We start from the raw sequence: 143,511 nt of genomic DNA on the forward strand, positions 1-143,511 counted from the left end.
AGAGAGTGCTAGGGTGTAATTGAGATTTGGGTTTCTTGAGAGTGTTCTTGTGCACTATTGTATTTTCTCTAATAATAGTGAAATCCCTGCAACTCTATGGACATAGGTAAATTGCCGAACCACGTAAATATTATCTTGTGCGTATGATTATTTTTCTTTGACGTGTGTTTTCTCTATTTGTTTTGTTTCTCACATGTTGGAATTTTGGTTAAATTCCCTACACTATGTGCTCTGCCGTTTATCCTCAAAAAAAGAGGGACCATGTGCATGCTTTCACTCAACTACACTACTTTATCATTCCTCTTCTGCTGCTTCTGTACTTGCCTTAGAGCTAGTTTAGCAGGGAGTTGAAGGCACCTCTTAAATGCTAAGATCATCTTGTTTGACAATTTTAACACTTTCTCTTTTTGAATATCATGATTTCCATTGAAAATCATTCTGTGTTAGAGCAGATAAAGTTCCCAACGATCCTTTGAGTCGTTCCTACTGATTTTCCTCTTCATTCTTCAATTTAGTACTGGAAGTATTCTCTGTCAAATGACTCAAATCTGAGGACATTTTTGCGACACTATATTCTATATTCATCTTGAGTGATTATGGTTCTCGTGAAATCCATCTCATTAGTTAGGAATTCTTCTTGACTAGTCAGTTTTGTATGACTACCTATACAATCCAAGATCAACATTATGGCTAGAGACAACAACATATCGGGCAAAGCTTTTTATTTTGTGAAAAAGGCTGGTAATGTTTACAAATCAGCACTAGAAAGTAAACATTTTTCATGTGCTCACTTTGAGAAAGCAGGAAAACTTAAGAAATCAAGACTATTCTTAGATATTTGTGTTCTTTAGGACCTTCCCACAAAAAAAAATTAAAAGACCTCCACTAATGAAAACCTAGTCCAGTTACTCGGCAGATTGGATTTGAATTTTCATTTTTTTTTTAGGAATAGTGACAAAAGAAAACATTTTCAGCAACCTCAGCAAGCGTGAGAATCTGAGTCAGAAACTTGATAAGTGCAAACATCTCAAGAATCTGACGTGACAGAAAGATGCACTTTAAAAATTAAATCTAAAACAAAAAAATAGACCGAGAAGAAAAAATTGTAGTTTATTCTTTGTGATAATTGAAAGATGAAGGCTTGAAGTTGAACTGTGTGTGGAACATTGCCCTCAATGTCATTTCATGGACCCATCAACTGTTCCAAAGACACTTCACAAACCTTGATTTCCATTTTGTCCCGGGAATCCAACTCAATTCTTACATAAGAGTCTCCTCCTGAGAATCCCGATCAAAATTTCCAAACAGCCCCGGCACATCATTAAGTTTCTCCTGATTCAAAACCAAGCATCTCTCATCTTGCAAGCTCTTAGCAAAAGCTAGACTTTCAACAACGCACTGGAGGAGCAATATATATACGTGTGTGTGTGTGATGAAGATCATAATTCATTAGCCTTGTGCTCCTTCAACCACAAAGATGGATTTTATTTTCAGCTCAGTCATAACATCTTCATATTCACTGCAAGACATCAGAGACCCAGCTGCTAACAGCTGGTTTTCATTTTGAATGCCTTCAAGTAAGAAATGTAGCAGTTTGTATATAGCATCTTTCATAAGGACTAATTGATCCTTTGCCATTATGGAAGATCGTCTGAACCAAAAATTTGGTGTTGCTTTGTCAAGAATTCAAGCTAAATTGAATATTAACGATGTTATTGTGCATATACTATAGAAAAAGTTCATTAGCAGATTTGTTGGAGAATGAGAATCTAGAGCTGTAATCGGTTCGGTTCGGTCGGTTTTTTTTTATCCAGCCAACCGAAACCGAAATTTTCGGTTGGTAAAAGTCTCAGCCGAAACCGACCGAAATAGTTGACAAACCGTCGGTTTCGGTTTGTTTCGGTTTCGGTCGGTGTTTCGGTCGGTTTCAGTTTTTGGGCCTGGAGTTTGGGCCAATTGGGACTTTGGTTTTTCCCGAAAATTTTCTATTTTGGGCTTAAAAAAAAATGCAGTATTCAGTATGTTGTTACACAAAACAGAGATTCAGCCCAGCACATGGGTTATCATTTTTTCAAATCCCTAACAAATAAAACTTGAAAAAATAAACATCTTGATCTTGATTCACTATTTTCAAAGCCATAACTTTATTGATTCAGATTCAGTATTAAACAAAACCCAAAACAGAAAACAGAGAGAGGGTATCAAGATTTTCAAAAGAGACTCACTGTGAGTCTTGACGTCTTGACTCTTGAGATGAGAAGCCGATGATCAAGCAGATTTGGAGCTCCTCTATGGCTTCGCGGAGATGGTCCTCGGCTTCCCGGAGGCGGCGCTCGACGTTGACGTTGTCTTGGAGTGGTGGCGATGGTGGAGACCCTGCTGCTGATGCCATTTTCGTCACACAGCCATAGTCACAGCGATAAGAGAGGGTGGCGTGTGGAGGCGACGACAGAGGGTGATTCGGTGTGAGAGGTAGGGACTGTGGAGGTTGTCTGAACTGAAGTCTGAACGAGAGAGAGAGAGAGTGGAAAGTCTGAGGGTGTAAACTGAAAAATGTGAGGCATGAATGTAGAAATTGATATATTAAAAAAGGCAAGAGTACAAAAGTATGAGAATAGGAGCTTGAGCCACAACAGGCCTATCCGCCTCAGCTACAGGACAAGAAGCAGGCTAAACACTGCCATAACCAGAGATATGACTAAAGGAAATTAATAAAAAATTATAAAAGCTGTGGCAGGCCAAGAAAATGACTAAAGTAAAGAATAAAAAATTGAAAAAGTTACTTTAGACCAAATCATATCCCCTGGTTGACCACCAACGTTAGATTATTTTCATTTGTTTGAATTTTGAATCACTGAAAATTTAATTTTAAATCACTAAATAATCTGAATTGTTTTAATATGAAGTGATGGAAGTACACTGCCCAACGCAAAGCTGCCAAAGGCCCAATGCCCCAAAGCGTGTATGTGTTTTTTGCTTTTATTTTGGAATAGCCAAAGCGTCAGAAGGTGAGTCAGTAGTCATAAGTTAAATATTTACAAAATGTTATATATTATTATATTTAATATAAATTATATTATAATAATATATTTCGGTTCGGTTCGGTCGGTTCGGTTTATTAAAATTTGCAACCGAAAACCGAACCTAACTTTTCGGTTTTTTATTTAATAAAACCGAAACCGAACCGAACCGAAACCGAATCGAAATTTTTGCATCGGTTCGGTCGGTTTGAATCGGTTTTTTCGGTTCTTCGGTTTTTTGCACACCCCTAGGAGAATCAGATAGTCAGTGTTATGCATCTAATCCAATTCTATGGGAGTGTACAAGCACCCCAAAAAATGTAACAATCCAATATTTTGTTTTACAGTTGCTTTTATCCGCCTTGAGCTAGAAGTTGGACGATCCACCTAATTAAAGATCTTCAGCCTTATCAACATGGACTGATTAGGACCATTGACTATTCAAATTTATTTCATTGTTATTTCAATTCAAGTGGTGCATCAATTTATCTAGATTCGATTAAATTCTATAATGATTTTTTTCCCCTTTAGGAGATTAGACATTCAGATAACATTAGTTACTTTGATTACTGGTTCGTTATTTTAGTTGATGAAGATTGTCCCTGTGACTAAACTGTATCTAGCACCTACAAAACTGATATTGAGCTTTTCAATAGCAAAGAACCAACCAAGTTCCTTAAGAGTGACAGATTGGTGAAGCATAGCAACTTTCAAAGACCCATTTTGGAATTTAAGGGGAGGAGCAGCTGAATATTCATCTTGGGTTGCCAATCAGGTTATTCACAAACCAAACTACCTGATGGGTTGGAGCCATGCAAAATACCAAGACATGCAGAGCACAGAAGTAGATTCATGCTAAGCCGAAGATAAGGAAACGAATGTTTCTTCAAATATTATCATTGTGACATAACAAAACCCAATAATTTAATGAACAAACTTTGCATCTCTTCCAAACAATCATGCGTTCTGTGTGTGTGTGTGTGTGTGTGGGGGGGGGGGGGGGGGGGGAATCATAATACAACACAAACTAGATTTTTTTTTTTTTTTTTTTTTCAAAGAAAAAAGAAAAAGAAAAAGAAGAAGAAGCTAAAGTAGTTAGTTAAGATATCGCATTCAATTTTATTTTTTTTCTATTTTTCTTCTCAATTTAAAGACAAGAAGCATAAGATTATATCACTAAGTAAGATCCCCTAATTATTACATCCTGTGATGGACAAAGCAATTGTTCGACGTCTGGTGACCAGTTCATCAACTCAACCATCAACGCTTCTCGAGGGAAACCGATGTCTGAATCCAAACTGATAATTACATTGAATGAAACGTTCCATCAATGTATGGATGAGGCACAGAACAAGCATGTTAAGCCCCCTGCAGAATACAAGTCAAGGAAGACATCAAAACATGAAAATCATTACTTTTCAAACATAGTTTTTTTTTTTTTTAAGAAGTATTTTCAAACAGAGATGTTCTCAATAAGCTGTTTATAATTGTAATCCTAAAACACAGCCTAAATGATTTGACACACCATAGTTCCTAATTGAAAACATTCTGAAGCAATGTCCCAAGTAGACCCAAAATTAACAGAAGAATTCATTACCTATATATTACAAAAATTGCTGAACTTGGTATACTATGGATTTTGCTGAACTTGCCGGTGTATTTGTAGAATCCAATCTACATAACCATTAGCACCCCCCATCTGGTCCTCAACAAGATCGGAGAGAAGAAGGAAAGCCTTCTCTGGGATGTTCTCCTTGTCTTACAAGATGACACATGATAATATGAAGGGTCACTTTCTCTAAATTCTTAAGTATCCCTATCAGCTTCCTTGACATTTCATTGTCACGCTCAGAAGGGGTAACCTGATTCAAACAAAAAAAAACAAAAATATTGCAACAGAGGAAGTCAGTTACAGATTGATTATGAAAGGGAACAGGTTTTTTGGGCATGCATTTAAGGCACTGGCTGTGTATAGCAGCCACATCCACACTAATTAAATAAAACTCAACACCAAGACTACATTGAATAAAACCATTTAAGTGAATACTAAGGGTTTTTTTTTTTTTTTTTGTTTAAAACTACAGAACTTTAGAAGAGTTGTTAGGGAGCCCCAAAAGCAAGTCAGCTGCAGATAGAGTGAACAGTATTTGATGCTTTGTAGAGAAAATTTGTTTTATAAGGATACAGATGAATCTGAAAATTCCAAATAGAACCAAGAAAAAGCTGGTCTCAAGATAAACAAAACTAAAAATCTGTTTATCAAACAACACATCAAGATCGGACCCAAGCTGATAAATTATTAATTTCCCAAACAGCCCGCCCCCTAGGACAAGCATAGGCACATCAAAGTCCAAAGTGAAAGGAAAAAGTACATGCTTTGATTCAAATTGGGGAACGGAAGGAGGTAGAAGAAGGGAATGGCTTGTGTCCAGTGGCCACTGGACACGTGTCTGCATCGCAACGTGTCCAGTGGCACTGGCCACTGGACACAAGCTCCACCTATAGAAGAATACCTAAAATAACATATTGAAGTAGTAGAAAATGACATGTTAATTAAGGAGATAATAGAGATTAAGATCTTGGATATGATCAAATGGCAAAGATCCATAACCAACCCCAAAAACTGGGTTTTGTTGATCTTGCCGTTGTTGTAGTACATGCTTTTTTTTTGTTTGGGGGGGGAGGGGGGGAGAGGATTACCATCACAAGGATTTTATTTTATGTTATTTATTTTACAGACTATCATACACTATCTTTTTTTTCTTTTAGACTTATATTTATGGGATCCACCATACCTTTGACAATTCTGCTGCAAAGTCTGCACCAAGTAAATTCATGGCCACATCAGGTGAAAGAGCTCTACCAAACCATATATTAAAGCGAAAACCATCATCATATAAATGAAGGCCTCTGGAAACTAAGTTCTCAGCAGCCAGTGGTAATCTTTTCTCAAGGTTTTTGAAGTCATCGACTTGAGCAGATGCCTGCAAACGCGAGAAGTAAAACCAATTCTGAGGATGTTCTAATATAAAAATCATCACAAGTGCGTAACTGAATCCAGTAATTCATTACCTTCAAAAGATACTCATCCCGTGATTCCTGTCGTATTAAGCTAGGATATAGAAGCTTCAACAATTTCTTTACTGGTAGAGTCATCATTGTGTAACCTGCTGAACAGCACTCATCAAGTGGAGCATCAGCATATCCTCCCCGAAGAGGTGTGGATCTACAAAGTGCTAATCCGTACAAAGGCAAGAACTTCAGAGACTCTGGAAATATTATCCTGTCTCCTAAGCAATGTTGCACAGCATAAAGATTTCGATACTCTTTAAGGGCTTTAACAATTCTTAGTTGCACTGAGTTTCGTGCATCTTCCAGTTTACTGGACAACGTTTTCTCAATTGCTGCAAGTTATTTCAATAAATATTATATAAAAGAAAAAAAAAAATCAAGATCCATAGTCACACGACATCACCAGAAGAAGGGACCTGTTTTATTGAACCTAGCCTGCTAAACACAGAAACAACGGCACCAACATCAGCCGGATTTTTTTTTTAAATAACCAAATCCCTCAAACTATTTTATTAGTAAGGCAACATCTAAAACTATTTTCGTTTCTAACAATTTGAGTCCAGATGACTCGATTTTGCCATTTGAAAATGCACTTAGAAATCGAGTGTGAGACACTCGATTTTCAAATTCAGGTTTCTCACACTCGATTTCCAAACGCATTTTCAAATGGCAAAATCGAATCCTCTGGACTCGAAGTGTTAGAAACGGAAATAGTTTGAAACATTGCTTAACTAATAACATAGTTTCGGATTTATAGTTATTTTTTAAGAAAATCCACATCAGCCTGGCAATACATCTCTCCGAGATCTGCAACCGCTGGTGCAGCTGCTGTGTGTACTCTAATACGCCTTCTCCACATGATGCAGTATATCTATTTATTTATTAAGGACACCTGGAGAAGAATGTCTTATGAATACAAAATAACAGTAACTAATGGGACACCTAACACTGTAGAAAGTCAAAGAGTCATGCATACGGCCATACTGAGAAATAATGTCCCAGTAGATATCAAATGAAATAAGGAAGATCAATCTTTAAAATTATTTTTAAAAAAAAATGCTAGCCAATTTTTTTTTTAAAGCCTAAGAGATGAAATCTGACTTCAAAAAAGTCTCCTAAATATCAAGGAACATGATTATCACAAGAAGGAAACCATGCAATTCATAGTTTGCAGAAATTGTGAAAGAAGGTTACAATGAATAACTGACTAAAACAATCACTCAAATACCCAAGAACATGAATTTCAGCACAAAAATCATCAAGTTCAAGTTTGCTGAAAGCATACAGTTACCACGAATGACTTTTCTTGTTTCAAAGGATCTCTTAAGAAAATTTTAGGGTAAAATACTACTTTTATTTTTTTGTCCGTAAACTTTAGAAAGTTCTTTTTTCATCCCTAAACTTTATGAAGAGAATTTTCAATAGTTTAGAGACAAAAATAAGGATGAAAAATGAACTTTTTTTCAATAATTTAAGAATGAAAAACAAAATTTTAGTAAAGTTTAAGGACATAAATAAAATATTTTTAATAGTTTAGGGATGAAAGATGAAATTTTCATTAATTTAGGGACAAAAAATGAACTTCTTAAAGTTTAGAGATGAAAAACAAACTTTTAGTAAAGTTTAGGGACCAAAATAGTATTTTACCCAAAATTTTAAGAGGGCGGGAGCTCATCAGTTAATCATGGCAATAGAACATCAGAACTAACACGGCCAAAAGAGATCATTTTACTTCTAGCAAAGAGATGGAACCAATTTACAATAAAAGATCCTGTCTTCTAGATAAGCTATTGCCATAAGAAAGAAATCTTCGAAATAAACTAGTAAGAAATAACAATTCCAAGCTAAAGTCAGACATCTGCATTCTGCAGCAAAAGCAGCTGCTGGTTGCTGAACCACAAAAACAAAAGACTAAGAAACAAGAGATTTCCTATCAAATCTATCGTAACTTGGCCCTCTTGGGGACACTGCTACTAGGGCCAGCTCGAGACTTCCCAAAGGCCTTTGCTTTCCTTCTCTTCCTCTCCTCCTCACTGTCTGACTCATCCCCAAACTCTCTGTCCGCATTGCTTGCTTCCCTCTCCAACTCTTCCCACGTTTTTCCTTTCTCTTCCTCTGAGTCTGGTTCTGAATCCTCCTCTTCATCCTCCTCGGACTCCACCAAAGATGCACTGTCAGAATCTTCCTCCTCTGTGTCCGATTCAGGCTCCACATCTGATGGCTCATAACCCTTGTCTGAATCCTCTGAGTTGTCAGATTCTGAATCACTAGCTTCCAAATTCAAAAATTCCCAACCCCCTTCATCTATGAAGCTCTGTGGGTCATCAGTGATTGTCTTCAGTATCTGACGCCAGTTCAGATTCAACCTGCTCTCATAATACTTGATGTCTGTTGTGTCCAGCCATTCCTTAATGCCATCAAGTGATGTGGAAGGGATGGAATCAATCCGAAGAACATCTCGCTTAAAATCCTTGAATACAATCGTCATATCAAAGTTCTTCTGTCCAAGTCCAACTCTCTCCAGATTCACAATCTCAATCTCGCTTAGAGTGACAACCAGGAAAGGAGTCTCTATCAGTTCCACAAGGCAGGTGGAAGATGGGATAATATATGCTGAGGATTTGAAGGGAACCCCATGGAAGCCAAGCTCTCTTAGAGGCTGATCAAACTCAAGGTCAAGGCCACTAAATTGAGGCTGCCCCCAGAGATCATTCACCCGAGTCACAAAGCTCTGAAAATCTGTGTTAATTTTATTCTTCCTGTCCCTCTCCCGTTGCTCTTCTTCAATCTCATCTGGGTCATACGCAGATCTCTTTCCACCTCCCAAGGTCTGGACCACATCCATCACCTCAACATAAAACTGTACATCCTTGGTTTTCTTGTTACCCACCATTATGTGGTTGTGCAAATGCAAGTGGAGCAGAGTGATCATCTCATTTTCTGCAGGCTGGAAAAAAGCATGCTTGATGTTCGCAAACATAATATCCACACGCTCATCTTGCCTTGTAGTTGAAAAACGAAACCCATTCACATGAGCTTCAAGAGTACCAGGTATCTTCCTTCCACGGCCACCGAAAACAGGACGAATCCAAAGGTCAGTCAATCTAATTGGCTTAAATCTGTTACCAGCTAGTTGAAGTTTCTCCTGAGTAACCAAAGTTGCCCTCTCAGCTCTCTCTGACTCCCTAGCCATAACATGCCGCCGGAGCGTTTTGATCTGCTGTACCACTTCACTTATGTGCCTTGGGTCCTTGGAGCGGAATGAAACCTCCTTCAGATATATAGCCCCTGGGAATTTCAATGAGTTCGCATCTTGAGTATTGAAAGGGGTCCCAGGCACATTAAAGATTATTCTGATATAACAAGTTCGATTGGTGTCCTGCTGGCTAGAAACTGTCCTGATGGTAGCCACATGAAAAGGGACCATACTTCCATAAACAGGCAGAAGAACAGCTTCATTCTTCTGGTCAATCTGAATCATCAAATCTCTTGGAGGGGGGAGATCATTCACATTCTTATAGGCAGTCAATTCAGTTGAAGCCTTCACAGCAGCATTTTTGTCCCCAGCCCCAGGTCCACCACCAGCTAGACGCCGGGCAGTTTCTTCATTTTTCTGTCGGGCAAGTTCTGCCTGATGCTGCCTTCGTAATTCCTCCTTTGAGATCTCATTAACATCTGACCTGAGTGTTGTCTTAGACAACAAGGCCTCAGTGCCATTAGTCTCAGTTTTAGCTTTTTTAGCTTTAGGCTTTTCTTCTTCTTCCTCCTCCTCATTGAAAGAGTAAGCCACATCCTTAATGGCTTTAGAGCTTGCTAAAGTCACCAACTCTGTCTTTTCATCAGTGACAACTACTGTATCAGCAAGCAGCAGGGAGAAATTTTGATTTTTTGTGTTCTTGGTCTGTGTCTGCAAGTTCTGAAAACCAATTGACACATTAAATATCATTCCTACTTTCACCACTCGATCATTTTTGGCATTGATAGTCAACCCCGACTCACGAAATTCAAGACCAATTCCTGTCCCAGCAGATTTTGTCAAATTTGCAACTAACTCAGGAGCATCTGCCTCAACTACAGAAATGGCAGCTTGATATGCAGCGCTGACCTTGTTACCAGGCTTCAATGCACTTATCGCAGCTTCTTGGGCCTTAAGAAGAACCTCATAAGCCTTGCTCTGAAGGTGGTTGGCATCAATCAAGAATGTTCTTGCAATGTTCGAGCAGTAACTATTATATCGTGATCCAATGGCACATATAATAACACTGGCAGAGTCATAGTACAACATCTCATCATTACTGGCAGCACTAGGTCTGAGATCAAATTCCCCTCCACTCTGAAAAATTGGAGGATAGCAAATGTCAATATTCTCTGCCTTCAGCTTCACACCAGCTCTAGTTGGTTCCAAAATGGCCTTCTCAGTCTCATCCATCAATGAGGAATGACTGATTTTCTTTTCCTCGTCAATTACATTCTCAAGCTTTGGAACTACAACTTTCTTCATCACATGAGCAGACAAGTAAGCAGCTTTCTTGACACACACAATCTCATCCTTGTCCTTCACAGCAAACAGATCAGACAACCCACCAGTAATATCACTGAGCTGGAACTTTGCGTTCTTTAGTTTCTCTGCCCACAACTCCAAAAGTTTCCCTTCAGGAGTCTCCCTTGCAATATACCCAACCAGCGGCGTATCAAGGCCATCCACTTTTGATTGAGCATGGATAGCACGGAATATAGCATCCATTAGACCACTTCCATCATCATTCTTTGCCTTCACGTGCATCACAACATCTACACCAACAGCATCCTTAGCAGACTTCTTCACAACTTCAAGAAGAGAGACCTTCTTTTGGCTACACAAAAAATGGATTTGTTTTTTCATAAAAACCATTATAGTCTCTGGGAACTCATAACCCAGCAACCAGATGTTCAATGCCGAGGACTTGAGGTACCGCAGATCATCTGAAGGTGGAGGCGTGGCAATAGCAAGGACATCAGAAGTGCCCCACATATCATCCTTGTTGTCATTCCAATGTGAGTATAGAGACTTCAATCGTGTAGTGAATTTATCCAAATCAATTGAATAAGAATTTGCTGCTGCACTAGCCTTCCCATTAGAAGGTTGCCCACTTCCATTCCGTTGATCAGCCATTGGCTAAGTATAGGGCTGATAACTGTGCTGCACAACATAATGGAAAATTATTCAACACACTAAAACCAACTAACTGAAAAACCCTAAAATTTGATGAAACTGAAGCAGAAAACTTACATATCTCGATAGTCACAAAGAAGCTCTTTGATCTTAGGAGGACAAGCTCAAGATAATGATGCCAATTATGGTTAAACTTGTGTACTAATGGTATTCTGACCAATCTTCAGAGCATAATATAAAGCTAGGGTTAGACTTCAAAATTCATCAAAATAATAATAATAAAAATTTAAATTAAAAGCCTAAATTAAGGTTTCACCAACTTCAAAAAGCTTCAAAAACCCACTAAGATCATAGAAATCAAAGCATAGGACTTCACTTACTCGAACTTCACATGGGCTCTCAAACACTCTTCAGATCAAGGGCTTGTTCTTCAAAGCTGATTCGAGTTGAAGTTCATACTCTGGGTCTGCCAAACACACAAAATAACAAAGCTAGGGTTAGGATTTCGAACACAACAAAACAGACCCACAAAAACCCACAAAACAGAATCCCAGAAAAACCCCCAAATTAGGGTTCCAGCAACTTCGAAACCCTCCAGAAACCCCTAAAACCAACAAAATCGAACCCAAAAACACTCACATTCCCCAGACCTTCACAGACCAGCTTCAACAAATCCCAGAAGCCAAGCTCGACCCAAACTTCACACTCCAGCTCAACCAATCAATCTTCAACACACAAAACACACAAAAAAAAGTTAGGGTTAGGGTTAGGGTTCCAAACATACAAATTCACACCGAAATTAGGGTTTAGCGTAACAGAAACCGCCAAAAAACCCAAAGAAACCAAACACATATAACCAAAATCAAAACCCCTCCATTTTTAAACCCTAATTAGGGTTTCCACCGCAACTTCAATAAGCCAAAAAAAAAAACCCTAGAAGCAACCAAAAACAACAGAAATAAAATCAAACAAAACCCAAAAAAGCAGAGTTAGAAATACTCACATTTTGATTAACTCGAAGACCTTCTTCAAATCTCTTCGTGTTCAGAAATATCAGAACCTTATCGTTAAAGTTGAAACCCTAGGGCTAATAAGCTATATAAACAATAACAAAAGAGAAACAATGATAATAGTGATTTTGAATATTACAATAATGGTTATTTAGGGTTACGGCCAAGCTTTTGGCTTTTAACAAAAGGGCCGAAATATCGGCGAAGTGGAATATCAGAGAGAGAGAGAGAGAGAGAGAGAATAGAAGTGAGAGAGAGATTTCGGTGAGAGAGAGAGAGATTTCGAAGAGAGAAAATTTCAGAGAGAGACAGAAGAGAGAAATGGAAATTTTGGGGGGTCTGGGGGGTATTTATATGAGAGAGCTAAGACCGTTGTTTGAGTGCCCCTGGATTTTTAATGTGACGGAAAAGGACAGTGGTGTTTGGAGGAATTACGGTGGATTTGGGGGTAGATTTTGGGTTTTGCGTAGGGTTAGTTTGGGGATTTTGTGTGTGTAGTGGCTGATAAGGGCAATTTGGGTTGCGGACGGTGTCGTTTTAGGGTGTTGACGACGTCGTTTCGTTGGCGGTGGCGGGAAATGGTTTTTTGTTAAAGATGGGCGGGAAATAAATGTAAAGGTAAAATTAATTTTTGGCTTTTTTTTTTTGACGGAAAAGGACAGTGGAATTGGTGGAAATTACGGGCTTGTGAGGTTGGTTTGGGTTGTATTTTTGGGTTTTGTGTAGGGGTGGTTTTGGGATTTGCAGTGATTGTGGGTTGCAGACGGTGTCGTTTTTTTAATTGTTTTTTTTTTTAGCTGAGTAAGCTCGACGACGTCGTTTGCGTGGGCAGTGGCGGGAAATTAGTTCATTTTTTGTGATTTTGTACACTACATGGCGGGAAAATCAGGTTAGGGCAGTTAGCTGTTAAGTTTTAAATGAATATGTTTAAATTATCACCTCATTGTTTGGAAACTGTAAGTGTAAAATATAATTTTAAAAAAAAAGGATAATTATATTATTATTATATAATATGTACAAACATATATATATATTTGTACATAGTTTGTGAATGATTCACAATAGTCAAAGACTTAATAGTTCCATTTTAAGGGATTATAATTGTATAAGCTCTTAGCAATTTAGTTGCACCTGTGCCCACAGTAGAGGTTTCTTATTTCAAACAAGTGCATTTGATTAAAATCTATGTTAATCATTCTCATTGAAACATAAATCAACTTTCTACAATTGAAACCATCAAAACCTTTTGGAAGCTCAACGTTTTAACTTAACTCATTTATGCAATTGGGTAGTTTTCTCTTTTGCTTCATGCTCAATTCTAAAGAGAGAAATATGCCTATAGAATCAACATATTAAAGTTTTTTGAAGCTATTAATTTTTTTTTTTTTGGGGAAGAAACTAGTTCACATTTACTTAAGAGAACAAAAATAAAAACACTGAAACTAACCTGCAGTTTTCCATTTCTCCTAATTTTTCTTGCCAACCAACCAGAGGATAAGTAATATATTATTAAATAAATCATAAGAATTCAGGAATCAAGCTCAAGGCTCTATCCATCTTGGATCTAAAATGTGCAAAATCACATAAATGTTCCAATCAAAAACTAAAATTCAATTGTTCCCTGGATAATTTTTTGAGATTATACCAAGGCACTAATTAAAGTTTGTCTTTGAAGTATGATCAAAACATCTATATCATTTTCTTACTTTTCTCTCCCAATAAAAATCTACATTCAAACACTTGAATGACCCACAGACAAACATCCGATATCACAAAGCTATCCCATCCCAAGTGCTAATTGAAGTTTCTTCCAAGCACTTTCTCTTACCATAAGATGAATAAGTGCATTTCACATTAAAAACATGATTTCCTATTTCCCCTCAGATGAAAGAGAAACAAAACAAGAATAATAAACTTACAAGACAGGATACAAAGCCACTAAGTGTTAAAATGAAGGGTAATTAAATATATATCATTTGGACCAGGCCGAGAAATGTTTTTTTCATTTTACTTAAAAACTCAGATTAGTCAAAATTGGAGAGCTACAAAAATCATTTGCCCATCTTATGAGAGCTTAAGGGAATGAACCGCAATTCCATTCTGAGCAGATTTGATACGTCCCCACCTTCCCAAACGAGGTTCCTGTTGCAGAGATTTATCATGTTAAAATGTGAACAGTAGACACCAAGTGAAGCATAACAAAAGAGAATTTTATAAATGGAAGAAACTGACTTGCAATTTAACAGTACCATGGTTTTCTGCCTTATTAAATGTCAAAAATTAAATCCAGAAATTTATTTCCATACTTTTAGTTCCACATTCTTTGTGCATTTCGAATGGAAAATGGTTAGAAAGGAAAAGCTTGGAGAAGCCTCATCAGCCCCACAAGAGAGGGAAGGACCTCCAAGGTTCGAAGGTAATAGTACCTAGTGAGACTAGGATTCTTTTCAGACAGAAGTTCAGATTCACGTTTACCTCATGAATTTTGAGCTTGTATCTTTTCCTTATACATACATTAGAACATTAATTTCTTTTATCCCACTTGATATCTTCCCCCGGACCCCCTCTTTCAGTAATGATTTCAAATGCATCCTAGGTTCTGCTGTCTACACTTTCTTTTTTTAAATGATGAGATCCTCACAAAGGCAATACCCTTTGGACCCACCCTTGGGGAGTAAAACATGGATAATACATGACCCCACCCATCAAAACTGTCTATCAGGTAATCAAGGGGAATTCCTAATAGTTGAAGGCCAGGTGCTATCAATAATTCAACCTCTCCTGGATTCATTTGGGTTTTTGAAAACTATCCTTTAATCAAATTTCATCAACCAAAATTATAGATTGATGAACCTGCCCTTATATTTTTGGACAGAAAGAGGATTAACTTCGTTTGAAAGGTGCAGGGGAACAAAGTGTGTGTGGGGAATTTCTAGGATTTGATATTATTTTTTGATAAGTGACTAAATATAGGGATCTTAGAAATTTCAAATTAAAGATCAGCTTTTCTTAAATCATGGCAAATCAAGTTCTCATACCATATTCAGAAAGGGTTATGTCATAGATGGCAGATATGGGACAAAAAATTACCTGCCCAACTCCAGCAACCAGAAACTGTCCAGATTTTGCAAAAGCTAAGGAATTCACAAACCCAACCTGTGTTACACAAATAACTCAAGTAAGGGAAAAACAAGTTTCTTTCGGTGGCTCTCTAAACCAAATCAGACAACCAATCAGATTGTGAGCCCAAGATCAAAAGATCTCATTAATAAACCAAAGAAAGAGATAAGAAATAAAGTAAAAAATAAAAAGTGTTTGCAGGGAGAGGGGGGGGGGGAGGGGGATGATGTTTATATAACCAAATCAAGGGCAGCACTCTGACTTAAATCAATGCACACAATAGGTTTTCCCCTCTTCAATAAAGAAGGCACAAGGGAATCAACACATTGTTAATTCCCAATATCCGGCCTGGAAATTAATCGTTGACATAGATACTTGCCAAATGGGAATTGTGAAATCCCTGCCATCCACTTGTATTGCTGACAGTTTAACACAGTATATCGATTAACTATTATCTAGTAAGATGAGTAATGAAAAATGATGTGTTCATGTTCAAATGAGTGAACAGTAGCCTATCTTTAAACGTGATGGAGGATGCTGGCAACAGTCTCTAAAGACAGTAGGCAAAACAAGGATAACTCCAATGCCTAAGAATTGATTTGGCACATACTGGATGATACCAAGCTTCCTTGGAGCTTGTATAGGCTTATTTAGTTAATTACAATTCTCATTTTCAATTCTAAATATTTAGGAATTAGGGACAGTTTATAAAATTCAAGAATCCAGGACACATGTAGTTGTGGTCAGGCCAATGGGTTTTGCTATTGGGTAAGTTATGTCATTGGGTACTTATTGTGATTTTTTGTTGCTTAAAACCTAGTTTACTAACACTTCACTAAATTTAGAGTAAACGCCTTAGAAATCCTAAGTGTGAAACCTATGTACTCTGTTTCCTTTTTAATTTCCAGTTCACTTTTCAACGCCATAAAATCAATGTTATGGACAACAAAAACCACTCAAAATATAAGATCACTGTTCTCCAGCACCATTCACAGCCCCTAGAACAGCAACCAAGAAGTCATTTCCTTGCCACCTTACTCCTATTAAAACAGCCTTCACAGTGTATTTTTACCTGCTGTCTAGAAATCCTGCTAAAAAGTCCTGTACAAGCAACCTAAATCACATCAACACTGAATCATTTCAAGCTTAGAGCAATCTTCCCATCTTGTGAACTTAATACCACAAATTGTGGGAGCAATATGGGTTTGGCTCAGGATCAGCTCCTTTTACTAGATCAAGCTTGCTTGTGCTTGGATAACGAAACAGTAACACATCATGACCAATTAATCTTCTGCAACGCAATGAATTGTGAGCATTGTATACTTGAAGAATGAGTGTTTAGAACTGATTTCACTTTAAACTTTCTTTTAATTTCATAAAATGTTTTTTGACATTCTTCCAATAGTTGATTCATCATCTTGATGTCCTTCATCCTTGCACTGAAAACAGCATGAACTGTCGTTGAGTTGCATGGTTTGACTTTCTAAGAACTTATCTTGGTAAGTTTGGTGTTAAGAAACTATGGGCGTGTGAAACGTATAGTGAAGTGGCTGATTCAAGGTATCCAGGCCTCCTAAGAGAGGGAGAATTGGGAGAGTTTTTTTTTTTTTTTTAATAATTGAAAATTGAGAGAGAATTGAGACTAGAAATTGACATATATTCCACTTAATGAGGTGAAAAGAGGCAGAAGCCTATTCATACAAGTGTTGGCCAAGTGCCAAAGCCAATAATAGCCTGACCAACTCTCTAACTGTCTGCCAGTTGGCCTACAGCCCGGCTAACAGCTTATCTAATGAAGCACATGCTCTAAAAATACAAACATGAGCAAGCATGAATAAGTTACAACAAGCCCTAGTCTCCATGCATATGCTCACAAGCTTGTCTCACACTGATGCATGCACGTGCACACATAGCCCTGCCAACAACCTTAATGTCCACAACAACCAATCACAAGGTAGCATGCACTAACACAAGGCAGCATGCACATTCAGGATTCCTAACATTCGGCTTGGCCAATAAAATCTTTCCTCTCTCAATTTGATTTGAAGCATCCAGGACATCCAAAGAGACTGCTAGATAAAGCTGAGTAGAACTTAATGTAATGAACATTCAATTCTTTTAACCACATTATGCTCAAATGAAATCTTAATTATATAATCTTCAAAAAGGCTCCATTTCATATCTCTATAGTTCTACTCTAGACAAAATTTCTACCAACCATAAAAACCTAAACATACCAAAGTTGGCCTGCATATCAAAAGTCCATTGAGCAATATAATAGTACTAGTAATTGAAACAAATCTTAACATTAAGAAATACCCCAAAGCATAATCCATATTAAAAAAAAAGAAAAAATATATATATTAAAAAAAGTATTTACTAATTATTCTAAATACAGGATTTTTTTTTTATATAGATAGATAAAAAAATTCACACACAATTATTATCAATTTTTATTTCTTAAAAATTAGAATATATTCACATTTGAACTTCTTTTGAAAAAATAAGAATATATATATCACCAAAGTATAATCCATAGTAATCGCTATATTCACACTGTTGGTATTTTTTTTAATAAGTACAATGTTGGTAAATTCTGATTGCAAAAAGATTTAAGAATTATTTTTAATATTGCTTTGGCTTACCAATGGAAGGTCAAACAATGGTCGAATGTCCTTGGTCTCACTTTCAATATCCCATAATCGAACAGAACCATTACCGGCTCCTGATGCAGCAAGATCACTGTTTCTACATACAGTGACAGAACTGACCCAGGAATATGCTGATTGACAATGATAGCTTTCATAACTATGGTTACCATTTTCTGCAGTATGGAAGTCATTAGCATGTCATTAGAATACAGGTGAAATGAGAAAGCACAAAGAAAGATTAATAAAGTATTTTAGAATATACTTATCCCAAAAATACAATATATTAGAATTCTGTTTTCCACCAATTATTTTTAAAGATTGAGGGATTTCAGTTTAAACAACACAAAGTATAACACCTGATGTCCTCTCCAGGGGTAAAGTAATTTTATACCCACTTGTAAATGACAGAAGGCATGGAATAAGAAAATCGATGAGATCTTTTCTCACTGACTACAAAATCTTTACTTCCTCCAAAAATAGAGTAATCCTAGAAATTTAAAGATTGATAGGACCATTTGATACTTCAACATTACATATAATTTCCATGATAGATAATATGAAAACAGAATTTTACAATTTTACCTTTATGTCCATTAGGGATTATTTCACTATTTTTTTGCTCGAGATTTGTGTTTGCAGCCAACAAAGGATGAGCATTCTTTACAATGTGTGCAGGCTTCTTTCGCAACATGGTCCAAAGCTCAATACTTCCATCATCGGAGCCAGATAAGAATTCATCATTACTAACAAAACAACAACACTCCAGAGAAGATGCAGGGGCACGAAATACTAAACGTGACTCCTCAGGGACCTATTTCACAAAGCATAGAAGGTGATGTCAAGACCAAATATAACAACATGAAAGACAAATCCAACAGATACAGAAAAAAAGCACCACAAAAACTCAAATTTACTACTGAAAGAAAACAATAATCTATAAAAATATGTGGACCAGAGTTCTCCCTTTAAAACCACATATCTGCAGTAGCAATTGGACTCAGTTTCAAGCATCAGTGCAATGCCACTGAGCTATGAGGCTCTTGGCATTTCCTTCGGGTATGTTTACTTTAAGTTTATTAAATGTACTCTTGGAAAGATCTAATTTAAGTACAGTATAAACCGTGTCCTTTCCTTTGCCATCACCCTTCATGTCAACTTCTGCTATTATGCAAAGTTGACATTATCTATGTAATTTTATTTCAACTAAGTAAATCTATTTGCAAGGAATCACTGAAAGATGCTTTACCTTAAACAACTGCATGCTTCGATCTCGTCCAACAGTCAACACCCTTTCCTTCCGTAAACAATCAATAGATAATACTTCACTCTGGTGGCCAAATAATGTATTCATGTAGGCTCTGTCTTCTGCATTCCATATCTTGACTGTTCGATCAAATGAACCAGAGAAAAGTTCTGAAGTCCCTTGCCTAAAGGTTAAACATGATACAGATCCTCTGTGACCTGGAAAGGCCTGTTAAACACACCACAGACAATTAAGAATGGTACATAAGATCCATAAACTTCAGGTTTTAAATGTTGCCCTAACAGTGTCAGGAAATAAAAAATTTATATTAGATACATAAATTTTGAAGTTCAACTTGCAAACATAGATAGTCCATAAGGAGAATCCTCTCAAAACTCAGCAGTCCGTCACCTGTTCAGGATGTCTGCCATTTGAGAAATTATTCAAAGATCTTGTCAATATTAATAGACAGATCATAATTATGAATCTAACGCTCTGTTTGTTTCGATGTAAAATATTTTTCGTAAAATATTTTCCCATTTTCAAGTGTTTGATTGGAGGTAAAATATAGTCAAAGTAGTAAAATATTTTCCTTTGACTAAAACTTTGTGCATAAAAACTAGTAAAATATTTTACCAAAAAAAACAAGTGTAAAACATTTTACAAAAATCACACAGCCTCACACCCGACTCTTTCTCCCTCTTTCTCATACTTTACTCATCCACTCTCACACTTGCCCAAACTAGCGACAGCACCCACCGGCACGCCACTCTTCGCTCCACTCAACCAACACCCTTTGCCGCTCTTTGCCTCCATTCTGGTGGCACCACCATCAGATCTCGACTTGTTTTGTCGTCGGAGAAGTTGCCGTGAGAGGCCCAAGGTCGCTATCACTGCCGTTCCATTGCTCATTGCTTGGATCTAGTTTCAAATCTAGAAACGCTGCTACTAAGATCTCTGATCTTGAATCGCTGAGAGTCAGTGGGTTTTTCATTCCTTCACGATTTGGGTTTTTGGGATGGCTTGGGGGTTGCAGTGGGGGCTGGGTGCGTTTGTGGGTAGTGGTGGCTGAGTTGGCTGCGGTGGGTGGCTGGCTTTTGTTGATTTTTTCTCTCCGGTTGTGATTTAGGTGGTTGTTGATGACTGTGGTGATTGGGTTTGTGGTGGTTGGTGGTTGTTGGTTTGTATTTGCATTTTCTAGTATTGAGTTCAATCCAAACACTTAATTTTTTTCCTGAAAATGTTTACATGTAAAAAATTTTACATTTGAAAATATTTTACATTGAAACAAACGGAGCGTAAGCATTTCAGTGTGCAAAATATCTGGGCATCTTCAAGCCAAGAGGCTTGTAGCTCAATTGTCACCAAGTGGGGACTGGACCAGCTTGGCTGATTTGACCAGGGGAGTGAAAGTCTCAGGCAGGGGGGTACAGTACTTTTTTTTACATCTTTTTTGCGCAAAATAACCCAGATTAAGTGAACTTTGGTACCATACAAAACATTTATTTAACACCCAGGACGTAGTTTAAGTGGACTCCAGAATGTAGAATAACCCCTTTAATTCTAAGACCCTGTTTATTCAGCAGAGGCTCTCTATTGTCTGTCACTAAATGTCACATGTTCTGATAGGTCGCTGACATTCCACAGTTAAACCCAATCAACGTAATTGTTTAAACAAAAACCACAATAAGTTTTGAATCATCACACATTTTTTTCCAAAAAAAAAAAAAAAGTAATAAACTAGATTTACCTGAATATGGTCTCGTGTACGGGTATCCCACAAATGAACATGGCGATCTAATCCTCCAGTAGCCAAATACCGACCGTCAGAGCTAACAGCTAGTGCTAAAACATTTCTACTATGCTTCTTAGCTGAACCTTGTGGATTCTTGGCTCCATGGGACCTTATTACATCATCACTAGGCCATTGGTATTTTTCGCGTTTCCCACTTTCTACATCCCAATGCAAAATGTTGCCATCCTTGGAAGCTGAAAAGCCCCTCGAGTCATCCTCTGACAATGCCACAGCAGTCACAGATTGTTTGTGCTTCAATAACACTTTGAACCCACCAGTAGCTTTCGGCTTTTGTACCCTGAATTGCATTGTAGATCATACATACATGTTCTACATATTCTCATAAATAAACATTCTTAACTCAAAATCAATCATATTGTTCAGAATACAAGTATTAAGGCCGCCATTTTCTAATTGAATTAGCACCCAATTCAGAACCAAATGCTACAAATTTTACTAAACAAAACCTGCTAAAACCAATAGACACTAATGAAAAAGCAATACAATACCTAGAGGCCATAGCTCGGCGAACACGGCCACTCTCTTCCAGCTGCTCCTGCTGCAAAATTTTCGCGACAAGCGAGTCCCTGAGGCCTTCCTTCTCGCCTACCCTATCGATCCCTTCATCGCTGTCGTCCTCATCGTCTTCGTCCTCTTCTTCCTTAGCAATTCTACGATACTTATCCAACTGTGCCATAGCCACGCGCTGCCTCACCTCGTCGGCGGTCTCAACTTCGCCGCCGTCATATTCCCCATCGGAACCGCCGCGGAATCCATAACCCCTCTCATCGTCCGACTCGCCGCTGTCTATCACGTCCGCATCGTCCGAAATCTTCCGCCGCTTCTTCGATTCCGCCATGAAAAACGAATCCTCCGAAAATTTCTCGTCCTTTCTTGCCCCTCCTCTTCCTCTACCTCCTCTTCCTCTTCCTCTTCCTCCTCCTCCTCCTCCTCTTGGAGCTGCCGACACTTTCTTCTTCATTTTGATATAGATTGAGCTGCCTAAAATGCTTTTGGTAGCTGAGAAAATGCCCGAGAAAGTGAAGGAAAAGTTTTTCTCGTTAGGGTTTTAGTAAAAAAGCTCTTTGTTTGATTGCTTCTTTTTTTTTGGGTTTCCGGCGGGACCTTAGGGTTTTTCAGAGGGTTTAGAGTTTTGAAGAATTATACAGACAAACTGTTGTCGTTACTTGTTAGGGCGAGGGTGCTGCAAATTTTTGGTTCTTAATGGGCTTTGGGGTTAGACTGGATTGGACTTAAAAGCCGTTTGGGGTGTGCAACAAATCCAACAACTCTACAAAACCGATCCAATCCCGTCTCGGGTTGGTTTTCGTGGGCTGATTGGGTTAGAATTTTATTTTGAGTGACATGGGGTTAGTTTGGATTGATAGTGTTTTCAATTCATCTAACTTAACACAACCCATCATGTATATAAGTTTATTTTATTATCCTAATTTTAATTTAAGTATATAATATTGAAATTTTTGGTATTTTTAAAATTTTGGAATTTAATTTAAGTATATAATATCAACTACAATAATTTATTGAAAAAAGTTTTTTTTTTTTTTTTTTTGAGAATATATTGGTAAAAGTCTAATTTTCCACAAAGCATAAAATATGTATGCATAACTAATTGACTAAACTGACCCATGTGGATTGGATTGAATTAGGTTCTACTAATTTGATGAGTTGAGTTAGGTTGGATTGAAAAAATCATTTAACTTGACCCAACTAGACTCACGCACACTCCTATTAACTAAGTTTAGAGTTTTTTTTTGGAATGTAACTATCACATTGTCATGAACAATTTGAGCTTGGCATGAGAAAAAACTTACTTATATAAAAATTAAGAAATAAGTCAAATTTAAGCCCAAGTTTACACTCACTTCTAAATGAGCATATGTTCATGAATAAGCTTTGAAAGTAAGAGACTCACTGTAAATAAATAAATAAATATATATATATATATATATATCATGCACGATATTGGATAGTGTAATTTTGCTAATTAGTTAATAAAACATCAAATTATTATTTATAATTAATTGGTAAATTTGATTGGGTTGGGTTCAACCCATTTGATGAGTTGAGTTAGTTTGAATTGAAAAAACCATTTAACTTGACTCAATTCTATATTTTAATGTGAATATAAGCAGTATAATGTATTTCAACTAGGTGGAATCTTTGTACCTCTGCCATTTATTCTTCAGATTTAACCTAAATCATGTTTGAATTTTTCAACCAGGAAACAAATTCATTGCTTCCTCAATTCTTACAGTGAGAATTATGGCTAAGTGACTAAATTTACCATTTCTTAAAAGTTTAAACTTTTAAGATAATTAATAATTTAACATGGTATTAGAGTAGAAAATCTTGAATTTGATCCCTGTCTTTACTCTATCTCCCATTTAAAATATTAAAAATCTCATGTGTTGGGCCCTCACTTATTAGGGGAAACTTTAGGTCCACACGTGAGGGATAGGGTTAAAATTATGGTTAAGTGAACAAATTCACCATTTCCATTCTTACTGTTAGAATTATGGCTAAGTGATTAAATTTACCATTTTCTTAAAAGTTTAAACTTTTAGGAGAATTAGTAATTTAACATGGTATTAGAGTAGGAAATCTTGAATTTGATCCCTATTTTTACTACCTCCCATTTAAAATGTTAAAAATCCTACGTTTTGGGCCCCACTAATTAAGGGGAACTTTAGGCCAACATGTGAGGGGGAGGGTTAGCATTATGGTTAAGTGATTAAATTCACAATTTCCTCAAGTTTTTGGAAGAATTAGTAATTTGATACTCACCTTATAGTAGATTACCAACATTATTCCATAAATTATTACCAGCAGCCTTTATTAGAAATACAATACAACTTACTTCAAATGAGTATCTTATCATCTAATTTGCCTTTCTTTAATAAACATGAGACATGCATATTTAATCACAGATTATAACTTAAACAATATTCTGTCAAACAATCCTCAACTTAAGGAATTCGTAGAGACTTGAAAGGCATAAGATTACGATGATGATGGAGAAACCATCTTTGCAGTTTTAACAATCAGTCACCTTGTTGATGGTTCCAACCATGGACAAAATACCAAAATTGACCAAGTTCAACCAATTGTTAGCATTAGATTCTTAATGACAACCTAGACATTTGATGTAACGTGGTCCTTGAAATTTCAAGACACTGTGTTTCAATGAACTGCAATATTACAGTTTAATTACAAGAACAGCAAAGAGGGCATTAGTGAGATTGAGATGGGGCATAATTAATATACTTGCTTTTGCTTTTTCAAGCAAGTATAATAATTATTATAACTAATTTTTAAATAAACTAAAAACACACAAAATCATCATTTACATAAGTAAATTCCACCGCCATTTGTATCTACTTTGAAAGGTTTTGAAGGTGTGATAGAATATTAAATTGCAATGTTTTTATTTATTTATTTGCTATTTGAGATACAATATCAGAACAAAATTCATGCCCACCATATGTAAAGTAGACAATTTATTGTAAATCTTAAACCGTTTATAAACATCACAAACGTTTATAAAAATTATATTATCTATATATATTATTTTTAAACTTACAACATATTCAACACATTTGATCAATCATGCAGATGATAAATGACCTTCCTGTACAATTTTTTGGAGCAGTGTACAATTCTGCACAAAAAAATAATAATAAGAAAATTGCAAAAAAAAAATTAAAAAGAAAAATTGGGATGAATAATAACAGCAAAGAGGGCATGAAATTTCAAGACACTGTGATTCAATGAACTGCAATATTACAGTTTAATTGCAAGAACAGCAAAGAGGGCATTAGTGAGACTGAGATGGGGCATAATTCAAATGCAATAAAAATTGTTTTTTGTTTTTGTTTTAACTTTCACTGTCCCAAATTCCAATTTTCCTATTCCTAATCCTATGTGCAAGTCCAGCATAGTCCCATGCATTTTTCACAGTCTCTCCACCAACCAAGCCATGATACTTTGTTTGTTTACCAGGACAATGTAGAAAAAGAAATTGAAATAGCAATTTTAAATCTTAGATTATCCATCAAATAAGTAAAAAAAGCCAACATAATTACTTAGTGTGAGGATTTTCAATTTTCATCAATTAAACCAGTAAAGGTTAAAAGTTTAGTTTTCTTCTCTTTCCCAATGTTTCTTCGTCTACCAAACTCAATACAATAATATATGATATCTTTAAAATGAGAAATATCAATTGGACCAAAAAACTTGCCTGTTCAACATAGATAAACTTTCGATTCTGGTTAGCCAATAGTGCAAGCACTAGAGAATCCAATACATTTTGCACACAAATTCCTCTTCAATCAAATTCATAACAGAGAGAGAGATCTGGATGGAAATATTGGAGCCAACGTAGTACTGATGGAACCTGCTTGAATCCCTGACTGTGATTTTTATGATTTAGAATTGATGACCCCATAATCTCATCACTCATCAGGTTCAAATAATCTATATATATATATATAAAACCGAAATCTCTGCTGGCACCACAATTTTCCACGTCAGCACAATATTTAAAAAATAAAAAATAAAAATCAATTTGATGGCATCACAATTTTTCAAGTCAGCACAATATTTAAAAAATAAAAAATAAAAAATAAAAATCAAATTTTCACGTCAGCACAATATTAAAAAAAAAAATAATAATAATAAAAACATTATAACACCTCAAAACCCTAGCAACCTTACCCTTCTCTCAATTTAAGAAATAAAATCTTAGCAACCTTACCCATCTCTCAAGTTAAGAAATATAAAACCATAGTTTCTGCAAACTCTCTCTCTCCAAATGTAAATATCAAATTCAACCCCTTTAATTTCTCTTTATATTTTTTAGGCTTCTATAGAGTTATAGTGAGTTATGTTGATTTTGTTTTTTGTGTATGTGTGTATAGATGGTCATAATACTCCGGTATTCCAAGAGAAGTTTGTGTTTTCGTTAATTGAAGGCCTTAGAGAGATAAGTGCTGCACTTTGGAAAAGCAATACAAAAAACGATTTCATTGGCAATGGAAAGTAATTACTTTGTCTCATATTTTTGTTTTTTGAATTGATTTTGTGTGCTTTTTAGACCCTTTTGGATCAATTTTGTTAATTGGGTGTTTTTTTTTTTTTTTTGATAGGGTCCAATTGGGAAAGGTTCTTTCAAAGGGCTACGACGATCGCACTTGGTATCTGTATACTAATAGTGGGGGGTAAGTACTATAAATTACTAACCGTTTTAAGTGTATTAGTTAGAATTATTTTCAAATGATTGTACCAATAAAAGTGAATGTGTATAAATTTTGTTTAACTATCCCGTGCATCGCATGGGTTAACGACTAGTAATTAATTACACTTATGCAACAGTGGATCATTAATTAATAGTCGCAGATGCATAAAAACCATTACATTTTTATAGTCCAAGCAACCAAAAACCACTCTTTTTCTGTTATTTTATTATTATTATTATTATTTTGATGGGATTATTATTATTAGGGTTTTGCTAACAAGTGCCCTTAGAACACTCATTAATAATCCACTTTAAGAAAGTTTTAATATCACTTTTATGGGAAATGAAAAAAATTGTCAAAATATTAATTACTTTTTTTTTTCATTTACCATAAAAACTTTCTTTATATGAATTATTAAGCAATGTCCTAAGGGCACTCGTTAGCATTTCCCAATTATTATTTTTTAATAACACTCTTTTTCTGTAATTGGTGCAGGCTTATTAAAAAGGTCCACAAAATTCCAAAACTACCCCACCAAAACCCAATCAAAGTTCCCAACAACCGGTTCCTTGAAGTTAATGGGGACGAGGACTAAATAGTAAAATCGTTGTTCTAAAGAGGAAAAATGAAGAAGAATGATCTGGTGATGTGTGTACATCAGATAATTGATCAGTAGCTTAGTTCAACTAAACTGCCCTCAAAACCGACCGATTCTCTATCTCTCTCTCTCTCTCTCCCTCGCTTTCTCAATTCTCAAACTCTATCGTTTCATTTTGATTTCCGCTGCCGAATTGTTTGCTGGATCTTCAGGAAAATGGGTACGCTGCCTCGTACTTCCCACTCTTCTTTTCGTTCTTATTGTTATTCTACTCTTACTGCTGCTAGTATTGCTAGTGCTAGGAAAAACCCGAATCACAATCACAATCTGAATCAAAATCAATTCTTGAAATCTGTTAGAGATGAGTGCCAATCTAGAAGCTTTAGGAATGTTGATGATGCCTTAGACATGTTTGATAAAATGCTTTGATTAATTGCTTCGACCATTTGAACCGAGTAGATTTTGGGTTCTCTGTCTTAGCAACAATTTTGAAACTTGGTTATCACCCAAACTCTTTTACTCTAAAAACCCTTGTCAAGGGGCTCTGTCTTCAAGGTAACATTGCTGGAGCTGTGAGGTTGGTAGAAGAAATGGAGAAGAATGGGTATAAGCCTGGTGCAATTACTTGTAGAACAATACTGAATGGTCTGTGTAAGATTGGACAGACTAGTATGGCTATTAGGTTGCTTAGGAAGATGGAAGAAGGGAATTTTGAGCTTGGTCTGACAGCGTATAGCACAATCATTGATAGTTTATGTAAGGATAGATTGGTAACTGAGGCTTTGAACCTTTTATCTGAAATGATGAGTAAAGGCATTCAGCCGAACGCTGTCACTTACAATTCCTTAATTCAAGGCCTATGCAATTTCAGCCGGTGGAGAGAGGCTACTACTCTGTTGAATGAGATGGAGCAAAGGAAGATCGTGCCATGTGTGAGGGCCTTCAGCATATTGGTGGACGCATATTGCAAAGAAGGGATGTTGATAAAGGCAAAAGAAGCTTTTAATGTGATGATTGAAAGAGGAATCAGGCCTAACACAATCGCTTACAATTCTCTAATTGATGGTTACTGTTTGCAAAGCAAAATGGATGATGCAGTCAAAACATTTAATACGATGGATGAGAGGGGTTTTTCACCTGATGTGTTTAGCTATAACATATTAATCAATGGATTTTGCAAAAATAAAAGAATTGATGAAGCAAGGAGTCTCTTTGATGAAATGTCCACCAAGGGAGTGGCTCTTGATGTTGTGACTTATAACACTCTTATAGGTGGGTTTTGTCGAGTGGAGAGACCCCGGGCTGCACTAGACCTATTACATAAGATGCAGGCATGTGGCCAACTTCCAGATCCCCAAACCTATGCTATCTTGTTGGATGGCCTTTGTAAGAACAAAAAAATTGGGGATGCGATGGCATTGTTTCAAGAGATGAAAGACAAAAAGTTGGACCACAATATTGTGTTTTACAACATCTTGATTGATAGTATGTGCAATGCTGGGAAACTTGCAACTGCAAGAGAAATCTTTAGTGGTCTTTTTGCGAAAGGATTGCAACCTGATGTTCGGACTTACACTATAATGATCAAAGGGTTTTGTAAAGAGGGGCTAATTGATGAAGCAAGTGAGCTGCTAGAGAAAATGGATGGGAACCATTTCTCTCCTGATGATCGAACATATATATAACACAATCATCCAAGGGTTGCTGCAACAGAATTGTTTGTGAGAATACAAACTTTCTTAGAAAGAGCTACTTACAAGACAAGATTTCGCACCAAATTGATGGGCTCTGCCACTGCCTAAACTAATAGGACTTCAAAAGTACAAAATATTCAACTAAGAAAAATAAGGGAACAAGCAATGTAATCACAATATGTAGATATCTTAATTCAAGTTCATACAAATAAGAAAGATTCAAATCACACAAACTCCTAAGTTAAATTACAAAAACTATAATTAGATAATTCATGTGAGGCAAACGCACTTACAAACATGGTTACATGAAGTTATCCTTCCATTGACTAGGAATGTAAATCAAGTTTTTCAGATTTTTGTTTTGTCCTCTGATAATACCTTTAATCTTTATTTATAGTAGACAAAACAGTTACTGCACTTCTCCTTATTTTTTAGTAACTTCTATTGTACTCTGACTTAGTGGATAACTGGCTCTGATATTCTCTTGTTATAACAGGTCTTGCAAGTTTGCTTTTTGGGCCACGGTTTACACTGATCAAGATTTGGGCCATGGTTTACACTGATCAAGATTTGGGCCATGTGAACAATGTTTATTTTTTTATTTTTAGCCTAACAAGAATGAGACAGCAAAGGCTATGGAACTTATTAAGATAATGGTTGATAAGGGTTTTTCAGCAAATGCAACCACTGCATCCATGTTGGTTGACTTGCTATCTGCAAATCCAGCAGATAAAGCACTTTAGACTTTGCCGGTCATTCTATAAGGTGTATGTATATTTGTTGGAAGTGGTTATTTACTTTTTGTGAAGTGATGTTTCTTTTCATATCATTGATGTTTCTTTTCATGATTTTTCTATTTCATTTATGTATGCATGGTTGTCTGTACTTGTTCAATCTTTTGTTGCGATTTCATTGTGCACTCATGTTGTTGCTTGGAAGTTGGAACCTATTTTACTAGATAGTTGTTTGAAAATTTTTTCTGATTTAAATTAATGCTAATATTGTCAATACAAAATTAACTTCATGGTTTAATCATTTTGGCATTTACGATTTAAAGTAAATGAAATGAATTGGAAACTCCCAACTTGTGATCATATAGCTGAAGAATAGTTCATTTTTTAGTGATTAATTACATTTCATGGACACAGAGAGCTGATTCTTTTGGAGCTTTTGTAATTTCATTTTGTGGTATGTAGATTGTGAATTCCTAGGCTAACTTGGGTTGGGTTTCTTAGTTTTAGTTAGTGCTGTTATGCTTAAAGAAAACCAATCTTTGATGAATTCCTAGGCCCTACATATCACTTCAACTTGTTTAACATGTCTGGGTGGATATGTATAAGGATATGCATATAGCATATTGTATAGGGATTATTGACAGATTTATAATTTAAGCTATGTAATAGAAATGCTAAACAAGTTGCATACATAGTGTTCCGATTTGTCTGTGATGAATCTTTTTTATTTTTTTTATTTTTATCATCCACTCAACTTAGATATACCTTTATCTTCACTTTCTATCATCCAACATCTCTGAATGATTTCAGTTTAGAGATAGCATTCTGGATTCTGGGATCTTTTAATGATACTTGTGCTCCACCCCTTGAAATAATGATGCTTTACAAAATGGTTATCAAACGGATCTTGATGAATCTGCTATGCTTACCATGTTGCCCTTGTTTACTTGTTTTTTCATGAGCTAGGAACATCTTTGCAAATTGATTCGTTTGGCAGAAAGAGAACAAAAAGAGAAATAATGCCCTACATGTAACTTGTATATAGCATGTCATGTAGTCTTCAGTGGCTTTGGTTGGAATTGTATGGAAATATGCTGTTGATTTAGCTGGAACCTTTTTTTTTGTGTGTGTGTGTGTTTATACTTCTTAGGATTCAACAAAACTAGTATTGGAACTGAATCATTTATTTTTTTTATGGATTTATCTTTACCTCTAATAACCTCAGGAAAAAAATTTATTTAGTTTCTTTCCAAGTGGCTTAGTGAATTCAAATTGATATCTTTTTAGCGAGACTTGGATCTTTCCAAGTGGCTTAGTGCGCTTAGATGTTGCTTTTTGCTAAAAGTAAGTTAAAGTATAATTGTGCCTTAAAAATGTGAGTTTTAAAAAGTTGTACATAAGCAAATAAGCTAAAAAGCTAAATGAATAAGCTATATTAGGGGCTTATCATGATCTTACTATCTGTTTTCAAGGTAAAATGCTCCTCCTTAGATGGTCCCAAAGCTGAGGGAAATAATAAGTCAGATCAGTTGGTATTAACAAATTTATGTTTTATGGGGTGAGGTTGGTGATGACCTAAGACATAAATTCTTTGAGATCTTTAGATAATAGAAATATTAAACTCGTATAATATACATTGAAAGCACTGGCATAATTTTTTATGATACTTCTGTTACCTGTTCCACTCCTATGTTCTATGTAAAACTGAGGATCAACCATTATTTTTTTATTCAAGCTATTATTATTGCTAATTTATTTATTGTTACGGCCACGGGACATTGAAAGGTTGCGACCAGTTGCTGAACCTTGTCCTAGATGAAGCTATAGAATTCTTGAGAAGTATAAACTTCTTTGCACATTATTTCCACTGTGTTTGCCTGCTGAAACATGCGTCATAACCTCTGTTATCTACATTCAGATTCTGCCATGTCTAAATTATGTAATGGCATATAAATTCCAATTAAATAATAGCAACTAGAGCTATTATTCAAGGGGCCAGAAAGGGATTACAAGTAAAGAAAATGTCTACTAGCTACCAACAAATGTTATATAGATTTACAAGTCACAAACCTTGAAAAATTCATACAAACATACCCTTGTATACATATACTGATGGCATTCCATAACAATAGATCAAAAAGGTGGCTTTTTTTAAGAGATGGAGACAAATTAGTTTGTTTAATTTAGAAAATGTAATTTAAACATGATATTTTCTGTTTTGTCTATTCAGAGCTTAGAGCTTTTGCACTGGAAGTAATATTGATGTTGCATTTATGCAGACTTATTGGTTGGATTTCCTGGCATGTGCACTCTCTTTTAATCAGACAAGAGAAAATGTAAAAATTATTGATCCTGCTATCTTTAGCAGTGAGAATTATATGTAACAAGTCACAAACTCATGTGATGCATGAGAATAAATAATTATTTTGTATTGTAATATAATGTATAATTTTTTTTAAAAAAAAATTGTTGACGATAATTTGATCTTGCTAAATTTTTTTCTATTTGATCCAATTAGGTCTACTTAAATCTCATTCATTCCAATTCGGTCCAATTAGGTCTATGTTGGTTGAATTTGGTCTACGCGGTCTATTTTTGTCCACTTTAGACTAATTGAGCCTTAAATTGATTCTTTTTGTAGGTTTCCTTTTCAAGTTTTGCTTAAAAATTCATTTTTTATCTTAATTTTTGGGTTGAAAAGTATGAGATTTTATTATATTTGGGCTAAACTCTTTAGTTTTGAGTTAAAAAATACAAAGAAAATAGACATTAGAAATTAGAAATATGAGTCCAAAAATTGCAATAAAAATGATAAATATTCAAAAATCTTATTTGGTCCACGTTGGTTCTATTCGGTCCATTCTGTCAACTTTGGTCCAATTTAGCCTTGTTTAATCTATTTTGTCCACTAAAATTCAATTTGGTCCACATTGGTCCTATTCAATTCATTCTGTCCACTTTGATTCTATTCGGTCCATTCTGTCCACTTCGGTTCTATTTAGAACTATTCGGTCCACATTGTTATTATTCAGTCCATTCTATTCACTTTGGTCCACTTCAGTCCTATTCGGGTCATTTTGTCTAGTTTAGTCCTATTCAGTTCATTTTGTCCACTTTGGTATTCAATCCATTCTGTCCAAATCGGTCCTATTCAGTCCACATTTTTCGTATTCGGTCCACTTTGGTCCTAATCTGTCCATTCATTCTTATTCGGTCCACTTTAGTTCTATTTGGTCCGTTCGGTCCACCTTGTTTCTATTTGGTCTATTTCGTCCTCTTTGTTCCATTTGGTCCTATTGAGTCCATTCGGATCACTTCAGTCCATTTTGGCCCACTTTGATTTATTTTTGTGCACTTACATAATAGGAAAAGACATGGAGATAGGCACCATCATTTTTTTACACAATTTTTTAGCTGACTATTTTCCTACCGACTATTATTGCAGTTCTAGTCTTATAATGAGTTACTTGATGAATGATCAATGTCACTGTATATGCACTGCTGATCCCAAAGATCCTTTGAAGTTACTATTGATCAAACTAGATGCCTTGGTCTGATAGTGTGTTTGCTTTTGACTTATTGTTCTCAAGAAAATATTGTAGAAACTTCTAAATTCACTATGTGGAAATTCCCTTGCACTTGTCTAAATTCCTGTGTAAGAATGGACAAGTTGTTGAGGCAATAAAAGTGTTTCATGAGATGGAAGACAAATCATTGGGCAACAATATTGTGATTTACAGCATTTTGATTGATGGTTTGTGTAATGTCGGGAATCTTACAGTTGCAAGAGAACTCTTTTATAGTCTACCTGCGAAAGGATTGCAACCCAATGTTCGAACTTACACCATAATGCTCAAAGGGCTTTGCAAAGAGGGATTGCTAGAAGAAGCAAGTGAGATATTTGAGAAAATGGATGGGAGCGGTTGTTCACCTAACGATCGCACATATAACACAATAATCCAAGGGTTACTACAACATAATAAGACATTAAAGGCAATTAAATATCTTGAAATAATGGTTGACAAGGGTTTTTCAGCAAATGCAACAGTTGCAAGCATGGTATTTGACTTGCTGTCATCTAATCAAGTAGATAAGAACATTCAAGAATTTCTCCAGAAGCTAGTGTGAAGGTTTTTTAGTTTCTCAACATCAAGGACAAGTTTCATATTTTATCCGTCACATGTCAATCTTTAAAAGATGTGTATCATTTCAGGTAAATTTTATAGTTTCTAAAGATGATTTTCTATTTCATTAATGTATGCATGATTGTTTGTACCTTTAACTGTTCTATCTTTTGTTGTGATTTCATTGTGCACTCATGTTGTTGCTTGGAAGTTGGAACCTATTTTCCTAGATAGTTGTTTCAAAATTTTTTCTTATTTAAGGTTAATGCTAAATATTGTTGCTCTAAAATCTGGCATTTTTTGTGTGGTTATACATCACTTAGCCAATCTTTTGGAGCTTTCATTTTGTGGTATGCAGATTGTGAATTCCAAGGCTAACTTGGGTTAGGTTTCTTAGTTTTAGTTAGTGATGTTATGCTTAAAGAAAACCAATCTTTTTGAAATACACAAGGTTAACTTAGTGATGTCATGTTTGGTCAAGTATAAGATAGATAATCCCATAGGTCTTGTGAGATACACAACAAGGTTTATAAAAGTCGTGTTATAAGTTACTGCAAAATCATTATAATGAGATATTTATAGTATCTCCACCTTCTGGTCCAATTCCAATATTCATGGTTTTGAATATTGTGTGTACTATTAGGAACTAAGTGATGTGAATGTATGAGTGTTTTCTTGTTAGGTTGATTTGGTTTTTGACTTGTGATTTTGGGAATTTAGCTTGATATAAAAGATGGGGTTTTTTTTCACCAAGCTTTTCAGCTGGCCTTTTGCCAAGGAGATGCATATTCTAATGGTGGGTCTTCATGCAATGGGCAAGACTACCATTTTGTACCAGCTGAAGTTAGGAGAGATTGAAGTTATATCATTCCTCAGGAAAAACATGGGCTAAGCACTAGTCCCGGTATGTTATTATGTATCAACATTGAAGTTATGATGTTCAATTTCAATCACACTCAGTTTTTTGTCTATGTATTCATGTATGTGATTCTTCAGGAAAAAAACATAGGCTAGGCAATATATTTGGTATTTTTTTTTTTTGGTGTATTATAATTTATAACATTGAATTTATTGTATTTATTTCAAAGATTTCAATTTTATGTGTTCATCAGCATGTGATTAGTTCAAGAAAACCACAGGCTAAGGAACAGACATTGAGCTCTGCCTTAAATGGCACCTCGTCCCGTCCTCTCTAAAAGAGTAAAGTGGAGAGTACAGTCATGGGTTTAAGATCCATTGGATATGTGTTACTTACCAATTACTTATCAAAAAATGTGTGTTACTTACCAATTAAAAAAAAAAAAATTTATGTGTTTTGAATTTAGGTTGTCCTTTGTGATATGAAAATGTGTGTGATTTAAATTGTGTTGGTATTTTGATAGTGAACAATAGGTTTTTTTTTTTTTTTTTTTTTTTTTTTTCACTTCAATCACTGGCCTATTAGAGCATTTACAAAAACTCATGCAAATCTTTTTTTTTTTGTCTAGTTTTCTCAAATCCTCTGTCTCTCTCTCTGTCTCTCTCTCTCTATGTGTGTGTGTATATATACACAAAGATCTATTAAAAAATAGATTTGCATGTGAACAATAATTATGTATATTACATGGTACTGTAGCAACAATCAAATTTATACAAATTTACATAGACTAATGTGAATGGTTTTTGAAATCAAATGTGCAAAATTTACTCTTTATACTACTATGCACTGACTGGTATGAATAATTTACGTAACTTTTTTACCAAATCATTTTTTGTTCTATGTACATGTGGTGTGTTCCAAGTACGTGGGTTTGTGAAAGAGTATGGGAATTTTTCAATAGAAATTGTGGTGTCAGAATTAGAACTTAATATTAGCACAGATGCTATTTCATACAAATCTTAAAAATTAATTAAATCAGTCATTTTCTATGGGAGAAAAAGGACAACAAGAAAAAGAAAAAGAAAAGAGAAGTCACTCTCTCGACATGATGGGTGTGCGGGCAACATGGTTATTCAATGCTTGAAGCACATGCTACCTACTTTCTTTCACCAACTAACCATATCTACCTATTCATCGAAAATAAATAAATAAATAAATAAAAAACCTAAACTAACCTTATCTGCAAAGCAAAAGTTTTGTATGGGTTAGGCGCATAAGATATTATCTTATCTCTAAATTTCTCATACTCTTTCTCATAATGATGACAATATCCTTTAATGGAACAATTTGTTTCTTGGGAATATTAATTGAAAAAAATATATATGTGCAAAAATGCTAAATTTAAATCTTGAATTTATGAAAAAAAATGGTTTGGTTTGTGCTCTATGCATTTGAGCACTAGCCTTATAGGAGCAATATACATGTTCAAAATTAGCCTCATGCTGCCTTTCGTGTTATGTTTATACACTAAACGGAAGTGTTGCCCATGAGAAAAAATTAAACATTTTGTGTCATTAAATTTATTGTCACTTTCAAATGCTTTCCTATCATTTAATTTGATACATAGCAATTAATATGAGATTATTATATTTAGTTTGGCTTACATCAAGTGTTCTAACAGATTATAATGGGTCCAAATCTTTGTCCCATCTTAATATTTTGTTGCAAAAGTCAAACCGGCCATCTTTTTAATTACAGAAATCAACACCTTTATAATAATAAAAAAAAAATGCTTTCTTCCTTTAAAAAAAAAAAAAAAAAGCTTTCTTAATCTAAATTCAGAAATAGATCACTTAAAAAAATGTTTTGAGGGTGGATGTTACAATGAAGATGCTTATGTTCATCGTTTTCCTCAATATTTTATGCTTTCTCCATATTAACCTTAAAGATTAGGCACCTAATACATCAATATTATATATATATATATATATATATTTTTTTTTTTTTCATTTTTATTTGTTAAGCTTATTATGCTTCTTTATTATATAAAATGTATTGTTAAAGCTTATGTAAGCATGTTATTAAACCTAGAGTAGATTTGGATAATCTACAAATTAAAGTTTCCATGCAAGTTCCTTTTTAAACTTCCACAACATAAACTTTCTTACCATCCTCATTAGGTGATTAAACATATTACATAAGAAATTTTGTTAATTTTGAATTCTTTTGATGAGTGGTTTGTAAACCATACTTTTAGGATAACCAATTTATTGCCCATAACATTATCAAATGGGCTCTTTTTGTTTGAGCTCGGGGAATGATTCCCATCTCTATTTTTCTTTTCCTAAGGTCACACAATGGAGAATGGTTTGATTCTCTCCATTTATAAATTGTTTCTTGTTTTCTTTTATTTTTTAATGAAATGTTTATATATACCTAAGAAAAAATATATATTATGAATTACAATGCATATTTACTCCAGCTACATTTCGTTATTATTATCAACGATCCTACACCCAAATTTACTCTTGAAATTATCAACTATTGTCCCTCTATTTTCTCTCTCACCATTATCTCATTTGTGTTAGAATCACTGACAAAATGCCTTAATTATTAAAAAGAGATACTATATTGTTTACACCATTTAAGTTTTGGATAATTTATAAATTATTCTATTGATTATATTTAAAATGTACCATTGGGTATTAACAATGAAAATTTTCCCATTTATTAAAATCTTGTTGTTAAATTACACAAAAATAATTTCATTTTGAACATAACATAAAAAAGAAAATGATAAACAATGCCACTTTAAATGGATGGAGGATTACAAATTGAGCATATTGATATTGTTATGATAGTAAAAAATGTAAATGGTAAGTTATAAAAGTTGAGCCACCAAATTTATATTCTTTTAGTAATCATGATTTTTTTTTTGGGGGGTTTATAGTGTATTTTTGTGTTAGAACCATGTGTTTGTTTCTTAAAAAAAAAAAAACACTTGTAAAGTATTTTGTCGTCAAGTAAAAATCGTTTATACTAAAAACCAATAAGTATTTTAGCTTAATGATATAAGTAATTATTGATTTTAAATAAAAATTAATTATATATTGTAAAGCTAACGCTATAGATTGAAATACAGTTACATGTATTTATAATTAAAAAAAAAACCTTAAAAGGGATTTAAGCCCTAATAATTTTTATTCATTTATATATATTAAGAGCATTCAAAAAATTAATTATAACTTCAAAAAATGTCAAAAATACGTATAATCTAATAAAATAATCTTTATTTAAAAAAAATAAAAAATAAGGTTAAAATTATAATTCAACAAAATTAAAAAAAAAAAAAAACTTAGAAAAATTAAAAAAAAAAACAGCACACTTTCTATTTAAATATATATAACGCATGATTGATACATTTTTTTTCCTAAAAATTAATACACACTAAACCCAATAATTTACTTCATTTCAAATTCTAAACTTTAATTTCTTAACAATAAATAAATTAAAATTAAAAAAACTCAGAATAAAAAATTGATTGTAAATTTATGGTCATTCTTCAATAACAATTGTGTTTTTCTTGCCACCAACCCAACCAATTAACCAATAACCACCTACTTCCCATCCAACTCAATTCTTCCATCTCTATCTCTTTTCTCTCTCTCAAAAACAGAGCAATATTTTTATATTTCTCTCACAGATATTCTTCTTCTGCAAAAAATTAAAAAAAATGGCTAGGAAGAAGATCAGAGAGTACGACTCGAAACGCCTCGTGAAGGAGCACCTCAAACGCCTCGCCAATATCGACCTCCAGATCCACTCTGCTCAGGTTCCACAACCTTCTAGAACCTTCTCGATATTTCTATAGCTTTTCAATTTTGCTCAATCAATAATCCTTATGCTTTTCTTTTTCATAATTCACCTCCGATCCGATACTTCTAGAACCTCCTCGATTTCGCTCTATTTAGCTTTCGATTATGCTCTGTTTAGCATGTGGAAAAAAAAAAAAAAACATTTTTGCATTCGATTCGAAAGAATCGAACTCGTTAACTCTAGAAGTTTCTAGAATCTTCTCGATTCGCTGAACTAAAAAGGTTCGAATTTTCAGCTCCACTGTGCTTATAGCATTTGTGAAATGATTGATTATTAAGTGATAAATTAACTGTTCTAGAAGGTTTGCTTTTGATTGCCATTGATAAAACGATCGACTGATTAATTTTACTTTGAATTTGAGCTCACTGAATTTTGAATCTGCGAATCGCGTGTTGTGAAATTCAGCTTTGCAAAACCACTTGAGCAGGGATGAGAATTCGATTTTTGTTATAATATGTATGACATTGAAGTCGAGGTTGAGGAGATTTTGTATGTATTTATATATAATATGTGTGCGTGCGCGTGCTCGCATGGAGAAAAAGAAAATAATTAATTTGGATATGAAATCATTGAATTTGAACTGGTAAAGTCAAAATTTGGAGAATGTTGAGTGAGAATGTTGGTCTAGCTGGGAATACGGCTAAACGATGTATGTGTGTATGTATATGTAACTTATGTATGTGGTGTTTTCGGAGTAAACACGGGCTAAGCAATATACTTTATTGTCTACCATTTGAAGTAATGAGATTCAATCCGAGGCTACTCAACGTGTTTGTATGTATGGTATGTAGTTATATCATTCCTCAGGAAAAAAACGTGGGCTAAGCATTAGTCCTTGTTATGTTATTATTGCGTATCGTGTTGAATTTATGATGCTCAATTTCAATGATACTCAATTTTTGGTGTGTATGTATGAATGTGACACTCAATTTCAATGATACTCAACATATTTTGTATTATAACATTGAATTTATTGTATTCATTTCAAAGATTTTCAATTTTATGTGTTTGCCAGTATGTGATTACTTCAAGAAATGCACAGGCTAATGAATAGACATTGAGCTCTGCCTTAAAAGAGTAAAGTGGAGTGTGTGGTTGTGGGTTTAAAATCCACTGGATGTGTGTGTTACTTACCAATAATAATAATAATAAAAACTGCGTTATGAATTTAGGTTGTCCTTTGTGATATTAAAATGTGTGTGATTTAAATTGTGTTGGTATTTTGTTGTAAATATTTGATTAAGCTGATATTAAATATAAAGAAGAATATATGTTGGTAAAAGGTTGTGTAAGAAATGAACATGTTTGTTGTTTAGGTAACGGAAGCAACAGACTTCACTGAATTAACAAACCAAGAGCCATGGCTTTCGTCCACCAGATTGGTAGTCAAGCCCGACATGTTGTTTGGGAAGCGTGGAAAGAGTGGCTTGGTGGCGCTGAACTTGGATTTAGCTCAAGTTGCTGAGTTTGTGAAAGCTCGCCTTGGTGTTGAGGTGATGGGCAAGACATATTTGCTGTATTGTTATGATTATTATTTTTGTGTGATTATTAATCTGATGATGTGGGTATTGGATCTTCTTTAGGTTGAGATGGGCGGTTGCAAGTCACCGATAACTACATTCATTGTTGAGCCCTTTGTTCCCCATGACCAAGAATATTACCTCTCTATAATCTCTGAAAGGCTTGGATGCACCATTAGCTTTTCGGAATGTGGGGGTATTGAAATTGAAGAGAACTGGGATAAAGTATTGACACACCGTTCATCTTGTAGTTCTCTTTTATCTCTTCTATGATTGGTGTGTTTATATGTCAAAATAGTGACGACGTATTTGATTTGTACAGGTTAAAACTATCTTCCTTCCAACTGAAAAGCCTATCACACTGGAGGCTTGCGCTCCATTGATAGCTACACTTCCCTTGGAGGTGAGTTTAGGTATATTTTTCTAATATATCATTTCATGTTCCAGATGTGATAATTTCCACAAAATTTTGTGAAAGTTAACCTCAAATGATGAGTAATCTGTGAAGTCACTACGCTGTTTAACTTTCAATGAACCTCCATCTACACGCTCTGCTGACACATTTAATGCACTTAGATCCAATGAAATCTCCCTGATTTTCAAGTTTCTAATAATTATAGTTTCTCAGTACACTTTTTTTTTAATGATTAGTTTTGTTTTCTTTTAGTATTGCTTTCTTGTTGTCTCTGCCATGCACTGACTCTACTTTTATTTTACTTAGGTTCGGGGGAAAATTGGCGATTACATAATTGGCGTGTTTAAAGTGTTTCAAGGTACGAAATGCTTAAAGATAGAAAACTGCTTGCAGTCTTCCACATTTATGGAACTTGAGAAATAACATGACTTCTGATTTATGACTTCATCAAACTTTATTTGTTCAAATTTATATACTACTTACTTTGGCATCTTAATGGATAGAAACTAATTTCAATTTTAGTAGTATCTTATTCTGTATAAAAATTGAATGATAATTTCTGTTATGAAAAAAGAGAGCTTTCTTCGTTTTTGTTTTCACCTTTTGGTCATCACTTGCACTTTTTTGGGAAATATTCTTAAAAGTGATGTTTTTCAATTCTAACTGTTTTATTTTCTTCTCATAGATCTTGACTTCAGTTTCATAGAGATGAATCCATTTACTCTGGTGAATGGGGAGCCATATCCCTTGGATATGAGGGGAGAATTGGATGACACTGCTGCATTTAAGAACTTTAAGAAGTATGCCTTTCTTGATGTTTGTTTTTCAAGAAATTTTTAATTGACCTTGGAACCATCAATTTTGCAATGTGTGTTGTCTTGTGGACGTATTTTTATACATTCAGGTGGGGTAACATCGAGTTTCCGCTGCCTTTTGGAAGAGTCCTGAACCCTACAGAAAGTTTCATTCACTCCTTGGATGAAAAGGTAATTGCATTCATGTGTCCATCTCATGTTCATATTTAGTACTCATCAAGTCTCTCTGCCTTTCAACAGAATGGAAGGAATGAATAAATTGTATTCTTTTTGTTAACATTGCAGACGAGTTCATCTTTGAAATTCACTGTGTTGAACCCAAAAGGACGCATCTGGACAATGGTCGCTGGAGGTGGTGCTAGTGTTATATATGCTGACACTGTGAGTCCCCCAATATCATACCCTATAGTGCACCTACCATTCTTGTCATAATCTCATCTCTGCTGAAAGGTTTTAGCTGTCAATGAGCTCTAGCTCAAATGACACTTCCTCCTTCCATAATGATAGGTTGGAGCATGAGGTCTTGGGTTTTGAGACTCAATGGGTGTGTGTGCAACTTTCCAACAAAAGAAAAAGTTTTAGTGATGTGGCACTCTTTAACAGTGACTGTTGGAAGCTGTGGGGCTTCTGTGACTTATTTTTCCTTTGTTTTCAACTAGGTTGGTGATTTGGGTTATGCACAGGAGCTTGGTAACTATGCAGAGTATAGTGGAGCTCCAAATGAGGACGAGGTGTTGCAATATGCAAGAGTTGTTATTGATGTAAGAAATTACATTATTTTTGGCTTCTTTTGGAACTTCAACTTCTTTCAATGTCTACATTGTACAACAATTTATGCTTTATGGTTTTGCAGTGTGCTACTGCAGACCCTGATGGTCGTAAGAGAGCCCTTCTTATTGGAGGGGGTATTGCTAACTTCACTGATGTTGCTGCTACTTTCAATGGGATAATTCGAGCCCTTAAAGAGAAGGTGTGTTCAGGTTGAATTTATCCTAAAAGTGTTAGTTTGTTTTTTCAACAATTAATTCTCTTTGTGTGTGATAGGAGTCCAAATTAAAAGCAGCAAGAATGCACATCTATGTTCGAAGAGGTGGTCCAAACTACCAGACTGGTCTGGCAAAGATGCGTGCTCTGGGAGAGGAACTCGGAGTACCCATTGAGGTATGAAATGGTGATGTTTTTTTTTTTTGGAAACCTCGTGTCTAATAAATCTGTAGGTGGCTGAGCAACTTACTGCAAATGGCTAAAAGTTTTGGGACTTTTTAGATTGAAAATTGCATGGGGGCAATTTCACTTGATATATTTCTTTTTTATTTTGGAGAGAGAGAGAGAGAGAGAGAGAGTAGGCATTCTGTCTGCTTAAGGCTGGATTTATTGCTTGAGAGCAATTGCAGTAGTAATGTGAAAGGTGCTCATAAGTGGCATGATTTATGTTAAAACCTCATGTAACATTAGTACTTAACCAGAAATTGTAGCTTATCCATGAACTTTAAGACCACCAAGCTGTCAGCAAAAGCTTCATATGTGAAAAGAAAAACGTTTAGCTGATACCTGTATTGGTGGACGAAATCCACCAGGTTTTCTTATCCTTTTCTTTCCCCTTTTTATTTGAGGATTGAAATATGGAATACTTTTCTACATTTATTTCTGTGGCTGAACTTTTGTGATGTTTTTGTTGCAGGTGTATGGACCTGAGGCGACCATGACCGGAATCTGCAAACAGGCGATTGACTGCGTCATGGCTGCAACCTAATTGCACAATAATTTTTGCTACTGAGAGTCAAAATGTGTCAGTTTGTTTCAAAAGAACTTGGTTGAATGTGTGCCAGGAATAATTTATCATGAGGCTTCCTTTAAGGCAAAAGATTGAGAAGAGTGGATTGTTGTAAAATGTAAACTCTAAAAACATTTTAAAAAAAAAAATTCCCTTCGTTTTAAAATTGGAAATCATGTCTTCCAGTAAGCATGACATGGTTGTAAACACTGTGCATTCACTAGTGATCCTTCAATTTTCCGAGTGTTAATCAATTCTGTTTTAACCCTCAATGGAAATCTTGTGAGCAAGGAGAAATCCAATCACGTAACCTTATCAGAGATCAATGATGAATTTTATTTCCCATAAAACTGTCATTTACAAATTCATCGTCTTCTGAATATGAGGCTTACTAGATTGAATATATTGGATTGTTGTAAGCTCCAAAACATCATTTTGGAATTTGAAACCAGGTTTTTGGGTAAACATGACATCCAGTAAACATGACATTTACGAATCTATATATTACTAAAAGGTAAAGCGTAGTATTTATTATTGTTATGTTTATACTAAGCCACATCAGTAGTCTTATTATTCTCATTTTATTTTTTGAATTTTTAATTCAATTTTAAAATAATTTTTACCAATTTTAAAATACTAATAAAACTAAAATTATTTACAACCCTATCTTTACTTTAAAGTCCACTTCTTATACATTTAAATCCACTATAAAGTCCAAGCCCACACTCAAAGCTTTTCAACTGACTCCTTTTGTCAAACCTGGTTGCTTTTCGCGATTACAACTTATGCTATTCCCTTTCCTTCTGCAAATTCAAATTCTTGTCTTTCAAGTTTTGTTTCATCGTTTTAGGTTTAGTTCCTTCCCCTTCCCCACCTTTTGATTCTCACGGTTTCAGCTTTTGTTCTACTGTTTCACTCACGGTTTTATCTTCTTGTTCTACGATTTCAACTTCTGTTTTGGCTTCTAACGGTAACCTCTCTGTTTTCTTTCCTCTCCTCACATCTATATAAATATTGATATAAGTTGGGTGGTTCAGTTGAGGTATCCCTACATCTTCTTTTGTGCTCTATTATTTTGCTTGATGGTTTCTTTTTTCCTTTCTATGTTTGTTTCTGCCTATTTTGTTTGTGGTGTGGATGGTTGTTACGTTACATTTACTTTTTAAATCATTTTTGTTAGGGTGTTGAATTTGTTACTGCTGAGTTATTTAATTGGAGCACTGTTTCTTTTGGGTATGTTCATTTGGAGTTCTTTTGGGATTTTCTAGGTTGGGAAAACCCAAAAAATAGTGTGACAATCATGTAGCTATATTGAATCTATATATTAAATCTGTCACCTTTTACTAGAATTGGCCAAACAATTGGCGTGGGTTGTATTGAAACCTTTTGAGTCACATCTAGGATTTTTAATCATGCGAGAGAATGTGCAGTTGGCATGCATCATATTATAGTACCAAGTGACTTGGAATGTCAAGATTTTAGTAGCTTTCCCTGTGTGAGTTGTCAAGAATCATGCTGTATAGTGTATATATCTATGTTAATATTCTTTACCTTGGTAAAACTACAAAGTGCTTCAGTACTTGAGCCTAATTCTTTTTTTATTTTTTGAGCCACGTTACTTGAGCCGAATTCGATGTTTCATTCTTCAGTCATGCTTCTTCTTTTGGGGGGAATCAAACGTTTACGAAGGAGTGTGAACAAAATTTGGGTGTGAGTGAGAGCAGCATTTAATTTGCACATAAGGTGTTTGATTGTGTGTCTAATAAAAGAAAGTAAAGAAGTTTGGATTTGGGCCTGATTGTTTAAGAGGCCAAGGTGCGGACGAAATATTTTTATGGTTGCGGCAAAAAACTATTATGATAGATGATTTCAATAATCATATTTGTGTAGAGAGTTAACAAAACAACAATGCTAACTTGACCCAAATATGTGCTTATAAGTTTGAGGATACAAAAATGTAGTATTAATCCAAGTGCAATATCGGCCAAAGTGCCTGAGGTGAAAATCCCAAACACCACACCCGGGGTCGAGAACAAAACCGTGCGGGCTTGGCTCCCCAAAGCGGACAATACAGCTATGTGCGGGAAAATAGAAAAACACGTGTATGTATGAAAAAATTTGCAAAAGTAACTATTAATACATACAGCAAGAAGAATTTTATTTTGGCTTCAAAACACTCCTAGAGAAGCCTCCAAGTTACCCTCAATTTCAATATTGTTAGAACCAAGGTCATGAAGAACTCATTAATGACTTCTACTATATAGTATATATAGTGTATCCTATGGTATCAAAAAATAAATTCGTTCTCCAACTCAAGAGAAAAGGAAACAAGAAAGAATAAAAACACAAGCAAGCAAGAAATATATTCTTGCTTGCCAACAACGTAAAGTTATATAATTTACCTTTTCTTTTATCTAATCTTTTATATTTTTTAATCTTACTTATCTATGTCATGACTTCTTACTACCATTTCCTTTTTCTATTTATATTTTTTCTAAACATGTCCATGCTAAAAAGTTTTTTTTTTTTCATTTATTTATGAGATTTTGTTATGCATCTCTAACTAGGTTATACCACCAAAGGGTGGTAGCCTAATGGTAGAAGTCCCTTAAACCATCACCCTTGCAAGTTCAAGGGTTGTGGTTCAAGTCATGGTGCTTTAGTTTAAAATGCTATGCCCACATGGGTAGCCCCAAGCAACTTCGGTGGTCCCATGTCATAGAATTCGGGCTTAAGTGGGCCATGGCAATGATACCACGCCGTATGAGCCCTTTTTTTGTTCATTTAAAAAAAAAAAAAAACAAAAACAAAAAACTAGGTTATACACACATAAAGTTCTATCTTTTGCATATGATGAATTTTGAGGTGGAATTTTCTTAAAATTGTACTTTGGAAATTTCATGTGGGCCTACTGCTAAATTTTCCTTATCTTGCTTAGGGAGATTAAAAGAGTTTTTAACTTATAAGAGTTGTAGGCCATTCTTAGCCAAAAATCATGTGCCCTTCTTGATATTGAACTTTCAAGGCACCTAACTATAGAAAGGGCGGTCAAAGTTTGGGCTCGTGGACATTTGTAGTAAGGTGTTTCAAATTAATGATGGCCCACATATAGTTTTTCAGCCCACCTTATTCCTCCCATATAGTTTCTCACTCTCTGGGCCAAACGGTGATGGCCAATGTAAGACTCAATTTCTATATACACACTTAACTTCCTTTCTAACTTCTTATTTTGAAGGGTTTGGCGTGTGATAAATCAAAAGATCCAAACAAATTTTATAATTTTTTAAATTTATAATTATTGATGTTGTTTTTTGTGATTGATGTATCATAAAAATGATGTTAATAGTGAGTTAATGAGAAAAAAAAAATACTGTTCTAATAATAACTTACCACATTAACAAGTTTTGAGAAAAGGTTGTGAAAACTTTTATAATTATTCCCCTAAAAAAATTGTGACTATAGAATTTTTCAATAGTAACCCATATTGTTCTTGTACTGTGAATGTGATTGTGGGGGAAAGAACAGAGTAGGAAATGAAAGAAAGAAAAACTGTTTCCTTCAAAAAAAAAAAAAAAAAACACCATGCATAATTTTCTTCCTTTCTTGGCAGTTTGGTAAACATTAATTGTAGTGCCTTTGTCTTATGATCCTTTGCGCCCAACTATCTCAAGCAAGGCATAATCACACAAGATGCTAATGCTTCCCTTTGTAGAGCATATGCAAAGCATACTATTGACTTTATCAACTAGCTAGTGCAGTACCAAAATTGGTGCCAAAGCCAAAGAGATCTACGTAATTAATGGTGTTGTTAATTTCAAGACAATATATTTTGGTAGCCTAATAAACAAGTAACCATCATCATTTTGATTGCATTGTAATCATTCTTATTGTAATAGTAATTCTTTTGAGCAAGAAACAATCGACCTTGTGCCTAATGAACAAAATTACAAGGATTTGATCAGATTATATATAATACTCAAACATGTGATAGTTGAAATATCATGCAATGTTGGGCCTTATATAAAAGCCTTGCGCTTTACAATTAGTCAATTAATGTAATTTTTATTTGGGAAGGTCAAGGATATTCCCAGCATGCAAATAATTAAATTGAAAACATTAGACAAATCAGATTTTTTGATCAATAAGTATCTTGATCTTCTTGTGATCTCACATGCAGTCTGCTATGCTTTATTGATTCCTTCGGAAAATAATATGATTATCAAGCTCTATACTTATGGACTCCATTATCTAATACAAAGAGTAAGAGCATTCTCATCATCTTGTGCAAAATTTTTTGTTTATTTTAATATAAGGACATATTTTTTTCTATTTTACATACTCACTTTTCAAAATACCTTACATTTGATTATCAAAGCATACTTTTTTCTATTTTACATACGCACAAAAAACATGACTCAATACAACAGGGCTAGTAAGCTGAATCCAAATCTATATATCATATATAGATGAAAAGAAACAGAGAAAGAGCAATAGGCTGCCTTTTCAGTTTTGTAGCATTTTTTTTATTGCTTTGTTTTGATGTGAAACACCAATGTTTTTAGTTTAAGAAAAATTGAAGGCTTCTTTTGGGTGGGATCAAATGTTTAGGAAGGAGTATGTGTAGAATTTGGGCATGAGTGAGAGCAGCACTTACACATGAAGTGTTTGATTCTATGTCTAACAAAAGAAAGTAAAGAAGTTTGGATTTTGAATGAAAATTGGAATTGGGCCCAATTGTTTAAGAGGCATGGGTGTGGCCCAGGTGGGATGAATAATTCTATGGTTGTGTTAAAAAATTGTTATGACAGATGATTTTTCGTCTTTTGTAAAGATAAAGACAATACCATCCGTAATAACTTCCTCTAGCTAAAGATATAAATTATTGTTTTTATGTTTTGGAATCTAAAAAGTGGAAGTCAATGTCAAACTTAAAACTATCGAGTAAGAGACAAGTTTTTTTTAATTGTTTTTTTTTTTCTTTAAATAAATAAAAAAAATTCTGATTTTTTATTTATTTAAAGGAAATAAACCTAAAAAGTTAGGAATAAATAATAAGAATGTTTTCACAACAAAAGTTTGATCCATGTCTTTTATTCTTCTCCCAATTTTTGAGACTAAAAAAGTATCATTTATTTTACTTTGTTCCACTTATGTCAATTCTTAATTTCTTAAAATTCATTAAAAAGTATATAACCCAAATCTAAGTTTTCCTTTGTTCTATATATCAAGTAGAAAGTGCAACTAAGTTTGCTATTGTATGCAACTTTTTACTTAGGTCAAGTCAGTTAGTACAACTCAAAACAACAAAGCCAATCCAACAAAATTTTTGACAAAAAAATTTGTAGTAAACACAGTAGCGGAGCTAGGAATTTAGGTCAGGGGAGGCAAGATTAAAAGATAAGATTGAAAGTAAAAAATTAATCTAAAAAAATTAATCAATATTAATAACAAAATAAATAAACTACTATATTATAATGTAATTGTCATACAGAATCTAACATAAAATGTAAACTTTAATTTATTTTTTTACACCTAGCTTATTTTACTCAATTGCCCTCGATAATTTTTCATATTTTGAAACTGCTGTATGATTTCTTCACACTCAATAGTCTTGAATATATTTTTCTCAATATATGTGACTAAGCAATCATTCATCTATTAATCTCCTATTTGATTACGTAATCGATTTTTAATTATGTTCATTGTCGAAAAAGCTTTTTCAACAGTAGCTGTTGCAACTAGTAAGATCAATGCCAAAGTCACTAATGAGTAAACTAATGAATATGAAACATCTTTTTTATTTTATTTTATTTTTTTTAATCATTACCAAGTGGGACCCATTGTTTTATATTATAGTTGTACGTTTTTGTTTTTAAAAGTCCATCAAGCTACTGTGTAGTGTGTTTAGACTCTTATCCTATTCAATGTAGATATATATATATTTTTAATCATTATTAAATGGGACCCATTGGTTTTATATATTAGAATTGTAGTAGGAGGAGAAGTCTACTGAGAAAAGGTATCGTGAATTGATTTTTTTTTTTTTTTTTTTTTTTTTGTGTCGAGGGGGGGGGGGGAATAAGGCATTTTAGGTCATTATAAATTATAGGTAAAAAAATTTGAAAGTTCAGAGGGGGCACCTGCCCTCTCGCCCCCCCCCCCTCCCTCCGCCCTTGAGTAAATAGCTAACCTTATAGATTTAACAGTAAATGGCAACTTATTATTTTGAAATTTTGCATGGGATTAACTTATAAATAAATATTAAATAAAAGCATAGATCCAAGAATATAGTAACATAAACCAAACTATTTAGTGGTAATATCTCACAAAAATATAGTATTAATCCAAGTGCAATAAAAATTTACTACATTTAATATCAAAATGACAAATTTAAGCAAGCATAGCAATTTACCGTTTATGAATAATAATAGAAAAACATGCATATATATGAACAAATTTTCAAAAGCAACTATTAATACTTATAGCAAGAAGAATCCAATTTTGGCTTCAAAACACACTAGGAAAAACCTCCAAGTTAGCCTCAATTTCAATATTGCTAGAACTAAGGTCATAAAAAACTCATTAATGACTTCTACTATATATGGTGTATCCTATTGTATCAAAATAATAAATTCATTCTCCAACTTAAAAGAAAAGGAAAAAAGAAAGAACAAAAACACAAGCAAGCAAGAAATATATTCTTGCTTGCCTACAACTTAGAGTTATATGCTTTTAATGAACTTCAAAAGAGAATAAAAAACTACCTTCATTTGCACGTTTGAGAAAAGGGAAGAGAGTAATATGCTTTTAGTGGACTTCACAAGAGAATCAAAAACTAACTTCATTTGCATGTTCGAGAAAAAGGAAGAGAGTGTTACCCAAAAGGAAGAAAAAAATGATTTGAATATGACCAAAAGGAAATTACAATAAGGAGGCAGAATAAAATTCAAAATTTGTACAAATGCATCACTCAAAGACCATGCCCAAAAGCTTGTGTATAATCATATACAACAGGCAGTGCCCCAAATGTATGCCAATTGGTTCCTCAACATCTCCGCATTGCTCAAAGACCATGCCCAAAAGCTTGTGTATAATCATATACAACAGGCAGTGCCCCAAATGTATGCCAATTGGTTCCTCAACATCTCCCCATTGCTCAAAGACTATAAATAATGGCTCAAAAATAATGTTAATTGTGTTTGCACAGGTAGTATTTATTGTTGCTATACTCTGTTGAGCTAAATTAGCTTAGCATTTTGGATCATTTTAGTCCGTTCGATCTAATTGAGTCCACTTTGATCCATTAGATTTACTTTGGTCTACTTCGGTCTATTTTAATTACAAGAGGTTGCCTAACAGACAAAGTAATGATATAAAAAGTTTACATTTCTAATGACAAACAAATTCATAGCAATGATAAGAGGCAGCCTGCATTCACATTGGGTCTTCCAAATGTCATGTGTTGGTAAGTTTTAGCATCAAAGCTCTAAAAACCCCCCATTACCCGGACTTGTAAATCTAAAAAAATTTACAATTGTGCTATAATACTATCACAAATTTGTGATGGTACTGTGGCACAATTGTAAAACTAAGTAATACTTTTTTATTGTGTAGTAAGAGAAATAGAGATTAGAGAGAGAAGTAAGAAATATTTTTATATTATTTTAATATGTAGTATGGTAAAATAAAAATTGGGATGTTAGATATATTGTAAAATATTATGATATAAATAATAAAATAGCTTTTGAGATGGTAAAATGATTTTTTTTTTTTGGGTAGAAACTGGATGTAAACGCTCAACCAGCAAAGTTAAGCTACAAAGAAATTTACATTTCTAATGACAAACAAATTCCCAACATAAAAACGAATTTAAAGCTGATTTGACAGGGTGATAGAATGGAGCCAATAGGTCCTGGGCTGATGATGGATTTTGTAGAGCCTTAGAGCATTCCCATCAACTCATGTAAACTCATCTAAAATACAAAAAATGCTCCAGTTTACACATTTTACCCCAAAATCCTTCCACATCAGTTCATGTAAAAATGTCTAAATATACAAGATGTCTTGCAATGAACAGTAACCGTGCATATATACACGGCTACTGTTCACTGTGTAAACAATTTTTTAATATTATTCTCTCCTTTGTCAAACCGCTTCCCTTCCCCAACCATTGGGACAACCCAGCGTGCCAGAATAACCACCAAACCCATATTAACCAAACTTAACTGAAAATTAGCTCAAAATCAACAGAAAACCCAAAATCAACTGAAAATTAACCCAAACACATCCGCAGACAAATCAACATAGAGATACACTTGCTCAAAAGTTAAAAAAAAAAAAAAAAAAAAAAAAAAAAAAAAAAAAACACAGAGATACACTTGACTGGAACGATCGGAGCTCGTGGGTATGGGTCTTGCCTGATCGGAGCTAGGAAGATACAATAACTGATCGGTGCTTGTGGATCGGAGCTAGGGAAATCTCGGTCAAATCTGATCTGGTCGGATCTGATCGGTGCTTGTGGATCGAAGCTTGCCTGATCGGAGCTGTGGATCGGAGCTAGGGAGATCGGTATAGAGATGATCGGAGCTAGGGAGTTGTGGATCGGAGCTGTGGATCGGTATAGACCGAGAGGGAGAGTTGATTTAGAGAGAGAGAGAGCTTTATCAGAAAAAATGAGAAAGAAATATGGGTTCACAGAGAGAGAGAGAGAGCTTTATCAGATAAATGAGAAAGAAAATGGGTTCAGAGACAGAGAGAGAGCGAGAGAGAGCTTTAATAGAAAAAATGAGAAAGAAAAATGGGTTCAGAGAGAGAGAGAGAGAGAGAGAGAGAGAGAGAGAGAGAGAGAGAGCTTTACCAGATAAATAAATGGGTTCGGAGAAAGAAAGTGAGAGAGCTTTACCAGATAAATAAATGGGTTCGGAGAAATAAATGGGTTCGGAGAAAGAAAGTGAGAGAGCTTTACCAGATAAATAAATGGGTTCAGAGAAAGAAAGAGAGACAGAGAGAGCTTTATCGGATAAATGAGAAAGAAAATGGGTTCAGAGAATGCGCGCGTTGGTTGTTGAGGAAATAATAAAAAAATTGAGAATATTGATTATTTTAATAAAAGAGGTGTTAAAATAGATGAACTGATGTGGGTATTTTATAAAAGTGAAGGTGTAAAATAAAAAAAGTACGTTTTTAGTGTAAAAATAGATGTGTAAAATGTATGGACTGATATGGATGCTCTTACAAACTGTTTTTGAATCACCTTTAAATACAACAAATTTCAAGACTCAACAATGATCACTTCCTACAGCCACAAGCATTGGGGTTATCCACAGGAATAGTACTCAGGGTTAGGGACATTTTTTTTCATTACTTGCTAAGAATAGTACACCAATCACATATCAAATATCAATTATAATATGCTTACTTAACAATTGTGTAAAAAAAAAGTTAGATTATTTATAATTGGATTTGGTTAATATATGCCCCTAGAGTATATATTAATAATTTATTTTAAGAAAAATTTTATAAAAAATTGAAAAATTTTAAGAAAAATTAATAATCCATTAATAATCAATTATAATTTTATGTCACTAAACTTATTGTATATTTATGACTTTGAGAGTTTAGACATCTTCATCTGGACGATATTTAGAACAAAAACACAGTTCCCAATGAGATAATATTGTACAGAGATCCCAATGCCTTGAGAGATTGGGACAAGAAACGAATAATTGTTTTATTGGATTGCCCTTCTGGGAAGGTCGTATTCTGTGGGATTTAATACATGTGTTCTTAGCCAATAAAAGGTCTGCATTGCTGACTTGGTCAAACTTTGTCCGGTGGTCTTGTCTGGTTGCTAACTTAACTCTTTTGTTCTTTTGTTAATTACTTTATTTATTGATTAGCTGTACAAGGTGGCTGTCAAAAACAATACCAAATAGTAAAATTGATGAACCAACTTTACTGTGAGACCCGTCTGATATGGCTTTTATTGAATTACTTCTCCAAATGTGTTTAATTGTAATTGGATTAGTAACTTATTTTAAGATATAGTACAGATGTAATTAACATTTTTTTTCAGATGGTGGCAAATGGTATTGGAATTTACTTTATAAATGATGCAAAGGCACATTTATTTATTTATTTGGGGACCCATATGAGAATTTGTTTTACCATCATCTTCATTCCTCTTTGCCATTTTTTGTTTGATAATTTAATTGTTACACACTTAGCTTTCTTGATGAATGAGATAAGGTATTCCATTTAAAGTTGTAAACTTCTTTGTGATTTTTCATTGTCGGTTGACATCTTTGAAAGCCGAAAAAGACAAAGAAAAGCCCAATACGTTTCTGAACCTGGCCTACAATATTAGGACATAGAAGACTGTAAGGGAGTGTACTGTAATTCAAACCAAGCAGGAAGGACATAGGGACTGGCCGACATGGAACTGTTTAAAATTAGTCAGCTTCAAGCTTCACTGCTTTTCATGCAGCAGCTGTAATTAATAATTATGCACTTTTAAAAAGCAGCCCTTTCTCTGAAACAAAAGAAGAAGAAGGTAAAAGCAGCCGGCACCATCTTCTCCTTTTCTCTGCCTATAAATATGCACTTAACATCAACCATTTCCTTCATCTCAATCACCTCATTTCAATATCTTCCTCTTACATTATCTTTCTTTGTTACACATACATTTCTTAATTGGTTCTTGATTACTTTGTTTCCTATTCTCTGTCTCCCACAAAGGTCTTTTGGTTGTACAATGAAGATGCCTACACTGTACTTCTGCTTAATTTTCTTTCTTACTATATCTACCATGGCTTCTGTCTCATCAGCATCACTGAAAGTGGGCTTTTATAGGACAAGTTGTCCTTCTGCAGAAGCAATTGTGAGAAAAGCTGTGAACAAAGCTGTGTCAAGGAATCCTGTCATAGCTGCTGCCCTCATTAGAATGCATTTCCATGACTGTTTTGTTAGGGTATAGCTTCTTCTCTCCCTTATTTTTATGTCAACTATATTTTAAGTCTCTCAATAAAAATTAAATACACCATTTTCTCTAGCACAAAGTCTATATTACTCTCATTGTCATCAATTGAAACTCATCATAATTTTCATGTTATATGTTTTAGGGTTGTGATGCCTCTATCTTACTTGATTCAACACCTGGAAACCCAGCAGAGAAGGCAAATAGAATCAACAATCCAAGCTTGAGAGGCTTTGAAATAATTGATGAGGCAAAGGCAGAACTTGAAGCTCGATGCCCAAAAAAAGTCTCATGTGCAGACATTATAGCATTTGCTGCACGTGACAGTGCCTACAAAGTTGGAGGAATAAATTACAAAGTGCCATCAGGACGCCGTGATGGCAGGATATCGCGTGAAAATGAGCCTACCCAAAACCTTCCATCACCTTCCTTCAATACCAAGCAACTCAAAGATAACTTTGCAAGAAAAGGCCTTAGTCTTGATGAAATGGTGACACTATCTGGTGCACATTCTATAGGGGTGTCGCATTGTTCTTCATTCTCAAATCGGTTATACTCTTTCAATGCAACACATCCGCAAGACCCTACAATGGACCGCAAATTTGCAAGGGAATCAAAAGCCAAGTGTCCCCGACCATCAAATTCCGGAAATAGACGTGATCCTACAGTACCATTGGATGTTCTTACACCAAATAAGCTTGATAATAAGTACTACAAAGATTTGATGAATCATCATGGCTTGTTGACCTCTGATCAAACTCTTTTGAGTAGCCGTGCAACGGCAGGGATTGTGAGGAATTATGCAGGAAATGATGCAGCTTGGGCTAACAAGTTTGCGGCAGCAATGGTGAAAATGGGTTCTATTGGTGTTCTCACAGGAAGAAACGGTGAGGTCAGGAAGAACTGCAGGGTTGTCAACTAGATTATTTGGTGTCTTTGGCACAAATGGCGGGAATTTTCTGACTCTTTTTGTTCATTTTTTGTTTCCATTGTTTAATTGTTGATTCATCAAAGTGTAAATCTGCTTTGTGAAGGTTTTTTAGTTTTGTCTGTTTGTCAAGGATATTCTTTTTCAAACTATGAAAGAATATTCATTTTGATTGATCAAATGTTAATTGTTAATCATTAACATTCACTTATTTCCAACTTAGCAATTAAAGTGAATGTCGTTATTTGAGTCTTCGGAGATACCTCACATTTGTGGAATGGATACCATGTAAGAAATACTATGTTTTAATGAGTCCAAATTTTCTTCTTTTTTTTTTTTTGACAGTAAAACGATAGAAGTATATTAACTCTAAAAAAAGAATACAACGATTTAGCACCTGAAGGTTGTACAATTAGAAGAACCAACTCAGTGGCTATCAACCTCAGGGAAAAACCAAAAAAGAAGAAGAAAGAATTCTGAAAAAAGGAAAACAGAGACACAAAAAGGTATAAAAAGGGGATGAGACCAACAACAGAGCTCATCGGTTGGAAAATGCCCCAGTAAGTCTCTTGTACTCTTCCAGAAGAGACGAAGCACCTTTAAAAATAACACAAGGAGGAGTCTGCACCTGCTCAAAATGGAACTTGTTCCTGGCATTCCATGTAGACCACGAAACCATTGCCCAAGTCTCCAGCTCTGAGGTTGTTAGCCGCGTCATCATCATTTGTGCTAGCTCATAGAAACTTAAAACCCCCGATCTACTCTTCTGCAGCTTCCCACGCACCAAGGCCCAAACATTTCTAGCAAACGGGCAATCCCATAAGATATGAGTCGTTGTCTCATCATGCTGTCCACACCACACAGGGTGCACCGTGGGTCCAAATTTTCTATCCAACTCTTCTTTCTTGACTGTATATATTCTACAAATAAAAACATGTCACATGTCCATCTATTTTACTAAATGCAAAATTTATGTTTTCTATTATTTCAATTACCTAAATATAATGAGTTACTTATTTATTTATTTTAGGAAATTGAAATAATTGAAGACAAGTTTAGCATTTAATAAAGTAGATGAACATGTGGCATATTTTTATTTGTGGAGTATATAGTAGAGTAGAAAGAGTGAGACAAAAGATTTAGACTCTGTTTTAATCTCTTAATTATTGAGCAGCAAATTAAATTATTTAAGCCAATTTACTGGATTATGTAATCAATATTAACACAGGTTATTATCACAACCCAACGTACCATCATATATAAAGTAGTACTTCAATAAATAAAATGTTTTTTTTTTTTTTTTTGGAGAGATTGTTTCAACTTATGGTGTCTGTTTCTAATTATAATTTTTTATCATCAAACCAAAACACTAATCGGTTTTTCGTATAAGCGGAGATTGAACCTCAAATTTCTTTTTCAATGACTTTACCAATTATGCTAACTGAGATTCATTTCAGTAAACATAATGTAAATGACATAACAATATGGCATCGAAGTAAAAACTTGATAGAGAGCCTCCACAGAGGAAAAACCACTACGGTGTTCTCTAAATAGAGTTGGAGTTCATAATTTGAGATAAATCCTTATCCCTAGACGGTACACCTATTAGATGACTTACTGACGTGACCACATAATTAGCCTTAGGCCACTTGAACTCTTCTATTCTAAATACCTCCCATGAGCTAATTGCAATATTGGCTGAATGCTAGAAGCAATTGATGCCATCACCTAAGACCTCAAGTAAAAAAACAGGTCCTTAAGTTTTAACCAATAGGGTTATTTATAATTTATAAATAAAATACTTCCTCTGTCCCATTTTATTTGTTTTGTTTGAAAAGTCAAATTTTTTAAGGGAACATCATTTATTGTTTTGTTTACCTTTTAAAAATGTATAAGTTTTCAAAACTACTCTTAAATAAATTTATCAAAAAATTGAATTATTAAATAATTTTGAAAATAAAATAGGGGTATAATAGGAATATTAGTAAATTAATGACTTTTATTTTTAAAAACAGACAATATTTTGGGATATCTCAAAATGAAATAGAGAACAAACAAAGTGGGACATAGGGAATAATAATTTTTTATCAAATGAAAAAAAGAGAGAGAGAAATGCTGTCCTTTAACATTTTATATTACACTTTTATAACAAATACATTGTTATAGCTTGTTATTGATGGCAAAAAAATAATTATAGTGGTGGGTTCAAATAGAAAATAAGAAACTTAACACCAAGCATCTGTTATGAAAAATATTTTGAATGTTGCACTTCTCAAAAAAGAAAAGAAAAAAGAGAGTAGTAATACACAAAAAAATTCCCAACATTTTTCATAATAGTTGAGTTAGCAAACTTATACTAGTTCCCATCTAGGTCCACCATTAGCATTACTTTTTTATTTACCACTATCAATCTGCCACATCAACAAGTGGGAAAAGTTTTGTCAATTCTTTTTTTTTTTTTTTGTGTGTTTATAAACTTTCTAAAAAAAAGAAGAAATTTTACGTGGTTCATGTTAATTAATAGTAATTTTGTATCTAAAACAAGATAATTCGTTTTTGCCTTAGGCACCCAAATGTATCAAGCCGCCCAGGCTACTTGCAAGACTTAAAAAGGACTAATTTGAAAATTTTATGAGTTACCTTTGCAACAACACACTGGGATGCATGCATGGCTCTATGGCTTTAATTCTTGATCTGCACCATGACATAAACAAGACTGTAAATAATAATTCTCTTTGCTCTTTGTACTCCTGGGTTGAAGATTTCTAGGTTTAGGTTTCTCTTTTGTAGCACACTAGCACACAACATGAGCTTCCTAAACCAATGAATAAGTCGTCCTTAATAAGCATCACATGGATGTAAACACTATGCAGTCACTAGTGATCCTTCAATTATCTGAGTGTCAATCAATTCTGTTTTAACCTTCAATCGAAATCTTGTGCGCAAGGATAGATCCAATCACTTATACTTATCCGAGATCAATGATGAATTTTATTTCCCATAAAACTGTCATTTTCATATTCATAGCCATCTGAATACGAGGCTTACTGTAGAGTGTAGATTGAATATATCCTATTGTTGTAAACTCCAAAACATCATTTTGGACTATTTCATTTTGGAATTTGAAACCGCATCTCCCAATAAACATGACATCTATGTATCTATATCAATATATCTATATATTATATTTAAAAGCTGAAGTATAGTATTTATTATTGCTACGCTCCCGTTGAGCTACATCAGCCTAGTGTTTTAGTCAATTTTGGTCCACTTCAGTTTATTCTGTGCAGTTTGGTCCATTTGATCCACTTCCGTACATTTCAATTATAAGAAGTGGCCTAACGAGCAGAGTTATGAGAATTTTTTTTTACATTTCTAATGACAAAAACAAATTCCCAGCAGAAAAAGGAATTTAAAGCTGATTTGATTTGATAGAGTAATATAATAGAGTGAACAGCTCTTGAGCTAATGATGGATTTTGTAGAGCCTCACAAATTGTTTTTGAATCACCTTCAAATACAACACATTTCAACACCCATCAGTGATCACTTGTGAAAGGATGGAGTTCCTACTAACACAAGCATTGGGGTTATCCACGAGAGTAGTCATAGGGTGTAGGGACATTTTTTTTCATAACTTGCTAAGCTTGCAGTGATGGGTGTAACACTACTTTGTCCATTATTGATATCATTTTTATTATGTATCCATCATAATATGTTACCTTAGTAATTGTGAAAAAAGATGTTAAATTATTTCTGTCACTAAACTTATTTGTATCCATGACTTTGAGATGCAATATGTGTGTTCTAAAAATATTGTACAAAGATCCAAAAGCCTTCAAATAGGGGATAAGGACGTAAACAATAAACATAGCGACAAAAAACAAGTATTCGGATTTGATACACGCATGCGTTCTGAGCCAATAAAAGGGCTGCATTGCTGACTTGGTCAAACTTGTCTGATGGTCTTGTTTGGTTGCTCTTCCAACCATAACTTTTTTGTTCTTTTGTTAATTACTTTATTTATTGATTAGCTGTTAAGGTGGCTGTCAAACATAGTAATCTTAGTAAAATTGATGAACCTACTTTACTGTGAGGCCCAGATGATATGGATTATATATTTTTTTTATTGAACTAGTTCTCCAAATGTGTGCTAAGTGTTTATTAGGTAGAATTTGGTTATATAGATGGTTCATGAAAATCCTTAATTGTAATTTGAGATGTGACTAATATTTTTTTTAGACTGATAAATGGTATTGAAATTTATTTTATAAATGATGCAAAGACACATTTATTTATTCATTTAAGGACCTATATAAGAATTTGTTTGGGAGTTTTTCAGACATTACAATCATCTTCATTCTTCATTGTCAATTTTTTTTTTCTTTTTTAATAATACAATTGTTATACTAGGTGAGGAAGGGGGATTCAAACCTTCGTTTTTCGCATATATGAGATCAGATATTCTCTCTAAGAAGTTCTTAGCATTTTTCATTGTCAGTTAACATCTTTAAAAGACAAAAATAGAAGAGGCCAATACATTTCTGAACCTGGCCTGTAATATTAGACCATAAAAGACTATAATTCAAACCAAGCAAGGAGGTCAAGGGAGTGTACTGTGTAGGGTGTATCACTATGGAACTACTCAAAATTAGACTAGTGTGTATCACTATGGAACTATTCAAAATTAGACAACTACACTGCTTTGCATGCAGAAACTATAATTAATATTTATGCACGTTTTGGTATACTCAAGTAAAAGCAGCCCTTTCTCAAAAAAAAAAAAAAAGAAAAAGGAAAAAAAAGAAAAAGTAAAAGCAGTCCTTTCTTTACAAAAGAAAAAAGGTAAAAGCAGCCAGCACCATCTTCTCCTTTCCTCTACTTATACAATCAACCATTTCCTCCATCTCAATCACCTCATTTCAATATCCTCCTCCCACATTCTCTTTCTTTGTTACACATACATTTCTTACTTAGTTCTTGATTACTTTGTTTCCTTCTCTTTCTTTGTCTCACACAAAGGTCTCTTGTGTTGTACAATGAAGATGCCAACACTATATCTGTGCTTGGTTTTCTTTCTTACTATATCTACCATGGCTTCTGTCTCATCAGCATCACTGAAAGTAGGATTTTATAAGACAAGTTGTCCTTCTGCCGAAGCAATTGTGAGAAAAGCTGTGAATAAAGCTGTGTCAAGGAATCCTGTTATAGCTGCTGGCCTCATTAGAATGCATTTCCATGACTGTTTTGTTAGGGTATAGCTCCTTCTCACCCTTATTTTAATGTCAACTATATTTTTAGTCTCTCATAAAATTAAATACAGCATTTTTTCTCCAGAAAAAGCGTCCATGACACTCTTAGCATGATGAATTTGGAATGTACTTAAATGCAAAACCAGAGTCACATAGATATCATAATATAAACATTAGTCACAGTACATGTCTATCAAGAACTTAATGACTTGTAATTTATTTGCTTTTTTGTATGGCCAATATATTGGCTACCAAAATCATGGGCTGTTGGTCCTTGAGACCAACACTCTAACCAACTAAGCTACCGGACTATTGTATCAAATACATTTCATGGAAGTTCATTTTACTGTATAGATTGACTGATGTTTGTCATAGCCTTTTTAGTTTATTCAGCTTTTTTAGCTCATATGCAACTTTTTGAAATTTTACTTTATGAGCCCAGAGTCTATATTACTCATTGTCATCAATTGAAACTAATCATAATTTTCATGTTATGTGTTTCAGGGCTGTGATGCCTCTGTCCTACTTGATTCAACACCTGGAAATCCAGCAGAGAAGGCAAATAGAGCCAACAATCCAAGCTTGAGAGGCTTTGAAGTAATTGATGAGGCAAAGGCTAAACTTGAAGCTCGATGCCCAAAAACAGTCTCATGTGCAGACATTATAGCATTTGCTGCACGTGACAGTGCCTACAAAGTTGGAGGAATAAATTACAAAGTGCCATCAGGACGCCGTGATGGAAGGGTATCGCGTGAAGATGAGCCTACCCAAAACCTTCCACCACCTTCCTTCAATGCCAAGCAACTCAAAGATAACTTTGCTAGAAAAGGCCTCAGTCTTGATGAAATGGTGACACTATCTGGTGCACATTCTATTGGGGTGTCACATTGTTCTTCATTCTCAAATCGGCTGTACTCTTTCAATGCAACACATCCACAAGACCCTTCAATGGACCACAGATTTGCAAGGGGATTAAAAGCCAAGTGTCCCCGACCATCGAATTCTGGAAATGGACGTGATCCTATAGTACCATTGAATGTTCTTTCACCAAATAAGCTTGACAATAAATACTACGAAGATTTGAAGAATCATCATGGCTTGTTGACCTCTGATCAAACTCTTTTGAGTAGCCGGGCAACGGCGGGGATTGTGAGGAACAATGCAGAAAATGATGCAGCTTGGGCTAACAAGTTTGCAGCAGCTATGGTGAAAATGGGTTCTATTGGTGTTCTCACAGGAAGGCATGCTGAGGTCAGGAAGAACTGCAGGGTTGTCAATTAGATTACTTCTTGTCTTTGGCATGCATGGCGGGAAGTGTCTGAACTGTTGTTCATTTTTTGTTTCCATTGTTTAATTGTTGATTCATCAAAAGTGTAAATCTGCTTTGTGAGAGTTTCTTAGTTTTGTTTGTTTGTTAAGGATATTCTTTTGTAAACTATGAAAGAATCTTCTTTTTGATTGATCTAATGTTAAGCATTAACATTCACATGCTTGCAACTTAGCAATTGAAGTGAATGCAGTTTGTTTATTTATTTATTTTTTTTTTTTTAGAGTTTCAACCTATGACATTCGTTTATGATAATTGTGCTCTTTATCATCAGGCCAAGATACCAATTGATTTTTGGTATAAGAGAGGATTGAATTTCAAATTTTTTATTCAACTATTAGAGATTTTACTAATTAAGTTAACTGAAACCCATATTAAATGTCATTATTCGAGTCTTTGAAAATACTTCACATTTGTAGATTGAATACTATGTAAGAAAGACTATGTTTTAATCCCTTAATTTATCGATTTAATTTATTTAAGCCAATTAACTAGATTATGTAATAAGTATTAACACATGTTATTATCACAAGCCAACATTTCATCGTATATAAAGTAGTAATTCAATAAATATAAAATAAATAACACAACAATATGGTGATGAAATGAAAAACCAGTAGAGAACCTCCAAAGGAAAAACTGCTATGAGGTTCTCTAATCCCAAGAATGACTTCACTAAATAGAATTGAAGTTCAGAATTTGAGATAAATCCTTACCCCTAGACTCTACATCTAGTAGATGACTTACTAACGTGACTACATAATTAGCTTTAGGCCGCCTAGACTCTTCTATTCTAAATATCTTCCATGACATGTGTTTTTTAAGGAAACAATAATATTTATTAGAACATGCAAACACGAAAATAATATATAGAGTTTTTTGAACAAGTTTATAATACATTATATAACCAGAGTACCACTATAAAAATGGCTTAATCTTTGTATCATAGCCTGGGTTATAAGGACTAAAACTCTAACACACACAACCGATGTGGAATAAACATTCCTATATTTTTTTTTTTGAGAAAACAATAATACTTATTAGAACACACAAACATAAAAGTAATATATAGAATTTTTTAAATAGACTTACCCCTAGACTCTATATCTAGTAGATGAGTTACTAACGTGACTACATAATTAGCTTTAGGTCGCCTGGACTCTTCTATTCTAAATATCTTCCATGAGCTACTTCCAAGATTACAAGGGCCCATTTGAGGATTTTATCTTTGCAGCAACACACTGGGATGACTCAGTGGCTTTAATTCTTGATATGCTCTATGACATTAATAACACCGTAAATAATAATTCTCTTTCATCTTTTTACTCATGGTTGAGGATTTCTAGGCTTTGGGTTTCTCTTTTGTAGCACACGGCATGAGCTTTCTAAATTTGTGAATAGGTCGTCCTTAATAATGTAGAGTAGTTTGGGATGCAAATATGGGACAAAATGGGCAAAAGGTTAATTAATTTTCTCAAAAAGGACAGAAGCCCATTTTGTCCTGCAAATATGTTCAAATTTTCAACTTTAGTCCAAAAAGGTAGTTTGGGTTGCAAATGTGTTAAAACTTCAATTTTAATAGAGATAGCAGATAGGATTTCCCACCTAGGATCACTCTTGATCACTCTTGATCACTCTTGATACCATGATAAATTATCAATAATTTAAAAAACTTAGACTATTAGAAAATGATGAATTTAATAATTTAACCTGGTTTCTTTCCAACTCAACGTAGATTTAGTTACTTGCATAGTTCTTCCAACTGAAGAATTTCATTTCAAGAATATTTCAAATCAAAATTTTACTTTTTACTCGAAGGAACTTCGTGAATCTTATCTCTTTGTAGTATTAGTCCCTGTAACCTATTGGGTTTGGGATGCAAATATGTTATAGTTATATTCTCCTAAGGTTTCTTTTCAACACAATCGAGAATTGGCCATTGCCTTTTTCTTCTAAATGAAGATTGTTTTTAGATGAATATTTATCTAAAGATTACCTTCTACTCGAAGCAAAGATGACCAGTCATAGGCTGCTTGGTGAATTTAATTTACCTGGATTGTGCTATGATCCCGTGTGTGCTTGTCAAATGGGGGAAAAAACTAAAAAGCCACATTATGAAGCAAGGTGACAGAAACGTTTTGTTTTTTGACTGGAAGGTGAAAGAAATGTTGAGTGTTTGAACCAACCTACTAGTTGTTTTGTTTTGTTTTTTGTTTTTTGTTTTTGTTTTTTTTTGCAGCTTGTCATTATGCCTTTGTGCATGAATTTTCTTTTTTGAAGATAACTTTATGGTTAATTTGTGCTAAGTGTCATCTTAAATGGGATCTAATACGTTAAATTCTTTACTATATACAAATAAATTCATTGAGGTACTAGCATACTAAATTTTTTACCATATGCAAATAAATTCATTAAATCGATCAATTTAGGTATTAGTATTGATGATGAAACTAAATTTCCAACTATATCTCCATGCACGACCATTATAAGTGGTCTAGTATAACAAAAGTTTAAAGGTTCATTCAAATCCTAGAGAGCAACCAGTTTGATTTACCAACAATTATTCGACACCCATTACCGAATGCTTCTTAAGATCTTGGTGGGATTTAGTTTAGGTTATAACTAAATCACTAGAGGAAGCGTTGTGAGGTTCCTAATACTTTTGAGACCTCTCAATCATTATTGGTTTCTCAATTGTAACCCCTCCTTTTTTATTTAGAAATTAAGCAAGGAACTCATTTTATACAGACAAATCCCAACTTGTATTTTCCCTTCAGAATGAAAAAAATTATTTATTATTTGTTTGTTTTTTGTTATTTGGGGACCCTACATGAGAATTTCTCAAGTAGCTTTTTCAGACATGATCATCATTGCCAGTTGATATCTTTGAAAATGAAAAGGTAAAAGATAAGAAAGTCTAAACCTCATCTACAATTTAAAAGAACCCATTCAGATTAGAATTCAAATGAAGGATGGAGGCCAAGGGAGAGAAAAGTATCACTATTTTTATTTTATTTTTTTATGAATGAGAAAAGTATCACTATATATGGTGCTAATGTTATACAGAGCACAAACGCGTTACTGATTTTGCTTAGACTGCCTTGTTTTATTATAGTGTCTGCAGCTAGTTGGTAACAGGCATTTCATGAGCAAATAGTTTTTTATTCGATTAAATTTCTGGGAAGGTCATGTTTCTGTGGGATTTGATACATGTGTTACTTAGCCAAGACAGCTAGCTAGAATGAATGACTTGGTCAAACTTGTCTGTTTGGTCTTCAATTACACTTATCATTTTTGTCCATTTGTTAATTACTTTATTTATTCATTTTTAAGGTGGCTTCAATCATACTAAAGTAACATTTTAAAAGTCAAGAGTTTTTATTTATTTATTTTTATTTGTAATATAATATGAAATACCATTTTACGAAAAAAGTTATTCTACTACAGCACAACTTGATGGAGCGGTGGATAATCATTTTTATGTGAATTCATCACATTTTCTCCATCACAATTACTTAAAAATTATGACACACAAGTTATATCTTTACCTACACACTCTCTTTATAAATTAAAAAAAAAAAAAAAATACAAAACTAGCTCGATTACTTCATATCTTTTTCCTACGTAATTGGTTACTTTAATTTTTATTTTACAACATGCAAATAGACTTTTTGAATATGTCCATTTAGACTGTAATATAAAATATTGATGTATGAAACTAAATTGTTAAGCATACCCCTAAATGTGTGCCGTTTAGGAGGGAACTCATTTTAAAGATGAGAATATTTGTCATGGAGATTTTCAGTCATGACCATAATCTTCATTCTTCATTCTTCATTGCCACTTGACATCTTAGAAAGTCAGATTAAAAATAAAATAAAAAGAAAAAAAACAAATACTTTTCTGAACCTGGCCTTCCAAATGAGAATTCAAACCATGCAAGGAGGCCAAGGGAGTGTAACTCTCTATATGGAGCTGTTCAAACTTAGACAGCTTCAAGCTTCACTTCTTTGCTTGCAGCAACTGTAAGTAATTAACACACGTTTTGGTATACAAAAAGTAAAAGCAGCCGGCATAATCTTCTTCAATCCTCTACCTATAAATATGAACTTAACATCAACCATTCCCTGCATCTCAAATCTCAATCACCTCATTTCACTATCTTTCTCTCACATTATTGTAATTTCTTTGTAGCACACAATCCATTTCTTGCTTTGTTCTTAACTACCTTGTTTATTGTTCCTTACTCTTTCTTTGCTTCACACAAATTAAGGTCTTTTGGGTTGTACAATGAAGATGGCAACACTACACTTGTGCTTGGTTTTCTTTCTAATTAGCATATGTACCATGGCTTCTGTCTCATCAGCATCACTCAAAGTGGGCTTTTATAAGACAAGTTGTCCTTCTGCAGAAGCAATTGTGAGAAAAGCTGTGAACAAAGCTGTGTCAAGGAATCCTGGCATAGCTGCTGGCCTAATCAGAATGCATTTCCATGACTGTTTTGTTAGGGTATAGCTTCTTCTCACCCTCATTTTCCACTATATTTTTAGTATTTTATAAAATCAAATTCACCATTCTCTCCAGAAAAAGCATTTATAACATCCTTAATTAGCATGATGACTTTTGTATGTATTAAAAGCAAAACCTTATCTTAGAATATCACAGTACAAACAATATATAGAAATACCAATATACAATGTCCATCAAGAGCTTATTTGTTCCAAATTTATTTACTTTTTTGGGTTTGAAAGCAAAACTTTTTCTTAAAATATCACATTATTAACCTATATAGATATGACGTGTACCAAAAACATGATGACTTCAAATTTATTAACTTTTTTGGCTAGCCATGACATTGACACCAACAAAATCATTAGAGTATTGGTCCCGGCGGGGCTCGAACCCGCGACCTTCGGCTCATAAGATCAACGCTCTAACCAACTGAGCTACGGGACCGTTGCATGAAAAATAATTCATGATATTATCTGTGCCACTTTTCCAATCTGATACTAATACACATTAATGTCATTCTTTTTGAATGGTGGATAATGGTTGTAGTGTAATTGGTAGATATTAATTACTACATTTCAATCTAGACAAATTAAACGGACACAAAACATAGATTTTTTTAGCTTCATTTTAAATGTCTATCAAGATTTTTTTAGACAAACTAAACTAGATTGACTGAACTTGCTATAGCCTTCTTTTTTTTAAAGGTGTATTGTTCTTTTATCCAACTTAGTTTTTAAATCCAGTAAGCTAATGAAAATAAATTCTCCTAAACAAGAAGAAAATAATACTCTCATTGTCATCAATTGGACCTAATCATATATTTCGTGCTATATGTTTCAGGGTTGTGATGCTTCTGTTCTACTTGATTCAACTCCTGGGAACCCAGCAGAGAAGGAAAATATAGCCAACAATCCAAGTTTGCGAGGCTTTGAAGTGATTGATGAAGCAAAGGCTGAACTAGAAGCTCAATGCCCTAAAACTGTTTCATGTGCAGACATTATAGCATTTGCTGCTCGTGACAGTGCCTACAAAGTTGGAGGCATAAATTACAAAGTGATATCGGGTCGTCGTGATGGTCAGGTGTCACGTGAAGATGAGCCTACCCAAAACCTTCCCCCTCCTTTCTTTGATGCCAAGCAACTAGAGGAAAACTTTGCACGAAAAGGCCTTAGTCTTGATGAAATGGTGACACTTTCTGGGGCACATTCTATAGGCGTGTCACATTGTTCTTCTTTCTCAAAGCGGCTATACACTTTCAATGCAACACACCCACAAGACCCTTCAATGGACCCCAAATTTGCTAGAGACTTGAAAGCTAAGTGTCCCCCACAATTAAGTTCTGGAAATGGTGGTGATCCTACAGTGCCACTGGATGTTCTTACACCAAACAAACTTGATAATAAGTATTACAAAGATTTGATGAATCACCATGGCTTGTTGACCTCTGATCAAACTCTTTTGAGCAGCCCTGCAACGGTGGGGATTGTGAGGAACCATGCAAGAAATGATGCAGCTTGGGCTAACAAGTTTGCAGCAGCTATGGTGAAAATGGGTTCCATTGATGTTCTCACAGGAAGGCTGGGTGAGGTCAGGAAGAATTGCAGGGTTGTCAATTAAGATTATTTTGTAATCAGATTATTTTATGTACTTTGGCGTGCAGGGTGGGGAAATGTCTGTACTCTAATGTTCATTTTTTTCATTGTTTCATTGTTGATTCAAGTGTAAATTTACTTTGTGAAAGTTTCTTGTTTTTGTAAGAAGATAATTCTTTCAAAAAATATATATAATATACTTTTTGATTTCTAAAAGGGCTTGCAACGTAGCATATAATGTCAATCTCTTATTTGAGTCTTTAAAAACAACTCTGATTTGTTGCTTTATAACCACGGTTGTTAGTGAAAATTTTTGTATTTATATTCTAAATGATGTTCAATAGTCAAATTTGAAAACTTTTGAAGCAATATGCACAACTAGTTTGTCTTTACAGTTTGATTGAGACAGTAACACAGTGTCTAATTTTCTAATTTTCTATAGCATCAGCATGTGAATGCCTTAACTCATTGACTCTCCCTTCAGCAAAACAAGTCCTGTTCTAAAGAAATAAGAGTTTTAGCCCAAGTAATTTAACCTATTGGGTAATGCCAATGGGTTGCTGGTGCCAACATTGTAGTAGATGAAACCTAACTGGTATTAATTTTTGCCAATGCAAAGATAGTTGAGTTAAAATGAAAATTTCCCAAAAGATAATGATTTCAGTTTGAAAAAAAAAAATTTATCATTTACATGGTATAATTTTAAGCTTTAAGTAAGTAATTTAAGGTTAAGCTTTCTCTCAACTTGAGATTGTGGATGAAGTTATATAACTCATAATTAACTTTTTAAGGTGGATAGAAAATTTAAAGAATATTAGCACTTTCTGACTGAATCCCCATTCAAGACTATCATTAAGGCTTTTTCTAACCCGATTTTTAAGACCATAAACCCAGACTTTAATTTATTTATACTTTTAATGTCCAAATGCCATTAGCAAGAAAAGCTAAGCAATTGTCATTAATCAAGAATAATGATTACAATAGAACACTCTGTTTTTATATATAACTAATAGAGTTGATTAACATAAACGAAAATATCCTAACAAATAGTTGCTGTTATCAGTGATAGTCACGTGATATAAACACCCTACATTTTTTCAATTTATTGAGAACAATGCAAGTTCAGTTTTATTACTCAATCAGCTAGCCAAAACAAAAGAGTCTAAATCTGATGGAACAGACTCCATCCAGACTATTAATAAAAAGGAAAGCTTTGTTCTCTAGGCTAAAGCATGTGCAATTGCATTACCTTACTAACAATATGAGAGAAACAAAAGCTCCGGAGAAAGCTAGCCAAAAACATAGTGTCTTTAATAATGTGACCCACTTGAGGTTTTTTCATACCACCCTTACGCAAGGAGTTTATTACCGTCTCTGAATCACCTTCAAAAGAAGACAGCCGGAATCCCATTTCAATTGTAAATTGCACCGCTCGTCTAGCTGCCAAAAGCTCACATGTCATCACAGAAGGCGGCTCTTCTATTTTTTCTGACAAAGCAGCCATAACCTTACCTGCAGAATTAAGGATAACCACAACAATGCCCACATCATCTGATTCGTTGAACATTGCTCCGTCGAAGTTTGTCTTGAAAGAGTCTAGAACTGGAGGGCTCCATTTTTTCTTGACTGTGCTTCGACCCCTTGAAACTTTGCTGTCCAGAGCATGTAACACATTTTCAGGTTCCTTTGCACAGAGATGACACAGTGGATCGTGGAGAATGGTTCTCTTCAGCAGATTCTCTCTAGTGTGTAGAGAGTTTGTATACGATTTCCATAGAAAGTGTTTAATCTTCCCCGGAGTTTTCAGTTTCCAAATGCCTTTCCAAAACCTTTTGTTTTTCTTCAGAAGCTTCAATTTCATCTGCGGACAGAGTTGGCTTTTCCTGCAAAGCTTTGTAATCAGTTTTGATAGAATAGTTTCCCGAATTTGCTTCGGGCCAAATGAGGATATTGGGTTGTGGGATTGAGCAGACGTATTGATTTTATGAGTTGAGCTTCAGGAGGATGGCCAAAATGGCACAATAGCATTGTTTACCGAAATTTATATCAATCTATCATTCTTTTAGAAATATGTAGTGATGTAGCATTTTTTGGGTACTCGAGTTTGGAGAACTCGAGTTTTCCATGGTTCTCAAGTTCTATGAACTTTGAGTTCTATTAAAAAATTTTCGACAACTTTGAAGGCTGCTTTTTCAAGGAACTCGAGTACCATAGAAAACTTGATTTCCCCAAACTCAAGTATCTAAAAAGTGATAGATCCCTACATATTTCCAAAATAGTGATAAATTGATATATATCTCTATAAACAGTGGTATTTGGCCATTTTGGCCTCAGGAGGATAGAAACAAAGAACGGTAAGATTAATTTGTATTCCACCACCCTGTATGTGAATCAATGAGAACATCAACAGTAGCTTCGGGTGAGATAAAATTAGGGGGGAAGTTACTTTGCCATCAGTTGAGTCTAATAGCCAAGAATCATAGAAAATCCGGGTAGTCTTCCCATCACCAATTTGCCATTTAGACTCTTTAGCTATAAGTTTTCTTGAGCGTAAAATACTCTTCCAAACAAAAGAACTAGAGGAAGATTTTTCTTCCAAGAGAAATTTGGAAAATATTTAGCCTTGAAAACTCTATAAAACTCAAAGATAGAGCAATTTGGAAATTAAAACTCTATAAACACCCTACATATATATACAACACAGATCACAATAAGCTTAGCCATAGTCGTTTTTGATCATGAACAATCAATTCATGTTTTCATCAAATCAACTGGTTTTACATTTGAATCTCTAACCAAATATGTTATTTTAATACGTTAATATATTAGATATAGATTTGTCTAAAAGGTAAGGTAACTGTTCATCGCTTTATCTTTTGGTTGTGGAGCCAGGATTTTGATTAGGGGAGTAAAATTAAGATAAAATAATGAAGAAAAAATTAATTTCAAAATTTTAAATTAATATAAAAATAAAATATTTGATTAACATAGAAAATATAATATAAATGTAAGTTATGATTTGTGTTTTGTGATTCGTTTTATTTTATTTTATCTCTGTCAACTTCATTTAATTTTTTTTTTTTATAAAAAAATTCTGGAAAATATTTTACAGTCATTAATTCAAAATTTTAATTTAAAAAATTGGAAGAAAAATAATTTTAAAATTTCTAATCCTGTCTAATTTGGTCCAATTCAGTTTATTTTGGTCAATTCGGTCCTCTCTGTCTATTCGGTTCACTTTAGTCCAACTTGGTCCATTTGCTTCTATTCAGTCTTCTACTATCTTTTGGTCTATTTTTTCCACTTCCGTCCAATTTGATAAAATTCGGTCTGTTTAGTCTAGTTCTGTCTAATTTAGTCTAATTCGGTCCATTTGGTTCACTTTAGTTCAATTTGGTTTATTCAGTCCAATTTAGTCCATGTTGGTCCACTTCTGTTCAATCCATTCAACTTCAGTCCATTTAGCATATTTCAGTCCACTCACTTAAGAATGAGAAAAGACAAGTTTAGATTTAGAGTAATATGAATTATTTGAGTAATATGAATTATTTGAGTAATATCAATTGTTATTATAAGATAAGTTTTGATTATCATGATAATTTCCTCAAGTGAATGAGAAATTTTAACAACAAATTTAAAACTTATAAATTTTATTTGTACCAAAATAAATTAGAAAAATATAGGAGTAATGCATAACAATAATAGTTAGAACTAAGAAAAATATGAACCACTTCAAAAAGGAATAATATCAATCAAAAACACAAAAATTAATAAAATTATATATTTGTAAAAATAAAGAGATATAAATTACTTTTAAAAATTGTTTAATTTTTAGAGAGAGAAATTCAGGCCCCTGGGGTCTATTTGGTCCAATTCTGTACATGTCGGTCCATTAATTTCATTTTGGTCTATTCGGTCCAATTTAGTCCATTTCGATCTATTTGGTCTATTGTGTACAAATTTCTAATGGATTGTCTATAATCCAATGCATAATTGTCTGGGAAATAAAAAACTATTATGAAGAAAGATGCAAGAAACACGGTTACACCAAAGTAGTCATTAGTCATTATGCCTTTGTACACGAAATCAAAGCTGGGACTTGTAAGCCATTTTCATCAGGCAAAGAACTTGTTATTTATATTAGAAGAATCAGGCAAAGAAGTGACTTTTTTTCCTTTTGGATGACATTCAAACCTGAATTCTCATCTAAAAATGACTTACTGAGATGACCACATAATCGGTTTTAGGCCGCTTGGACTCTTCTATTCTAAATACCTTCCACGAGCTACTTCCAAGACTTCAAGCATCAACTGAGTTTGATTTACGAACAATTATTTGACACCTACTGCCTAATGCTATCTTAAGATCTTGATGGGATTTAGTTTGGGTTATAACTAAATCATTAGAGGAAGTGTTGTGAGGATCCTAATGCCTTTGAGACCTCTCAAGCTTTATCCTCTGATTTTTTTATTTAAAAATTAGCAAGGAACTCATTTTATAGACGACAAAACCTTTTTTTTTTTTTTTCAGAATGAAGACATTAATTTATTTATTCGTTTTTTGTTCTTTGGGCGACCCTAGATGAGAATTTCTCAAGTAGCTTTTTCAGGCATGATCATCATTGCCAGTTGACATCTTTGAAAGTGAAAAAGAAAACAAATTTCTAAACCTCACGCACAAGTTAGGAAAACATTTAAATTAGAATTCAAATCAAGGAGGGAGGCCAAGGGAGAGAATAGTATCACTATTATGGTGCTGATGTTATACAAGATACAATTAACAAAGCAAACGCGTTACTGATTTTTTTGTCCAGTGCCTTATTTTACAGTTTAAGCAGCTAGTTGTTAAAGGCATTCCATGAACAAGTAGTTTTTTAATCGATTGAATTTCTTGGAAGGTCATATTTCTGTGGGATTTGATACATGGAGATTTGAAAGTTCAAAAACGTGTATAAACATCCTTGAACGTTTAGACCCCCAAATACAAAATAACCAATTCAAGCTTTATGACAAACAACTAGTGTGCGGAAAATGAACATAAGGTATAAACAGAATTGGAAATCAATCTAAGCCAATTATAAATCACATCCACAGCAGAAAATAAAAGGCAAAGATAAAAGGAAGAGAGATGCAAACACAAGGACAACACACGATGTGTTATCGAAGAGGAAACCGAAGCCCTCGGCGTAAAACCTCTCCGCCGCCCTCCAAGCGGTCAATAATCCACTAGAAAATGTAGTTGGGATACATGAACAGCAATAGACCCTCCAAGCCTAATCTACCCGATGTACCTAAGCCCTCCAAGCTTCTTGCTCCAACGAGGTTGCGCCGAACCTTTTTCTTTTCTAGCTTACCGGATTTCGCTACTAGACCGTAGCATCCGCCATCCTTGGCATCTTCCAATGCTTCCCAAAGCTCCAAAAACACTCTACACTCTAAATGGGTGTGGGTAGTGTTTGGATAGAAATCTCCTCTCAATAGGTATGACAATGAGAGAGGGAATGAGAAGAGACTACAAAGGTTTCCCTCTAAGAAATAGTAGCTCTCTCTAATTGGGTGGGTGTTTTGAAGAAACTTCTCTTAGGGTTTTTCTTTCTGAATAGCCACCCATATCTTGTGGGAATGAGGGGTATTTATACTGGTGTGATAATGGAATACGAAGAGTCAGTTTTTCCAAAAATAGGGCTGGCTGGCGACTTGACCTCGCGACTTGACTGAGTCGCGAGTTCAAGTCGCGAGCTAACTTAATGGCCAGTCTGGATTTTTGTCGTGTAGTGCTCCAGGTGGCGTGACTGTTCAGCTCCCCTGCATGCTCTGCACGTGAGCAACTTTTGGCGGCTTGCAAGCCGCGAGCCACCCGCGATTCCTAGCCGCGAGTCTCTACTTCACTGCACTGTCTTGAGCATTTCTTCACACTCTCTCACACACTACCCTTACATGATTCCCACCTAAATACAAGGTTTCTAAGTGCTATATTACAAGCAAATTTGTCATGGAATAAAGCCAACACATGGTTGATTAAATTCAACCTTACAAGATTGAACAAGTAGCTACAATGCATGACTTGGTCAAACTTGTCTGTTTGGTCTTCAATCATACTTACCATATTTAATTGTCTTTTTGTTAATTAATTACTTTATCCATTACCCCTTTAAGGTGGTTGTCTAAGGACTTGAACTAAAGTAATATTTTAAAAGGTAAGAGGCTTGTAGTTCAAAATTAGTATTTTTTTGGTGTTTCTTATGGAGATTTTAAGGGTTCAAAATTAGTAATTTTTGTCACAATTTGATGGAGTGGTGAACATTTACTTTTATATGGACTTACCATATTTTTACCACCACGACTACTTAAAAGTTGTGTAAAAATTGAATCAATTTTTAGAGCAGAGTTTATGATGTATCTTTGTGTTAGAATTTAGAATCCATTTTCCTTCTTTAAAATTGAATAAAGAGGAAAAAAAAAAAGTGTTGATTAGATTTTCCCTTTCAAAAATTATAAAGCTAGCTTGATTACTTCATATGTTTTCCCTGCTGAATCGGATACTTCAATTCATATCCTACTACATGCAAATAGACTTCTTCAATATATTCATTTAAAATGTAATATAAAACGCTGATGCAAGAACTGAATTGTCAAAGTATACCCCTAAAAAAAGGTAATATAAAATTCATTTCATGATCCAATATGAGAATTTGTCATGGAGATTTTCAGTCATGACCAAATCTTCATTCTTCATTGCCACTTGACATCTTTGAAAGTCAGAAAAAAATAAAAAATAAAAAATAAAAAATAAAACCAGTACTTTTCTGTACCAGGCCTGCAAAATGAGAAGTCAAACCAAGCAAGGAGGCGAAGGGAGTGTACCACTGTATATGGAACTGTTCAAACTTAGACAGCTTAAAGCTTCACTTCTTTGCTTGCTGCAACTGTAAGTAATTAACACACGTACGTTTCGGTATACAAAAAGTAAAAGCAGCGGGCATAATCTTCTTCTTTCCTTTTACCTATAAATATGAACTTAACATCAACCATTCCCTTCATCTCAAATCTCATCTACAAGCCAAACAGTGTCTTTTGCATTGTGCTGCTCCTCTTTCCCACCTTCTCCTTTTATGTGCAAAACGTTACCATCCTCTATTTGCACCTTTATGTTATCTTTGCTGTAACCTATTCACACACAAATTCGCTTAGTCCAAATCCATAATTTGAGCAAAACCCATTTGAAAAAAATTGACAACTCTTACAAACTCACAAAAATTTTCCTCTCAAAAAGGTGAGACAATTGCAAAATAAGAAAAACCCAGTTGAAAATTGAAATTGAAAAATTAAAAAGCAAAGAGAATTAAAAGATTGAGAGAATATATGAATAACAACGATTCAATTATCCTTAGTACCCAAATAAAATGAGAGAGTCCAGTGGTGTTACCTGGAACGTTGATCTTGTAGATGTGGGCATTAGGGGATTCGAACCAGTCCATGAGGGCTGTCGATCCTGACCATTAACGGAAGATCGTAGGGCTCAAGAAGAAGCGCCTGAAGGGGTACCCAAAAAACGCATCAGCCATGGTGTTATTTTCTTAAGAGTTTAGCTTTGGCTTAGATATGTCTGAAATTGGATATAAGAAGCAATTTGTTTTAGCTTCTAGGTGTGACGGAGAGAATCCAGAAGCTTTTTTTGGCTAGTATTGACATTGACACCAACAAAATCATTGGAATATTGGTCCCGGCGGGGCTTGAAGAAACCGCGACCTTCGGATCATAAGACCAACGCTCTAACCAACTGAGCTACGGGACCGTTGCATGAAAAACATTTCATGATATTATCTGTGCCACTTTTCCAATTTGATACTAATACACATTAATGTCATTCTTTGTGAATGGTGGATAATGGTTTTATTGTAATTGGTGGGTGTTAATGACTATATTTCAATCTAGACAAATTAAACTGACACAAAACGCAGATATTTTTAGCTTCATTTTAAATGTCTATCAGGATTTTTCTAGACAAACTAAACTAGATTGACTTTCTTTCTTCTTCTTCTTCTTCTTCTTTTTTTTTTTGGTACAACTTTTTGAAGTATTATTTTTTTTAAGGTGTATTGTTCTTTTATCCAACATAGTTCTTAAATCCAGTAAGCTAATGAAAATAAATTCTCCTAAAACAAGAAGAAAATAATTCCCTCATTGTCATCGATTGGACTTAATCATAATTTTCATGCTATATGTTTCAGGGTTGTGATGCCTCTGTTTTACTTGATTCAACTCCTGGAAACCCAGCAGAGAAGGAAAATATAGCCAACAATCCTAGTTTGCGAGGCTTTGAAGTGATCGATGAGGCAAAGGCTGAACTAGAAGCTCAATGCCCCCAAACTGTCTCATGTGCAGACATTATTGCATTTGCTGCTCGTGACAGTGCATACAAAGTTGGAGACATAAACTACAAAGTGCCATCAGGTCGTCGTAATGGCTGGGTGTCACATGAAGATGAGCCTACCCAAAACCTTCCCCCTCCTTTCTTTGATGCCAAGCAGCTCGAAGAAAACTTTGCACGAAAAGGCTTTAGTCTTGATGAAATGGTGACACTTTTTGGGGCACATTCTATAGGTGTGTCACATTGTTCTTCTTTCTCAAAATATCTATACACTTTCAATGCAACACATCCACAAGACCCTTCAATGGACCCCAAATTTGCTAGAGACTTGAAAGCTAAGTGTCCCCCACAATTAAGTTCTGGAAATGGTGGTGATCCTACAGTGCCACTGGATGTTCTTACACCAAACAAACTTGATAATAAGTACTACAAAGATTTGATGAATCACCATGGCTTGTTGACCTCCGATCAAACTCTTTTGAGCAGCCCCGCAACGGTGGGGATTGTGAGGTACCATGCAAGAAATGATGCAGCTTAGGCTAGCAAGTTTGCAGCAGCTATGGTGAAAATGGGTTCCATTGATGTTCTCACAGGAAGGCAGGCTGAGGTCAGGAAGAATTGCTGGGTTGTCAATTAGATTATTTTGTGTACTTTGGCGTGCAGCGTGGGGATGTAACATCCCGTGAGTTTGAAAAAAAAAAAAAAAAAAAAAAAAAGGTAAGTCAGCATTTTGTGGACACGTGTGCCCCCACCTAACCCCACTACCCATCATTCTCATCCACTCAATTTCACCCACATCTCTTCTCTCTTTGGCCGGCTCTCTCCTTTCTTTCTTTCTTTCTTTCTTTCATTTTCTCTCTTTTCTTTTCATTTTGTTGAAACACACACGCACTCACCCGCCAGACTCCACTCCAAAATACACTATCTAACCATCATTTTTCCGGCAAGATCACCGGAAAAATACTTAGGAACTCCAAAGCATCTTCATTATTTTATTTGAGGTAAAAGTTCAAATCTTTTTTTGATGAGTATTATGTTCTTGTTTGAGGTTATTTTACTCAAGCTTTGGAAATGATATTCATGTGTTTATATGTATGGATTTTGGTCTTGGTGGATGTATTTGATGAGTGAGTTCGTGATTTTTACAATGATGGTTATCTAAGGCTTGTTGTGGTGAAAATTTAGAGGTTTTGAGTTAGAATATGTGATAGATGATGAATATAATTTTTATTGATTATTTGGGGCTAGTTAAAGATTTAAATTGTTTGTCTTGGAGAAAATTATGATTTTGGTGTCATGGGTCACTTGATGATGTTATAAAAATCTTGTGGGAAGCACTTGTAAAGTGTGGAGGTTTTGATGTTAGATATGACACCTTGAAAGATTTATGAGTATAAATGGGAGTCTATGCCTTGCAAATTAAAGTGTTTTGAGAAATTTTGGAAGTAGAATACATTACATGTGAGGTTGAATACTAGGCTTGCCTAATTGAGTTCTTACTTGGCAATTCCTAATTTGTAGTTAGATACAATTTCAAGCTTTGTGCTCATTGTGATAGATTTGCTTGACATTGTTTAGGTTCTAGCTAATCTTCCCTTGGAGCTTGGAGAATTAGGATTTTGCGGTTGCAAGGTAAGTAGCTTTTTAATGGGTATTTTTGAAAAATAACCATATTTTATAAATATTGTCTTTGAGTCAAACACATTTTGGGAAAATGATATATGTGGATATATGCTTTCTTAAAAGTATTGTGTTGTGACCCCTACTATATATGAAAAATGCATCATATTTGATATTACATTTGGGGAAATGCATGAATTGTTAATATGGAAAAATGAGCATCTTTTATTTAATCTTTGATAAGAAAATCATTGATTTTATGGTGTATTGAAAAGTTAAAGATGCTTATATTGTCTTGTATTATTTGAGAAATTGTTAGAAAATCTTTTGACAAGAATGAAGTTTGAAAACCTTACAAACTTTGTAGAAGTTAGATTATTTAAGGTTTTCTGAAACTATTTGGATATGAACTATGTGTTTCAAAGTAAGGTAACCTGTGAGTTTATGTGATTTTAGCCCTATGCCATGTGTGATTTCCCGGTGATCACCCGATTTGGTTTCCGTAGTCTTTGTGACAATGGAATCAAATCTAGGTCAGTGCCCTTTCACTTTGGATGACGCGTTCTTCCCTGCTGTCCATGGGGGGAAGAGGTTCCTTGATTGTGTGTGGGTGAAACTGCTGTCCATGGGGCCAAAAGACCACATGCAAGAGAGGTCCTATTTGACGCGCTCTCTCTGTTGCCCATAGGGGGAGAGAAAAACCTTGAGGGTATGGGTGAGGCTGCCGTCCATGGGGCCAAGAGTCTACATACCAGAGAGGATAATATCATGCTAGTTGTGAATGGGTGGATCCCCTGACCGGTCTATGTGGTAGTGTGGTAGATTTGTGATAATTTATCTTATGTTAGATATTATGGTTTTAGAAATTATACTGTTGATACTCACAGATTATGGTATATAGTTTCAAGGTATTTACTTTGAGAAACTTTGTACTTCATTATGTAATCATTCTTGTCATATTATTATTATTGAAGATGAAACTTACATTTCCCCCACCCCCATTATTGTGCTACTTACTGGGCTTTGTCTCATTCTATTATTTTTATAACTTTTCAGAGTAGGCAACAATCTTTTGAGACAGCTTTTTGGTGGCTAATAGTAGTTAGACTAACTATTGATGGAGGCTGAATTTTTGTGTAATGGATTTATTAGATGGTGTACATCTTAGACTAGGCTTGACTCATTCTTTTGTATATTATAGTGGTTATGACTGTATTTCCACTAATGGGACAAGCTGTTGTTATGTAATTGTTATTTTCAGACCTCTATTCTTTTGTGGCCTATGGTCCTTGTAATTAATGCTTAGAGCTATGACTTACTCTGAAGGTATATTCTATGGGATGATTATGATAATTCTTGTTGTTGGCACTTGATAATAATTATGTGGATTGAATTGTCAAAAAGAAAAAAAAATTTACTGGTACTTGAGACGTCTCTCTCATGCTTTAGACCCTTTGGGGTTTGGGGCGTGATAGGGGAAATGTCTGTACTCTAATGTTCATTTTTTTCATTGTTTCGTTGTTGATTCAACTGTAAATTTACTTTGTCAAAGTTTCTTGTTTTTGTAAGAAGATAATTCTTTCAAAAAAAATATATATATAAAAGAATATACTTGATGATTTCCAAAAGGGCTTGCAACGTAGCATGTAATGTGAATCTCTTATTTGTGTCTTTAAAAACGCCTCAGATTTGTTGCTTTAAAACCGTGGTTGGTGAAATTTTGGTGTTTATACTCTAAATGATGTTCAATAGTCCAATTTGAAAACTTTTGAAGCAATATGCACAACTAGTTTGTCTTTACAGTTTGATTGAGACAGCAATATGCCTTATCTCATTGACTCTCCCTTCAGCAAAACAAGTCCTGTTCTAATGAAATAATAGTTTTAGCTCAAGTAACTGAACCTATTGGGCAATGCCAATGGGTTGCCGGTGCCAACAATGAAGTAGATGAAACCTAACTGATATTGATTTTCGCCAATGCAAAGATAGTTTAATTAAAATGAAAATTGCCCAAAAGATAATGATTTAAGTTTGAAAAAAAATTATCATTTTACATGGTATAATTTTAAGTTTTAAGTAAGTAATTTGAGGTTAAGCTTTCTTTCAACTTGAGATTTCGGGTGAAGTTATATATATAACTCATAATTAACTTTTTAAGGTGGCTAGAAAATTTAAAGAAAATTAGCACCTAGAATTAATCCCCATTCAAGGCTATCAAAGGGACTTTTCTAACCCGATTTTTAAGGCCATAGACCCAGTATTTAATTTATTTAATTATTTATTTATACTTTTAATATGTCCAAATGACATTAGCAAAAAAAGCTAAGTGATTTGCATTAATCAAGAATAATGACTACAATACAACTCTGTTTTATTTTTTATATAACTAATAGAGTTGATTAACATGACCGAAAATATCCTATCAAATACCTGTTAGAAGTGGAAAAAATCTTGTAGGAAATGGTCTCATGAGATACTTTCTTGTTATCAATGATAATCACGTAATATAAACACCATACATAGATATACAACACAGAACACAATACGCTTAGGCTATAGTCATTTTTTGATTGTGAACAATCAATTCAACTGGTTTGATATTTGAATCACTAACCAAATATGTTATTTTATAAGATACAGATTTGTCTAAAATGTAAGGTAACTGTTCATCGCTTTTTCTTTTGGTGGTGGAGCCAGGATTTTGGTTAGGGGAGTAAAATTAAGATAAAATATTGAAGAAAAAATTAATTCCAAAATTTTAAATTAATATAAAAAAAGAAAATATTTTATTAACATAGAAAATATAATATAAATGTAAGTTATAAAAGGAATAATATCAATAAAAAAATTATATATTTGTAAAATAGAGAGATAGAAATTACTATTAAAAATTGTTTAATTTTTTGGGAGAACAATTCTGTCCCTTTAGGTCTATTCGGTCCATTTGGTCCACTTCAATCCACTTTGGTCCAATTCGGTTTATTTGGTCTATTTTGTTCTATTCGGTCCATATGTCCATTTGGTCCACTCCAGTTCAATTTGTTTTATTCGGTCCAATTTGGTCCATATTAGTCCACTTCCAGTTGATTCAGTCAACTTTGGTCCATTCAACCAATTTTGGTACACTTACTTAAAAATGAGAAAAGAAAAGTTTAGGTTGAGAGTAATATGAATTATTTGAGTAATATTAATTGTAATTATAAGATAAATTTTGATTATAATGATAATCTCCTTAAGTCAATGAGAAATTTGAATAATAGATTTAAAATTTAAGAATTTTAGTTGTACCAAAATAAATTAGAAAAATATAGAAGTAATGCATAATAACAATAGTTAGAAGAATATGAATCACTTCAAAAAGGAATTATATCAATCAAAAACACAAAAATTAATAAAATTATATATTTATAAAAATAGGGAGATAGAAATTACTTTTAAAAATTGTTTAATTTTTAGGGAGAACAATTTGGTCCCCTTCGGTCTATTCGATCTATTTCAGTCCACTTTGGTCTACTTTAGTCCACTTTTACCTATTTGATCTACTTTGGTCTATTTCGGTCTATTTGGGTCAATTTGGTCAATTTGGCCTATTTGGTCCATTGTGTATGTAAAGTTGTGATTTACAACTATGTTTTATATTGGCTTTATTTCATGACAAAAAGTGTTGTAATTGCTTTAATTTTATTCCTTGTATTTTGTGAGATTTTATTGTATTGGGTTTAGTATTAAGTTGGTGAAGAATCGAGCATAAATTGGAGATCAGTGCATTTCGCGACTAGCTCGCGAGAAGGGTTTCCACAAAAAGGGCATGTGAGAAGCACATGACTGGAAGTTGAAGAGTTGTGCCAGACTATCAATTTCGTGAGTATTTCGCAGGTAAGGCCTTCCCGCGAGATACTCGTAAGACTCTCTGCTTGGAGGATTTTTAAGTGTGACTTTCTTACCCTTCACTTATACTATATATACTCTCATTATCCACAAATGTAAAAGAGTCCATTCAGAGAGAAAACCCCTACATAGGTTTTCTACAACACACACACACCCATCTTTTAGAGAGAGAGCTACTCATCCTTAATGAGAAATCACTGTAGCCTCTCCTTCCCTCTCCCATTGACATACCTTAAAAGGAGATTTGTACCTAAACACAACCCACAAATTTTCAGAGTGTAGAGAGTGTTTTGGAGCTTAGGAAGCTTGGGGGATTTGCCAAAAGAAGTCGGTGAGGTTTGGCAGAAGCTATCGGGTGTATTGTGAGATCCGGAAAGCTAGACAAGACACGGTTTTGAGAAACCTTATTGGAGTAGGAGCTTGGAGGGCTTAGATGCATTGGATAGATTAGGTTTGGAGGGTCTCTTACTAACCCATGTATCTCAACTAATTGTTTAGTGGATCGATTACCGCTTGGAGGGCGGCGGAGAGGTTTTACACTAAGCACTTCGGTTTCCTCTTCGATAACACATTAGCGTGTTATCTTGTATTTGCATTCTTCTTCCCTACCCTTTTAGCTTTCATATTACTGATGTGTTATATTAAATATGGCTTAAAGTAGTTTATTTGTTTATTCGCTCGCATTTACTCTATTCCGCACTTAGTATAAATTAGAGTAAAATCTATTGAGCCGTAACTTTAATTTGGGGGTCTAAACAGCTCTTGTGTTTTAACACATTTTCGAGCTTTCAATGTACAAATTTCTTTTGGATTGTACTATGATCCAATGCATAATTGTCTTTGAAAAAAAAAATAAAAAACATTATGAAGAAAGATGCAAGAAACACGGTTACACCAAGTGGTTGAACTAAGAAATTAGTTGTAATTTTACAGCTAGTCATTAGTCATTAGTCATTATATATGCACATAGTCCACGACTTTTTCCATTTGGATGACATGCTAAACTGAATTTTCATCTAAAATGGGTTCCCATTAATGCAGAAATGCTAGCTACTTGGTCAAGGTGAGAGACCTAGCTAGCTTGCCATGCTTATTGCTTAACCACGCGCTTTCCTGGTAGTTCCCGCTGGCAATTAATGATTTTTCCTTCCTAATCAAGTTAATCTTTAATATATGATTATGATGGTTGTCAAACACTAAACCCTTTTTATATATATATATATATATATATATATATTATGGGACAAGAAAAAAATTATTATTATTTTTCCTTTCTTTAGTCTATTTGAAATTTATATTTAAAAAAGAAAAAGAAAATAAAATAAATACTATAAAATATAAATTCTACTATTGTACGATTGAATCTGTTGTATTTTATTTATATCATGGTTAAACAAGAACCCCAATAAGATGAAAATTACGCTCACTGACCTAGTCTGCATAATTTGTATGTTTGAAGAGTATGTAGGTTATTTTATCTGGCCATTGCCAGTTTGACATCCACAAAAGTCAAAGAAGATACATGCTTGACCACCCACTCCAAAACCTGATAGGCTAATAGGATGGAAAATCTTGTAAAATAAGCAACTGTTGAAATGAGCCAAAGTAGACTGTTTCCTCTTAGTTACCATGGAAGCCCTCAAACATAGACAGCTTCAAGCTTTTCTTCTATGCAGCTATACACGTTTTTGTTTACAAAGTAAAACTGCCACACTCATCTTTACTATATATCTTCTTGCCTATATATACTTGGTTAACATCAACCTTTATCTCCATCTCCAACTTGCTTATAATATTCTTCTTTCAACTTTCATCTAAGTTCTTTATTTGCTCGTCTCTTATTCATTCATTAATTCTTTACAGTATTGGGTTATTTGGGTTGTCGAGTAACTATGGCAACCATCGAAATTTACTTGGCTTTCTTTGTTACTATGTCTGTAATGGTGTCAGTGTCATCGGCAATGCCATCACTCAAAGTGGGTTACTATCAATCAACTTGTCCTTCTGCAGAGACCATTGTGAGAAACACTGTAAACAAAGCAGTGTCAAGGAACCCTGGCCTAGCAGCTGGCATCATCAGAATGCATTTCCATGATTGTTTTGTCAGGGTATGTCAGCTCTTTGCAACACCAATTAACTCTGTTATATGTTCTGTAGAATCTGTTAATTTGCCATTTTTCTTAAGCTTCTCATGCATGTTTAAAAGTAATTATTCATCGAAAAAGAGAACTTTCAAAGTCATTTTAAAGGCCCATTAATATATATATATATATATATATATATATATTGTTAAGCTTTTTATGCATTTTTCAAAGTCACTTTTAAGACCCATTAATCATGTTATATTTAATAGAATCTTTATTTTATTTTTATTTTTCTAAAATGACAGATGGAATCACCTTAATAATTAATACAAAACCATATAACTTGGAAGAATAGAAAACCAAAGTGAGAGGTGGGGATTGAACCTAGTTGATCATCACGTATAGATGTACTCATGTACCTAAATTTGTAGACCCTCCTTTTTTTGCCACTAGAAGAATGCTTTGAAAGTTACTTAATTACCAAGTTGTTAGAGCTGAATCATGTTTTGTTCTTATCTATGCCAGGGTTGTGATGCTTCTATCCTAGTTGAGTCAACCCCTGGAAATCTAGCCGAGAGAGATAGTCCAGTCAACAATCCAAGCTTAAGAGGTTTTGAAGTGATATTTGAGGCAAAGGCTGCACTTGAAGCTCAATGCCCACAAACAGTCTCATGTGCAGACATTATTGCATTTGCTGCTCGTGACAGTGCTTACAAAGTTGGAGGCATAAATTACAAAGTTCCATCAGGACGCCGTGATGGAATAATTTCACGTGAAAATGAGCCTATTCTAAACCTTCCACCACCTACCTTCAATGCTCAGGAACTCGAACAAAGATTTGCGCAAAAAGGACTTAGTCTTGATGAAATGGTGACACTTTCTGGTGCACATTCCATAGGAAGGTCACATTGTTCGTCTTTCTCAAAGCGATTATACACTTTCAATGAAACAAATCCACAAGACTCTTCAATGGATCCCATATTTGCTAGAGACCTAAAGACCAAGTGTCCACAAAATGGTGGCAATGATGATCCAACAGTACCACTTGATGTACTTACACCACATAGGCTTGACAATAAGTATTATACAAATTTGAAGAAACACCATGGCTTATTGACATCTGATCAATCTCTTTTGAGCAGCCCTTCTACAATTGGAATTGTCAGAAATAATGCAAGGCATGGTGAAACATGGGCTAATAAGTTTGCAGCAGCTATGGTGAAAATGGGTTACATTGATTTGCTTACAGGAAGTCAAGGTGAGATCAGGAAAGATTGTAGATTTGTGAACTAGATATTATAGGTTTATTGGTATGACTATTGAAATTGTTTTGTATTTTTTTTTTACATTGATTCATTAGTCAATGTTGATTCAAATGTAAATTCTTTCTTTTGTAAGTTTTTGAACAAATTTTGTTGAGAAATTAATTGGATAAACTTGTATTCATTGGATGTTACAAAATGTGCATAGCATTCATGTGTGGAACTCTAAAATTTTGTTCATTGTTTTACAACTTTTTTTTATTTAAAAAGTGTACCAAAATGATGACTAGGTCGAATCTTGGTGTGATGGTGTGTTCTATAAAAAGCAACAAATCACAAATTCAAGTACAAAAATTAAACTCTCAAATTAATTTAGAGTAAGATTGTTTATCATTACCTCTTCCAAGCTCCACAAAAATAGGAGCTTAATTTGTGCAAAACCCTTGCCAAGCAGGTTGCGATTTTGTCGCTAATGAGAAAGCTCAAGCTTGTGCCTACATACATATGGCCATAGGCTTACTTCTAGCGAGACTTAAATGTAATCATCCAAGTAGCCCATTGTGACTGTGTTAGCATTACAAAAAGTAGGATTTGAGTATAACAAGTATACTGAATCGATGGGTTGGGATTTGGGAGAGCTCAATGTCATTTCGTTGAAATCTTGGATCTAGGCCTAGTACTGTACAGTCTGTACAATGTCATTTATTGTACCTACAGAAAAAAGAACATTGTAACACCCTTGAAACCACCATATTATTCAATTAACGATATTATTATCACAATCTATCTATAGACACACCCAAATTCACATCTAATTTTACAACACACTTAAATATTAACTTGTAATTGAATTTATTACTTACACATAGGTCTGCTGTTGACAATTGGTGAAAAAGTAAACTAGTTATGTGCTAACTGCTAATCACAAGTTGACATCCAGGTATATTGAGGATGTGTACTGTCTATATATAGATTTTTTCTTATTATTATAATAATCAGGGATGGAACCAGGATTCAAACCTGGCGGGCCAAAGCTTAAAAGAAATTTTTTGATGAAAATAAAAACTAACACCTATTTCATATTCAACAAAATACTACATATAAAATAAGTTTTTCTTAAACATTTGATATTATAAAAATGTCGACAAAGTATAACATATAAAATAGGTGTTTTTTAAACATTTCAACACATTTATCAAAATGGAATCGACGGTCTTTTAAGTCTTGAAAGTTATCTATGATTGATTTTGTACCAAATTTTGCAGCAATCTCCTTCTCAATGTACAGAATCATAGAGTCCATTAGAAAATCATCTTCCATCTTGTTGCGAAGCCTATTCTTGATAATATTCATGGCTGAAAATGCTTGCTCTGTAGTTGTAGTAGAAATTTGAAGAGTAATCACAAGTGTAATCAATTTATAAATAAATGGGTAAAATAATGATTTTTGGGTTTTTACCAACCATTGGCATAACTCAGAAATACTTGATAGCTTCTTGAAGTCCAGATGTTGAACTACATTGTGCTTATAATGATCAACTTTTGCCTCTAAAAGTGTCATTTCTTGATCTATGAAGTCTTTCGGATAAAACTTGCTTACTAACAACAAAATGTCTATACTTCTAAAAGACTCACGTGCCTCTTTAGTATCAAGAGCTGAACTAAGATTAAGCAATTCCATTGCATGCTTACTAAACCGATGATTTAATTCTTGTAATATAGAATCTATTGCAGCATAAAAAAATATCTACTCGATAATGATGCTTAATTCTGAAGTCATCTTTTTGATAACGAGCTAGATCTCCTTTCTCAACATAATGAGTATTCATATCTGGGACATCTATGTCATGTGCCTCAGAATGTGATTTCACAGTGGTAAGTAAATTAGCCCACTCTTCATGTCTGAATTTTTGAATAAGTGCTTTAGTGGATGAAACAAAATTCATCGCATTCAAAATGTCTTGAGACTGACACTGCAAAGCTTGACAAAGTGCATCAGTGATCTTCATAATTTCTTTCATGAGATGCAAAATGAACACAAATTCAAAAGAAATCAAAGCATGATAACATGAGTATGCTGCTTCTCGTTGGGAAGTAGTATTTCCTTCCTTGATGATCTTAAGTAAAATTTCACATGTTGGACTAAATATATTTACCAAGCTAGAAATTGATCTTGAGTGAGAACCCTAACGAGGATCTCCAGCCCATTGTAATGTGCTAATCTGGTTAAGTTCTCTTCCAGTTTCAAGCTCACCAATTTCAACAAAATATTCAATTTGATTAGCATAAGCTTTTTTTAGTTGCTCAGTATGCTGCATGATGCACCAACAACATTGACAATAGATGATAATCTATTAAAAAAACTTTGAACAAGAATAACTTCTTTTGATGCTGCCACTAATGCTAATTGCAAGCGATGTGCAAAACAACGAATGTAGTAAGCATATGGACAATCATTTGAAACCAAAGCTTTTAATCCATTCCACTCACCTCACATATTGCTTGCACCATCATATCCTTGCCCTCGAATATCTTGAATATCCAGACTATGATGTGACAAGATAGAATATATTTCATCTTTTAGGGTTAATGCCATAGTATCGGGGACATGAACTACCCCAAAAAAATGTTCTCAAACAAAACCATCTTTGTGTACAAATCTTATAGCAATAGCCATTTGCTCCTTCATTAACTCATCACGAGCTTCATCAACAATTAGGCAAAACTTTGCATCACCAATTTCTTCACGAATTGCCTTCTTCACGTTATTTGAAAATACATGTAAGATTTCCTTTTGGATTTTTGATGATTTGTAAGATGCATTTTTGGGAGCTTTCTCTATCGCTTCTACAACATATTCATTATATGATACCATCAAATCCAATATTTCAAGAAAATTCACACAATTAATTGAATCAGAATTTCTATCTCATCCTCTAAAAGCAAGTCCTTGAAATGCAAGCACTTTGACAACATCAATTGAGGCCTTCAACCACAATCAATTGCTTGCAATTTGATCAGAATTGAAATTTTCAAGTACATTTTGTATGTGTTGAGATTGGTTCATCAAATCTGTCATGGCTTGCTTGGAAGCTCTATGAAAAGAGTTAGGTTTTTTCCCCATATGATTTAAAAAGGAACAATTATTTCCATCATTAACTTTCTTCTAATTCCGAAATCTGTCCTTAGTGAATACATGAGTCCTAGAATTCCTAGTTGGCTTGTCAAAGAGAAAGCATGGTAGACAAAAAACAACATCTTTACTAGGTGAATATTCAAGCCAAGTACTAAATGCCTTAATTGCAAACCATGAATGTTTAAATTTACGAGAATGACTTCCAAATTTAGTTTTCTTGTACTCATCTAGTTTACATTGGTATGAACCAAGCTTAATGTAAGCTCGTCAAATTTCATCCTATTCATTAGCATCATATTCCCATATTTGCTTACGCATTCCAGGATCACGCACAAAACCTGTACTTTTGACAATGGTGACATTTGGAACTTCTGTTTGGAGATTTTCAGAAACTAGGACATCAACGCTAGGGGTTGGCAATCTTGCATCATCAGCTATGACCTCAGAATTATTTATATTTTTTCTTTTGAAAAAATTTAATAATGTAGTGGACTTACTCATGATCTACAAATTTAAGAAAAGAAAGTTTCATTATTTCCATATTTCGTAGTTCTATACACCAACTAAAAAAAGGGACTCCTCAACCCAAAAAAAAAAAAAAAAATCTAAAACCAAAATAATCACAAACAGATAAGCATAAGTTTATATATATTACTAATATTAACCACATCACACAAAGTGACAAAGACAAAGTTCACAAGTTCATATATATATATATATATATATATATATATTACTAATATTAGCCACATCACACAAAGTGACAAAGACAAATTTTTTGATAAAACCAAAACAATCAGACCAAAGACTTTGGTCAATTGGTCTAAAAAAAAAGTCACTTATGACTTGCCAAAGACTAGTCTCACAAATTCATAATCACAGTTAACAGTACTCGCAAATGACAAAACAGTGACTACCAAAGACTACTCTCACAAATTCATTATCACAATTCAGTACTCACGTCCTACTGTCCTAGTGGTCCCACTTTATTTCTTTATAGATAAAACCAAAACCAAAAAAAAAGTTACAAACATTGAAACCAGTCCACACAATCACAAAAAGCCACAAACAATTACACAGTAGTCAATACAAAGCCACAAACACAAACTAGTCTACGGTCCACACATGACACAACACACCAGTCCACAAAAAGACATAACTCACAAATACAACAGTCACCACAGTTCATAAAAAAAATGTAGAGGGCAGAGGGCTAACTAGCTAAGGCAGAGCAATATAGCAAAGACAAAAAAAAAAAAAAACACTTGAGCCAGGAGAGAAATTTCTTAGATTTACCAGACTTGTGTGTGACAGTGATTAAGGATTTGAGGAGGAGTAGTAGCAGCAATAGTTAGTCTGGATTTGATCTGACGAAAAGAACATACAACAGCAGCAGTAGTGTTGGAGGCGTTGATGAGGTTGAGTGGAGGAAGAGTGAGGTTAGGATAAAAATTTGAGAATTGTAATTTATTTTTTCAGTCCATATTTATTTTTTATTTTGTAGTTTTTAGTTTGTCGGTTATATATATATATATATATATATATATATATATATATATTTCTTTTTGTGTGAGAGTTTGTCGGTTATTTTTTCTGATTGCATTCGTATACCAATTATTTTATTTTTATTTTTTAATTTGGGGGGGGGGGGGCGCTATTAGAATGAAAATTTAATATACTAGCTATTTATTTTTTTTTTTGGGGGGGGGGGGGGGGTGGGGGGCACATTGATTATAATAAGCGTGCGTTTGGCATTGATTATTTTTGCTAGTTTATTTCATTATTCAGCTTATTTTTGATACTGTTTATAGATCCCACTATACTATTTTAGCTAACTTTTAGCTATATCTATAATACCTTCAGTAAAAAAATTTCAGTTTCAGCTAAAGAAACTGTTCTCAAACCGACACTAAATATCCATTAATTCAGTTATCCACTTAATATTAAATGTATGAACATCAAATTTTTTATGGATTCTCAACTAAAGAAAAAAGAAAAAAGAAAGAGTGAAATCAAAAATCTTAAATAATAGTTACAGCCATAGGTAGCACATTGTGTGTATGTTTGGCATTGATGAAAGTTGCTAGTTTATTCTACTATTTATTTTATTGTTACTACTATTTATGAGTCTCACTGCACTTTTTGATACTATTTATGGGTCTTACTGTACTATTTCAGCTAACTTTTACATTTATCTACCGTACTTTCAGCAAAAAAATTTTAGTTTCAGCAATATAAGCAGATCTTAAATAGACCTTGCATTTATGGATAAATTTAGATGATATTTATCATCTTTTTAATAGGTAGCACACTGTAAATTGGGTTCCCATTATACAAAAATGCTAGCTACTTGGTCAAGCATGCTAAACTAAATTGTCACCTAAAATGGGTTCACATCAATGCATAAAAGCTAGCTACTTGGTCAAGCATGCTTAATCACGCGTTTTCCTACTTGTTCCCGCTGGCAATAAATGCTTAATAATAATAAGTAAATTGAATAAAAAATAGAAAGCAATTGAAAAAAAAAATTTTTAATTTTTCTTGCTACAGTCAATTTGAAAATTTTTTTATATATAAAAATAACGAAAAGGCAATAAATATAAAATTTTACCATTGGATCTCTTGTATTTTATTTCTATCCTTTCCAAATAGGGACAAAAAATAAAACCAAAACGTCATGTAAAGCCAGAAGTCAAGAACCCAAAATAGTAGTAAGAAAAAGATAATGAAAATTTCATCGACTTAGTCTGCAAATTAAATATGTATAGTTATTTTACCTAGCCATTGCCAGTTTGACATCCATGAAAGTCAAAGAAGATAAACGCTTGACCACCCACTCCAAAACTTGTAAAATAAGAAACTGCTGGTGGAGTGAGCCAAAGAAGAGACTGTTTCCTCTTTCTTAACATGGAAACCCTCAAACTTAGACAGCTTCAAGTTTTTCTTTCTATGCAGCAATACACGTTTTTGTTTTCTTCTGCCAGACTCAACTTCACTAACTTCTTTCCTATAAATGCTTGGCTAACATCAACCTTTATATTCATCTCCTTCTTGCTTATAATATTCTTCTTTAATTATCAGTTCTTTCTTAGCTCTTTTCTCTGAGTCTTATTTATTCACTCTTTACAGTAACGGGATATTTGGGTTGTAGAGTAACAATGACAAGCATCAAATTTTGCTTGGTTTTCCTTGTTAGCATGTCTTTGATGGTGTCAATGTCACTGGCGATGCCATCACTCAATGTGGGTTACTATCAATCAACTTGTCCTTCTGCAGAGACCATTGTGAGAAACGCTGTGAACAAAGCTGTGTCAAGCAACCCTGGCCTTGCTGCTGGCCTCATTAGAATGCATTTTCATGACTGTTTTGTCAGGGTATGTTAGCACTTTGCAACACCAATTAACTTGTTATATGTTCACTAGAATCTGTACCTAAATTTGCACTCTTCTCCTTTTCCTTTATTTTCCCGCTAAAAGAATATACCATATAAGCTACTTAATTACTAAGCTGTTAGAGTTAAATCTTATTTTCAATGTTATTTATCTCAGGGCTGTGATGCCTCTGTTTTACTTGATTCAACCCCTGGAAATCCAGCGGAGAGAGATAGTCCAGTCAACAATCCAAGCTTAAGAGGCTTTGAAGTGATATTTGAGGCGAAGGCTGCACTTGAAGCTCAATGCCCACAAACAGTCTCTTGTGCAGACATTATTGCATTTGCTGCTCGTGATAGTGCTTACAAAGTTGGAGGCGTAAGTTGCAAAGTTCCATCAGGACGCCGTGATGGTAGGGTGTCACGTGAAAATGAACCTATTGATAACCTTCCACCACCTACCTTCAATGCTCAGGAACTCGAACAAAGATTTGTGCAAAAAGGTCTTAGTCTTGATGAAATGGTGACACTTTCTGGTGCACATTCTATAGGAAGGTCACATTGTTCTTCTTTCTCAAAGCGATTATACAATTTTAGTGAAACAAATCCACAAGACCCGTCAATGGATCCTATATTTGCTAGAGACTTAAAGACCAAGTGTCCACAAAATGCTGGCAATGTCGATCCAACTGTGCCACTTGATGTACTTACACCAAATAGGCTTGAAAATAAGTACTATATAAATTTGAAGAACCACCATGGCTTATTAACCTCTGATCAATCTCTTTTGAGTAGCCCTTCAACGGTTGGAATTGTCAGGAATAATGCAAGGCAAGGAGAAATATGGGCTTATAAGTTTGCAGCAGCTATGGTGAAAATGGGTTACGTTGATGTGCTTACAGGAAGTCAGGGTGAGATCAGGAAAAATTGTAGGTTTGTGAACTAGATATTATAGGTTTATTGGTGTGACTACTAAAATTATTTTGTATTATTTTCTAACATTAATTCATTATTCAATGTTAATTCAAATGTAAATTCATTCTTTTGTATGTTTTTGAACAAATTTTGTTGAGAAATTAATGGGATAAACTTGTATTCGTCGGATGTTACAAAATGTGCATAGCTCTTTTTACCACCTCTTTTTCATTGCTTTATTAATGGAATTTTTTTTTCATTGCTTAATTTACAACCTCTTTTTTTTTTTTTTTTGGAAAAAAAATCATACAAAAATGTGTGTAGTGAATGTAACCCAAAGAAACAAAATTATTTGAAAGAGTTATTATCCAATAGCTGACTCTAAATTAGATTTTGATTTGTTATTCAACTAAATTCAAGATTTTGATTTTTCACTCAACCAAATTCAAGATATAAAAATTGCAGTTCTCTTTCTGCCCTGTTCTTTTATGTACTCCATATAATAAAGGAAGGATTTCAAACCTAAAGTTCTCCCTATTTGGAGAATAAGACAATAATATCGAGCTCTTGATTGTTCTCCCTCTTACTTTGGCACTTACGTTAGAATCACTCAATTTCATTCACTAAAAAACAACAGAGGAAACTTTTAATTGTTCAGAATTCCTATTTTATTGAATCCGTACCAACCACTGAATAGTGAATTATGTGAAACATTAAATTTAGATGATGTAAATCCTTTTTTTTTAATATAGTTTTACTTTCAAATTATGTAAATCCCATTTTAAAAATGGGTTACTTTGAAACATGTTATCAATCATGTTGTTTATATAACACAATTTCTATGATGACCAGGTAAGTGACTTGAGGTCTAGCCTTAGTGTGATAGAAATTTCCTTTAATTAAAAGTAATATGTCCTGAGTTTGAGTACGGGTATTAGCCTCTTAAATAAATTGCCAAACGAGTTGTGGGGCTTAGCCACACAAAATTGAACACCCTTGAAAGTTGAAACCACCATATTATTCTATTACTTATTATTATCACAATCCGTTTGTAGACAAACTTAAATTCACACCCAATTTCACAACATATTTGAATATTAATTTGTAATTGAATTCATCACACACATATGGGCTCACCATTGACAATTGATGAAAGAGTGAAATTGTTGTGCACTAATCACGAGTACATCCAAGCATATTGTTAAATTGAATGTATCTATAAAATTTTTATTTTTATTATAATAAATATCCATTAATTCAGTTATTCACTTAATATTAAAATGTATGAGCATCTAATTCACTTAATAATACCCCCTTCTAGGTTTTAAATATTTAGCCTTAAATGTTTAGGTTCTAATTTTATTGTATGTTGGAAAAACCGAGAACAAAAATATGTCTAGTATAAGATCTTAGTGTCTTAGAAGTGTTTTAGACATTAATCAAATTGATACAAGTTAAGATTCAAGAACATAAAAGTGGCAAAAAGAAGAATTTAGAAACTATCAGGCTTGACCAATCGAACTGCAATTCTGCAAAATTTTAAATTAGGCCCAACAGCCCACGAAATGTTTAGAATTTGAGTCCAACATTGCTAGGTATAAATGGGAAACTTTAATACACATTTTTTTAAGTCTTGAGATACTCATGTGAGATCTGTGAGGTTCTGTAATCTTCTAACTCTACAAGCAGAGATCAAATCCATATTGCTAGTAACAGTGGAGTAAAGTTACTGCCAAACCTGCAACTATCAAGCGTATTGAAGATCAAGGCATGAATAGGTGGTTCATGTGAGAACAAGATCTAGATCAAGGAAGTCTATGGGGAGTCAGAGCCTAGCTCGGTAATTGTGATAGATTTACTTACGTGAAGTGTACAATTTCTTTCACCAAGTAAGACCAAAAGATGTAAAAATTAATTGTTCAAACTCCCCACAATATTGTTTTCACCAACGATTGAGCAATGAATTATGTGAAACATTGACTTTACATTAAACTAATCCTTTTCTTTTTTTCTTTTTTTTTTGTAAAGTTTACTTTCAAACGACATAAATCACATTTTAAATAAGGTTTACGTTGTAATATGTTTTAGATAAATTAATTGCTATAAAGACTAGATAAGCAGCACAATGAATTAGAAGAATTTTTTCACTCCAATAAGGAGAGTCCTCCCTTCTTTCACAAAAGTTGTAGGCCCTACCATCAATCCCACATTGGGAACCACTCCTGTTTGAAAAGAGAGGAGGAGTGAATAATTTCTCATGAGTTAGTGAAGGTTAAGACATGTTGTGGTTGATTGAATGTTGGTTCCTAAAATGGGAAAAGGATATACTGCTAGCATACCAAAACAAGTGTCTTGAGAAATGTTGGTTTCAAACACTTACACTGAACAACATTATATTAATTATAAATCAATAAAAAAGGTGACCTTAGTAACCTTTTATTTATATTTTTTTATCTAACCAAACTATAAAAAAAGATTACAAAGAAATGTGTGAGAAACATTGAGTGGTTGAACTAAGCTATAAAAGTTGTCTTTTCACAACTATTCATTTTGTCTTTAGTCCACAACATAAAAGTAGGGATTTATAAGATGAGAAAGACATTTCATCAAACAGAGAATTGACTTTTTCCTTGGGATGACATATAAATGATCATCTTAAATGAGTTCCGATTGATAATAAAATGCTAGCTACTCAGTCAATGGGAGACCTATCTAGTTGTCATGCTTAATCATGGAAATTATTAAGTACTCTCTCCTACAATATGTGAATGGTAGATTAAATTATAAATTTAATAAGTAGACCTCATTGCCGTTAAGTGAGAGAAGAGAGCATGTTACTATATTTTGAGAATACAGAATAATATTACCGCACATCCTTGGTATGATGGTTACTCTACAAGTATAAGTGCTTACGAGGTATGGAGGGTAAGGGTTAGAGTTAAAATCTCCATGAGTGAGTTTTACACACATATATACTTAAATTATACTATGATAGAATATATATATATATATATATAATACTGAATAATTACTCGATTGTTTACTTGTTTTATCAATTGTAATACTATACATACACACACATAGAATGAATAAAAGAAATGAGATAAATAGATTTTTATAAAAATATAACTGAATAGAAAAAGATAGAAATATATATATTTTTAATTCTAGTTTCCTAGTGTATTTGAAATCTTTAAAGTAAAATGATCATATTCCCTAACTTTTTTCCTTTCACTCTCTTGAAAAACTCTCAAACGGTGGAAAAAATGGTGGGATCCACTATCCCTTTCGTTCAGACTTCCATCCATTTCCTAATTGTCCTAATCAAGGTGTTAATTAAAATGTCATGAAAAAGTAGAACCCGTAAACAAAGAAGCTGAAAATTAAGCTAACTGACTTAGTCTGCATAAGATACCTGTACGTTGGTTATATATATATATATATATATATATATATACACGTACGTTATTTTACCTTCTTACCCTCCCCATTGCAAAGTAGACATCCCCGAAAGTCAAAAGAACATAAATACATCATTACCCACTCAAAACCTAAGAGGCTAATAGGATGGAAAGATCTTCGAGTGAGCCAAAGAGGACTGTTTCCTCTTTGTTACCATGGAAACCCTCAAACTTAGACAGCTGCAAGCCTTTTTTCTATGCAGAAATACACGTTTTGGTTTTCAAAGAAAAACTGCCAGTCCCATCTTCACTAACTTCATTCCTATAAATACTTTGCTAACAACAACCTTTATCTTCATCTCCTTCTTGCTTAAAATATTCGTCTTTATCTGTTCTTTCTTTCTTGTTTCACTTGAGTCTTATTCATTCACTCGTTAGAGTATTGCGGTATTTATTGGGTTGTACAGTAACTATGGCAACAACCAAATTTTGCTTGGTTTTCTTTGTTACTATGTCTATGATGGTGTCAATGTCACTGGCGATGCCATCACTCAAAGTGGGTTACTATCAATCAACTTGTCCTTCTGCAGAGACCATTGTGAGAAACGCTGTGATCAAAGCCGTATCAAGCAACCCTGGTCTCGCTGCTGGCCTCATCAGAATGCATTTTCATGACTGTTTTGTCAGGGTATGTTAGCACTTTGCAGCACCAGTTAACTTGTTATATGTTCACTAGAATCTGTACCTAAATTTGCACTCTTCTACTTTTCCTTTATGTTCCCGCAAAAAGAATATACCTTATAAGCCACATAATTACTAAGCTGTTAGAGTTAAATCTTATTTTCAATGTTATTTATGCCAGGGTTGTGATGCCTCTGTCTTACTTGATTCAACCCCCGGAAATCCAGCAGAGAGAGATAGTCCAGTCAACAATCCAAGCTTAAGAGGATTTGAAGTGATATTTGAGGCGAAGGCCGCACTTGAAGCTCAATGCCCACAAACAGTCTCTTGTGCAGACATTATTGCATTTGCTGCTCGTGACAGTGCTTACAAAGTTGGGGGCATAAGTTACAAAGTTCCATCAGGACGTCGTGATGGTAGGGTGTCACGTGAAAATGAGCCTATTGAGAACCTTCCACCGCCTACCTTCAATGCTCAGGAACTCGAACAAAGATTTGCGCGAAAAGGACTTAGTCTTGATGAAATGGTGACACTTTCTGGTGCACATTCTATAGGAAGGTCTCATTGTTCTTCTTTCTCAAAGCGATTATACAATTTCAGTGAAACAAATCCACAAGACCCTTCAATGGATCCTATATTTTCTAGAGACTTAAAGGCCAAGTGTCCACAAAATGCTGGCAATGTTGATCCAACTGTACCACTTGATGTACTTACACCAAATAGGCTAGATAATAAGTACTATATAAATTTGAAGAACCAACATGGCTTATTAACCTCTGATCAATCTCTTTTGAGTAGCCCTTCAACGGTTGGAATTGTCAAGAATAATGCAAAGCATGGTGAAACATGGGCTTATAAGTTTGCAGCAGCTATGGTGAAAATGGGTTACGTTGATGTGCTTATAGGAAGTCAAGGTGAGATTAGGAAAGATTGTAGGTTTGTGAACTAGATATTATAGGTTAATTGGTGTGACTATTGAAATTATTTTCTTAGATTGATTCATTATTCAATGTTGATTCAAATGTAAATTGATTCTTTTGTAAGATTTTGCACAAATTTTGTTGAGAAATTAATGGATTCGTTGGATGTTACAAAATGTGCATAGCATTTGTACATGGAACTTGAAAATTATTTTCATTGCTTTATTTACAACCATGTTTTTATTTTATTTTATTTTTTATTTTTCTAAAAAATCATACAAAAACGTTTGCTATGGATGTAACATAAAAAAATAAAATAAAAATACACAAATTTTTGAAAGAGCTATTGTTCAATTAGCTGATTCTATCTTAGATTTTGATATTTCATTCAACCAAATTCAATAAATAACCCTCTAACTTTGTTTTTAATATAATATATAGGGGATTCAAACATGAGTTCTCCCTTTTAAGATTCAGACAATACTATCAAGTTACAGGGCTCATGATAGTTGCCCATTTAACTTTGGCATTTACATGAAGCATACAATTTCTTTCACCGAATAAGACTAAAAGATGCAAAAATTATGTGAAACATTGACTTTACATGAAACTCATCCATTGACGTGAATCTCATTTTAAATATGGTTTACTTTGTAATATGTTTTTTTAGTCAAGTATTTTATATAAATTAATTGCTATAAAGACTAGATAAGTGGCACAATAAGTTAGAAGAAATTTTTCACTCCAATAAGGGAAGTCCTCCCTTCTTTCATAAAAGGTGTAGGTCCTACCATGGGTCCTATATTGGGACCCACCCCTCATGTTTGAAGAGTGAGGTGGAGTGAATAATTTCTCATGAGTTAGAGCATTAACATCAGTCTTTTAAATATATATATATATATATATATATATATATATTTTAGCATTAAAACTTACTTTTTCTATTTTACACAGATGCTTTACAGGAAAATCACATAAGTCTATCTATTAAATACTCTTTTTTCTTTAAATAATAATTATTTATTCTTTTTTTATTATTTTATTAACCCACGTTGAAACACTCTCCCTCTTTTCTGAACCATATCTCATGGTTTCTTTTCTAAAAAACTCTCGCTCTCTCTAACTAGCCCCCACAACTCAAATCATCAATTTGAAAACTCTCTCCATCCGAGCCTTACCCTTCTCATGGTAGCGACGACAGCAGCTGCGAGTCTCCAAGGCTGAGGCAACTGCAATGTTGGCTAGGTTTTGGATTTCTCAAATTTGAAAAGTATCTCTCCACAAGAGCCTCATTGTCACTCTCTTTCATGGCAGCGGTGATGACAGAGGTGAGCTTCCTTGGCAGAGGCGACGACTTGGGGTTTGGGTTGATTTGGGTTTTCCATTGTATTTTGTTTTGAGTTGATTATGTTTTTGGTTGATTTTGAGTTGGATTTGATTTGATTTCCACTGATTTTTGATTGATTTTTTTTTTATTATGATGATTTGTTGTAATGGTTAGTGGGTGGATGGGTGGTGCTAGGTTGCGGTGTTGCAAGGCTACAGTGGTGATGATTTGGTCTTCCTTTTTCCTCTTCTTCGTTCTTCTCTCTCTAGGCATAGAAGAGAGTCATGGAATGAAAGAGAGAAGAAATCTGACAAGGCTGAGTGAAGAGAGAGAAATAAAATAAAATAATCAAATAAAAAGCTACAGTAACTGTGTAAATATATATACTGTAACATTTTTGCATAGGTACAGTATTATAGACCCACTAATATGAGTAGTTTTTTAGCCAAAATGTAACATCCCAGTTTTAGGGGAAAAAAAAAACAAAAAAAAAGGTATTGACACAAAAAATTTTGGGTCCCACATGCCCCACCTATCCCATCACCCCCGCCACTCATTTACACAAATATCTCTTCTCTCTCAGCCGGCCATCCCTCTTATTCTCATTTGCTTTCTTTTCTTTTCTCTTCACTTAAACATACACACTTCTCTCAAACTTCCTCCTACTCTCCCACCGGTGCCACTCCATACCACCATCTCCACCATTATTTTTCCAGCAAGGTCATTGGAAAAACCTTAGGAACCTCTAAGCATTTTCATTCCTTTTATTTGAGGTAAAATTTTCTAATCTTTTTTGTGGGTTTTGTACTTTTGCATGAGGTTAATTATTTATTTTTGTCCAAGTTTTGATAATGATATTCACGTGATTTATGAACTTTGGAAGTGATATTCATGTGTTTGTATGTATGGGTTGTATTGATGGAATTATTTGATGAGTGGATATATGATTTTTACAATGGTGACTATCTAAGTGGTGAAGATTTTGGGGTTTTGGCTTCTTAATGTGATATAAACGGTGAGTATAATTTTTTATTGATTATTTGGAGCTAGTTAAGTATTCAAATTGTTTGCCTTGGAGGATATTATGATTTTTGGTATCATGGGTCTCTTGTTGATGTGGTGTAAATCTTGTAGGAAGTACTTAGAAGGTGTTGAGGTTTTGATGTTAGAGATAATATATTGAATGGGTTAATTTTATAAATTGGAGCCTATGCCTTGTGAATTAAATTGTTGAGAAACTTTGGAAGAGGAATACATTATTGATGAGTTTAAATACTAGGCTTGCCTAATCAATTGCTTATTTGGCAATTCCTAATTTGTAGCTAGATACAATTTCAAGTTTTATACTTATTGTGATTGGTTTGCTTGATATTGTTTAGATTCTAGCTAATCTTCTTTGGAGCTTAGAGAATTAGACTTTTTGCGGGTTGCAAGGTAAGTAACTTTTTAATGGGATTTTTGAAAAATAACCATGTTGCATAAATGTTGTTTTTGGGTCAAACACATTTTGGGAAATTATTTGTGGAATTATGTTTTTCTAAAAAGTGTTGTGTTATGACCCTATTATATATTATTATATACGAAAAGTGCATTATATTTGGTATTGCATTTGGGGAAATGCATGAATTGTTGACATGGAAAATATGAGCATTTTTTATTTAATCTTTCATATGGAATTCATTGATTTTATGGTGTATTGGAAAATTTAAAGATGCTTTTCTTGTCTTTTTATTTGGGAAACTAATAGAAAATCTTTTTGACAAGAATAAAGTTGAAAACCTTAAAAGCTTTGTGAAAGTTAGATTATTTAAGGTTTTTTTGAAATTACCTGAATATAAACTATGTATTTGAAAGTACATGTAACTTGTGAGCTTTATGTTGTTTTAACCTTATGCCATTGTGTGATTTCCTAGTGATCACTCGATTTGGTTTCCGTAGTCTTTTCACTTGGGATGACATGTTCTTTCCTGTTGCCTAGGGGGGAAGAGGTTCCTTGATTGTGTGTGGGTGAGATTGTCGCCCATGGGGCCAAAAGACCACATGCAAAAGAGGCCCTATTTGATGCGTTCCCTGCTGCCCATTAGGGGAGAGACAAAAACTTGAGTGTATGGGTGAGGCTGCTACCTATGGGGCCAAGAGACTGCATACTAGAGAGGACAATATCATGCCAATTGTGAATGAATGGATCTCCCAACCGGTCTATATGGTAGTGTGGTATATTTGTGATAAATTACCGCATGTTAGATTTCATGCCTTTGGAATTATATTATTAGTGCTCACAAATTATAGTATATAGTTTTATGGTATTGTAAGGTTGAATTTATTCAACCATCTAATTGGCTTTATTCCGTGCCAAATTTGCTTGTAATTCAGCATTTAGTAACCCTGTATTTAGGTGGGTTTGATGTAAGGGTAGTGAGTGAGATAGAGTGAAGATTGATGTAAGGACTATCTCATTGTTGATATCCACACACAACACACAAGTTTATGTTCAATAAATGTCATATTCATTTGTGTGATTGTACTTGATAAAATGTGTTTTCCACATGCTCAATCTTTGTTAAATCAAGCACAAAAAGATTTTTGAGTGTTTTAGGTGTTTTTGGAAAGTATTTTGTTTGAACAATCTGACAATTTCAAAACTCCAGTTTTGCCCTGTTTTGGCGGCTTAGTCGCGGGTATGTCAAGTCGCGAGCATCAGTCGCGTCTTCGCTGGTAATTTTTGGCGACTTGTTCGCGAGTGGAAGGTCCAGTCGCGAGGTTCACTCAGAGATTTTCGCGGCTCAGATCGCGACTCACTCGCGGGTAGACCTTCCAATCGCGAAAAACACTTAGAAAAATTTTCAAATTTTTGTCCTTGAGTGTTTTGGCGGCTTGATCTGGCGACTCTTTGGCGACTCGTTTCAGTCGCGAAAATCGAGTGTTTTAGAAATACAGGGGCAGTTTTTTTTTAAACTTTTTGTTTTTCCCTCGATCTTTTTGTGACTGTTCATTGTCTTTCTCATCTGTTCTTACCCATTCCCACCGTGCCTCCATTTTCGATCTCCATTGTTTGCCTCTTTTCAGCTCAAAATCATCAAGTAACAGGTATGGTTTTTCTGTCTTGAACTCTTTTCTACTTGTTGTTATGGTTTTTCCCTCTGGATTATTCGCATTTGATTGTGATTTTTGAGATAGGTTTTTAACTCAACTATTACTCTTTATCCATGCTTAGCTTATGGTAGTTTCTGTCTCTGTTTTGAGCTATTTTATATTGTTGGTTTTGTTCTTCATCATGAGCTTAGCTAGGGTTAGCTATTTTTGTCTGATCTACTGTTGTTATGGTGTTTCAAAATCTTCCTGTGTGGTATCCAGTTGATGTGTTGTTGAATGTGGGTTCTTTTTCAGTTGCTTGTGTGGTTTATTTTGTCTCCCTCTACTGTGTAGTTCAATTTGGGCCATTTGTGTCCCTCTTTGCTATTCTCAGGCCATTTTCATCCAGCTATTAGGGTTTCTTCATTGTCCCTAATTTTCCACTAACCCACTGCTAATAAAGTTTTTTGGATTGTGTTCTGCCATTTCTCTTGTTCATAATACAGACTAGTCATGTCACCATTCAAGAAAGCTGCTGTGAAATGAGGTAGTTCCAAAGGGAAGGAACCAGTAATTGATGTTGATGATTACCCGCCTCAAACAAAAGGGACTCGCTCTTCATCAAAGAGTTTCGATCCCAACAAGTTCAGATCATATGCAGCCTATCAGTCTTATGAGAATTTCTTTCTACATGCCAAACCATTACTAGAAAGGGCTTTGGATCAGTCCTCACTTCATGACACTGACATTCCGAAATGGTTTGCTCACAAGGATTGGAATTACCTTCTCTCTGATCCGGATGACGCGTATGAAGAGCTGGTAAAAGAATTTTATGCTAACGCAATTGTGGAAGGAGATGAACTTAAGTGCTGGGTTCGGAAAAAGTGCTTTTCTGTCTCTCCTACATATCTGGCAGAAATTCTTCACATCAACAGACCCATTTTCCGACATTCACCGATTTATGATGATCTCTGTCCTGATGAGGAGCTTCTCAAAGAAAGTCTTGGTCAAGACTTGGAGTTCTCACCCAATGGCAAATCCATCAGTGTTTCCTCTCTTTCTCCAAAACTGAGAGTGCTTACAATTGTGATGTTTCACAATTTGTACCCTTTATTAAGCACTGGTTATATGAACCTCGGACGTGCTTTGTTTCTTCATGATCTAATCTCTGATGTGGAAATAGACATCTATGCTCATATCTTTCATGTTCTGCGCAAAACGGTTCTTCGAACTGAGTCACGGATATGCTTTCCTTTCTGCAGTCTCATTTCATGGATCTTGAAGCTCAAGGGTATTTATCCAACGGCAGATGAATCTCCTATCCCAAAACCAAGTCCAATCAACATGCGTACATTCAATGCAAGCATTGGACATAGTCGGAAGAGAGCCAAACCAGAAACTTCTGCATCTCACAGTGGCTCTCATTTCAGCACTCTCTCCCTAGATGAGAAACTTGATCGCATTGTATCTTCTGTCCACGAGTTGAATACAAAGATGTCTGGACTCACAGCTTCTCTACACCATCAAAGCACTCGATGGGATATGAAGTTTACTTCTCTTCAAACTCAATTGGATCAAATTCAGAGAAAGTTGGAAGAGGATGACTAGCCTATTCCATGACAAAAAGGGGGAGTGATAGGCATGATCAGAGGGGGAGAATATTACCTTAGGGGGAGTGTCTTTACATTCTTCTTCAGTTTAAGTTTTCACTTTAAGTTGTTATATTATGTTTTGTAAACTGTTATTCAGGATGTTATGTGTTATGTATTTGTACCCATGTGCTTTTGTAAGCTTTTAGGGTTTATGTTTTATGCATAGTTTGTAGGCTTTATGGTATGTACCTTGCTTAATGCAGCCTTTATGCTATGTTGAAATCAGTACTTTAATCTAAATGTCCTGCATTTTGGTTTATGTACTGTCACTCTTGTGCTCTTGTAGGATTGTTCCTAGATGCATATACCTTATGTGTTATGCATTGGTTGAGTGTTGAGCATACAAGTGTCTTGCCTTGTGCTTGTTAACTTGTATGTCCTTGTGTTCATTCCAAGTGTGAATGAGCACTGTGATCACTACCTTGTGGTGTTCACTTGGTTGATCAAGCTATGGTCTATTTCTTAACTCCATCTTTGCTTGATCACATATTGCCTGTTTCATATGCATTCTATGATTTTCTGCTTACAATGATCATGGTGTATTGTTGTGTTTCAGGAGTATTATGTTCATATGATTCAAGTGCTTCACAACTTCTAGAGTTAGGTGTGAGTGAGTTTTGTTCAACTGTTCCCAACTCACATGTTAAGTCTAGAGTCTGTTTTAGGGTTTTGTCACGGAATAACCAAAGGGGGAGATTGTAAGGTTGAATTTATTCAACCATCTAATTGACTTTATTCCGTGCCAAATTTGCTTGTAATTCAGCATTTAGTAACCTTGTATTTAGGTGGGTTTGATGTAAGGATAGTGAGTGAGATAGAGTGAAGATTGCTCAAGAGTGTGCAAGAAAACAGAGACTCGCGGCTGGGACTCGCGGGTGATTCGCAGCTGGGACTCGCGGCTGCAAGCCGCCAGACGCAGCACACGTGCCAAGCATGCTGGAAGATGAACAGTCATGCTAGTAGGAGCACTACAGGACAAAACAGGACAACTGGCCATACGGTTATCTTGCGACTGGATCTCGCGACTTAGTCAAGCCGCGAGGTCAAACCACGAGCCACCCCTGTTTTGTTAAACCTGACGTTTCACATTCCTCTCCCACTCCAGTATAAATACCCCTTTTACCCACAATTGAAAGAGAGCTTCCAGCGAGAATTTTGAGAGAGAAACCCTAAAGAAAAACAAGATTGATTCACACACAATCTATACCTTAGAGACTCTTCAAATTCCTCAACTCTCTTCCTCTCCATTGTCAAATCCTTGAGAGGCATTATACCAAACCTGGTTCTCACCATCATCATCACTGTGAGACAGTTGTTTGGGTTTCTGGGAAGCAGTTAGGAAGGAACCAATCTTCATTGGTTGATGCTACGGTCTAGTAGCGGAATCCGGGAAGCTAGAAAAGAAAAAAGTTCGGCGCAAACTCGTTGGAGCAAGAAGCTTGGAGGGCTTAGGTGCACTGGGTAGATTAGGCTTGGAGGGTCTATTGCTGTCCTTGTATCCCAACTATATTTTCTAGTGGATTGTTTACCGCTTGGAGGGCGGCGGAGAGGTTTTACGCCGAGGGCTTCGGTTTCCTCTTCAATAACACATCGCGTGTTGTCTTTGTGTTTGCATCTTCCTTCCTCTCTATCTTTGCCTTTTTATTATCTGGTGTGGATTTTATCTTGTTATGGCTTAGATAGTATTTAACCAGTTTCGTATTATAGCATATGTTAAGTTTTCGCACACTAGTTGTTTGACATTTTGCTTGAATTGGTTAAGTTGTATTTTGGGGGTCTAAACGTTCAAAGGTGTTTTGTACATGTTTTTGAACTTTCAGGTATTATTTTGAGAAACTTTATGTTTCATCATTTAATCATTCTTGTCATATTATTATAGAAAATGATCTTGTAAGATTCAGTTAGAAATTTTCTAAACTAAAACATGTTTTGTAAACTGTTCATCATCATGAGACTTGCATTTCCTCCACCTCCATTAATTAAGCTATTTACTGGGTTTTAGCTCATCTCACCCTCTAACAGTTTTTTAGATCAATTAGCTATACCTCAAGTATGGAGCTTACTTCATTGGTGATGATTGGAGTGCCATGTTAAATTTGGAGACTTGTATTGTAAATAGTTGGTGACTTGATCTTGCTATGTTCAACAAGGTCTTGATTAATTCTATAGAAGGTTAGGCACTTGAGGTTTGTTAGCCTTAGGCGTGGTAGGCCTAAACTCGATGTTAAGGTTCCTTATTCTTGCTAAGATTGTGACTTTGTGTAATCCAATTGAAGTTTTGTAATACATTCCTGTATTACATTGAGGCACATGATTTTTAGTTATTATTCGTAAGTGTGTTATAAAGCTCTGACTTGTAATGTGGAGATTTTAGTATGGTTATATATTCTCATCCTGTGGACAAAAGAAAAGAAAAATCCTCTACAGTCTCTCTCCTAATGGTTCTTTTGCCTTGCTTTGGACCTTTTTGGGTTTGGGGCGTGATACAAAATGTGTAAAATTCACCACTTTTTCTATTTTACATAGACTGATTCAATTGCACTTAATGAAGGCTAAGACATGTTGTGGTTGACTGAATGTTGGTTCCTAAAAAGGAAAAAGGAGATACTGCTAGCATACCAAAATAGGTGTTCTTGGGAATGTTGGTTTCAAACACTTACACTAAATAACATTATATTAATTATTAATTATAAATCAATAAAAAAGAGACCTCAGTAACCTTTTATGTGAATTTTTTATCTAGCCGAACCAAAAAAAAAAAAAAAAAGATTACAAAGAAAGGTGCAAGAAACATGGAGTGGTTGAACTAAGCTATAAAAGTTGTCTTTTCACAACTATTCATTTTGTCTTGGTCCACGAAATAAAAGTAGGGATGTATAAGTTGAGAAAGGAATTTCATCAAACAGAGAATGAACTTTTCTTTAGGATGGCATATAAAAGATCATCTTAAATGAGCTCCAATTGATAATGAAATGCTAGCTACTTGGTCAATGGGAGACCTAACTAGTTGTCATGCTTAATCATGGAAATTATTTAGTAATCTCTCCTGTAATATGTTAATGGTAGATTAAACTATTAATTTAATAACTTCATCGCTATTAAGTGAAAGAAGAGAGCATGTTACTATATTTTGAGAATGCTAAATAGTTACCCGATTAATCACTTGTTTTCTCAATTGTAATACTACACACACACACACACACACATATATATAATGAATGCATGAAATAAGATAAATAGATTTTTATAAAAATATAATTGAATAGAAAAGGATAGAATAATATATATACATTTTTAATTCTAGTTTCCTAGTCTATTTGAAATTTATAAAATAAAATGAAAAGAAAAAAAAATATTTAGTTTTACTATTAAATCTCTTTATATTTTATTTCTTTCCTTTTAAATAGGGATGGCACCTACCATTGAATAATAAAATTGGAACAAAAAAATCTCTTTAATTATTGAGGAAAATGATAATTTTCCCTAACTTTTTACCTTTCTCGCTCTCTTGAAATTTGAAAAACTCTCAAATAGTAGAATAATGGTGGGATCCACTACCCCTTTCCCTTCCATCCATTTCCTTGTCCTAATCAAGACGTTAAAATGTCATGAAAAAGTAAAACCTGTAAACAAAGATACTGAAAATTAAGCTAACTGACCTAGTCTGTATAAGATGCATGTACGTGGGTTATATATATACACGTACGTTATTTTACCTTCTTACCCCCCCCCCCCAAACAAAAAAAAATCCAAGTTGAGATCCCTGAAAGTCAAAAAACATAAATACATCATTACCCACTCAAAACCTAAGAGGCTAATTGGATGGAAAGATCTTCGAGTGAGCCTAAGAGGACTGTTTCCTCTTTGTTACCATGGAAACCCTCAAACTTAGACAGCTTCAAGCCTTTCTTCTATGCAGCAATACAAGTTTTAGTTTTCAAAGAAAATCTGCCAGTCCCATCTTCACTAAAGTCATTCCTATAAATACTTGGCTAACAACAACCTTTATCTTCATCTCCTTCTTGCTTCTAATAATCTTCTTTATCTGTTCTTTCTTTGTTCTTTACTCGTGAGTCTTATTCATTCACTCGTTACAGTATTAGGGTATTTCGGTTGTAGAGTAACTATGGCAACCATCAAATTTTGCTTGATTATCTTTGTTACTATGTCTATGATGGTGACAATGTCACTAGCGATGCCATCACTCCAAGTGGGTTAATATCAATCAACTTGTCCTTCGGCAGAGAACATTGTAAGAAACACTGTGAACAAAGCTGTATCAAGCAACCCTGGCCTAGCTGCTGGCCTAATCAGAATGCACTTTCAAGACTGTTTTGTCAGGGTATGTTAGCACTTTGCAATCCACTTAATTTGTAATATGTTTACTAGAACCTGTACCTAAATTTGCAGACCATTCTCCTTTTCATTTCCCTTTTTCCCCGCTAAAACAATATACCTTATAAGCTGCTTAATTACTAAGTTGTTAGTTAAATCATATTTTCTATGTTATCTATGCCAGGGTTGTGATGCCTTTGTCTTAATTGATTCAACCCCTGGAAATCCAACAGAGAGAGATAGTCTAGTCAACAATCCAAGCTTAAGAGGCTTTGAAGTGATATTTGAGGCAAAGGCTACACTTGAAGCTCAATGCCCACAAACAGTTTCTTGTGCAGACATTATTGCATTTGCTGCTCGTGATAGTGCTTACAAAGTTGGAGGCACAAGTTACAAAGTTCCATCAGGACGCCGTGATGGTAGGGTGTCACGTGAAAATGAGCCTATTGACAACCTTCCACCACCTACCTTCAATGCTCAGGAACTCGAACAGAGATTTGCGCAAAAAGGACTTAGTCTTGATGAAATGGTGACACTTTCTGGTGCACATTCCATTGGCAGATCACATTGTTCTTCTTTCTCAAAACGATTATACAATTTCAGTGAAACAAATCCACAAGACCCTTCAATGAATCCCATATTTACTAGAGATTTAAAGATCAAGTGCCCACAAAATGTTGGAAATGGCAACGGTCCAACAGTACCACTTGATGTAGTTACACCATATAGGCTTGATAATCAGTACTATAAAAATTTGAAGAACCACTATGGCTTGTTAAACTCTGATCAATCTCTTTTAAGCAGCCTTTCAACGGTTGGAATTATCAAAAAATAATGCAAGGCAAGGTGAAACATGGGCTTATAAGTTTGGAGCAGCTATGGTGAAAATGGGTTACGTTAAGGTGCTTACAGGAAGCCAGGGTGAGATCAGAAAAAATTCTGGGTTTGTGAACTAGATATTATAGGTTTATTGATGTGTCTATTGAAAATATTTTGTATTATTTGCTTACAATGTTTCATTCTTCAACATGATTCAAGTGTAAATTCATTCTTTTGTAAGTTTTTGAATAAAATTTGTTGAGAAATTAATGGGATAAACTTGTATTTGTTGGATGTTACAAAATATACATACCATTTATGCGTGGAACTTAAAAATTAAGTTCATTACTTTATTTACAACCATTTTTTTTTTTTTTTTGGTTGAAAAAATCATACAAAATGTTTGTAGTAGTGAATATAACGCAAAAAGAAAAAAAGAAAAAAAATATATATATATATATATATTTGGAAGAGCTATTGTCCAATTAGCTTACCCGAACTTAGACATTGATTATTTGTTTAACCAAATTCAATATATAACCCTTTACCTTTTTTTTTTCTTTTTTCTTTTTTTTGACATAATAAATGGGAGATTCAAATATAAGTTCTCCCTTTTAAAGAATCAGACAATACTATCGAGTTATAGGGCTCTTAATAGTTAGTCCCCCTAAGTTTGGCACTTACATATGAAGCATACAATTTCATTCAACAAAGACCATAAGAGGAAAAAATTAATTGTTCAAACTTCCCATTTTATTGATTCCAACAACTATTGAACAATGAATTTTGAGAAATATTGAATTTAATTACATGATACTAATCCATTTTATAGATTTTTACTTTCAAAATGATGTAAATCTCATTTTAAATATGGTTTACTCTGTATTTTTGAATGAAGTTGTTTATATAATATAATTGCCATGAAAACTAGATAAGTGGCACCATAAGTTAGAAGAAATATTTCACTCCAACGGGAGGAGTCCTCTCTCCTCTCTTGGAAAGTGTGGGCCCTACCAAGGATCCCATATTAGGACCCACACCTCATGTTGAGAAGTAAAAACTCCTCATATAAGAGTAAATAATTTCTCGTGATCAGTTAGTAACACATGTTGTGACAAATTACATGTTGGTTCCTAAAATAAGTTTCTTGGACTCATTATATGAATTAGGTTTCAAGCACTTAAAGCGAACAACGTTATTAATCTATATATATATATATATATATAAAACCGAAGCCTTTGCTGGCACCATAATTTTCCACATCAGCACAACACAATATTTAAAAAATAAAAAATAAAATAAAAAACACTATTTTTCTCTCCAAAACCCAATACTTATCTTCTTTTTTTATTTTTCTTTTTTTTTTGGATAAAATCTGATATTTTTTTAAAAACCCTACAACCAAACTTCTTGAACCCTACGTTATAGAATATAATTTGTTTATTTTAAAATCTTTTGATTATGCGTTAATTTATTTTTTTGCTATTATATATATTAGATAACAACAAAAAATTAAATATATATCACCATATGCCACAAAGATGATTATTAAAAAAAAAATCTGCAATAAAAAGATAAGTATCAGCTTTATTGCAATAAACCCAAAAAAAAAAAATTAATTAATTTGTTAAAAACCCTACAACCAAACTTCTTGAACTCTACGTTATAGAGTATAATTTTTTTATTTCAAAATCTTTTCATTATGCGTTAATTTAAAGATATATCACCATATGCCACAAAGATGATTATTTATAAAAAAAAAATAATAATAATAAAAATAAAAAACTGCAATAAAAGGATAAGTATCGGCTTTATTGCAATAAACCAAAAAAAAAAAAAAAGTTAATTAATTTTTTAAAAACCCTACAACCAAACTTCTTGAACTCTACGTTATAGAATATAATTTTTTTTTTATTTCAAAATCTTTTCATTATACGTTAATTTATTTTTTGCTATTATATATTAGGCAACAACAAAAAAATTTATATATATATCACCGTATGCCACACTCATACATACTATTATGTCCTGGTGCTATTCAAACTCATAAATTTATTTGGGACTCTAATTCTATCATTTAATTTTTTAAAATAATATAATTTTCTATCAGATATATATATATATATGTATTTGTATTGTTTCAATAATTTATATACTCTGAATCATTTGATTCTTTAATTTTATTTGTTGGCATTTTGAAAGTTTTAATATCTACATTTTTGCGTTAGTTATTGCAATATTTGAACATGTTTAGTTGATTTCAATGGTTATACCATGAATTATATATTCTTTTAAAGATAACCTATTTTTCTCTTGTATTTTTTTATTGTGTAGTCATAAATATATATATATGTATATATATATATATATATATTTTTTGTTTTAAAATTTTCTAGGCAGTGAATCTTCTTATTCTTTAATATTTTTTGGCATTTTGAGAATTTTAATATCTGAAATCAATTGGTAGATTTTTCACAAGATATTTCACGTTCAAACAATGACTTCTTTATCAAATCATAATAAAAATTGAAGTGAAACAGGAGAAATTCATGAAATAGTATAGTTTCATAATCAATTTTAAATTTTATATAATTATTTTAGTCTATCACACAAACAAGTAGGTTCTCGTGCATAGCACGGGTTTGTGACTAGTTAATTATAAATCGATAGAATTTCTCTTTTTATCAATGTAAGAATTAGGCTGACCTCATTAACCTTTTGTGGGCGTCTTTATTTATTTATGTGCTTTGGTCTCAGATCTTGGCCCTTGACTTGTGCTGAAAGAATTTATAATTAAGTTGCCTAGGAATTTATATTACTTGAGGTGGTTCTAGTGCATTTCTAGAAGATTTGATCTGTGGTGCTCAAGTTGCTTCTTTCAAAAGTAGTAGAATGGGCCATGTTTGAGGCTTTCTGCTTGAATGGCTGGATTCGGGAGTAATTTGTAAATTTGTTGGATTGTTAGAGCCTGATGTCATGTGGCAGAAACCTAGGATTTTGTTGGGCTTTGAGGCCCAATACTGTGCCGTCTTGTTTATTATTTCCATTGAGCTTGCACTGCCTAGTTATCTGATTATTAATAATAAAAAAAGGTATTACCCTTTTCAACAGTCCTAGTTATCTTTTTTTTTTTTTTTTTTAAGATAGTTTCTAAATCTGATATACAACCATCAGAAATTTTACCAGTTGAGTTAACTGGAACCCACTAATTATCTAATTATTAATAATAAAAAAAGCATTACCCTTTTCAACAGTCCATTAAGTCAGTTATCTAATGAGAGGCCGAGTAAAAAATTTTGAACATTGGTTTTCCTTTGGTTTAGTCATTATCCCCTTCTCCCACCAAAAAAAAAAATGAATGAATGAAAAAAATCCTTTATTTCATCCGCGAAATTAGAACTCTTCTTAAATAACACAACAAATTCAAGACATTTACAACCACAAGATATGCATTATGGTGCATTTCCCCAGCTAATAATTCTGAACATGATGTGAACAAATAGCCCACGGATTTTCTTGTGATCCATTATACAGTTGTCAAATGGAAAAAAAACATTACGATAGATCTTTAATTACTTACCAAAAAATTTCACAAAATATTTCATACCCACTCTCTCATCCATATGTTTTAGTGGCCCCATATCAAGTGAATGGTTATTCAATGTGACAGAGTGTGTGAATTTTAATCTAGCCGAACTAAAAAAGTTATGAAGAAAGGTGTGAGAAACAGTGAGTGGTTGAACTAAACTACAAGTTATCTTTTCACAGCTAATCATTTTGTTTTAGTCAACGAAATAAAAGTTGGGATTACTAAGCTGAGAAATTCATTTCATAGGATAGAGAATAGACTATTTCCTTAGAATGACGTATAAATGATCATCTTAAATAAGTTTCAATTGATGATGAAATGCTAGCTACTTGGTCAATGGGAGACCTAGTTAATTATCATGCTTAATCATGAAAATTTTTTGGTAGTCCCTCCTCTAATATGTGAATGGCAAATTTAACTACAAATTTAATTAGTGTTAAATTATCGATTGTCCCAAAATGTTAAATTATTAGGATATATACGGTAAATTTAATTATTTAACCACACAATTCTAACAGACTCTCACGTGTGGGCCAAAATTACATTTTAATAGGTGAGACCCAACACGTGTAATTTCAAATGGGAGGAAGAGTAGAGGAGACAAGGATCAAATTCAGGATTTTACACTCTAATACCATGTTAAATTAAGAGCTTTCTAAATAAAACGTGAACTTTATTGATGAATCAGGAAAGAATAGAAAGTGTGATTAAGTTACACTAATGCTTTGATATATATACAATATTAAGTTACTCCACAAGTATTAAGTGCTTGTGGGGTGTGGGGGGCAAGGGTCATGATTCAAGTCTCTAGAAGGGAGTTTCACACACTTATATACCTAAATTAAGTTAGAGTAGAATTTCTATGTTGAATATATAAATATATATATATATATATATATAAAGCATATCATTGTATTTAAGAATATTGAATAATTACTTGGCTGGTCACTTGTTTTCTCAATATATTTTTCTATTGCATGCAGGAAGTGAGACAAATAAATTTTAATAAAAATAGAACGGAATAGAAATAGATAGATTAAAAAAAAAAAAATCTAGTTTCCTAGTCTATTTGAAATCTATTAAATAAAATAATTTTACTATTAATTCCTTACATTTTATTTATTTCCTTTTTAAATAGGGATGGCATCTATGGACCTCTGATCAATCTCTTTTGAGCAGCCCTTCAACGGTTGGAATTGTCAGGAATAATGCAAGGCAAGGTGAAACATGGGCGTATAAGTTTGCTGCAGCTACGGTGAAAATGGGTTACGTTGATGTGCATACAGGAAGTTAGGATGAGATCAGGAAAAACTGTAGGTTTGTGAACTAGATATTATAAGTTTATTGCTATGAGTCATGTGACAATTGAAATTATTTTGTATTATTTACTATTGATTCAAGTGTAAATTAATTCTTTTGTAAGTGTTTTGAACAAATGTTGTTGACAAATTAATGGGATAAACTCGAATTTGTTGGATGTTACAAAATCCACATAACATCGTGCTTGGAAACATATAAATTATGTTCATTGCTTTATTTATAACCTTGTTTTATAATTTCATTATTAACTTTTGAAAAAAATCATAAAAAAAAAAAAAATGTTTGCAGTAGTGATTGCAACAAAAATAAATAAATTGAAGGAGCTATTGTCTAATTAGCTTACCTGCACTTACAGATTTTGATTTTTCATTCAACCAAATTCAATGTATAACTCTCTACCTTTTTTATATAACAAATGAGGGAATCAAACTTATGTTCTCCCTTTTGGGAGAATCAAACAATACTATTTAGTTATAAGGCTCTTGGTAGTTGTCCCTTATAACTATTTAGTTATAAGGCTATTTCGACCAAAAGTGGCAAAATTAATTGTTCAAACTTTTCATTTTATTAATTCCACCAACTATTGAGCAATAAATTATGTGAAACATTGAATTTATGTTAAACTAATCCATTTTTTAGAGTTTAATTTACTTTCAAATGATGTAAATCTCATTTTACTATATAATGGTTTAATATGTAATATGGTTTTCAATCAAGTTGTTTGGGTAAAATAATTAATTGCTATGAAGACTAGATAAATGGCACCATGAGTTAGAAGAAATTTTTTACTCTTACAGGAGGAGTCCTACCTCCTCTCACAAAGTTGTGGGTCCTACATAGGTCACACCTTGGGACCCACACCTCCTGTTTGAGATGTGAAGACTCTACAAGAAATTATTCACTCCTACAAAAAGATTGTGGGAGTGAATAATTTCTCATGAGTTAGTGAAGACTAAAACATGTTGGTTCCTGAAAAAGAAAAAGGAGATAGTGTTAGTATAACAAAACCGGTGGTACTTGGGAATTGTGATAGGAATTAGGTTCTAACACTTGACTGAACAACATTTTATCTATGCTATTAATAACATGATTCTCTATTCAGGTTTCAATTTTTTGTGTACTAAAATACTCTCACATAAATTCTTAAGAACACTCTAAAATGCCCTTATTTTTTAGTTAAATAATTTCAAATTAAAAAACACAAATTGGTTATTGTTCCTAAATTTTAAGTTCTTTTCTTTATCTTCTTCATTCGACCTAAAACTTAGGACACTATCTTTATCTCATTTTTAAAAAGTATTCCACATTACCTTACATCTTTCTTAAAAAAAACACACACACACACACATAGTTATTTATATATCACTTTAAACATTATAACACTAAACCAAAATAAATAAATAAATAAAATTATTGCACGCGTAAAGCACGTATGATGAGTCTAATTAATTATAACTTAGTAGACTTTCTCTTTTTACCAATGTTGGAATTAGGTATCTAACACTTAACCTTTTGAGAGTTTTATTTATTTATTTTGGGTGGTGCTTAGGTCTTAGATTTAAGCCTCTGGCTTGTGCTGAAAGAATTTCGGATAAAGTTGCCTAGGAATTTAGGCTTGAGGAGGCTCTAATGCATTGCTTGAAGATTTGAGTTGTGGCTGAAGTTGCTTCTTTCGAAAGTAGAAACCTGGAAGCCATTTGATTAATTTAGGACTATGTTACAGGCTTTTTGTTTGAAAGGTTGGATTTGGGAGTTATTTGTTAATTTGTTGGGTTGGTAGAAACCTGGGATCTCGTTGGGCTTTGAGGCCCAATGCTGTGCATTTTTTTTTTTTTTTTCATTGAGGTTCCCTTAGCTAAATAAAACCAGAACAAAAAGGATCCTAAATCCCCTTGAAACTACTATATTTTTCTAATTCAACTAACTAGATTATTATCCTGATAAATATTCCATTAATTTAGTTATTTAATTTTTTTTTTTTTTTTGGGTTAATTGATAGTAGATGATAGATGGGGGATAGGAGATTTGAACCTTAATTCTTTTTTTTTTCTTTTTTCTTTTTTATAAAGGGATCAGGCTATGTTAACATTATTTTTTCAGAAAAAAAAAATGGAGGAAAGAATAAATGAAAGAAACCCTTTATTTCATCAACACAATTAGAGCTCCTCTTAAATAACACAACAAATTTAGGACATTTACGACCACATGATGCATATAGTGCATTTTTCCAACTAATAATTATGAACATGATGTAGGATGTGAACAACTTGCCCATTGATTTTTCTGTGGTCCATTATATGCACAATTGTCAAATGGGAAAAATATTACTCTAAGTTTGTGCTCACAGAAATTTTCACACCCTCTCTAAACCAGGTGTTTTGGTGGTCTCATATCGAGTGAATGGTTATTCAATGTGAGGGAGTATGTGACATTTTATGTGGAATTTTTATCTAGCCGAACTAAAATAATTATGAAGAAAAGTGTGAGAAATGTTGAGGGGTTGAACTAAGCTAAAAGTTGTCTTTTCGTAACTATTCATTTTGTCTTAGTCCACCAAATAAAAGTTTGGATTTGTAAGTTGAGAATGGCATTTCACCAATCAAAGAGGACCTTTTCCTTAAGATGACTAATAAATGATCATCTAAAATGAGTTCCAACTGATAATGAAATGCTGGCTACTTGGTCAATTAATGGGAGATCTAGGTAGTTTGTCATGCTTAATCAGGGAAATTATTAGGTACTCTCTCCTTTAGTATGTGAATGGTAGATTAAGTTATAAATTTAATAAGTATGCCCTATTACTATTATGTGAGAGGAGAGACCACGTTATTATATTTTGAAAATACAGAATAATTACTCGGTTGATCACTTGTTTTCTCAATTATAATACTATACATAAAATGAAATAAATAGATTTTTATAAAAATATAACGGAATAGAAAAGGATATATATATATATATATATATATTTAAATTCTAGTTTCCTAGTCTATTTGAAAATCTATAAAATAAATTAGGAACAAAAAAAATTTATTTCTCTTAATTATTGAGGGAAATGATCATTTTCCTAATTTCTTACCTTCCACGCGCTTGAAAAACTATCAAACAGTAGAATAAATGAATAATGGTGGGATCCACTATCCCTTTCAGTACTTCTCTTCCATCTATTTCCATTGTCCTAATCAAGATGTTAAAATATAATGAAAAACTATACAGAGATGCAGAAAATTGAGCTCATTGACATAGTCTGCAGTAGATGCATGTCTGTGGGGTATATACATACGTACATTATTGTACCTTCTTACCCTCCCCACTGCCAAGTTGACATCCCTAACAGTCAAAGAACATAAATGCATCACTAACTACTCAATTTCTAATGGGCTAATACGATGGAAGATCTTGTAAAAAAAGCTATTGTACATTGGAGTGAGCCAAAGAGGACTGTTTCCTCTTTGTTACCATAGAAACCCTCAAACTTAGACAGCTTCAAGTCTTTCTTCTATGCAGCAATACACGATTTAGTTTACAGAGTAAAACTGCCAGTCCCATCTTCACTAACTTCATTCCTATAAATACTTGGCTAACAACAACCTTTATCTTCATCTCCATCTTGCTTATAATATTCTTCTTTAGCTGTTCTTTCTCTGCTCTTTACTCTCAGTCTTATTCATTCCCTCATTAGAGTATTGCGGTATTTGGGTTGTAGAGTAACTATGGCAACAATCAAATTTTGCTTGGTTTTCTTTGTTACTATGTCTATGATGGTGTCAATGTCACTGGAGATGCCATCACTCAAAGTTGGTTTCTATCAATCAACTTGTCCTTCTGCAGAGACCATTGTGAGAAACACTGTGAACAAAGCTGTGTCAAGTAACCCTCGCCTAGCTGCTGGCCTCATCAGAATGCATTTTCATGACTGTTTCGTCAGGGTATGTTAATTCGCTCTTTGAACCACCAATTAACTTGTAATATGTTTAACCGAAACTATACCTAAATTTGTAGTCCCTTTTGCTTCTTCTTTTTCTTCGAATATACCTTATAAGCTACTTAATTACTAAGATTTGGAGTTTAATATTGTACATGTTATTTGTGCCAGGGTTGTGATGCTTCTATCCTACTTGATCCAACCCTTGGAAATCAAGCCGAGAAGGACAATCGAGCCAACGATCCAAGCTTAAGAGGCTTTGAAGTGATATTTGAAGCAAAGGCTGAACTTGAAGCTCAATGCCCACAAACAGTCTCATGCGCAGACATTGCTACATTTGCTGCTCGTGTCAGTGCTTACAAAGTTGGAGGCATAAGTTACATGGTGCCATCAGGACGCCGTGATGGCAGGGTATCACGTAAGGATGAGCCCGATCAAAACCTTCCACCACCTACCCTCAATGCTCAGGAACTAGAAGAAAGATTTGCACGAAAAGGACTTAGTCTTGATGAAATGGTGACACTTTCTGGGGCACATTCCATTGGAAGGTCACATTGTTCTTCTTTCTCAGAGCGATTATACAATTTCAATGAAACAAGTCTACAAGACCCTTCAATGGATCCCATATTTGCTAGAGACTTAAAGACCAAGCGTCCAAAAAATGCTAATAATGGCAATGATCTAACAGTACCTCTTGATGTACTTACACCATATAGGCTTGATAATAAGTACTATAAAAATTTGAAGAACCACCATGGCTTATTGACCTCTGATCAATCTCTTTTGAGCAGCACTTCAACAGTTGAAATTGTTAGAAATAATGAAGGCACGGTCAAGCATGAGCTTATAAGTTTGGGGCAGCTATGGCAAAAATGGGTTACATTGATGTGCTTACAGGAAGTCAGGGTGAGGTAAGGAAAAATTGTAGGTTTGTGAACTAAATATATGTTGATTTTTAGACCCCTTAAAACCACAATCAGATTAACCTAGGTAATTAGCCAAGTGATTATTTAATCCAAGTTTCAGATCTAGGTTAATACAATCATATAATCATATCATGCAAAACAGCGGAAATATAAATAACACAATGATATGATGACCCAGGAAACCACACCGGTAAAAATCTGGGGAGGATTTAACCTAGCTATCCTCAAGGTAAAAAGCAAATCCACTAGAAAAAATCGAAGTTCATACAATAAGACTTACAAGCCCCCACGCTCGACTTCTTATTACTACCCACTAGTAGAACTTACTGACACGACCACATGCAAGCTCCTCCTTGAAATCCCTAAGTTTGTGTAAAAGAAAGCTACTCTAGATTTCACAAGAGATTTACACAAACAACAATATGAGCAACACTAAAACGTGACTAGGGTTTGCTTTTTATACTTAGGAAAAATTAGAAAACCCTAAATGTTTTAAACAACTAGGGCTAAGTTGGAAATCTGCAGAACAAAACATTCTGCCCGAGATTCGATCGATCGAGCCTAAGCTTCGATCGATCGAGCCAGACCGGAATGCACAATACTTTCTGCATTAACTCGATTCCAACTTTACATAAAATATACAACTTTGAGCAAGACTAAAACACTTCTAAACACATTGTTTTGATCATGATTTGCCAACAATACACATTAGAGTTCTAAATACATAAAAACCTAAGTCTTTAAAACCTAACAAACTCCCCCTTTGGCAATCCGTAACAAAACACAACTAGAAACTCAAAGTTTACAAAATAAAAGCCCTTTACACAAATAGTGCTCATAAAACAAATTCAATTCTAACTACTATCCATCAATTGCAAGTGTAGACAGCAGCTCAATTGAATCAACCTGTATATTTCCTGAAACACAAAACAAAATGCATAACCGCATGTGTGGAAAAAATACAAGTAAATAAAGTAAATTCTTGATTTCAAACAACACATAATAAAGTCATATAAACAATAATATGAAACAGAATAAAAAAAATAATAATAACTCTCCCCCTAAGTTAGATACAACAAAAAGTTTTTTATATTCTCCCCCTAAACAAACCAAATAGGTCATCTATGTCTCCCCCTTTTTGTCACGTATTGACAAAGTCTACCTAATTAGAAGATAGACAAAAAACATACGCAATAGAGTAAGAGAAAATAGAGACAACTCCTCCTATGAAGAGCAACAACTCTCCCTAAGAACCACAAAGGTTAAAAAAAATTTCTCCCCCTATAAAAATAGGAAAAACAAAACAAGTTTTGGGAAAAACAGTTTTGGGGAAAAATAAAGGGGGTGGAGATAAATAAAAAGACACAAGCCAAGTTAAAAAAAAAAAAAAAAAAAAAAATTAAGTTGAGGATACACATGAAAAAAAAAATTCTCTCTTTCAATAAAATGCAAACATGGCACTATGTGACCCATAAACAGTTGCATAAGAAGAGAAAATATTTGCACATTGATTATCCATCATATCACTTAAGAAAAATATTTTCTACAGTTCACACATAAAAAAGGCATATACTAGAAAGTACATAACTCAAAAATTAATCAATCAATTTTTTGATCAAGTTGAGTACCCAATGTAGCAAAGTGTATGCATGTTATGTGTGAAAACAATGAGAGATATGACAGCAAAACTGCAAGATGGATACAAAAAAAATTAATGCAATACATGTGAATCCTAAACATAAATGATGCATGGAAAAATCAACTTTTTGAAAAATAGAACAATTTATATGCAGAAACTCCTCAAAGCACAATATTTCATGAATGAAATGCATGAGTATGAGATTAAAAGTTAAAAAAAAAACACTTGAATTCAACCCAAATCTTCCAAAAACAAGTTTTTCAACCAATTTGTCTCAAAAACTCAAATATTAAGCACATTTTGTATCAAAATCAAGGAACTTTAATCTTGGATGGTCACAACAAGATCACACACAATAAAATGTACCAAGTTTAGCAAAGAGTAACTTGTGTAGTGTGTGCAACTAGTAAAAACTTGAGATACATGTAAGGTGATATGTAAATAGAAATCAATCACAATGTTTACAAAATTTATCACATAGAATTTGAAAGAGACTATCACTTAAAGAGTTACATCATATAACTCCCACATCTCCTAGATCATAAGCTTGCAATCAAGTAAATTTCTTGATTTTGCCTCATATTGCACACACAAATTTTAATTATAGATTTCACATTAAGTCCAATAATGTACACACCAATTTTAGCATTTATAATCGAGGCTACACCTTATGTTCTTTTTGTGCATGTGCTACACTTTCTCGAGCACAAAATCTTACGATATGCACTAAGGTGTTCATAATTGGCTAGTGAACAGTGGTGAGATGGTTATTTATTCTTTTCTCTAAAGATTCAAGTCCGACAGTTAAAGACATGTGACTTCAAGATTAAAACAAAGTGATCAAAACCATAAACATCTTTCCCACACAACATGCACTACAAAACTTCAACTAGTAAAGTGCAATAAGTAAGCTCATCAAAGTTAAACAAGGTACATAAACTTGTTATGTAAAGATAATATGGCCAATTCTTGATTAAAAATCTAAGATGTGAAATACAAAAAACAAAAATCTTTTTGGTTTTAAAAAATTTATGACCAAAAACAAAAATCACACATTATGCTAAATGAACAATGCAAATGCAATACATGACAGTGCTTAACTAAACTATAGAGGGTACACAAACAAGAAATATCAATTTCTTAATTAACCCATGAGTATATGTACAAACTAATATATACTCACACAAAATCAGAATTAGCTTAGCACTTATTTAACATATATTATTCAAGTTTCTCCACAATGTCAAGCATGTTCTAAATCAAGAGAGATATCATAATTCATGTAATCCTCAAAACAAATAAAACAAGACACAAAATAAAATATTTTTGTCTTTTTAGAAAATTTTCAATGTTTTTGGATTTTTTTTTTTATTTTCTTAAACAACCTAAAAAACAAAACAACCAAAAACAAAAACAAAACATGTCCACAAACAATTGAAAGAATTAAATCAGGGACGAGTCAACAACACTCACCTTAGAGAATCTTTTCTCACCCATCTAGCACGAGTCTTCGGCTTTGTAGGTGAAACTCCATGTGAAGTAGAGTGTATTTGAGGGATTACACCAATCTTTTGAAAAAGACTAAAATCCTACAAATTCCTTTTACAAGCCAACAAGCTTAAATTTTTCAAAATAATATGAAACAATTTATATGGACTTTTGGCAAGAGAAATATCATCACAAATCCTAGACTGAAACATAGAATGCTTAAATTTCAGTTTATGACAATTAGGACAAATGCGACCACGGACACCATAAAAGTGGCAGACAGGAACAAATTTAGGAACATCAGTATTCTTAGTGGGGTTTCCGGTCACAGGCTTTGGTTCTTGCCTCAACAAAGAACAATTTGGTCTAATATGACTAACAACACCACAAAGGTGACAGATAGGCACAAAAACAGATTTATTATGCTCTCTAATAGTAGGTTTAGACTTAGGTTTAGAAACTTCAGTGTCAACATCAGAATTTTTACCTTTGTCTAACTTAGCAAAATAAGCCTTTTCTTTATCATTCCTCTTAAGAGGAGGAATATAAACTTTCTCAGTTTTAGGCTTAAGAGAAACAGAAACACTTCTGTTATCAACAGCAGACTTGGTACAAGACAAATTTTCAATTTTAGTTTTAGATTCAACTAACTCTTGTTCCAAACTTTTCATCTTCTCATCTTGAGAGGAAATTTGATTTCTCAAAAATTAATTCTTTTTATTAGATTCATCTAATCTAACAACCAATTCCTCTTCTTCAAGATTAGCCAATTTTAACTCTTCCTTGAATTTCTTAGCTATTTTCATAGATTTCAATAATTCCTTACATAAAGTTTCACAGGCATCAATAAAATCAACAGAAGCATGAGCAGAAACATGATCAGAAAGACACTTCAAATTATCCATGACAACAGTGGTCAAGGATCAGCTCTTAGATCAAAAGATCTAAAACAAAAGAGCAACCCGCTCTGATACCACTTGTTGGTTTTTAGACCCCTTAAAACCATAATTAGATTAACCTAGGTAACTAGTCAAGTGATTACTTAATCCAAGTTTCAGATCTAGGTTACCACAATCATATAATCATATCATGCAAAACAGCAGAAATATAAATAACACAATGATATGATGACCTAGGAAATCACACTGGTAAAAACCTGGGGAGAATTTAACCTAGCTATCCTTAAGGTAAAAAACAAATCCACTAGAAAGAATCGAAGTTCATACAATAAGACTTACAAGCCCCCACGCTCGACCCACCAGTAGAACTTACTGACATGACCACATGCAAACTCCGAATCCACAGACTCTTTCTTTCTTGGATTCACCACCAGATACAAGCACACCCGCTTGTGTTTTCTTTAAACTTCAATGGTAGCAACCGAGTTGATCATCAAGATGTAGATAAAATCTCCTCCTTGAAAACCCTAAGTTTGTATAAAGGAAAGCTGCTCTAGATCTCACAAGAGATTTACACAAACAGCAATATGAGCAACACTAAAACGTGGCTAGGGTTTGCCTTTTATACTTAGGACAAATTAAAAAAACCCTAAACATTTTAAACAACTAGGGTTGAGTTGGAAATCTGCAGAAAAAAACATTCTGCCCGAGATTCGATAGATCGAACATAAGCTTCTATCGATCGAGCCAGACTGAAATGCACAATACTTTCTGCATTAGCTCGATTCTAACTTTACATAAAATATACAACTTTGAGCAAGACTAAAACACTTCTAAACATATTGTTTTGATCATGGTTTGCCAACAATACACATTAGAGTTCTAAATACATAAAACCTAAGTCTTTAGAACCTAACAATATATATTATAGGTTTATTTGTGTGACTGTTGAAACTTTTTTGTATGATTTGCTTACGTATTTGTTTCATTTTTCTATGTTGATTCAAGTGAAAATTTGTTCTTTTGAAAGTTTGTGAGTGAATTTTGTTGAGACATTAATGGGATAAATTGGTATTTGTTGGATGTTACAAAATGTGCAAAGCATTCGTTTGTGGATCTTGAGGTTTATGTTCACTGCTTTATTTACGACCTTTTTTTTTTTTAATGATACCGAAATATGTGAAGTGATTGTAACACAAACAAACATAATTACTTGAAAGTGCTATTAACCAATTTGCTGACCCTAATTTAGATTTTGATTTTTTATTCAATATATTTTAATACATAAAATTCACAGTTGACCATCAACTTTTATTATTATTATTATTATTATTATTATTATTATTATTATTATTATTATAACTGGAGATATCTACCTTTTTATTATTATTAATTCTTATAATAATAAATGGTTATTTAAAACCTAAGTTCTCTGCATCGAGAGAAGTAGACAATACTATTGAGTTATAAGGCACTGAGGGCTTGTTTGGTTAAAAAATTCCACACAAAAGGGAAAAGTGTCCACAGCGGCTTCAACCTTAGAAAATGATGCATTGGTAATGGGATTGGCCTCGAGAATAAAACTCCCAACAATAGCACCATAATTGTCTAAGCCAAAGTCATCTTACAAGAAACCATAGTACAGCTCACTTAATATACTATTATATGCAATCAAGAAAAGAAAACGGAGAAGAACTGTGACTTACTAAGTGAGTTACAAGTTCCCGCTCAATAATGGTGTAGCCTTCTAAAGAACACTTATTCCACACAAAAGGGAAAAGTGGCGCACTCAACAACTCCTATTGATATGACAAGAAGCGGTGGTAGCAGGTTTTGACTTGTCACATCAAGTTTTGACTTGCCAAAGAAGTTGCGGCTTCATTCTCAAACAAACGAAATTGCTGTCCATGTACCATTTTCAGTATGTTACAACAATGTAGAAAGAATAGTGGCTGTGACATTGCCACATGCAAAAGCATCTCGGCACAACGAGTCTCATTTTATAATATCCTATTATAGACGTGCATCAAAGAAGAACCTCCCACTTGCTTATAAGTTGCGCTATTCATCTCTTTAAGCATATACAACATCCATCTTACAAGGCGTCTTCTCATGCTATTATGGTCAATTTTTCCCATCAAGGCCTAAGATGCGAAGGCTATTATGGATGGGTAGTACCATGATCAAACAATAGACACTCTATGGAAATCATTAATCATGGCTTTGCCAACACTTTTCTTATCATTACAACAGGCATGAAGTGAAAACAACTTGTGACTCTACAATTTTTATTCACATTCACCACAAGAACACAATACTGGGGACTGCCATCACATATAGCAGCTATGTCACGCCTCTATATTATATCGCCAAGTGATATCTTTGCTCTGTTCCATCTCAAATAAGCTGTCCTAAGGCGACTAGCAATGTTGCTCATGGATATGGCTTCATCAAAACTAATCTTGACAAACACAATCTCACCAAGTTGGTCAACAATAAAGCAACTAAAAAATTGAAGCATCGTTAATGTCTCGTTCATCATCATCTCCTCATCTGGACCCAATTCGCCCATTCAAATTTACAGCAAACAATGGGGACAATTTACCTCCAACAAGATGGCCAACTCAAAGTCAAGCATAGCTGCATTGAAAACTAATTTCCAGGCCTTGCCACTATTGGAAATAATGGGTGTCGGGTTTGAAATGAGCTTCGACTTCAATGAGAATAATGGCTCAACCTTTTGAACCAGTACATCAACAATAGGATGTCGCTTACAACATCATCCTCCTATAACAAAGTTTCACTCCTTTTTCACAAAGGTTCCTTCCTCTTCGCCAAATAGCATTGCTAAGCCAAAATTAGTACAGATGGTCCTACAACCGTGGGCGAGAATCTTTCGCAAACCTCTATTAACATCATCGATGGAACAACTCACTCTTTGTCGATAGGTTTCCTCTTTCTTTAGTGATGGCACTTCGTCCCACATAAATCCTGACATTTTGAATGGTGGACTGTGCTGAGCTCTTCAAATTTATGCCCTTCACCAATGGAGATCTCAAGAGAGAAATTTCTTAGATTTACCAGACTTATGTGTGACTGTGATTAAGGATCTGAGAAGGAGCAGTAGCAGCAACAGTCCGGATCTAATCTGAGAAAAAGAACATACAACAGCAGCAGCAGTGATGGAGGCGTTGATGAGGTTGAGTGGAGGAAGAGTGAGGTTAGGGTAAAATTTTGAGAATTGTAATTTAGGTTTTCAGTCCATATTTATTTTTTATTTTGTAGTTTTTAGTTTGTCAGTTATATACATATATATATATATATATATATATTGTGAGAGTTTCTCGGTTATTTTTTCAGAATGCATTCGTATACCAATTATTTTATTTTTATTTTTATTTTGGGGGGGCGGGGTGCTATTAGAACGAAAATTTAATATACTAGCTTTTTTTTTTTGGGGAGGGGGGAGGGGCGCATTGATTAAAATAAGCGTGCGTTTGGCATTGATTATTTTTGCTAGTTTATTTCACTATTCAGCTTATTTTTGGTACTATTTATAGGTCTCACTATACTATTTCAGCTAACTTTTAGCTATATCTATAATACTTTCAGTAAAAAAATTTCAGTTTCAGCTAAAGAAACTGTTCTTAAACCGACACTAAATATCCATTAATTCAGTTATCCACTTAATATTAAAATGTATGAACATCAAATTTTCTATGGATTCTCAACTAAAGAAAAAAGAAAACAGATAAAGAAAAAAGAAAGAGTGAAATCAGAAATCTTAAATAATAGTTACAGCCATAGGTAGCACACTACGTGTATGTTTGGCATTGATGAAAGTTGCTAGTTTATTCTACTATTTATTTAATTGTTACTACTATTTATGGGTCTCACTGCACTTTTTGATACTATTTATGGGTCTTACTGTTCTTTTCCAGCTAACTTTTACTTTTATCTACTGTACTTTCAGCAAAAAGTTTTCAATTTCAGCAAAATAAGCCAATCTTAAATAAACCCTGCATTTATGGATAAATTTAGATGATATTTATCATTTTTTCAATAGGTAGCACACTGTAAATTGGGTTCCCATTATACAAAAATGCTAGCTACTTGGTCAAGCATGCTAAACTAAATTGTCACCTAAAATGGGTTCCCATCAATGCATAAAAGCCAGCTACTTGGTCAAGCATGCTTAATCACGCGTTTTCCTACTTGTTCCCGCTGGCAATAAATGCTTAATAATAATAAGTAAATTGAATAAAAAATATAATTAAATATTGAATAAAAAATAGAAAGCAATTGAAAAAAAAATTAATTTTTTTTGCTACAGTCAGTTTGAAAATTTTTTTATATATAAAAATAACGAAAAGGCAATAAATATAAAATTTTACTATTGGATCTCTTGTATTTTATTTCTATCCTTTCCAAATAGGGACAAAAAATAAAACCAAAACGTCATGTAAAGCCAGAAGTCAAGAACCCAAAATAGTAGTAAGAAAAAGATAATGAAAATTTCATCGACTTAGTCAGCAAATTAAATATGTATAGTTATTTTACATAGCCAGTGCCTGTTTGACATCCATGAAAGTCAAAGAAGATAAACGCTTGACCACCCACTCCAAAACTTGTAAAATAAGAAACTGCTGGTGGAGTGTGTCACGCCCCAAACTCCAAAGGGTCCAAAACATGAGAGAGACGTCTCAAGTACCTGTAAATTTTTTTTTCCTTCTTGACAATTCAATCCACATAATTATTATCAAGTGCCAACAACAAGAATTATCCTAATCATCCCATAGAATATACTTTTAGAGTAAGTCAGAGCTCTAAGCATTAATTACAAGGATCATAGGCCACAAAAGAATAGAGGTCTAAAAACAACCATTACATGACAACAGCTTGTCCCAACAGTGGAAAATATAGTCATAACCACTATAATATACAAAAGAATGAGTCAAGCCTAGACTAAGATGTACACCATCTAATATATCCATTACACAAAAATTCAGCCTCCATCAGTAGTTAGTCTAACTACTATTAGCCACCAAAAATGCTGTCTCAAAAGATTGTTGCCTACTCTGAAAAGTTATAAAAATAATGGAATGAGACAAAGCCCAGTAAGTAGCATAATTAAAGGGGGTGGGGAAATGCAAGTTTCATGATGGTAACAATTTACTAATCATGCTTTTAATTCAGGAGTTTCCAAATAGTTTCTACAAAACTATTTCCCAAAAATAATATGACAATAGTGAATAAATTGACACAGCACAAAACTTCTCAAAATGTTCTCATGAGATTACATACTATACATTCCTCAAAATATCTCAACATGAAACTACTTACTATACTGTGAGCAATAACACACCGTTCCAAACTAGAAAATCTAACCCAAGGCCACATGATAATCGCCGACACAAAGCCGGAACTCATTGCCGACACAAAGCCGGAACTAAACTGCCGACACAAAGCCGGAACTCATCGCCGACACAAAGCCGGAACTCATAACCATCACAAAGACGGGTGCTAAGATACTAATGTCACACAGACTATAGTATCTAGCTAGGTAATCACCGAGTAATCACATGTCACAGCACATGGGTAGAACATAAAGAGCTCACATAACTTTAATTCAAAATACATAATTTCACTTCTAAGTAGTTTCATAAAACATTTGAATGCCCAAGATATTCACAAGGTTCTCAATGCCTTCAACTTATTTCTTGCCAAAGAGATTTTGTATTAACTTCCCAAATAACATAGGCCAAGATAAAGCATCTTTATATTTTTGCAAATAATGCAATAAATCCATAATACGCATTTTCTAGAATTTAATCAAAGATGCTAGTCTTTTCTTTGCTAACAAATCATGCAAATCCCCCATATGCAATAAGAATATGCATTTTCATATATAATCATATATAGTAGGGTCATAACACAACACCTTTTAGAAAAACATAGTTCCACCATTAATTTTCCAAAATGTGTTTGACCCAAAAACAATATTTATAAGATATGGTTATTTTTCAAAAATACCCATTAAAAAGCTACTTACCTAGCAACCGCAAAATCCTAATTCTCCAAGCTCCAAGGGGAGATTAGCTAGAACCTAAACAATGTCAAGCAAATCTATCACAATGAGCACAAAACTTGAAATTGTATCTAGCTACATATTAGGAATTGCCAAATAAGCACTAAATTAGGCAAGCCTAGATTTAGCCTCACAAATAATATTTTCCATCTCCAAAGTTTCTCAACCAATTACTTTACAAGACATAGACTCCCATTATACTTATGAATCATACAAGGTATTATTTCTAACATCAAAACCTCAATAATTTATAAATAGTTTCCACATGGTTTTCACAACATCATCAAGAGACCCATGACACCAAAATCACAATATCCTTTCAAACAAACAATTTAGATCTTTAACTAGCTCCAAATAAACTATAAAATTATATTCACAATTTCATTTCACAAGATATACCTCAAAACCCCTAAATTTTCACCATAACAAGCCCTAGATACCCAACATTGTAAAAGCATGAACTCACTCAACAATTACATCCACCAAGACCAAAACCCATAAGTATAACACATGAATATCATTTCCAAAGCTCTTAAATCACATGAAAATCATCATTAAAGCTTGGGTAAAATAACCTCAAATAAGAACATAATACTCATCAAAATAGATTAAAACTTTTACCTCAATTTACTTATGTGAAGGTGTGATGTTCTTGAGGATTTTCTAGTGATTTGCAAGAAAAAAATGGTAGAGGTGAGGATGAGGAATGTACCGGTGGGAGGGTGAGGGAGAGGAGTGTGTGTGTGAGTGTTGTGTTGACTGAAAAAGAAAAAGAAAAGGAGAATAAGAGTGGGAGTGACCGGCCAAAGAGAGAAAAGAGGGAGAGGATTGTGTGATGGGTAGTGGGGTTAGGTGGGGGCATATTGGTCCATAAAAATTCTGACTTAACCCTTTTTTTTTTTTTTTTTTTTAACTCACGGGATGTTACAGAGTGAGCCAAAGAAGAGACTGTTTCCTCTTTCTTAACATGGAAACCCTCAAACTTAGACAGCTTCAAGTTTTTCTTTCTATGCAGCAATACACGTTTTTGTTTTCTTCTGCCAGACTCAACTTCACTAACTTCTTTCCTATAAATGCTTGGCTAACATCAACCTTTATATTCATCTCCTTCTTGCTTATAATATTCTTCTTTACTTATCAGTTCTTTCTTAGCTCTTTTCTCTGAGTCTTATTCATTCGCTCTTTACAGTAACGGGATATTTGGGTTGTAGAGTAACTATGCCAACAATCAAATTTTGCTTGGTTTTCTTTGTTACTATGTCTATGATGGTGTCAATTTCACTGGCGATGCCATCACTCAAAGTGGGTTACTATCAATCAACTTGTCCTTCTGCAGAGACCATTGTGAGAAACGCTGTGATCAAAGCCGTATCAAGCAACCCTGGCCTCGCTGCTGGCCTCATCAGAATGCATTTTCATGACTGTTTTGTCAGGGTATGTTAGCACTTTGCAGTACCAATTAACTTGTTATATGTTCACTAGAATCTGTACCTAAATTTGCACTCTTCTGCTTTTCCTTTATGTTCCCGCAAAAAGAATATACCTTAGAAGCTACATAATTACTAAGCTGTTAGAGTTAAATCTTATTTTCAATGTTATTTATGCCAGGGTTGTGATGCCTCTATCTTACTTGATTCAACCCCCGGAAATCCAGCAGAGAGAGACAGTCCAGTCAACAATCCAAGCTTACGAGGTTTTGAAGTGATATTTGAGGCGAAGGCCGCACTTGAAGCTCAATGCCCACAAACAGTCTCTTGTGCAGACATTATTGCATTTGCTGCTCGTGATAGTGCTTACAAAGTTGGAGGCATAAGTTACAAAGTTCCATCAGGACGCCGTGATGGTAGGGTGTCACGTGAAAATGAGCCTATTGATAACCTTCCACCACCTACCTTCAATGCTCAGGAACTCGAACAAAGATTTGCGCAAAAAGGACTTAGTCTTGATGAAATGGTGACACTTTCTGGTGCACATTCTATAGGAAGGTCACATTGTTCTTCTTTCTCAAAGCGATTATACAATTTTAGTGAAACAAATCCACAAGACCCTTCAATGGATCCTATATTTGTTAGAGACTTAAAGACCAAGTGTCCACAAAATGCTGGCAATGTCGATCCAACTGTGCCACTTGATGTACTTACACCAAATAGGCTTGATAATAAGTACTATATTAATTTGAAGAACCACCATGGCTTATTGACCTCTGATCAATCTCTTTTGAGTAGCCCTTCAACGGTCGGAATTGTCAGGAATAATGCAAGGCAAGGAGAAATATGGGCTTATAAGTTTGCAGCAGCTATGGTGAAAATGGGTTACATTGATGTGCTTACAGGAAGTCAGGGTGAGATCAGGAAAAATTGTAGGTTTGTGAACTAGATATTATAGGTTTATTGGTGTGACTACTAAAATTATTTTGTATTATTTTCTTACATTAATTCCTTATTCAATGTTAATTCAAATGTAAATTCATTCTTTTGTATGTTTTTGAACAAATTTTGTCGAGAAATTAATGGGATAAACTTGTATTCGTTGGATGTTACAAAATGTGCATAGCTCTTTTTAAAAACCTCTTTTTCATTGCTTTATTAATGGATTTTTTTTTTTCATTGCTTAATTTACATCCTCCTTTTTTTTTCTTTTTTTCTTTTTTTGGGAAAAAAATTATACAAAAATGTGTGTAGTGAATGTAACCCAAAGAAACAAAATTATTTGAAAGAGTTAATAGCTGACTCTAAATTGGATTTTGATTTGTTATTCAACTAAATTCGAGATTTTTATTTTTCACTCGACCAAATTCAAGATATAAAAATTGCAGTTCACTTTCTGCCCTGTTCTTTTATGTACTCCATATAATAAAGGAAGGATTTCAAACCTAAGTTCTCCCTATTTGGAGAATAAGACAATAATATCGAGCTCTTGATAGTTCTCCCTCTAACTTTGGCACTTACGTTAGAATCATACAATTTCATTCACTAAAAAACAACAGAGGAAACTTTTAATTGTTCAGAATTCCTATTTTATTGAATCCACCAACCACTGAATAGTGAATTATGTGAAACATTAAATTTAGATGATGTAAATCCTTTTTTTTAATATAGTTTTACTTTCAAATTATGTAAATTCCATTTTAAAAATGGGTTACTTTGAAACATGTTATCAATCATGTTGTTTATATAACACAATTTCTATGATGATCAGGTAAGTGACTTGAGGTCTAGCCTTAGTGTGATAGAAATTTCCTTTAATTAAAAGTAATATGTCCTGAGTTCGAGTACGGGTATTAGCCTCTTAAATAAATTGCCAAACTGAGTTGTGGGGCTTAGCCACACAAAATTGAACACCCTTGAAAGTTGAAACCACCATATTATTCTATTAACTATTATTATCACAATCCGTTTGTAGACATACTCAAATTCACACCCAATTTCACAATATATTTGAATATTAATTTGTAATTGAATTCATCACATACATATGGGCGCACCATTGACAATTGATGAAAGAGTGAAATTGTTGTGCACTAATCACGAGTACATCCAAGCATATTGTTAAATTGAGTGTATCTATAAAATTTTTCTTATTATTATAATAAATATCCATTAATTCAGTTATTCACTTAATATTAAAATGTATGAGCATCTAATTCACTTAATAATAAAATCACTTAGTCATACCCCCTTTTAGGTTTTAAATATTTAGTCATAAATGTTTAGGTTCTAATTTTATTGTATGTTGGAAAAACCGAGAACAAAAATATGTCTAGTATAAGATCTTAGTGTCTTAGAAGTGTTTTAGACATTAATCAAATTGATACGAGTCAAAGATTCAAGAACATACAAGTTGGAGGCATAAGTTACAAAGTTCCATCAGGACACCGTGATGGTAGGGTGTCACGTGAAAATGAGCCTATTCAAAACCTTCCGCCAACTACCTTCAATACTCAGCAACTCGAAGAAAAATTTGCATAGAAAGGACTTAATCTTGATGATATGGTGACACTTTCTAGGGCACATTCCATTGGCAGGTCACATTGTTCTTCTTTCTCAAAACGATTATACAATTTCAGTGAAACAAATCCACAAGACATTTCAATGAATCCCATATTTGCTAGAGACTTAAAGACCAAGTGCCCACAAAATGTTTGAAATGGCAACGGTCCAATAGTACCACTTGATGTAGCTACACCATATAGGCTTGATAATTAGTACTACAAAAATTTGAAGAACCACTATGGCTTGTTAAACTCTGATCAATCTCTTTTAAGCAGCCCTTCAATGGTTAGAATTGTCAAAAATAATGCAAGGCAAGGTGAAACATGGGCTTATAAGTTTGGAGCAGCTATGGTAAAAATGGGTTACGTTGAGGTGCTTACAGGAAGCCAGGATGAGATCAGAAAAAATTGTAGGTTTGTGAACTAGATATTATAGGTTTATTGATGTGTCTATTGAAAATATTTTGTATTATTTGCTTACAATGTTTCATTCTTCAACATGATTCAAGTGTAAACTCATTCTTTTGTAAGTTTTTGAATAAAATTTGTTGAGAAATTAATGGGATAAACTTGTATTTGTTGGATGTTACAAAATATGCATACCATTTATGCGTGGAACTTAAAAATTAAGTTTATTACTTTATTTATAACCATTCTTTTTCTTTTTTTTGGGTTGAAAAAATCATACAAAAATGTTTGCAATAGTGAATATAACGCAAAAAAATAAATAAATAAATAAATAAAGATAAAATAAAAATAAAATAAATATTTGGAAGAGCTATTGTCCAATTAGCTTACCCGAACTTAGATATTGATTATTCATTTTTAATATATAATAAATGGGAGATTCAAATATATATATAAGCTCTCCCTTTTAAAGAATGAGACAATACTATCGAGTTATAGGGCTCTTAATAGTTAGTCCCCCTAAGTTTGGCACTTACATATAAAGCATACAATTTCATTCAACAAAGACCATAAGAGGCAAAAATTAATTGTTCAAACTTCCCATTTTATTGATTCCAACAACTATTGAACAATGAATTATGAGAAATATTGAATTTAATTACATGATACTAATCCATTTTTATAGAGTTTTACTTTCAAAATGATGTAAATCTCATTTTAAATATGGTTTACTCTGTATTTGTCAATGAAGTTGTTTATATAATATAATTGCTATGAAAACTAGATAAGTGGCACCATAAGTTAGAAGAAATATTTCACTCCAGCGGGAGGAGTCCTCCCTCCTCTCTTGGAAAGTGTGGGCCCTACAAGGATACCATATTAGGACCCACACCTCATGTTGAGGAGTAAAAACTCCTCATGTAAGAGTAAATAATTTCTTGTGAGTTAGTAACACATGTTGTGACGAATTACATGTTGGTTCTTAAAATAAGTTTCTTGGACTCATTATATGAATTAGGTTTCAAGCACTTAAAGCGAACAACGTTATTAATTAATTATAGATCGATAGAATTTCTCTTTTTATCAATGTAAGAATTAGGTTGACCTCATTAACCTTTTGTGGGCGTCTTTATTTATTTATGTGCTTTGGTCTCAGATCTTGGCCCTTGACTTGTGCTGAAAGAATTTATAATTAAGTTGCCTAGGAATTTATATTACTTGAGGTTGTTCTAGTGCATTTCTAGAAGATTTGATCTGTGGTGCTCAAGTTTCTTCTTTCAAAAGTAGTAGAATGGGCCATGTTTGAGGCTTTCTGCTTGAATGGCTGGATTCGGGAGTAATTTGTAAATTTGTTGGATTGTTAGAGCCTGATGTCATGTGGTAGAAACCTTGGATTTTGTTGGGCTTTGAGGCCCAATACTGTGCCGTCTTGTTTATTATTTCCATTGAGCTTGCACTGCCTAGTTATCTGATTATTAATAATAAAAAAAGGTATTACCCTTTTCAACAGTCCATTAATTCAGTTATCTAATGAGAGACAGAGTAAAACATTTTGAACATCAGTTTTCCTTTGGTTTAGTCATTACCCCCTTCTCCCACCAAAAAAGAAAATGAATGAATGAAAAAAAATCCCTTATTTCATCCGCGAAATTAGAGCTCTTCTTAAATAACACAACAAATTCAAGACATTTACAACCACAAGATATGCATTATGGTGCATTTCCCCAGCTAATAATTCTGAACATGATGTGAACAAATAGCCCACGGATTTTCTTATGATCCATTATACAGTTGTCAAATGGAAAAAAATATTACGATAATTCTTTAATTACTTACCAAAAAATTTCACAAAATATTTCATACCCACTCTCTCATCCATGTGTTTTAGTGGCCCCATATCAAGTGAATGGTTATTTGATGTGACGGAGTGTGTGAATTTTTTATCTATCCGAACTAAAAAAGTTATGAAGAAAGGTGTGAGAAACAGTAAGTGGTTGAACTAAACTACAAGTTATCTTTTCACAGCTAATCATTTTGTTTTAGTCAACGAAATAAAAGTTGGGATTAGTAAGCTGAGAAATTCATTTCATAGGATAGAGAATAGACTATTTCCTTAGAATGACGTATAAATGATCATCTTAAATGAGTTTCAATTGATGATGAAATGCTAGCTACTTGATCAATGGGAGACCTAGCTAATTATCATGCTTTTAATCATGGAAATTTTTAGGTAGTCCCTCCTCTAATATGTGAATGGCAAATTTAACTACAAATTTAATTAATGTTAAATTATCGATTGTCCCAAAATGTTAAATTATTAGGATATATATGGCAAATTTAATTATTTAACCACACAATTCTAACACTCTCTCACGTGTGGGCCAAAATTACCTTTTAATAGGTGAGATCCAACACGTGGAATTTTAAATGGGAAGTAGAGTAGAGGAGACAAGGATCGAATTCAGGATTTTATACTCTGATGCCATGTTAAATTAAGAGCTTTCTAAATAAAATGTGAACTTTATTGATGAATCAGGAAAGAATAGAAAGCGTAATTAAGTTACACTAATGCTTTGATATATATACAGTATTAAGTTACTCCACAAATATTAAGTGTTTGTGTGGTGTGGGGGGCAAGGGACATGATTCAAGTCTCTAAAAGGGAGTTTCACACACTTATACACCTAGATTAAGTTAGTGTAGAATTTCTATGTTGTATATATAAAAAAAGCATATCATTGTATTTAAGAATATTGAATAATTACTTGGTTGGTCACTTGTTTTCTCAATATATTTTTCTATTGCATGTAGGAAGTGAGACAAATAAATTTTAATAAAAATAGAATGGAGTAGAAATAGGTAGATTAAAAATATATATATCTAGTTTCCTAGTCTATTTGAAATCTATTAAATAAAATAATTTTACTATTAACTCCTTACATTTTATTTATATCCTTTTTAAATAGGGATGGCATCTATGGATCTTTGATCAATCTCTTTTGAGCAGCCCTTCAACGGTTGGAATTGTCAGGAATAATGCAAGGCAAGGTGAAACATGGACTTATAAGTTTGCCGCAGCTATGGTAAAAATGGGTTACGTTGATGTGCACACAGGAAGTCAGGATGAGATCAGGAAAAATTGTAGGTTTGTGAACTAGATATTACAAGTTTATTGCTATGAGTCATGTGACAATTGAAATTATTTTGTATTATTTACTATTGATTCAAGTGTAAATTAATTCTTTTGTAAGTGTTTTGAACAAATGTTGTTGAGAAACTAATGGGATAAACTTGAATTTGTTGGATGTTACAAAATCCACATAGCATTCGTGCGTGGAACGTATAAATTATATTCATTGCTTTATTTATAACCTTGTTTTATAATTTTATTATTATCTTTTTGAAAAAAATCATTAAAAAAAAATGTCTGTAGTAGTGATTGCAAAAAAATAAATAAATAAATTGAAGGAGCTATTGTCTAATTAGTTTACCTGCACTTACAGATTTTGATTTTCCATTCAACCAAATTCAATGTATAACTCTCTACTTTTTTATATAATAAATGAGGGAATCAAACTTATGTTCTCCCTTTTGAGAGAATCAAACAATACTATTTAGTTATAAGGCTCTTGATAGTTGTCGCTTTAACTTTGGCACTTACATGAAGAGTGCTATTTCGACCAAAAGTGGCAAAATTAATTGTTCAAACTTTTCATTTTATTAATTCCACCAACTATTGAGCAATAAATTATCTGAAACATTGAATTTATGTTAAACTAATCCATTTTTTAGAGTTTAATTTACTTTCAAATGATGTAAATCTCATTTTACTATATAATGGTTTAATATGTAATATGGTTTTCAATCAAGTTATTTGGGTAAAATAATTAATTGCTATGAAGACTAGATAAGTGGCACCATGAGTTAGAAGAAAATTTTTACTCTTATAGGAGGAGTCCTACCTCCTCTCACAAAGGTGTTGGTTCTACATAGGTCACACATTGGGACCCACACCTCCTGTTTGAGAAGTGAAGACTCTACAAGAAATTATTCACTCCTACAAAAAGATTGTGGGAGTGAATAATTTCTAATGAGTTAGTGAAGACTAAAACATGTTGGTTCCTAAAAAAGAAAAAGGAGATAGTGTTAGTATATCAAAACCAGTGATACTAGGGAATTGTGATAGGAATTAGGTTCTAACACTTAACTGAACAACATTTTATCTATACTATTAATAACATGATTCTCTATTCGGGTTTCAATTTTTAGTGTACGAAAATACCCTCACACAAATTCTTAAAAACACTCTAAAATGCCCTTATTTTTTAATTAAATAATTTCAAATTAAAAAACAAAAATTGATTAAAAGTGTAATTTATTGTTCCCAAATTTTAAACTTTTTCCTTTATCTTTTTCATTTGACCTAAAACATAGGACACTATCTTTATCTCATTTTTAAACAATATTCCACATTAACTTACCTCTTTCTTAAATACACACACACACACACACACACAGTTATTTATTTATTACTTTAAACATTATAACACTAAACTAAAAAAACAAATAAATAAAAAAGAAAATTATTGCATGCATAAAGCACGTATGATGAATCTAATTAATTATAACTCAGTAGACTTTCTCTTTTTATCAATGTTGGAATTAGGTATCTAACACTTAACCTTTTGAGAGTTTTATTTATTTATTTTGGGTGGTGCTTGGGTCTTAGATTTAAGCCTTTGGCTTGTGCTAAAAGAATTTCAGATGAAGTTGCCTAGAAATTTTAGGCTTGAGGAGGCTCTAATGCATTGCTAGAAGATTTGAGCTGTGGATCAAGTTGCTTCTTTCAAAAGTGGAAACCTGGAAGCCATTTGATTAATTTAGGACATGTTACAAGCTTTCTACTTGAAAGGTTGGATTTAGGAGTTATTTGTTAATTTGTTGGGTTGGTTGAAACCTTGGATCTCATTGGCCTTTGAGGCCCAATACTGTGCATTTTTTTTTTCCATTGAGGTTGCCTTAGCTAAATAAAACCAGAACAAAAAGGGTCATAAACCCTCTTGAAACTACTATATTTTTCTAATTTAACTAACTAGATTATTATTCTGATAAATATTCCATTAATTTAGTTATTTAGTTTTTTTTTTTTTTTTCTTAATTGATAGTAGATGATAGATGGGGGATAGGAGACTTGAACCTTAATTTTTTTTTTTTTTTAAAAGGGAACAGGCTATGTTAACATTATTTTTTCAAAAAAAAAAAAAAAAAAAGAATGAAGGAAAGAATAAATGAAAGAAACCCTTTATTTCATCAACACAATCAGAGCTCCTCTTAAATAACACAGCAAATTTAGGACATTTACGACCACATGATGTATATAGTGCATTTTTCCAACTAACAATTATGAACATGATGTAGGATGTGATCAACTTGCCCATTGATTTTTCTATGGTCCATTATATGTACAATTGTCAAATGGGAAAAATATTACTCTAAGTTTGTGCTCAAGGAAATTTTCACACCCTCTCTAAACCAGGTTTTTTGGTGGTCTCATATCGAGTGAATGGTTATTCAACGTGAGGGAGTATGTGACATTTTATGTGGAATTTTTATCTAGCCGAACTAAAATAATTATGAAGAAAAGTGTGAGAAATGTTGAGGGGTTGAATGAAGCCAAAAGTCATCTTTTCATAACTATTCATTTTGTCTTAGTCCACCAAATAAAAGTTTGGATTTGTAAGTTGAGAATGGCATTTCACCCATCAAAGAGGACCTTTTCCTTAAGATGACAAATAAATGATCATCTAAAATGAGTTCGAACTGATAATGAAATGCTGGCTACTTGGTCAAGTAATGGGAGATCTAGGTAGTTTGTCATGCTTAATCATGGAAATTATTAGGTACTCTCTCCTTTAATATGTGAATGGTAGATTAAGCTACAAATTTAATAAGTATGCCCTATTGCTATTATGTGAAAGGAGAGAGCACGTCATCAGGACGCTGTGATGGCAGGGTATCACATAAGGATGAGCCTGATCAAAATCTTCCACCACCTACCCTTAATGCTCAGCAACTAGAAGAAAGATTTGCACGAAAAGGACTTAGTCTTGATGAATTGGTGACACTTTCTAGGGCACATTCCATTGGAAGGTCAAATTGTTCTCCTTTCTCAAAGCGATTATACGATTTCAATGAAACAAATCTACAAGACCCTTCAATGGATCCCATATTTGCTAGAGACTTAAAGACCCAGTGTCCAAAAAATGCTAATAATGGCAATGGTCCAACAGTACCTCTTGATGTACTTACACCATATAGGCTTGATAATAAGTACTATTAAAATTTGAAGAACCACCATGGCTTATTGACCTCTGATCAATCTCTTTTGAGCAGCACTTCAATAGTTGAAATGGTTAGAAATAATGCAAGGCACGGTCAAGCATGGGCTTATAAGTTTGGGGCAGCTATGGTAAAAATGGGTTACATTGATGTGCTTGCAGGAAGTCAGGGTGAGATAAGGAAAAATTGTAGGTTTGTGAACTAAATATATATTATAGGTTTATTTGTGTGACTGTTGAAACTTTTTTGTATGATTTGCTTAATGGGATAAATTGGTATTTGTTGGATGTTACAAAATGTGCAAAGCATTCGTTTGTGGATCTTGAGGTTTATGTTCATAGCTTTTTTTACGACCTTTTTTTTTTTTTAATGATACCGAAATATGTGAAGTGATTGTAACACAAACAAACATAATTACTTGAAAGTGCTATTAACCAATTCGCTGACCCTAATTTAGATTTTGATTTTTTATTCAATATATTTTAATACATAAAATTCACAATTGACTATCAACTTATTATTATTATTATTATTATTATTATTATTATAAATTGAGATATCTACCTTTTTATTATTATTAATTCTTATAATAATAAATGGTTATTTAAAACCTAAGTTCTCTATATCGAGAGAAGTAGACAATACTATTGAGTTATAAGGCACTTAGGGCTTGTTTGGTTTAAAAAAAATGGTCACTCATCACTTATCACTCAATTTTCGTCACTCATCACTTAAAATACCCCAACTCCCTACACCTCACCCGTTTGGCACCATCACTTATTTGTCATCACTCAATATTTTTCAACTGTTTGTGGGCCCCATACCTATAATCTGGTGTAGCTTTTACTCCTTTTTTTTTTCCTTTAACCCCCAATACCCAAACTCACCGAACCCAGTGAAAAAAAAAAAAAAAAATTCACCGAACCCAGTGAGGAAAAAAAAAAAAAAAAAAAAAGAGTCAATGGAAGAATGATGTATAGATGATCATCTTAAATGAGTTCCAATTGATGATGAAATTCTAGCTACTTGGTCAATGGAAGACCTAGCTAATTATCATGCTTAATCATGGAAATTTTTAGGTATTCCCTCCTCTAATATGTGAATGGCAAATTGAACTACAAATTTAATTAATGTTAAATTACCAATTGTTCCAAAATATTAAATTATCAAGATATATATGGTATTTAACTATTTAACCACACAATTCTAACACTCTTTCTCACGTGTGGACCAAAACTACCTTTTAATAGATGAGACCCAACACGTAGAATTTTAAATGGGAGGTAGAGTAGATAAGATAAGGATCAAACTTAGGATTTTATACTCTAATACCAATATTAAATTAAGAGCATTCTAAATAAAATGTGAACTTTATTGATGAATCAAGAAAGAATAGAAAGCTTAATTAAGTTACACTAATGTTTTGATATATATATATATATATATTTATAGAGTATTAAGTCACTCCACAAGTATTAAGTGCTTGTGGGGTGTTGGGGGTAAGGGTTAGAATTCAAGTCTCCAGAAGAGAGCTTCTCATATATATACACTTAGATTAAGTTAGTGTAGAATTTCTATGTTGTATTAAAAAAAAAAAAAATGGCATATCACTGTGTTTTAAGAATATTGAATAATTACTTGGTTGGTCACTTGTTTTCTCAATATATTTGTATAGTGCATGCAGGAAGTGAGAAAAATAAATTTTAATAAAAATAAAATGGAATAGAAATAGATAGATTAAAAAAAAAAAATCTAGTTTCCTAGTCTATTTGAAATCTATTAAATAAAATGAAAAATAAAATAGTTTTACTATCAATTTCTTACATTTTATTTATTTCCTTTTTAAATAGGGATGGCATCTATGGATCTTCTAACAAAGATATCCAGTGTTCAAGTTTTTCTTTGCCAACTATTGAATTATTAAATAAATAAAAAAGAGTGACGAAAAATTCATTTCTCTTAATTATTGAGGAAAACGATCTTCCCTATAACTGGTTCCATTCCTCTCTCTTGAAAAACTCTCGAACAGAAGATAATGGTGGGATCCACTATTCCTTTCAGTTCTTTTCCTCCATTTCCTTGTCCTAATCAAAGTTGTTAAAATATCATGAAAAGCTAGAACCCCTAAACAATAAGTGAAAGATACTGAAAATTAAGCTCACTGACCTAGTATGCATAACATGCATGTATATATGTGGGGTATGTACGTACGTTAATTTACCTCCTTATCCTCTCCATTGCCAAGTTGACATCCATGAAAGTCAAAGAAAATATATCACCACCCACTCAAAAGCTAATAGGCTAATAGGATGGAAGATCTTGTAAATTAAGCAACTGTACGTTGGAGTGTGCCAAAGAGGACTGTTTCTTCTTTGTTACCATGGAAACTCTCAAACTTAGGAAGCTTTAAGCACTTCTTCCATGCAGCTATACACGCTTTGGTTTACAAAGTAAAACTGACAAACCCATCTTCGCTTAATTCTTTCCTATAAATACTCGGTTAGCATCAACCTTTATCTTCATCTCTTTCTTGCTTATAATATTCTTCTTTATCTGTTCTTTCTTTGCTCTTTTCTCTAAGTCGTATTCATTCACTCTTTACAGTATTGGGGTTTTTCATATTTGGGTTGTAGCTTAACTATGGTAACCATCAAATTTTGCTTGGTTTTCTTTGTTACTATGTCTATGATGTTGTCAATGTCACTGGCAATGCCATCACTCAAAGTGGATAACTATCAATCAACTTGTCCTTCTGCAGAGTCCATTGTGAGAAACACTGTGAACAATGCGATGTCAAGCAAACCTGGCCTAGCAGCTGACCTCACCAGAATGCATTTTCATGACTGTTTTGTCAGGGTATGTTAGCTCTTTGTAACACCAACTACTTGTTATAGCTTCAACAGAATATGTACCTAAATTTATAGCCCCTTCTCCTTTTTCCCATTTTTTTTCCTCAGCTAAAAGAATATACTTATACTATACGTTTCTTAATTACTAAACTGTAGAGTTAAATAACATTTTCTATGTTTTCTATGTATGGTATACTATACAGTGTATTTATTACTATATATACACTACTAAGCTTCCTGATGATGGACTCAGCCAGTGCACAGTTACCAGTCTAGTCGGTGCGGATATCTGTCTCTTTTTTGATCGGACATAAATATATATCACAGAGTAACTCCCGCATATACAGTTGCCACCGCTTTTGGTGGTCCTCACCCCTCATGTTATCCTTTGGTTTGTACGTTGGAGTTATAAAGACATTAGTTGATTGGTTTGTGACGTGTGGAGCGTCACTGTTTGATATTGTAGAGGTTGAGACAGAGATGATGGGAAGCAATAAGAGAGGGAAAAAAAATAAGAAGAGTTACGTGGTTCAGGCACCATACGTCTCATGTTGGCTTAAGGTATTGTGGGACTTATTCTTATATTTTGAAGAAGAGCCTATTCAAAACCTTCCACCACCTACCTTCAACGCTCAGCAACTAGAACAAAGATTTGCACAAAAAGGACTTAGTCTTGATGAAATGGGGACACTTTCTGGGACACATTCCATAGGAAGGTCACATTATTCTTCTTTCTCAAAGCGGTTATATACTTTCAATGAAACAAATCCACAAGACCCTTCAATGGATCCCATATTTGCAAGAGACTTAAAGAGCAAGTGTCCACAAAATGCTGGCAATGATGATCCAACTGTACTCACTTGATGTACTTACACCATATAGGCTTGATAATAAGTACTATATAAATTTGAAGAACCACCATAGCTTATTGACCTCTGATTAATTAATCTCTTTTGAGCAGCCCTTCAATGGTAGGAATTGTCAGGAATAATGCAAGGCAAACTGAAACATAAGCTTATAAGTTTGCTGCAGCTATGGTGAAAATAGGTTACGTTGATGTGCTTACAGGAAGCCAGGGTGAGATTAGGAAAAGTTGTAGGTTTGTCAACTAGATATTATAAGTTTGTTGCTATGAGTCATGTGACAATTTAAATTATTTTGTATTATTTACTAATGATTCAAGTGTAAATTAATTCTTTTTGTAAGTTTTTTGAACAAGTTTTGTTGAAAATTTAATGGGATAAACTCGTATTTGTTGGATGTTACAAAATCTACATAGCATTCGTGCGTGGAACTTAAAAATTATGTTCATTACTTTATTTATAACCTTGTTTTTTAATTTTATTATTATCTTTTGAAAAAAATCATTAAAAAAAATGTTTGCAGTAGTGATTGCAACACAAAAAAAAAAAAATAAATAAATTGAAGGAGCTATTGTCTAATTAGCTTACCTGCACTTATAGATTTTGATTTTCATTCAACCAAATTCAATGTATAACTCTCTTCCTTTTTTTATATAATAAATGAGGGAATCAAACTTAAGTTCTCCCCTTTGGGGGAATCAAACAATACTATTTAGTTATAAGACTCTTGATAGTTGTCCCTTTAACTTTGGTACTTACATGAAGTGTACTATTTCACTCACTAAAGACAAAAAGTGGCAAAATTAACTCTTCAAACTTCTTATTTTATTAATTCCACCAACTATTGAGCAATAAATTATGTGAAACATTGAATTTACATTAAACTAATCCATTTTTTAGAGTTTAATTTACTTTCAAATGATGTAAATCTCATTTTACTATATCATGGTTTAATATGTACTATTGTTTTCAATCAAGTTGTTTGCGTAAAATAATTAATTGCTATGAAGACTAGATAAGTGAC

The 143,511-nt window shown here is 33.7% G+C and overlaps 13 protein-coding genes, 2 long non-coding RNA genes, 1 other non-coding gene and 5 pseudogenes across 19 annotated transcripts; 16 read left to right on the plus strand and 5 right to left on the minus strand.

The window, feature by feature from the left end:
* Positions 1 to 4,174: 4,174 nt before the first annotated feature.
* LOC115980263 lies at positions 4,175 to 6,568 on the minus strand (annotated as a pseudogene).
* Positions 6,569 to 7,797: 1,229 nt separating this feature from the next.
* On the minus strand, positions 7,798 to 12,543 carry LOC115979616 (FACT complex subunit SPT16-like). 4 transcript variants are annotated; one of them, XM_031101669.1, is made up of 5 exons: positions 12,248 to 12,543; positions 11,895 to 11,969; positions 11,625 to 11,710; positions 11,362 to 11,465; positions 7,798 to 11,271 (listed from the first exon to the last, which is right to left on the minus strand). In XM_031101669.1, exon 5 carries the CDS (start codon positions 11,242 to 11,244, stop codon positions 8,032 to 8,034), a length of 3,213 nt encoding a protein of 1,070 aa, XP_030957529.1. In that variant the 5' UTR covers positions 11,245 to 11,271; positions 11,362 to 11,465; positions 11,625 to 11,710; positions 11,895 to 11,969; positions 12,248 to 12,543; the 3' UTR covers positions 7,798 to 8,031. The 4 variants fall into 4 exon arrangements, with proteins under 4 accessions (XP_030957529.1, XP_030957530.1, XP_030957528.1 ...); XM_031101670.1 differs by having other exon boundaries at positions 7,798 to 11,266; positions 11,884 to 11,969; XM_031101668.1 differs by having other exon boundaries at positions 11,884 to 11,969.
* Positions 12,544 to 13,827: 1,284 nt separating this feature from the next.
* LOC115981923 (U3 snoRNP-associated protein-like EMB2271) lies at positions 13,828 to 22,246 on the minus strand. The gene is made up of 7 exons (XM_031104362.1): positions 21,573 to 22,246; positions 21,019 to 21,361; positions 19,272 to 19,496; positions 18,608 to 18,836; positions 18,020 to 18,198; positions 15,345 to 15,410; positions 13,828 to 14,396 (listed from the first exon to the last, which is right to left on the minus strand). The coding sequence occupies exons 1-7, from the start codon at positions 22,043 to 22,045 to the stop codon at positions 14,319 to 14,321; spliced, it is 1,593 nt and encodes a 530-aa protein (XP_030960222.1). The 5' UTR covers positions 22,046 to 22,246; the 3' UTR covers positions 13,828 to 14,318.
* Positions 22,247 to 26,962: 4,716 nt separating this feature from the next.
* LOC115980264 (pentatricopeptide repeat-containing protein At3g22470, mitochondrial-like) lies at positions 26,963 to 34,247 on the plus strand. The gene is made up of 4 exons (XM_031102535.1): positions 26,963 to 28,539; positions 29,107 to 29,198; positions 32,957 to 33,557; positions 34,223 to 34,247. The coding sequence occupies exons 1-3, from the start codon at positions 27,507 to 27,509 to the stop codon at positions 33,470 to 33,472; spliced, it is 1,641 nt and encodes a 546-aa protein (XP_030958395.1). The 5' UTR covers positions 26,963 to 27,506; the 3' UTR covers positions 33,473 to 33,557; positions 34,223 to 34,247.
* Positions 34,248 to 37,905: 3,658 nt separating this feature from the next.
* On the plus strand, positions 37,906 to 42,999 carry LOC115981611 (ATP-citrate synthase alpha chain protein 2). The gene is made up of 12 exons (XM_031103886.1): positions 37,906 to 38,159; positions 39,520 to 39,696; positions 39,787 to 39,948; positions 40,046 to 40,126; positions 40,445 to 40,496; positions 40,824 to 40,938; positions 41,043 to 41,124; positions 41,239 to 41,334; positions 41,613 to 41,714; positions 41,807 to 41,923; positions 41,998 to 42,114; positions 42,635 to 42,999. Exons 1-12 carry the CDS (start codon positions 38,061 to 38,063, stop codon positions 42,704 to 42,706), a joined length of 1,272 nt encoding a protein of 423 aa, XP_030959746.1. The 5' UTR covers positions 37,906 to 38,060; the 3' UTR covers positions 42,707 to 42,999.
* A 10,277-nt stretch (positions 43,000 to 53,276) lies between these two features.
* Positions 53,277 to 54,774, plus strand: LOC115981785 (peroxidase 5-like). The gene is made up of 2 exons (XM_031104136.1): positions 53,277 to 53,696; positions 53,848 to 54,774. The coding sequence occupies exons 1-2, from the start codon at positions 53,325 to 53,327 to the stop codon at positions 54,622 to 54,624; spliced, it is 1,149 nt and encodes a 382-aa protein (XP_030959996.1). The 5' UTR covers positions 53,277 to 53,324; the 3' UTR covers positions 54,625 to 54,774.
* A 4,771-nt stretch (positions 54,775 to 59,545) lies between these two features.
* Positions 59,546 to 61,370, plus strand: LOC115982013 (peroxidase 5-like). Its single transcript, XM_031104483.1, has 2 exons — positions 59,546 to 59,884; positions 60,386 to 61,370. The coding sequence occupies exons 1-2, from the start codon at positions 59,669 to 59,671 to the stop codon at positions 61,160 to 61,162; spliced, it is 993 nt and encodes a 330-aa protein (XP_030960343.1). The 5' UTR covers positions 59,546 to 59,668; the 3' UTR covers positions 61,163 to 61,370.
* Positions 61,371 to 65,498: 4,128 nt separating this feature from the next.
* On the plus strand, positions 65,499 to 67,337 carry LOC115982549 (peroxidase 5-like). The gene is made up of 2 exons (XM_031105176.1): positions 65,499 to 65,717; positions 66,561 to 67,337. Exons 1-2 carry the CDS (start codon positions 65,499 to 65,501, stop codon positions 67,335 to 67,337), a joined length of 996 nt encoding a protein of 331 aa, XP_030961036.1.
* TRNAI-UAU lies at positions 66,091 to 66,164 on the minus strand. The gene has a single exon. It is a non-coding gene; the product is annotated as a tRNA-Ile (tRNA).
* Positions 67,338 to 74,398: 7,061 nt separating the features above from the next.
* On the minus strand, positions 74,399 to 74,779 carry LOC115982550. Its single transcript, XR_004089650.1, has 2 exons — positions 74,738 to 74,779; positions 74,399 to 74,478 (listed from the first exon to the last, which is right to left on the minus strand). It is a non-coding gene; the product is annotated as an uncharacterized LOC115982550 (long non-coding RNA).
* Positions 74,780 to 75,533: 754 nt separating this feature from the next.
* LOC115980266 (peroxidase 5-like) lies at positions 75,534 to 76,220 on the plus strand. The gene has a single exon (XM_031102536.1). The coding sequence runs from the start codon at positions 75,534 to 75,536 to the stop codon at positions 76,218 to 76,220; it is 687 nt and encodes a 228-aa protein (XP_030958396.1).
* Positions 76,221 to 76,491: 271 nt separating this feature from the next.
* On the plus strand, positions 76,492 to 78,705 carry LOC115981867. Its single transcript, XR_004089465.1, has 2 exons — positions 76,492 to 76,683; positions 78,359 to 78,705. It is a non-coding gene; the product is annotated as an uncharacterized LOC115981867 (long non-coding RNA).
* A 4,377-nt stretch (positions 78,706 to 83,082) lies between these two features.
* Positions 83,083 to 84,567, plus strand: LOC115982252 (peroxidase 5-like). Its single transcript, XM_031104794.1, has 2 exons — positions 83,083 to 83,298; positions 83,800 to 84,567. Exons 1-2 carry the CDS (start codon positions 83,083 to 83,085, stop codon positions 84,565 to 84,567), a joined length of 984 nt encoding a protein of 327 aa, XP_030960654.1.
* Positions 84,568 to 90,593: 6,026 nt separating this feature from the next.
* LOC115982251 (peroxidase 5-like) lies at positions 90,594 to 92,031 on the plus strand. Its single transcript, XM_031104793.1, has 2 exons — positions 90,594 to 91,045; positions 91,220 to 92,031. The coding sequence occupies exons 1-2, from the start codon at positions 90,830 to 90,832 to the stop codon at positions 91,985 to 91,987; spliced, it is 984 nt and encodes a 327-aa protein (XP_030960653.1). The 5' UTR covers positions 90,594 to 90,829; the 3' UTR covers positions 91,988 to 92,031.
* Positions 92,032 to 95,758: 3,727 nt separating this feature from the next.
* On the plus strand, positions 95,759 to 96,987 carry LOC115982632 (peroxidase 5-like). Its single transcript, XM_031105277.1, has 2 exons — positions 95,759 to 96,045; positions 96,220 to 96,987. The coding sequence occupies exons 1-2, from the start codon at positions 95,830 to 95,832 to the stop codon at positions 96,985 to 96,987; spliced, it is 984 nt and encodes a 327-aa protein (XP_030961137.1). The 5' UTR covers positions 95,759 to 95,829.
* A 10,148-nt stretch (positions 96,988 to 107,135) lies between these two features.
* On the plus strand, positions 107,136 to 108,300 carry LOC115979190 (annotated as a pseudogene).
* An 8,308-nt stretch (positions 108,301 to 116,608) lies between these two features.
* On the plus strand, positions 116,609 to 117,912 carry LOC115979118 (peroxidase 5-like). The gene is made up of 2 exons (XM_031101083.1): positions 116,609 to 117,001; positions 117,169 to 117,912. The coding sequence occupies exons 1-2, from the start codon at positions 116,786 to 116,788 to the stop codon at positions 117,910 to 117,912; spliced, it is 960 nt and encodes a 319-aa protein (XP_030956943.1). The 5' UTR covers positions 116,609 to 116,785.
* Positions 117,913 to 129,019: 11,107 nt separating this feature from the next.
* LOC115982139 (peroxidase 5-like) lies at positions 129,020 to 130,482 on the plus strand. The gene is made up of 2 exons (XM_031104659.1): positions 129,020 to 129,471; positions 129,646 to 130,482. The coding sequence occupies exons 1-2, from the start codon at positions 129,256 to 129,258 to the stop codon at positions 130,411 to 130,413; spliced, it is 984 nt and encodes a 327-aa protein (XP_030960519.1). The 5' UTR covers positions 129,020 to 129,255; the 3' UTR covers positions 130,414 to 130,482.
* Positions 130,483 to 131,227: 745 nt separating this feature from the next.
* Positions 131,228 to 132,455, plus strand: LOC115980267 (annotated as a pseudogene).
* A 5,934-nt stretch (positions 132,456 to 138,389) lies between these two features.
* Positions 138,390 to 138,980, plus strand: LOC115980268 (annotated as a pseudogene).
* Positions 138,981 to 141,454: 2,474 nt separating this feature from the next.
* On the plus strand, positions 141,455 to 142,736 carry LOC115980269 (annotated as a pseudogene).
* Positions 142,737 to 143,511: the final 775 nt, after the last annotated feature.

Source organism: Quercus lobata, chromosome 3, assembly GCF_001633185.2.
Source record: "Quercus lobata isolate SW786 chromosome 3, ValleyOak3.0 Primary Assembly, whole genome shotgun sequence".
In the NCBI taxonomy this organism is placed as follows: Eukaryota; Viridiplantae; Streptophyta; class Magnoliopsida; order Fagales; family Fagaceae; genus Quercus; species Quercus lobata.

What these genes read in the sequence shown, in the direction of transcription:
- LOC115979616 (XM_031101671.1), bottom strand. Translation starts at nt 11,244, where the DNA reads ATGGCTGATCAACGGAATGGAAGTGGGCAACCTTCTAATGGGAAGGCT.
- LOC115981923 (XM_031104362.1), bottom strand. Translation starts at nt 22,045, where the DNA reads ATGAAGAAGAAAGTGTCGGCAGCTCCAAGAGGAGGAGGAGGAGGAGGA. An exon ending in CGCCGAGCTATGGCCTCTAG is followed by an intron (nt 21,362 to 21,572) that starts GTATTGTATTGC and finishes AATGCAATTCAG; the next exon opens with GGTACAAAAGCCGAAAGCTA. An exon ending in TGGTTGCTGGAGTTGGGCAG is followed by an intron (nt 14,397 to 15,344) that starts GTAATTTTTTGT and finishes TCTCTGCAACAG; the next exon opens with GAACCTCGTTTGGGAAGGTG.
- LOC115980264 (XM_031102535.1), top strand. Translation starts at nt 27,507, where the DNA reads ATGGAGAAGAATGGGTATAAGCCTGGTGCAATTACTTGTAGAACAATA. An exon ending in GGGGCTAATTGATGAAGCAA is followed by an intron (nt 28,540 to 29,106) that starts GTGAGCTGCTAG and finishes TTGTTATAACAG; the next exon opens with GTCTTGCAAGTTTGCTTTTT. An exon ending in ATTTGGGCCATGTGAACAAT is followed by an intron (nt 29,199 to 32,956) that starts GTTTATTTTTTT and finishes AGAAACTTCTAA; the next exon opens with ATTCACTATGTGGAAATTCC.
- LOC115981611 (XM_031103886.1), top strand. Translation starts at nt 38,061, where the DNA reads ATGGCTAGGAAGAAGATCAGAGAGTACGACTCGAAACGCCTCGTGAAG. An exon ending in TTCACTCCTTGGATGAAAAG is followed by an intron (nt 41,125 to 41,238) that starts GTAATTGCATTC and finishes TTAACATTGCAG; the next exon opens with ACGAGTTCATCTTTGAAATT. An exon ending in TTCGAGCCCTTAAAGAGAAG is followed by an intron (nt 41,924 to 41,997) that starts GTGTGTTCAGGT and finishes TGTGTGTGATAG; the next exon opens with GAGTCCAAATTAAAAGCAGC.
- LOC115981785 (XM_031104136.1), top strand. Translation starts at nt 53,325, where the DNA reads ATGCACTTAACATCAACCATTTCCTTCATCTCAATCACCTCATTTCAA. An exon ending in TCCATGACTGTTTTGTTAGG is followed by an intron (nt 53,697 to 53,847) that starts GTATAGCTTCTT and finishes TATATGTTTTAG; the next exon opens with GGTTGTGATGCCTCTATCTT.
- LOC115982013 (XM_031104483.1), top strand. Translation starts at nt 59,669, where the DNA reads ATGAAGATGCCAACACTATATCTGTGCTTGGTTTTCTTTCTTACTATA. An exon ending in TCCATGACTGTTTTGTTAGG is followed by an intron (nt 59,885 to 60,385) that starts GTATAGCTCCTT and finishes TATGTGTTTCAG; the next exon opens with GGCTGTGATGCCTCTGTCCT.
- LOC115982549 (XM_031105176.1), top strand. Translation starts at nt 65,499, where the DNA reads ATGAAGATGGCAACACTACACTTGTGCTTGGTTTTCTTTCTAATTAGC. An exon ending in TCCATGACTGTTTTGTTAGG is followed by an intron (nt 65,718 to 66,560) that starts GTATAGCTTCTT and finishes TATATGTTTCAG; the next exon opens with GGTTGTGATGCTTCTGTTCT.
- LOC115980266 (XM_031102536.1), top strand. Translation starts at nt 75,534, where the DNA reads ATGTTTCAGGGTTGTGATGCCTCTGTTTTACTTGATTCAACTCCTGGA.
- LOC115982252 (XM_031104794.1), top strand. Translation starts at nt 83,083, where the DNA reads ATGGCAACCATCGAAATTTACTTGGCTTTCTTTGTTACTATGTCTGTA. An exon ending in TCCATGATTGTTTTGTCAGG is followed by an intron (nt 83,299 to 83,799) that starts GTATGTCAGCTC and finishes TATCTATGCCAG; the next exon opens with GGTTGTGATGCTTCTATCCT.
- LOC115982251 (XM_031104793.1), top strand. Translation starts at nt 90,830, where the DNA reads ATGACAAGCATCAAATTTTGCTTGGTTTTCCTTGTTAGCATGTCTTTG. An exon ending in TTCATGACTGTTTTGTCAGG is followed by an intron (nt 91,046 to 91,219) that starts GTATGTTAGCAC and finishes TATTTATCTCAG; the next exon opens with GGCTGTGATGCCTCTGTTTT.
- LOC115982632 (XM_031105277.1), top strand. Translation starts at nt 95,830, where the DNA reads ATGGCAACAACCAAATTTTGCTTGGTTTTCTTTGTTACTATGTCTATG. An exon ending in TTCATGACTGTTTTGTCAGG is followed by an intron (nt 96,046 to 96,219) that starts GTATGTTAGCAC and finishes TATTTATGCCAG; the next exon opens with GGTTGTGATGCCTCTGTCTT.
- LOC115979118 (XM_031101083.1), top strand. Translation starts at nt 116,786, where the DNA reads ATGGCAACAATCAAATTTTGCTTGGTTTTCTTTGTTACTATGTCTATG. An exon ending in TTCATGACTGTTTCGTCAGG is followed by an intron (nt 117,002 to 117,168) that starts GTATGTTAATTC and finishes TATTTGTGCCAG; the next exon opens with GGTTGTGATGCTTCTATCCT.
- LOC115982139 (XM_031104659.1), top strand. Translation starts at nt 129,256, where the DNA reads ATGCCAACAATCAAATTTTGCTTGGTTTTCTTTGTTACTATGTCTATG. An exon ending in TTCATGACTGTTTTGTCAGG is followed by an intron (nt 129,472 to 129,645) that starts GTATGTTAGCAC and finishes TATTTATGCCAG; the next exon opens with GGTTGTGATGCCTCTATCTT.